Source organism: Anopheles marshallii, chromosome 2, assembly GCF_943734725.1.
Source record: "Anopheles marshallii chromosome 2, idAnoMarsDA_429_01, whole genome shotgun sequence".
NCBI lineage: Eukaryota > Metazoa > Arthropoda > Insecta > Diptera > Culicidae > Anopheles > Anopheles marshallii.
This window is the reverse complement of record NC_071326.1, coordinates 67,065,775-67,209,953: the sequence shown is the minus strand read 5'-3', so window position 1 is coordinate 67,209,953 and position 144,179 is coordinate 67,065,775. Positions and strand designations below refer to the sequence as shown.

At 44.1% G+C, this 144,179-nt stretch overlaps 1 protein-coding gene across 1 annotated transcript; it reads right to left on the bottom strand.

The window, feature by feature from the left end:
• Positions 1 to 31,049: 31,049 nt before the first annotated feature.
• On the bottom strand, positions 31,050 to 139,422 carry LOC128709154 (optomotor-blind protein). Its single transcript, XM_053804139.1, has 8 exons — positions 138,778 to 139,422; positions 106,512 to 106,625; positions 105,840 to 105,993; positions 71,456 to 71,479; positions 44,175 to 44,321; positions 44,027 to 44,103; positions 32,154 to 32,374; positions 31,050 to 31,996 (listed from the first exon to the last, which is right to left on the bottom strand). Exons 1-8 carry the CDS (start codon positions 139,368 to 139,370, stop codon positions 31,050 to 31,052), a joined length of 2,277 nt encoding a protein of 758 aa, XP_053660114.1. The 5' UTR covers positions 139,371 to 139,422.
• Positions 139,423 to 144,179: the final 4,757 nt, after the last annotated feature.

Below are 144,179 nucleotides of genomic sequence, written 5' to 3'. Positions count from 1 at the left end.
ACACGCATACACCCGACCAGCGACAGCTTCCCTCGAAGGGAAGTATTGATTTCGGCCTGGAGCACCAGGCACAAACGCGGTCAGACGAAGTGTGTGTCAGCGAACGTACCGGACCCGGCAACGATGCAGAAGGTCGAAAATCCCTTACTAATGGGAAATAAATAAATTGTACAACTTATTTCGCATCCGATCGCCTCCGGGGTGATGAGCGTACCGCACGGACAATGTTACGGGAGGATGAGAGTCCGCAAGCCGTGCCATCTTCGGTTGGGAGGTCTCTTTTTCCATTTTTTTCCCCCTTTCTGTCTCTTTTTGACCAATTGAGATCTACATCGGTGTTCGCAGCGGTGTCGGCATCACAAAGCATCACAGCAGGGAAGGAAATTAATTTTCGGTACATTATTAATATGCTTGGCTGTGATGTCAATAGCATTTGGTGCGTTGGCTAGGGGATGAACTGGACCGGCGCGTCGAAAACATTACACGATAACGATAGTGCCAGTGTCGTGTTAGTTGTATCTTGTTTTACAATTCTTTTAGTAATTGTTCTGAAAATGTGTTTGTTCACTAACTGGGCGCAAAATGTGTTGTAAAAGAGGTTGTATAAATTGATAAACGCCAATAAATTGTTCAACCGATAGATTTGTTTGAAATGTTTGCAACCATACGCCACATTGGAAAAAAATAGTTTTTATTATAGTAAAGCATATTTGCATAATTAAACTGAAACACTAAAACAACGAATAACTAGAACAAGAAATTAGAATAGAAAATTTTAAAAAATAAATAAATGAGAAAGATCGACCACTGTGCATTGAAGCTTCGGCTACCCGCCGCTAGAGCGCGCCGTGAGTTTCATGGTTACATGCTCATCAAATCCTTTAGCAAAAGAATGGAATGTGGAAATGGTTGAAATGTCTTTGTATATAAAAAAATTAAACCTTGTAGATAAAACTTTGTGTTTGTTTATAAATGCATTGACAGTTTTGAAATTAATAAATTCATCCAAATATGCTGCTGTAATATAAACAAATGCTAAAACATGATCGTTCTACTTGGTTAGCTGAGCAGTAATTATAGTGCTCCTTTCATTAAAAATGCTCTCGGCGTTTGACCAACAGCCAAGAGCCTTCTCATCATATCAATGACCTTCCGATCGACACGTGCCACCAGGCGAGGAATGGTTTTGTGGTAATTTATTTCATCCGGCCCAACCCGGTACCGTTCGTTTCGGGAGAATTTTTTTCACTTTCTTTACAAAAGCAAACAGGTGGAGGAGTGGGAAGGAATTAAAAAAAAAACGTATTCAATTTCTTTAAGTTTTTGTGCAAACTATGAGATATTTATGAACATGAGTTTCGAGCACAGTGGTTAATCATACGCCATTCGAATTCAAGAGCAACGAAAGTTATCAACCAAAAAGTCAAGTAAATGTAGAGAAAAAAGCCTTCAGGGCGTATGTTCTTACCTATTCATGCACACCTCGTGGAGTTTTGTAATAAAAAAAAACCCACACATGAGAATGGTAACACATCTAGTATTCAAAACCATTCCCAACAGCTACAACGGATAGCTCGTTTAACAGCGCCAGAACATCAATTCCCACAGTGAAACATGCGTTGTTTTTTTTTTCATCATCCCAACACTGGCGTCACAGTGATTCATTTTTACTTTCATTCACCTCGTACAACCAACGGCATTTTGGGTGAAAACAAAACACACCCGCTCACACACACACACACACACACACACACACACACACACACACACAATTCCAGCATGTTAACGTGCGTGCATGATAATGATCAAGCATAAATTCTTCACACCTTGTCGGCATACTGATATGGCGCGTCTGTGCCGTGCGGCCACCCGAACTATTCCAGGTTGATTTTGGGAGCCTTTGGCACCTAGCCAACCACCATGCACCTGGCACATGCTGGCAGCAGTTTCGGGTAGTTGGCGATGGTGGAAGAAGTGAAGATTCACAACGAGAAGAAAACCAGTCATATTTTGGGTGCCAAGTGAGCTAAACAGAAAGTGCATCGGTGCAGTGATTTGTTATGCGGAGCACATGCGTAATATGCAACCAACCTGGCAGCAACTTTTTCGATATGATTTAAGGGTCTCCCGGGAAGGAAGCCTGGCTGAGGGGTTAACAGAAACAGGGAAGTCATTCGACGACGTTGCGACAAAACTGATTGTTGAGACTTTTCGGGAAAGGTTGATAAATATACAATACGTGCCTGAGGTTGAAGGTGTAAGTTTATAGCCCTTTAGGCACTCGGACAGGCAGCCTTGTGGATCACATACTAATAGCTGTTTAACGGGAGTATCCCGGTTTGCGCAATCCTAAAAAAATAATATTTTTTTATCGATTTAATAAAATTTCCAAAGAGATTCTTGGTCTAGAGCAGGGATCGGTACACCGTCCACAGATAGGGCCGGATGGTAGAAACAATTCTGATGCTGCGGGTCGTACACTCCAAGAGTGGTCCAAATAAGAGTTATCATAAAACCAGTGTTGTGTTTAATGATTCTTTTGAGAAGAGCTATTCATTTACATCTTTGTGAGGAGTGATTCCAATCAGCAATCGACTCTCAAAAAGATTCATGAATCCTGGGGGCAGTGGTGGATCAAGTCCCTTGAGGTTGAGGCCTTAAGCGAAATGGTATTTTGAGCCTTGATTTGGAAGGTCATGAAGGTGGGATGACTCATAGATCTTTGAGGATTTATGGCTCATTGAGGAAGGAGAGTCGTGATGGAGAGATCTTGTTTTGTTTGTGAGGTCTGTCAACATTTTCAATCTGGCAGGTTAAAATCTATTACTATTACTTTGCCAACCCCTGGTCACGTTTTAATCTTGACTTTAAATTATTGTTCCCAATATCTGAACAATTTGATTTGATGATAATTGAATAAAGACAATCATTGCCTGGCCGTGATCACTATGTAGGGCAATACAATACATCAGATACATCATAATCTATTATCCTGCACAGCTCAATACAAACTTACCACATTGCCCTTACAATGTACAGCAATATAAACACATAACTGTCGCTGGTTTAACTTCACAGATCACCCTGTAACCCGTGCACGGATACCGAAATCGCTCGAAACTAATTGCAAATTTATGACATGCAGTTGCTAATTTATGACATTCGCACTGGTGTGCCGCACGCGTCACTTACGACGCATCTCCTTCCACACCAAGGCGATGCAGTTCTGGTACAGTTCGCGTGCTTTTTATTGTTTCATTCGAATGCTTCAAGAAATTGCAACTCCACAAAAGGGGGCCCTTCTCCCGGGGGTCCAACCCGGCCAATGTTAGCGCCGCTCAACACCATGCTGTGCAATTTATGAGCTGAAACCTACCGAATGTCGCTCGGATGTGGTTCCAGCGACATTACACGACCGGGTTGACTGGATGACGACGTGTCTCTGTTGCTGCTGTCTTGCGGTTCGATTAATGTTTCTCGGAAGCGGAAGTGGATGTGGATAATCTAATCCTCGGGAGCTGGACAAATCCCGGGCGGTGTATCACCACGGGGAGCTGTGGGAGCTGTCTAGGGAGGAGAACGCTAGACGGTGGTTGTAATTTGGTGTGATTTACGATTCTAAATTGTTGCAAAATCTCCGTTATTTGTAGCATGATGTGGACAAAATTTGCTTTCCGAGAAAAGATTATTATTTTACAAGGTCCCATGCCATGCGCTGGAGGTGTTTTGATGAGAGTAATATTCACTTAGTACTTTAAAAGTATTCCACACCCAATATGGTTTTGCCCAGCGAATGTCACAAAGGCCACAAATATTGCAACCGCGCACACGCACACACACACACGCGAACCTTCACTCATTGCACCCGGGCACTTGTTTGCTGGCAGATCGCTAATGGACGGTCGATTAAATATTTTACCAATCGTCGGCGTCATCAATTGATTAATAATGAATGAGCGATTGCATCGAATTTGCAACCGACTGGCGCGTTTGATGTGTGACTCGCGCGCTCGTGTATGCAGCCATGTTGGCGGTGGCACCCGATACCGAAACTGAAACGCACCGCCCGGAATGATAAATCCATTAAAAATGTGCTACTTTCCACACCAATTTGGGGCTCAATTGAGGCGAAATGAGCATTTCTGAGCGATATTATTGCACAACCCGGGGTGGATTAAACGGGAGGGGAGAGGTCCTTTTTTTGTGCGGATTTTACTCCTGCTATCGTAGTTGTTGATGCAATTTTAGCTATAATTACACTGCTAATGGAGGATGAAAATGGGTGTTATAAATAACTCTTTGCGTCCTGTCGGTGGCACAAACACGTAGCCGCTGCGTGCACATTTAGACTTTTGGTGTTGTTTTGCTCAGGGTGTATCGTTTTTATTTGGACCCTTACCCGGCAGACGCGTCACCGGGCGGTTCGTTGACGAGCTGTCAGAAGTTAAGCGACGAACAAAACGATTCGAAGCCCGAGCCCATCTCGCCTGCGCCTTGTACAACGGACAAACTCCCGTTGCTCGAACGCTCTTTCGCAGCTCGTAAAGGGTGACAACATAATTATATTTATTACATTAGTCGTACTACAAAGTTATAACGAATAATCCACGCTTGGCTGGGCACAGCAGGAGGAAGACGGATTGTTCTAGTGGGCGGGGGGAGGGAGAGTTATAAGACTTTCCAGGCCCAAATGACATTCGAGCGCAGAGGGTGCACACAATGCATCTCGTGACTGTCTCGTTGTGTTCACGCCGCAGGTGGTCCCTTTTTTAACACTCGTCTCGATGTTACGGTTTTCCTCCGTTTTTTTTCTCTCCCCGGTGGTGGTTTCCCGGCGTGGCCGAGGACTATTTTTGCAGCACGCAAACGCCGATACGTGCGGTTGCTATTATTACTCGCGAACAGCAACCAACCCGGTCATCCGGCGTCGCTTACCGATGCGTTATGGGGGCCCACCGTTCTGCGGTTCCCTCGACACGCCGGTGCCGGGCGTCGGGAAAACTATCTAACTGTGACCCGGGAAGATGTGTGTGAGGCTCACCTCATGGTCAAACATCACGCGTGCAGTTGATTGGACCGTGAGGTGAAGTACAACGCGTTCCGACCTACAATTAGGTGGATGCAAATGTTCACTTCCAAGCGTTTGCTCCGAACAAAATGATGCGGCCACACAGTTATAATTTGCGTTTTGTTAATAAGCTGCTTTGTTATTCTAATTCTTCTACGGGATACATCAATCGAGCGGTAAAATGAACCTAATATAAGTGAAATCGCTCGAGAATGTTATGGAAACCACCAAAACCTCTGTAATGTGTTAAATTAATGCAACTACAAGGATTTTGTGGTCAATTCGTGAAGTTGGAACCATTTTTGGATTAATTGCAAGTTGAAGTTCAATTTGCAGAGGTAGATTAGGAAAACTCTGTATAAATTCTTTGTGCATAATATTCCGAAGGTAGCAACGATTCCACATGCTCGTCCACTTCTTGAAAAAACTCCAGACATTTCATCAAACTTTTTCACTTGAACATGGGTATTCGGTAAAAACTACTGTACTGTGTGCCATACTCAAAATAATAAGTTTTCCTTGTATAGACAGCTTTTTCGTATAACATTCAATTAAGGCACACATATTATTTAAACAAAAACCCTTACCAACGTCCCGAACCCGTAAGCTACACTGAAATGGGTACAGTTTAGTTTAAACTGTTGTTGTTCCTCCCCATATGCACTCAGCCGTATGGAATGGAAAACGGATGTTGTAACGATCGTTTTTCGCAATGAATTATGGTGCAAGTTCAGGGTGTTGGGGTAGTTATCGGCAGGATTCCAGCCGTGATTTTATGCCGTTTTTTTACAAATTACCTTGTAACTAGGACATAAGCCACTTGAAACCGGAACTATTAACTACCATTAAAATGGGGGCAATATGTGGTTACGGATGCTGCCTCTAATGTAGTGCGTATTTAGAGGTTTTGTTTGTGCCCCGTTTGGGACATAATTTAAACAGGGAGTAAAACATGAGTTATAGGCATGAAAGTGGGAAAGAGATGTATGTGGCTTTCGCATTACTAGAGAAGCTTGTGTAATGATTCGATTTTGTCTCTAAGGAGCAAACCCTTTTCGAGCGGGAAAGGAGCAGGAAAATGTATTAAATCGATCACAAGCGTCTAGCAATAAACAATGCCTATGACAATCCCAATTCACTCCACGCTCTTCACAGCTATTCCATCTAGTAGGTATGCGATTCGTTCTAACATACCGTGCAAACGAATCAATTGCCCTGCCAGCACTATTCTTTCGCGTTCGAGATTCAATTTAAAGTATGCCAAACAAGGAGGCACGCGTTGCGGCACTAAATATCCGACCAAGGGGATTAAACTTGCGCGGCCAAGAGGCTAGGAGGCGGGAAAAAAATCAAGACATAAAACCGAGGATTTACGGCCAGCCAGTAACCGTACCCCGTTCCACTTGGGTGTAAAAAGTACGTGACACAGTAGTGCGCCGGGTGGCGGGTGGTTACATGAAACCGAGGATGATATTGAATTATGAACCCATTCAAAAGCGAAGCGCACCAAACAAGTTCCAATTCCGCCGGGAGAAAAGACGACCGGAGCGGACGGTAATGAAATGGCTTAGAAAAGTGGAGCAATAAAGTATGGAAATTACAAACTCCATGCTCCAAAGCGGAGCTTCTAACGAGGGTTCTCGGCAAAAGCGACCCCGAAAGGATCATATATTTTAGACGCATCCTCATTTTCCAAGCCCTCACCAGCAGCAGGCCCGGCTCGTGTGACTGTCCCGGTATCAGCGATCATTAAAACTCGATTCGAATAAAATAGTAAAGTTCGCGAAAAGCGATGGCAACTGTATAAAACATTTTAAAAACTCCCATTTGTTTGGCCCTCCAAACGGTGGGTAATCAGGTACGCAGGTGCGCTACCCGAATGTACAAGACCACCGTGAACCGTCGGGTTATGATGGGTGGTGCAATTTTAACCATTCTTGCACACCCCTCGAAGGAACCCTGGGTAGCAACCCCGTACCCCGGGAGCTTTTACCGTGACACGAAGGATAAAGTTTTGTGACAATTTTTGCCCTCCATTCGCGCAAGATTGCATGCAGAAAACTTTATCGTTCTTGGCAAGAATGGCTTTGGAAGGGGATGGAAGAATGTTAAACGATTTGCAAAATAAAAAAAAAATACTCGCGACTAGAAGCTGGGTGGTTTGTAATGGTTTCACAAATCGAATTTACAACAAGCAAAAAAAAAAAACAACAGAGAGAAAACAGAAACTCCCGCGGCCAGTTTCGTTTTTATGGCGGCGATATGAATCTACAATTTGGCGATATGTCACTGAAATGACAGAGTCATAAAACTGTGGGCTAAAACTACTAAAAACAGCCAAACCCGAAGGACTGTAAACCTTTCCGTGTGGTCGGGCCGGTGTGTTTGTGTAACGGGGATGTGCCGCACCGTGCTTAGGCAAGGTGGGTTTCGGGTCTGCTTCTTAACGGGCGGCAAAGCTAAAATCGGAACCTACGACCGCCACGCCGTGGGAATGGGGTAACTGGTCTTTCTAGTTGGTGTTAGTCGGACAGGAGGTCGCACAGCCTTTCCAGCCGTTACGATCGTCATTCGTCGGTAAGGCCGATGCGAATTAAATTCGAGTGTATTATAAAGTCGCTTTATGGCGTTTGGTCTTGGGAGAGCGTTTTATCGCACCATGGTTGTCGTATTGTACGAGCTCATTATTATTAATACACATCATTTCGTTGACGGCGGCTCAAATCAAATGACACAAAACATGGCGCCATGGCGGACTCCGGTTAGAAGTTGGTCTAAAATCCTAAATTAATTTGGGCTCACAATTGTTGCTGATGGTTGAAATTGTCTTCCTACCATGAGTTGATGCAGAGTCCAGCCGAAATAAGAATCCCGACCAGATGTGCAGACTGTGTCATGCATTATCGAACTTTACTACAGGCAGTCTCCGAGATACACAGTTCCTCTTATACGCGGCTTTTGAAAATTTGACAGTTGAATTAGTTTATAGCAGAACATGTTAGCGAAAAGGTGAAAAATTGGTCAAAAATACCTTCCTTTGCGTTATAAAACATTTGTTGTCAATTTCTCTTAATGTTTTCTTTAAAAAAATCGCCTTATTTCCTTAATAAATTAAGAGCTTTTAAGGTAGTCAACTGTGTAACTTTGAAGTATAAACGAGATGATTTTTCCCGGGATATAGCGGTCCGCTATAATAACGTTTCTAGAGGACTGCCTGCATTTGTCCAAAGTACGAGAACTCACAGGTTGTTTAAAAATGCATCTTTCGTAATTTGTTCTAATCGAAGACTGTAGTACTTGCACTTAATTTTTTGATAAACAAACGTATTATAAAGAATATCGATAATCTGTGACATATTTACAGCATTATTTATGTTCAAGCTGAAATTTCACACCTTCGGCGGGATTAAACAGACAAGTCAAATACCCCACAACCGAAATAGGCTGCTTCCCAGAATAAATCTTCTCGTTGAAATTGGACACCTTCAGCAACTCTTTGTTTGCTGCGAGGTGTGTGAGAATTAACAAGCAAATTATCCACTGCGCAGATTCGCAACCGGCATCCGGAAAGGCTACTGGGCAGTTGGGCAGCCAAACTCAAATGGCACTCGGTTCGGTGGAAAAGAAGGAGCGAATTATTCACTCACAACCACACTCACTCACTCGCTCTCACACACATGCACTTCGAGCGGAAGCCCTTCACCAAAGGTGCGATTGGATTATTTGTGTGGAATGCAAATTATGCTTCGCGAGATGGTCAGCGATCGGCATCGAGGCTCGGCAGATTGCAAACGGATCCTGCTGCTCGGTTGCAGCTCGCGAAAGAGGCCCGCCACGTTAGCATAATCGGTGGCTCCGGGCATGTGCTTTCGGTGTGCATAGTTCGCTTAATTTATTTCGAACCGATCAACCCGTTTCAATTCGCCGCCGTCGCGAAACACCGGTAGCATTTGTGTGAGAGTTTCGACCCCAAACGTTCCACATCTTCAATCACGCTCTCGCGCGGTGGTGGGTTAGAAAATGTGAAGATGTTTAAATTATTTTAACACGCTCGTAAATTCCATCCGCACTGGAGAACCTCACCGATGCGAGATGCGTTCGTTTGGTGACAAAACGGAAATCGCACGTATGCAAGCGAGTTCGAGTCCGAGTGTAGGTGACGGAACAAAAGGGAAGGCTTTTTTTTTTGGTGTGCTTTGTTCTCCCCGTTTATCGGATCCTTTGGCCATCAGAACAGATTAACTCGAGAATCTGTTACATCCCAATTTTATTCAATTGCCATTTCACGTCCGGGTGCCGGCTTTGACAGGACAAGCAGGATAAATGTTTGCTTATTTCGCACGATCTTTGCCGGGCTCGTATGGTTGGATGGTCGGAGAGCTAGAACGAGTGAAAAATAAAGGGAATGATCTCATTATGTGATTCGAGAGAGTTACACCTGAGGGCAAAACGGATAAAATACAATCAATTGTATCAAATTGTGTTTTTATTGTGCAAATTGAATATTTTTCTACCACTGAAAATGTCCTTAATGTATTGCTTTTAATAAAATTAGAACATTTATTGAAGTCGAAATCTTCCATTTGCAGTTGCATCCCTGCGATTGGCAACAGTGGCTGGCTATGTCCGAAATTCCTCAACGAAACGGAATCTCCGTATATTTCGGTGGAGAAAAAATGTGTCCCCTAAGAAAAGCATTCCTTGTTGTTTTTCTTTTTGCTTATTTCGCCAACCCGGGCAACCTTGTACCGTTGCCGGACAGAATGCGCCCGTTTCGCAATTATACATCATTGTCACCTCGGAACCTGTCACCTCGGGCTTGTACCGACGGGACGACGAAGGACAAACGAGCATGGGAAGCGACAGCAAAAAAAAGCTCCCCGAATGGCACCCAAGTGGTACGTTCCGGTCGTGAAGGTGTCTCCGGCCGGGATATTATTCTGCTGTTGAGTGACAAAATGAGATTTATTACTTCACATCCTTGGACCGTTGGATTGATCGCGAATGGGCCGTGGCGAGGTGTTCGATCGGGCAACAACACGTCAGCGCATTACCCGCGCGAGACACGTTTATCGGAGCGTCGGTATCGAAACATTATCCTACATCGATCGATCGAGATTCGCCCGATATTGTGGAGTGTGCAGGGTGTGAAGTGCAGTTGATATCAATAATGCAACGAAATAACGTACCGGGGACCGTACGAAAGAAAACGGGAACGTACATATTTCCATTGAATGTTTTCGATCGCAATGCCTCATTTCTGCTCGTTCCATGTCGCTCGTTGTTGCATTCGATTCAATGTAAATTAATGTCCCATCCCGTGTGACAGTTTGTCTGATCGGAAGGTGTTGACTGTTTTGGGAAAGTGAGCTTCGCAAAGCAAGAGGAGACAATTATTTTATTAAGGCTAAGTAGGCGCTGAACGTCATCCTAGTAGAGCTGTCAACGGTGCGAGAACGTTAAGGTGTCCTGTAGCACTGAAGAGTTTCGTTTTAATCGCTCAAGCGCAAGAGAATGGTAATAAAAAGAGCCAAAATTATCAATAAATCCAATTCCGATACAAAAGTTCTTGTTTCGAGAAGATATCACTTTCTGTGGGCCACACGGTTTCGATTCGTTCTGCGTTAAAATGTAAAGTGGGCGAGAACGTATTATTGACCCCAGAGTTGCGATTCCCAAAAAATGAAATAAATCGAACGTCAACTATCCCGGTCCGGAAACGGAAATAATAAACCAATTGTCACATTGTCACGTAGCGGGCAGGAAATTTATTCCAAACTGCAGCCGACAATGGGTGGAATACTTGTGACAAGAGGAGACAAGGAGCAGAGAAAGGACGGTCATCAAAAATATGACTCCCGGCTCGTGAGGTTAAAAGAAAGGGCACGAAGGTAGAGAATGATCGAAACATTAACAACTGAAAACCCTACCGCGCCGAGCTGATGATCGTCACTTGCTGCATGATCGCATTTTAGGGGTTGAATGCATGATCGAGCCTTAACCTTTTCCCTGACGCCAGGTGACCTTCGACAGTGAGTGTCAAGACAAGTAAACTTCAACACACCGTCGTTCTCTTCGTTTTTCATCGCATTGTACCCGCGAAAGACGAGAATGTATTAAAAATATGCTAGAGCGAAGCATGGTCACATCGTTTGCTTGTTGTCTTCCTGCTGGATGTATCATCGATAATTTATTGTGTATGAAAACCCTCCGGACGGACCAAACAAATAATAAGTGGTTTTACGATGCTCGGAATTGCTTAAAATTAATTCCTATTAATTTGAATTTATTGCGCACTTTAATGGCGCCCCATCTGTGAACGTGTATGCGCCAGGAGTGCATCATGCCTCGGGTGCAGCATGATGCATATTTGATGAACATTTCGTAGGAAGTGGGATAATTTGGAGAAAGTGTTCTGAAGAAAGAAGAAAAAACGATGGGGAGACGTTTTATTAAAAACATATAAAAGAAAAAAAAAGTCATTAAACATGTTATTCCAATAATCATATCGAAATGATATTATAAGAAGGACAATGTAGAGAAGAAGTTGAAGAATATAATGAATCTGTTGAAATTAATAACGAATCTATACAACATAAACTATAACCAACACAAATAAAAGCAAATAGCAAACACATAAATAGAAAAGTAGATAGTAAACACACTTCAAACACAAGAAAAAGAAATGAAATAAATAAAAAAAGAACAGTTACGACAGAAACAAACAAGATAAACCATAAAAAAAGAAGAAAAAAACATAAATGATTTTGAGAAAATATGGTCCTTTCCATGAACTCTGTTATAAGGAAGAAAACCTAATATTACAAAATTTCTGCACATCTTCAAGTAATGACGTAAAATCGTCATTTGCACATCGACCCTTGCATTATTGACTCTTGGAGAGCCAATGGCAATGCAATGCAAGGTAGTTATTATTTTTCATTTGGATATAAATTCTGATCGTACCGTTAAATGATAGGTGTCGGTCAGTAGCTTCAGCTACACCAGACCGCACTAAGCGTTGTGGTTTTTGTTATGTCTCCACTGACTCAACCCCAAAACTATCTGTTCTTCTACAAAAAAAAACGAACTCACACACGCACAGACTAATTCAGTAGTTCAGGAATTCAGGTGGCGGTGTGGGATCAGGCGGGAAAACTATTTGTTTTTCCTTTCTCAAGCGCACTTCCTTGTTGACGCCTGATTGCACATGGCCATATAATCAAACGCAATATGTGTTTCACACGGACACATTGACGGGGGGACCAGTATGGGTAGAGGGCCAAATTACGCATGCTGTTGTACCTGGGGATGGACCCCATCCATTGCGGGGGATTGATGAGGGGAGGGCACACCGGGGCGGGGTAAGCTGTGCGTGTCAATCGTGCGCTGGGTGCACTCTGGCGATCGATGCCATTAAAAATGCAAGTACTCCCCGGGGGGAGGTGGAAGAGTCAGCGGCACATTTATGGGCATTTTATGAAATGCTCAACATATGCAACCCACCATAAACCTGGCTGGATCATAAACCCAATCATAAGGGGTGGCACGAATGGATGGATGGAGTGGAATATTCGATTAAAAAGAATAAAACAACAACAGCAGCTAGTGAAACGTGTTCTCCGGGCCAGTTCGGTCCGGTGAGAAGCGGGAAATGAATTTGTCCACTTACCAGAGCTACCCTCACGCTTGTTGCTCCAGACGGGGTAGTCGAAATTTGGATGGACAACCGGAGCGCAAGTGACAGTCACGCGTCATAAAACATTGGATAAATTATGCTTTCTTTCTTTTTACGCCTGAACGGGCGCTTGTTGGAAGTGTGTTCCTTTTGCAGGTTGTGTTGTGCGTTCCTTTGTTTACTGCAAGTCTAGGCAATCATTCTCCGTGCGTTCTGTGACAAAGTGTGCGAGTATTGCGTGAGTTCGATTTGCACAATTAATAGGAAATATGAATTTGTATCGTGACGGGGTGCTGTTTTGTGATTTTACGCACCCTTGTCACTTGTTCGCAGGTTGTGAGTGCGCGCGCCATTGTGAGTGTGTGTGTGTTTAATAGGTGAGTTCGATTGTATAGAACCATAATCACCACCAAGCCACAACCATTAAACACACCCAGATTTGATGTAACGATTTTTTTGCCTTCATTTAATAAGCTAAGCCTAAGTCTCACGAAGGAAAAGCAGACAAAGCAGTCACAGTTAAGGTCCAGAGTGTAGTCGTTGCTGAAAACACTTTCGGGAGTTTGTTTAACGTACGTGGGTGGAAAAAGCGTTATGCCCCAAAGAGCATGTAAAATATGACGTATTTATGGCTGCTCTAACATCAATAAAAATAACTACTCCACATCGAGCAGGGCGACCCGAAGGGCTCAATTTGCATGCGAACGGTAGGAATAGGAGGCAAACTAGGAGGTGGTGAAGCTAATAAAAAACTATTTTAATTTTGTTTGTTTTAAGGGCTAAGCTGTGAGAGGACGAAAGGAGAGGACGGGAAGGTTAAAGCGTTCGGGTCTCACTTTGGAATGGTTGTAGTCTATAATTCAATCACACTATACGTACAATTGATTGTTAATATGCATTAATATATAAATTATAGGTGGAAACTGTTAGGAAAGGAAAAGGGAATTTATGAAGATGTTTTCAGAGCTAGCAAATGAATTATAATAATATAAAATCCTAGATTTGTTTCAAATAATTACATGTTACAGTTTATATATTTTAATATTTTTTTATCTTAAAATGCAACAATGAATGCTTTAACAACTAACTTTGATAATATTGAAGAATTCATTATTCTATACCTGATAAGCCCTAGAGTTTACTTTTAAAAAAGTTCCAAAAAACAGTCTTCATTGCTATAATTTTCTAAACATACTGTTTAATGCTAGTTTAAGCATCTCTTTTAATTAATTTGAATATGCCAGCGACAAGCAGCAAAAAGCGGTTATAGCTATTTAGGACGAGTATGGGCGTTTATCTTCAATCGGTACTAAAAAGATCAAACCGGGCATTTAATGTGCATGGTTGGATCGTTTTGCTGCCGTTTGAGGAAAGGGTTTGATACTTAAAAAACTATGAATTTAATACGATCCATCACTGAATAGCATCGTATGCGATAATCTAAGACCTGTTGGTGGTGGAGCGGAATGTTTCTTTACCACCCATGCATGAGCGCACCATTTGATTGATAAACATTGAAATTATATGAAAATAAAACAACCGATGCATCGATTTCCAACCACCTTCAGAACCGGTTGGAACATAAACAAGGATGTTAATTTGTTTATTGGCCTTTTTGTTACCATCTGCGTATACACCGTAACGAACACCGCACCGCAACCCTGGCGAGTGTGAGATATAAAGTTTTCCTTTGCGTTTCGTACCGCGAAATGCTTTCCGATTGTAATCAAAGATGGCTGGGGCAGCACTGCTAGCTGGAAACCATCGGTGGAAGATAGGATATAAAATAATAATAAAAATCAAAACTATACCCATACCGTGATGGCGTGAAGATTTAAGGGTATCAAGAGTGAGCAGTGGCTGAAACGTTAGTGTTTTTTTTGTTTGAGAAAGAATTTCGGCCCCTGAACGGTCCCTGTCGATTAATTATCATTCCATCAGCTTTTGGACAGCGTATAAAATGTCTCCAAAACGCCTCCGATGGTGAGATTAAATGTCGTCCGAATGAGCGTTCCTGCGGTCAATCGAGCAGTAGAAAACATATATTTAAATGATGCATATTTTATTGTTTATCGATATGATTGAGATGAAGAAAAGATCTGTTTCTATGTGATGAGGGATGTACACCTTAATAAGACCTTACGCCCTCTTGTTGTTTCACAATTGAAGATCTAATATGTAAAAATGCATCTTTCGTGTCTAACTCCAGTCACACGAAATCGCAGCCAGCTCCACTTCACAGTTCTTTGTTCGTTGTTCCGTACCAAACGTTAAAATGATCGATAAAATTTATTACTATTTGGAGGCGTTTTAAAAACGTCGAAATGTTTACGATGCGCCACATTTACTACTGTGCCAAACTGCTGTGCTGATGAATATGCGCGGATAGCACGGCTGTTCAATGCAAATGATTAGCCACCGAACCGACTGTTGGCAGGAACACGGTGACAGTAACAGCGGAAATTAGGCAATGAAATTCGAAACCTTTTGCTATCGTTTGGATCGACCATTCGACTGTGTCGAAATCAGGTACGAATTCATTCATCCAAGCAGGCATGTTAACCCCCCCCCCGTGTGTCGATTGCTTTTCTAGACGTTCTGCACTGAAATCCCCCTCTAAATGGGAGTTAAAAATATAAATCCTAGAAGAATTCCTGTCGGGGAATCGGTTATCATTCGGTAGCTTGCGATCAAATGAGCTTACCTCACAAACGAATAGATTTACATATTTTTCATTGATGAATTTAACGAGTGTGTGTTCGTGTATCAGTTGCATGAAATTTAAAACCGTGTGAAAATATTGGTTACGTTTATCATTTCTACTGTTGCTCACATAATAATAGAGTATTTTAAATAGAAACAAGGTATTTTTAGGACATGTGGAAATTTCACCTTTTTTGCAATGTATGTTGAACAAATTTATATAAAGTATGAAATTTTTACCATTCATCTTTCTAAGCGATAAAATTTACCAGAATTGAATTGAGCCAATCTCCAAAGGGAATGGAGTCCCCTACAGTACAGTGTGCTGAATCGTGCCACAGTTGGCACAAAACCTGCAACTGTCAGTTGGTGTTGCAAAGTGAACAATCTTCATTTCGACCCAACAACCGTACCCCGGAAAACGTACTAACCCGTACCGATGGCGCTAGCAAATGTCCTTCGTGGGCGTCGAAGGATAAAAACTTGTCGACACTGGCGAAGGGATGAGGGTCGCGAAATAGATCGTTCGCTCCATATCTCCTAACTAGCGGATAAAACCACGGGAGCAAAAGGACTCCCTGCACATTTCGCGGCAACCCACATAACTTCTTGCTCTCCTTCCTCCCCTCCGTGCACCGTCATCATGCCCGGAAAAAAGTGACAGGAAGCGCGAGCAGCGGGAAAAAAAGCAATCAGCAAAAGCTGCCACGGCCAGACGGTGAATGCGAAGTTTTATGTCAAAGTTTATGACAGAACCAATTAAAAGTATTTCGAACAATATAATTTTTTGTCATGTAAATGTGATATGCGTTTCCGCTCGGCACTCGGCACCACGCTTTAATCCCACAACCCCAGAGGCGCATCGGTTACATTTTACGCTGACACCCAGTTTTGGGGTCGCTTATGTATGTTTCTATTTCGGTTGTGTTGTCTTTCGACGCTTTATGTCGATCGGTTTTTTTGTTGGTGCTTTTCTCCGCGCTGCTCCGGGTGCGGGAGCTGCGTGTCAGATCAGTTTGCCCATTTTGCCTTGCTACGGGTTGTCAGCGATGGAACATGACATGGCTGATGGGTGTATCTTCTGCCGCGCGTACGCCCATAGTATGCCGGTGTCATCGTTTTTCGCTTTTTGTTGGCATGTTTTTGAAAGCATTTTGTGCAGCATTTCATCCAGTGGCATTCCGTGTGGGGATCAATTGTGTTTCGAGTGTGTAAGTTTATGATTCCATGTTGGAAACGCAGCAATGGTGTAGCGTAGACAAATGTTGAACGAACCTGACAGTTTAGTATAAGTATAAGGTGGCTGTAACAATGTAAGGGGTGTAAATTTCAAAACGAAAAGCTTTAAAAAGCACTTTGAATATAAAACAAACATAGCAGTGTACTGTTACATGATAATGTTATAAATATTAATAAATACATACGTTTTATAATGTCGATAACGATAATCCATGCAACCTGGATAATTCTGCGCTTGTATTGGTGGTTCCAATAATTCAGAAGAACTGGACTATGTGTTGACGGGATTTCGAGTTTCGTGTTATATAAAATGTACCAAGTAATATAAGTATTGTATAACCAAAAATCAAACAAAATCACTAAAGCTACGTAAGCCCAATTTTGACTTAATATCTTAGAACTAATAGTAACAAATGCAGGCAATAGGCTTTTAAAAAGATTCGATTCTTTTTTGGTAAGATCCACCAATGTTGAAGGTCGAGACTGGATATGATTAAAAATGTGTATAGAACTCTGGATAGAACTCTTAAAACTGCAAGCAATAAGCAACACATCGTACAAAAGCTTTCGATCATATATAATCGACAAATCGAAAGGAAGTTATTGTATAATATCTGAACATACCAAATCGTGTTCTACAACATACTGAATGTTGCATCAGATTGTTGCGGTTGACAAAATGTAAGATCAACGTCACTGCTAATGGACCTTAACAAAATTACATTTCAATTGTATTTTGAGTGAACCTGCTAGTCAAAGAGATTCTCAAAACAATCGAAGAATTGTTGAAAATTTTGAAGATGTTCAATAGCTTAATTTATTGCATTAGGAGGTTTTTACATAAATATATGTGATTCGACCATCTTAGAGGATTGTACACAAGCTAACCAAGCTTTTGATCAGTTTGAGTTCGATAGATTAATTGAGGAATCATTATTATTAAAAAAAAAACAAGAAAACTACTCGGAAACGGACACAGAATAAAGTTCTGCTATTACTAACAGAGATAAAAATCAAGCTAAAGCTAAACTATTTGATAGAACCCATGTAAAACAATGTGGTGTTATCCCTGCATAGTGTACCCACATCATCCACCTACGACTGTGGCGTACTACGAACTTTCACTACCCAACCGTAACATATTACGACCACCCATTAGCTACCACATTTGGTAGTAACATGCGTTTTGGTCGCATTTGAAAACACCATAAAACGTTCATTTAGCGAAGCAATGAATTTTATACGTTCACTGTGTTTGCATATGCCCACACACTAACGAATTCGCGACATCGTCCACCCATCGGCAGTCACATTGATGGGGTGATAAAAATGCAACCTAGTTTTATGTGTCGCTTCCCTCGCTATCCCTCTCGAGGAGACATTTGTTTGTCTCTTGTTTTTTTTTTGTTGCGTGCGTGCGTGCGTGCGTGTGTGTTGTCGCACAGTACTCGGTTAATGACGCTTCTAGTGTAGGGTGAACAAAATCTAGCAATAGGCGTTTATGTCGATGTATCCCGCAGCTCGTAGGGTCGGGTTTTTGCGATTGTCAGATGATATGAGTAATTAATTCGCTAAATTGTCGCTGGTAATTTTATTTCCGATCCCTCCACCACCCTCGTTTTTCCGTTACCATTGGGACGTAAATAGTTTCCACCGCAATGGGAAAAACTACAGACTGGTAATTTGCGTTGTGAATAGTTGTTTGCTTTCGAACCGGAGTTTTTCCCTTCAAAACCCCCAAGTGGCGATAAAAGGGAGTGAAATGATATGAAGCGAAGTGAGCAGAAAAACCTCGACTAGATTGTATTATAGATGAATTGCGAACATCAACGACAGACGTGGTCGAGATCGTTTCGTCCCCGAACATCCGAGCAACCGGATGTTTGTGTGATTCGTTGGTTAATTTTCGTGCGTCCGAGTGCGTTTGAAAGATTCCTTCGATAAAGGGTGCCTCCGTCCCGAGAACATTACGCCCGTTGCGGGAAGATTTTATCGCACCACGGGGCCAGTCAGATGGTCAGCGAACGATTACGCCCGTCCGGACAGTAAGACTTCGTTTTATGGCCTTCTGTTCATGCTCGCGAACAATTGTAGTCACGTTTAGTTTCGAGATGTCGCTTTGACGCAACAAGGCACTGGCAATCGGTCGGTCAGTTCGATCCCTCGGGGACGGGGCTCTATTTGTGGTAAATGAGATCGTTTCGAGAGAGAATTGTGTGCACTATGACTTCACTACAAACGAAAAGGGAGATTATTCAGAATAATGAAGATGCTAGTTGTGACTAAATGACTATCGAAATACTGTTTAGTTTGAAGACTAAGCACTTTGACAAATTCTTCAAAGCTTAAACTAAAGAACACTTTAAATTAAACCAAAAATATTGGTAAGAAATGAGTTGAATGTGGCACATCATCATAAAGCAATGTGAGGTGCACAAATTGTTCATCAGAGTGCGACTTCACAGGCTACTCGATATCGCCGGTGATCAGGTGGGCGCGTCAGATGGCACGGGATGATCGCATCAGCAGCTCAATCTGTACACCACAATCGGCTTAACACGCCTTGCGCAGGGATTTTCCAGTGCCTTTCCTCGTTCCGTACCGAGTGTCCGAATGCTTGGGAAGTGTAATTATTTTGCCCTCTTTCGCCTCATTGGTAAATCCACTGTTGCATGGTTTGAATGTTTTATTGCAATAATATGCCAGGATGGCCGGGTGCAGGCCAACGCTGGAGAAGCGTATGATTGTTTGTACTTTTTACGTTCAATCGGGTGGCATTAAATCGATATTAACGCGAGCAGTGATAAAGATGAAATCGCATTTTACGCGATGAATGTGCTGATGCTGATTAACTTTTCTTTACAATTTTGTACGGTTTTGTAGCGATTCGGTTGCAAACAGTGCTCACTTTCATATTCATTTGATCGTTAATTTATTCTTCCATCTTTCCCTCCGGTCGATGTGCAGCTTTTCAACTCATTTGCAGTGAGCTTTTTTTTGTACGGTGCGTGTTTCCACCCCACACTGTGACTGTGTCACGAGTCACTGCACTTAAATGTATATCGGTTGGGCGCTTTGTTTATTGGCATATCAATTAGTTTCGATTTTATATCTCCCGCACTGTTGAGTTAGGGAAGAGCACACGACCTAACAACGAACTCGGCACAGACAAGACACTCTTCGCGGTGTACAAGCGAACGCGCCGTAGTAGAACGCGGGTAGTGAGGAAAACCGAGCCGCGGAGTAAACGTGGAAAAATGGGGGTTTTTTTTACAGGAAGCAAAACTGAAATTGTAACACCATTTAGGAGTGTCTGTTCGAGGGTAATAAAAGTTTTCCCAACTGAGCATCGAGTGGGCGAAAACTGAAAAAGGAAACAAAACAAACACACACGCTCCTGGACGTCGATGGGGCCAAACGGTGGAATTTATATTCCACTTCCTTCTATTGTTGACGATAATTCGAACTGCAATAAATTACGTTGATTTGAATTTTCGTTTCCACCCTGACACTCGGCACCATGGGGAAGGAACCGTGAAATCCGGCGCGGAGGTGCGTAATTTTAGAGCAAGAACGAAATCCGAACGAACGGGGAAGGAAAAAAAAAGAGCACAACAGTTCTAGGTGCGCCCCCTGGAAGCACCGGGAAGGTTTGACTCTTTCACCTCATGCCCGCTTTGAATGTGCAAGAAAGATGCACTTCCGCGAAATGGATGCGTTGCGCTTGCAGTTGCGGTGCCGGCAATGCAATCGAGCGAAACTTAAATTGCAAAAAAAAAGATAATGATGAGTTGATTTGTGGTGATTTTGGTTAAGGTTGAGTGCACGAAGGCCGATGATGTGCCACTGCATCGGTTCGTTGTGATTGAGCCATCAGACGGGAACAGTGAGTGCTTGTTAGCTTGTTTTTGAATTATGTTTAATGCTTTTCCTAAATAGATAGTTTGGTTTCTATCCCAGCAGAAGCTGTAGAAGCTTTACATTGTGTGTCCATGCATTGAAGTCCACTCGACCTACAGTCACCATATTTCTTCATCTGGATAACATTTTACATTTCGGACAATTCAGGCTTATAACTAGGGTTTGGAAACTACTTAAACATAGTCCTCTTCAACGTTGATAAGAGGGTTTCATAATTTTAGAGCATTAGAGAACTCTATGCAAGTGCTATAACTATTAGTGCTCGATCGTAACTGAGAAAATTATACATGCTAAAGAATGATCGAATATTCTTAGAGGTTCTAGTGTTATCAAGTTTTGGTACATACAGTCTCTAATAGGGGTTAAGTTAGGGGTATGTCACGACTACGTGTATGTTTATTCAAATTAAGTAAAAGTAAGCTGGAAATGGCATGCATGATTTAATAGATCGTTACCCCAAGAAGAGAGAGAGATAGAATCTATAATAGATAGTGGATCACTATTTCCCAGAACGCCACTGCTTAAAATTGGTTCAGTTTCTTTGAGTCAACAGCGGAAATCAGAGTTGCAGTGCTCTTCGATACTAAAGAACTTAATGTATCTGTCAACGGTCTCTTTCAGATGAATATCGAGTATTGATTCGGATCGCTTCAGTACAAAACATTCCTATAGCACACCTCCAAAAAGCCACTTTCACGAGCGCATGTCTCAAATCGATGTGGTTTCTTTCATACATATATGTTTTTTTTTCATCTCATGAGGCTCTTCTATTACAAACGCAGAAGAGTTCCCAATGATGTCTATTTCTACAAGTATGTAAATCTGAATAAATTTGTAGAAGACGAAGCCATTTTATCATGTTTTGAAGACTTGATGGCCATCTTAGCGTATGTAATGGGTTGATCAGTACTCAATCGGTAAAACATTTTGGATGTAAATGATCTCGCTAACTAAGTGGTGTAGAAAAGAAGTCACATGGCGAAGAGGGTCGCAATTTGTGAACCTTGGAGCAAGCGATTGATTTTGACGAATAATACCATTGACAGGACAATGTATTGTTTGACATGCACCAGAACTAAGAGTTTATAAAAAATCAACCTCATAAACTCATATTTAAAGTAGTGGAATAATAGTTTTAGAAACATTATGATGGTAGAGGTGCCTGGGAACTGAACAAGAACGATAAATACTCATTCCGTTTCTTTTATATTATTTTTTGATGGCATATCAAAATAACATCTTTGAAGTGAATTAGAAATGCTTTAAACAGCTGTCTAAAGCGTCCAGAGTAACCATACGTTCAACAAACTTCGTTAAACTTCTATTCAACACCCTTATCGGACGCGTAACATCTTTCACCCTTCATTAGACGGTAGCGGCGCGCTACCGAAAATATGCTAATAACGTGTGAGAAACAAACTCCGCAACGCAGCGTTATTCCCATCGGCAGCACAGAGGTGCAGGTTCGGACGAGTTCAAAAGTTTTAAAATTCATTTCGCACTCCCAACGATCGAGCGATCTTCAACACCGATCAGCACCGAAACTGGATGGCATGAAATGTCACCCCGAATCGGGGTTGGTTGGCATGGCAAAATAAGATCGGCGCTGGTCGAAAGAGCGGAGAAATAAATCTAAAAATGTGGCGCGTAGTTTGGCACCGTCAATGGCGTTGTCGGCTGTCATACTAAGCAGCACACGGGTGTCGGTGTCGGGAGCTTTTATCGCACCCGAACCGTTTGCCATCATCAATTGCGAGGCGGCCTGCTTTGCTTGAGTTGAACATTGGGCGAGTGACAAAATGTTGGGTGTTGAGAAGAGGAATACATTTCTCAACCGTCGCATTGATGAAGTAATGCGGTGTTGTGTACATGTCTGCTTGAGACTCGTGAAGGTGGTCCAAAAAGAACAAATTACCTAACCAGGAGTGGATGAATCCATTGATATAATCAATTAACAGCTGGAATGCGTCGCTTCGAATTGCTACTGAATTTGTTGATAGCGTGCAGGTGCATGAACAACCGCATGAACGATCGTCCAAACGATTAGGGACAATTTTCCCGAGGTCACTATCAACCTGCTTGCCACCTGTGCCTATTTTCTTCTGGCGTCGCTATTTCCTTTTCACTGACACCTCACGAGCGTGTGGGAAATAAACGCACAAACAGAATCATTTCGCACGGCGCTTTGATGCCCCGACACGGAACGGTATTTACGGTTCGGTGTTAATGAGTTACCCTCAGCGTGCGGAAAAGCTCACCCGGGACAATTTTCCCCGAGGTAAGGAAGGCAATTGGCAGGCTTCGCTTGATCGATTCAATTTCCGCGCCCGGGTGTCAATATTCGGTTCGGCGCCCGGTGTGCGGTTGAGTGCAAGAATTCGCTCATTAAGGGCAAACAACGGTGGTACGTGGATCGAATTTGGGTGATTTTGGAAGTTTTGAAGCATAATTGCTCGTTTGAAGCAGTACAAGCACACACCCACACACCGGAAGCGCACGCAAACGGGTGTGAACGATATAAAAGGTGCACTGGGCGTAGAGTGAAGTCATGGGCGTGAGTACTAATCGATTTTATGTGCTGGCATATATTGAGAAATTTGCTAAAAAATCACTAATTTCAGTTCAGTAGTTCAGAATAATCACTTCGACCACATACATTTAAGATTGTGTAGTCTTTTGGCTCTTTAATCTTCAGAATTTCTCTAAGGTGAACAATAAAGATATGTCATCTGGAACATGCATTGTTAGACATTAATCATTCAGAAATTAGCAATCAAACGAATATCTTTGTTCTGCATCCAGGTTAGGTTTAGTAGTACAAACCAAGATCCTAGTTCGATGGGAAACGGTCTAGTTGTGTCTTATCGCATTCATAAGTAAGCAGTGCCTCCTGTGTGATCATGGATCGAGACCAAAGCTACCGTTTTTGGTCGCCGGTCGTGACAAAGACATCGTTTCGCAATCACCACTGGCACCGAAAAAGCTCCAACCCAACTCCAACTCCCATCCATCAATAGCTTTATCGGTGACCATTAAATGCTGCCCCGTCAACTCATCGTTTCTGTGCGAGTTCAATTGTAAAGCCGCAAAGAACATAATTTATGATCGCAGGTACGGTATCCACCACCGTCGTGCTACTGTTCTTCCTAAGGCCTGGTGCCTTCTATTCAGCAGTCCACCCGTGAGGATGGATCGATCGAAACGAATCACGCAGTAGCAGCCGGGTAGCGCGGGAAGGGAATTGACTTGAATTACCAATTAGCTTAGTTACGGACGCGCTCCAGCTCTAATGTCACTCGGTGCACGAGAACGGTTGCCGCCCTGCCGGAGCGGGTTCGAACAATAAATATTTCATTGTGATGCGTTGTTGGGACCGGTCGCCGGAACACAAAACCAGCGTCTTTACCGAAGACAGTCCGTTCATTTGTTTCTCGCCCGGGCTAGCGTCTCATTAAACAATGGTTTTCCGTTTCGATAATGAAATGCGGCACTGCTCGCCGAACGGCTACCAGAGGCCCCAAACAGTTGTCATAGACGTCGAGGCCCCGGAAAATCGGACCTAAAATGTCGCCTACGCCACGACCGATTGCAATCACGCGAAAGGAACAGCCCCACTTTCCCGATGATTTTCTTCGTTCCCGGCGTTGGGTAAAGTGCTGTAGCCTTCGGTGGGAGAAACGCGGACTAAGGTGCGGATAGTAAAGGGTTGATTTCTTAAATTACATTAAGCAGTTGTTTCTGTCATGTGGTGCTATAAAGGGGAACGGTGCAGAGGTGCCTTAACCAAGAGTAGCGCCCGAAAACAGCCCTCCAGGCCGCAGTTAGTTGCCACAGTTATAATGAATAAACAACCATAAATCTGTAATGGAAAATCAAAACCTCCCGCCTGTTTCCGTTGCTGCTGGACTTTTCGCGTGGGATGTTGAGATTGTTCTTTTTGTGTGTCGCCGGTTTTGTCGTCGTTTAATATGTTCCGATTGGGGAGTGAGAGCTAAATCAACGGTGCGATCATTTGGTTGACACCGAGCTACCGGTGGTGCAGGTGAAGAAGCTGGCAGGGGTACTTCACGAACACCACATCAGTATGACAGTATAATTCATATTTGTTTTACGCAAATATTAGTTTGAAATGTCATTTCCCCAATACGATAATGTTTTAGTTCGTAGTATAACAGTTTACCAGTGTATGATGTATAACAGTTACTCTTGGATTTGTCTTTTTGACAGTTGAATGATAAATAACATAATAGAGTGTCTTAAAAAGTGCCAAAACATTTATTGATACCTTTTTCCAAGTCTTTGTTTTTTTTTTTTTTTTAGTCTATTATTTTAGTTGGTAGTATAACAGTGTACTAGCATAGTTTGAACAGTAGTTACCATTGGATTTGTCTTTTGACAGTTAAATGTCAAATTCATGTTTTTCGTAATAGAGATACGAATAATTTGAGGAAACTTTTTTCTAACAAGAAATAAATAATGTTAAAATAACAGAAATTACTAAGCAGAATTGTTGCCTTCTAGCTTTGAGCATTTCCCTGATCGCGTTTATTGTGGGTGTAACTGTTGAAAGCTAGCGTTGAACACCGAACAGATATATGCACAACTGGTTGTCTCACAATGGAACGATAAAACTGCGCGCCCGACCCAACCTAGGCAACACCCACATCGCAGAGCGCGCCGAGCGGTAAGTATATAGTAGTAACAAGGGCCGAAAGGCGAATCAAACCTACACCTTTTTTTTCTGGCCCTAACGCGAGCTTACGTACTTGCACTGTTCGCTCCCGGCAGTGGGAAGTGGGAGACAAAAGAAAGAAATCGAAGCGCTTTAAATTGACAAACTTCAGCGCGAGTGACACAAGGCAAACATCCAGGAGAGAGATTGTTATCGCAAAATGAACCGAACCGATCGATGTTTGAAGCCGTCCGAGGTTTGCGTGGCAAAACAGTGCTAGTGCTAGTCGCGCATCGCATGTAAACATAGGCTTTTGGGGGGGGGGGGGGGGAGGAAAGATTTTTCGTTTGTCGGTGAAAAATATTGAACCCTTTGCCGGGTTTTATTCCAATCATGCCCGCAACCCACACCGCAAACACAACGGTTTATCGATAACTTCCACGCCGGCTAGATTCGCTGTATTGGCTTTTAACTAGTTCGTTCCTTCATTCCCGACAAGTTCACCTACTACCCTTTGTTGGGAAGGGACTTTTTTGCTGTTGGAAAACTGTAAAAAAAAAGATTCTATTCCTCCCACATGCCATCCAGTGTGAAACAAACCGAAAATGAAGGAGCAGCCAGCATGAAAATGATTTCCCGAAATATGTGCACCGCTCGTTGACAGGCGGGCAGCAACAAAAAAAAAGGACACAATAAGACCATTATAAGTAAGATTTATATGACTTACTTTTTGGCCTCCACCGTATTGTTTGCTCAACGGTGGCAGGGAAGTGCCATCGGAAAAGTTTTTACCAGCGATTCACCTTTTTTTGGGGGGAGGTTTGGAATGGGTAAAGGAACACAAATGTGCCATCTATTTGGTGTCCTGTCGTGAGGTCGGGAGTTGCGAGCAATTGGTTTGCCTTTTCGTGAAGTTAATTGTTTGATCCAATTAAATGAGGCAAGTTTGGCAGTTGTCAGTTTGTTTCGGCGCTAAACCTCCGGCAGGCACGCAACGGGGTAGTGTAAATTTGTTCGGCGTGCGGTTATACTGAGCTGGTCTAAGTAGGCTGTTTGTAGGATTTGAGATTTTTTTTGTTTCTTTTGACAGTTGGACTTTTCAGTATTATTTGCGATAATGTGAAAATTGGATTTAAATGATTTTGATTGAAATTGATACAACAGTTGGCAAATTTCACAAGCTAGGAATTTATTTCCAAAACGATCGATTGGCGTAGTTGTTCTGTGGTAATAATAGAAACAGCTGGAGAACATCGAGCACCGGAAAGAGTCGAATATGTTCTGCAATAAGCAATCTACACCTTCCGCAAACGAACGTTAGAACGATAGAGGTGTTAAGGAATTCGGAAGTCGAAATGAAGTCAGCTGGTTGGTATGATGTCTAGCGGGTGTCCTTGCCCTTGAAGATGGGATCGTCTGCAAAATTCGGATGGTATGTCGAGAAATAACACACTCTTCCGGCCCACGGAAACAGTCCTGCTGACCTACTCACGATCTCTCGAACACTTATCTGCGGTCTCACATCTTGATTGGATCGAGCGTTATTTCGTTGGCGGGTCGAAGATCTTTGGAGATGTTCACAGTTCACATCCGCTCACATCCTATCGCTACCAGCGGAAGCAAAACACGACGGTGCGCCATATGCATCGCGGACGCCGATGCCGGAAGACGGATGATAAATCGTGCCTAATTCCGTTAACGGTTTGGCGCATTTTGTCAAGGCTCTTGGCAAAGGTGGACGCATAATGGGTGACGAGAAAAGAGATATAGTTCGAAACCGGTTTTCATCCGCCGTGGTGTTTGCCATGTGGTGGGTGTTTTAGTTGTCTCCTTTAAAGGCAGAGAGAGGATTGTTGGACCAAATGCATTCGCTGCAATAGCATGTGTTACGTTCTTTATGCAAATCGTTGTCGAAGCAGGAGGAGTACCAGTAGTGGAATGTAATATGGCTGATTGATGTCACCGTGGAAAGGTATGTGACAAACTTAATAATTTGCTTTACCTTTTTATTTTGTACTGTAACAAATTAAAAGTAGAAAAATATTTACAAATAGGCATTCCAACACAGATGATGCCACTTAATAGCCCATCATCAAGCCGATTCGGGTAGCGCAGTTAGAATAAGGTAATATTTCGTTGCATTACGTCCATGACGCATTGTATTGTCAATGACAGTCACCTCTTAAATGAAACTAAAAGCCGTTTGCATGTGCGTTATCTACTATCTAGCCACAATGGGAGCGGACAGGAATGTAATAACTCACCGCTAACGAGCAACGCAAATGAGCCATCAAGCTACGCGGCTAGGGCTACGGTCGTACAAGAATAATCGACTCTCGAAGTAATCACGATCGCTGTCGCCGATGTGAATGCTGATGATGTGCCGTGGAGGATGATGATGGAAGAAAAAAAAACGGAAAGAAAGGTGAGGTGAGGTGATCTCCATTTAATTTGTCCAAGCGTCGTTGTATGACATTTTTTATGCACCTCACTCTGATTGTTGACCGTCGACGTTCGGTGTGTGTGTGTGTGTGGAAGAAGTAGGTGCGCGTATGCAAGTGATTTATTAGCATGGGCTACATCCTTTTGTGCGATCTATGCAGATCTATGCACGCGTCTACAAGTGAGAACTTCAGTAAGAGATACAAAAGGCTTGCTTAGACGATACGAATGGTGCTTGATTTTATAGTACATGTTCAACAGCAAGCAATCGTATCGTGTTCACGCACCTTAAGACCGCAATGGGGTTGAGTACAGGTTTTTCTAATAGAAATGTACCTTTGTTTCGAATGCTTTAAAAAATGGTTTCCTTAAACATTAATTTTAAAAAGAAAACAAACTCGTACGTAAGTTTTAGTTTTTTTTTCTATTTTGTAATATTTTGAATTTTTATTTCTTAAAATAGTTTTTTGTGTTTTGTTTTGTGTTTCTTCTTTTTTTTTTGCAGTTTGTAGTTTCATATATTTAACTTCCGCTCCTTTCGTAACTCCTTCAATTATTGCTCTTTTACGACTTACAAAAATAGTCTAAGGTTGTGTAGTTTTTTTTGTTTTCCTTGTGTTCTTGTATGATGTTCTAGTTGTTGGTTTTACTTGCACACACTGTTTCTGTTTTGACTTTTGCCTTTGTTTGCCTTTAGTTTCTATGTTTTTCTTTTTGCTTTACTTTTCGATACTCAACTTTTCGCTTTATCTTTTAACAAATTTCCACTGCTGCTCCCGGGTTTTTATGTGTTTGTGTTGTACACACACGCACACACGAGTCTGTCCATTACAAACTATCAAATTTAACCATCACTGGGCAGGTTAGTTAGTCTTACCGCAGACAAAGAATTCCACTAAATGCGTGTTTTTTTTTTGTTAATGTGTATTTTTGTCATTCTTTTTTTTTGTTTCGTTTTTCTTTTTATGTTACAGTATGGGACTGGCAGAGCATTGTATCGATATCTGCATTCCTTTACATTTGTGTGTATTGTTTGTTGTTTTCAATTTACTTGTTTCCCCCCGTTTTCTTTACCCTCTACTTGTGTTTCTAACTTTGTATGACTTCTTCTTGATACCATGTTACCATTAAAGCCATGCCCTAATGTAGTGTTGTTATTGCGTCGGGGTAAATTAAAACATAAAACAGTTGCAGTTGCAGCAGCTTGATTTTTGTGTCGCTTGTATGTACATCGTTCCATTGCGGCCATTTTTCTTCCCTAGGAACCAATGGATTATGCCAGTTTACTTTGCTATTTGTTTTGTTGTTTTGTTTTTTTTTTTGCCAAGGGTGTTAACACATTAAAACAAACCCGCAAAAGCAAATGCGTATAAACGAATTAAAAGGATAATGGGAGCTAGCCGAGCGATAAACCTAACACCGTTTTGTCTACATTTCTACTAAGCTCTGCTTTTGCTATTCTTGACGCTACAATCTCCTACCGAAGGGTGGAGCCATGGGTGGCGAGGATTTAACTTGAAGGGGGGGAGGATTTAACTTGAATGATTCGATCAGCAAAGGTATTGTAAATCAATAAATTATCACACTTGTCAGCCAACGTGCACCACACCACACTGTGGCGAGTAGAACGCGTTCATGGTAAGATCGGATGAGGCCTCGGAACAGCTAACCTCATCTGTTTCGTTGCTGAACAGACTAATGCAGTAAAATAGAACAACAATCAACAAAAGAAGAAAACAAAACTGTATCGTGCGTTATTTTTACTTTATTGTTAGGTAGAAAAAAAACATCTAGGCGAGGAACAGTTCAAAGGGCTGGCCGAAAATACGAAAGGAAAGCAACAATTATTTGCGAAAATAAATAATGTCCTTCTCTGCTTTGCGATGCACTATTTTTATTTGCCTTGTTTTTGCAGCGAATAATTTAAACATAAAACCGTCTTAAACTTTTAGGCGAGACGAGTCGACTGTTCTAACTAGTGTAAAATTACTGAATAGCTCGCAGTTGCTGAATAGTTTGTCAAACTGGTTACGCTTACACTTTGAGTGCGCTTGGTGTGGGGGTTGGGGTTTTGTGTTTTAAACGAACAAATTAAATAGCTCGGCTCACGCGTGTGTCGACCCGAGTGTCCCGAACGGAGCAGAGCGGTAGGAAACTTTCGGTGCCCAATCATCCGAACTCGAAGCGATTTAGAGAATGTGGAAACGAGCAAAATCTGCAAGCCTCTTTGCTTGTGCCTTACCACTCGCCTAGTTTCGTATTGCTTTCCTTTGTCTGCTGTCTAGTTGATATTCCGTTTGAATGTGTCATTTTTCTTTTTTTTCCCATAGATCCTTCGTTTTCATTTTCACATGCCGATGTGTTCTTTTTTTTAGAGTTGGATGTTTTTTTTCTTGTTCTTGTTTCGTTTATAATAAGCTAATTATATCGGTTCTTCTGTTTTCCTTTACTTCCATATGTACAACATTTACAATCTATTCTGTTTTCCACCGTTCCAGTTATCGGTACATGTTTGCTCTACGCGATTTATTACATTATCCTTGTAGCGTGGTTTGCGTGTGCTTGGTGAGAGGCGAAACTGTAATAATGATGAACTCGTTTGTTCCATATTGCGTTTATATCCTAATTGATTCGGTGATTTTTTTTGTTCCATCACCACGTGGGATTGGGACTTCCTTTAGTGGTGGCATAATTTCGTTACTTTAAAATGTTGCATCTTTAGGGATTTCACGTTCACGAGTGTGTGAGTAATTGTGTGATTTTTTTAGTGTTGGCATACCCCTACTCAATTGAACGTTGCTTTTTTATGTGTGGTGAAAATGGTTGGAAATATTCAAAAACGACGCTTACTTCTCCCTGGGCCTACCTGCCTCACTCACAGACCCCGAGAGTCTCCCTCATAGCAGTGATGTTCTTTGGTAAGTTGTGACAAACGCGTTCGGCGTTATTCAAAGAAAACAGAAACAAGACAAGCAATGTATGGTGGCCGGTGGTGCAAAAGAAGTGCATGGGGGTACTAAGAGCGACACGGAACACACGCTGCGGAACACTGCACGTTCTGTGCCGTGGCTGAGGAGGCCATCGGTTCTCTTCCGACTAAAAGAGCCTAAAATAGTGTGTGCTATGTACACAAAGGTCCGCCCGGTGTGCTCACGTGTGCACTACGACATTGAGCCGTAGTGGAGCGCATCGCCGGGACCGATTGCTAACTGTCACATACCCTGGTCGAGATTGGGACCTCCGATCCCAACACCAACACCGCTCTCGATCGGTACGCCCCGATCATACAGCCCGGAAGTGGGATGGTACTCGCCGCTCACCATACGTCACTGATCGTGCGCAAGATGGTGGCTTTTCGCTCCATTGCTGTCGACGGTTACCGTACTGCCGTTGATGTTGTGCTTCACCTCCAGCCCGTTTACCATCTTCTCGATGCTTTTCAGCTCCGACGGTGAGTTGGAGGACGGGGGCGGAGGTCCTAGTGACGGCGGTGGTCCAGCCGAAGCAGGCGACATGAGGGAAGCGGCGGAAGGTGGTTGTGCCGTCGGTGCGGAAGGTTGTGAAGAAGGTGGTGGTGGTGGTGGTGGGGGCGGCGGTGGTGCTATGCTGCTGTTCGGAGCCGTTGGCATATTGGCGGCAGCATTCGCGTCCGCCGTCGTTGGCGAGGTCGGATGTTGGGTTGGAGTTGGTGAGACGGAGATGGGTCTGGTAGGGGGTGAGTTGGAGGCAGCGCGCGGATGTGGACTGCTGCTGAGGCTGCGGGCACCGGCCGAGTTGGATCCGGGCGTTACCGCGTCGAATGCCGACCCGAGCCCAGACGGTAAGCTGTACGGCGAGAACCGGTGGCCCTTCAGGCCGTGGAGTGGCGAGGTGGGCGAGTGGCCCGAGTAGTGCCCGAAGAAGGCCGGATGTTGGGCGGCAAGCGCGAGCTGAGCGTTGAACAGCAGGCTCGGGTTCATGGCAGCCGCAGCAGCCGGATTGTGCAGCAGGGACAGGTGTGGCGGTGGGTAAAGACCGTGCGGGTAGAGATAGGGCAGCAGGTGAGGTGGCGGGTGAATCGGTGGCCCGACGGAGATGTTGGGCGAGGGGTAGGACGTTCCGGCACTGCTGGACGACTCCTTCGGGCTGCCCGAGGTCGGACGAAAGGCACCTGTGCTTCCTGACACGCTGTCCGAGCAGTTCGAGTCGCTGCCGTCCCGCTCGTTCTCGTCCGACTGGAGTCGCCTTCGCATCGCTTCCTCCGCACGCTGCACGTCTTCGAAGTTAAACCATCCTGCAGAAGTGTATGGCAGTTGTAGGAAAAAAAAATAGATTAAAAAGAAAGAAACGATATTTGTCAAACATTCTTTGTGAACTTTTCATCAGCCGTTTTGGCGCTGAGTTGCGTCATGTGAAGTTGCTCGGGTTTGGAATGTCCGAGGGATACTAACCTGACGCATGATGCTGGCTGAGCGAGAGCAGTGGGCTTTGCGGTGGTCCCACCACGTCCAGCAGCTTGTCGTCATCGTCCAGCGCTGATATGCTATTCGTTCGGTGGTCCAAACCAGCTGGACCGCGCGAGGAGCTGACGGAGCTCGGACTGAGCTTGTCACCGTCTGAGCTTCGCTGTCCCATCAGCGATTGCCTGAAAGCAGAGCAACTGAAACCCGTACTGGTTAGCGAGGGTTCGCTTATTAGAATTCTTGTTTTACGAGTAAACGGGTCTAGTAATATAAGCTGACAAAGAGGGCCAGATGGTTGAAGCACGACGATGACGACATTCTTGTGGAGTTTTAGTAGGTTCTGTACAATTTTTAACTTTATCTAAGTTTTGATTCTAGAGATTACTATTGCTAGAAGTATCACGAGTAGGAGATTGTGCTCTTTTGGCTTGCATAAGGCCAAGAGTTCAAAGCAGGAGATGTATTGTTTGAAGTTGAGCGTTTTTTTTTTGAAGATTACTAACTTTACCAAGATCTCTCAATTACGATCGACTCAACTTCTCAGGATATGGCCACGAATGCTACCAAATAGAAAATTTATTTGGTTTTGTGAAGAATCTGGACGGATAGCATTGAACCACCTCAATACAATCTCCAGAAGTCTTATGAAACGTATAGATCAAACTAGCTCCTTGCCTTCCCTGTCTATTGTAATACTTGATGTCCTGAAGTATTGATAATCTCTCCGAAAATTCTCACTTTGAAATAGCATTTATTCATCAATTTTTAATGCAAACAATTCACAATCGATCCCCTTCATTTAAAACGCAATGTTGCAGTACATTAAAATCGTACGCACGACATTTATGATCCGGTTCAAACACCCAGGTTAATCGTTCCGTCATTGTAAAGCTGCACCCAGAACGGTACCAAAACGTCGCAAATAAACTCTTTTTTTTCACTCCCGGAGCGATGTTCCGGCCACCGTTTTAGATGCTGGCCGTTTGTGAAAAGAAAATCACTTCCTGATGATGACGCTTCGGGCGGTTCTCGAACACTTCACGGTGTTCGGTGCAGCGGAACAGCGTCGGAAAGGGTGCCAATTTGTACCCGGCAATGAATGTCCAACGGTGACAACAATGTCGACGGAACTGGCCGGGAACGGAACACAACAAAAAATCTACAAATCATCCAGCCACCCCGTACGGTTTGGCCTGGAGGCCACGGTACCACTGGAGGAAAACTGGTTTCACTGCGCAGAGAAAAAAACCGAATAACAATCGAACGATACCAAGAAGGGTTCGTCTCGTCCTCAGCAATGAGTGCATTTGAATATAGGTATGGCGCGAACGTGCCCGAAAGGATACGATGCGGTAGCGCAATTCATCTCCCAATCGCCACAACCGCCAAGACCCCTTGGGGTGTTGCCGGTATAATCGTTTCGTTCTGTGCCGGAGTCTGAGCCGTTTCTGTCACAATTTGTGTTTTTCTTGTTGTGGATGAGTGTGTATGCGAAAAATTCCCCCCAATGACGTAGCATAATAAAGTGCTACGCGGCCAAACTGCAGGCACTCGTAGCAGCAAACCGGAAGTCCGCAGGGAAAAAAGTCGCCACCAAACGGATCGATAGGATCCGGTGATGCGTTCGGTGCGTAGCGCCGTTATAGCAAAGTGGAATGGAAGATGATAAATGGTAACGTCACGCGACCGGAAACTCGAATCAATTGCCATTCTGCCGCCATGCCGGCCATGCGCTGGTGTCTTTTTCATCACCTCGGTAGTTATCCGTTCGGGTGGTGAGCGTTTTATAGGAAAACGGGCGAAGCAAAGCAAAAAAGTTATGAGCGGTTTTCGGTCATTTGTCGGTTCGTTTTTTTTCCGCGCCTGGTGTTAGATCCGATTTGCCACACGGTCGTCCACGGTGGGGCCCCATAAATCTTGCAAAATGGAGAAGCGAGGATTTTTTGTTTTGCTCGCCTTTCTGGCGGTACGTTTGTCACTCGCTAAATGCTTTCTTGCCGAATGCCCATCCAATGCTGGCGGATGCCGTAAGGATGGCGTTCGTCGGTTGTAGGATTGAATAAATAATCACACCATCAAACTGGCACGCACTCGATAAATGTGCGTGACGGGCTCGTTCCAAGCCGGGAGTTTGTTTGTTTTTGCGTTAGCTTCTCCGGCGATGGTATAACTCTTTCACAGGCAAGCTTTCCTTGTTGGGCCGTTGCGACGCGAGTGCTTTACCCCTTTTGTTTTTCCACTTTCACACAATCACGACAGGATACCGCGAACGAGCGGCCTATAAATATATGGATCCCGTTCGGGATCAGTTTTCCCTTTCCCCGGTTGACGCGATGATCGAAATCAAACCATCAGGTGGAAAATGGGTATTCCAACTTCACGCAACCAACTGTTAACTGCTACCCATAATTTATCTCCTGGCCTGGCCCAGTTGTCAACACACGAATGCTTGGGTTCTCTTGTTTGGGCGTTCTTAGAGCTCCAAAAAAAAAAAAACCAAACAAAACAAAACAAAAACGCTTAAACGGATGGATGTAAACACCACCGTTTTATGAGCTCACCTTCCATAAAGTAACGAAAATCACACGCATCCGTGCGTGACAGGGCGCAAAAGGGTTAAGCGGCGGTTTCGATTTTTCGACCCCCAGAGCTTTGCCCGCACGAAAGGTGCGGCAATGCAATCAAGCTGGTGCGTATCCGGCGGTTTTTTTTTTATTTGAGGAGTTTCCCTGTGGAAATTTGCATCAGTGGAGCGAGTATTTTTCTTTTGTTTGGTGCCATTTTCCGTTCTATAACCATTGGTTAGATGGTCATATTTTTATTTATGTCTGAGCAATGGGCTAACGTGGGCTGAATATTCTTATAGGTTAGGTGCTTAACACTTTACGTAATGGCCGACCCGAGGGTAGTAGGTAGTATTGCGTTTAAGCGTGGTTTTATGATCGTTTGGTGTCACGGGAAAGCGAAAACAGGCCAACACCATCGCTAATCAATAAGTGTTTTGTGTTTCGCTAGCAATATTCAACCTTAGTTGGTTGTGTTAAGAAGAAAGCCACTGTTATCTCCAAATAGCCATGCTCGAAAGGAGACAGACATTCCAGAAAAGAAGTTTTGCATGCTGGTTTACTCTAAATAATTTTTGTTGATTTAAACTTAACCCTTAACGATCTTGAGCTTCGGAGACATCCAAAGTTTCGATATTTTCTGCTGACTCTAAACCTTCCGGTGGGAAATATTTATATTCGTCAAAGCATTACCTTTCGGAATGTTGCTCATTGCTGAAAGAGAACAATAACTTAGATACAATTTCATTGCTAGTGCAATCAACAGAACAACAGCATCGGCAGACTCACATTTATCAGCCTGAAACCTCCATTCCGATTGCACACCCTTAATTAGAGCACAAAGATTGAAACATATTCAAATCAGCTCGTCCCAAAACGTTCCTCCCGCTCGTATCCGAACATTCGTACCGGTGGTCCTGTTGGTGGCCAATTTCTCACTAAATTAAACACACACACACACACACACACACACACACACACACACACGCGCATCCCTTTCCGTCCACAACAAGCGAGGTCAGCCCACTACAGCCGCGTTCCACAGGAATGATACATTGTTCGGGTTGCGCGGTTGTGCTTAACTGTCCGCCCGATGGCTAATGGATTGAATTAGAGCAGGGTATAAATTTTACACCCACGAATCAACGCTTCCAACGCCCACTGGCCGGAAGTTGGTTGGCTGGTACCCGGGCACTCTGCTTTGCATGTCACGAAACGGAAAGGGCTCTCTCTCTCTCTCTCTTCCTCTGTTGCGCCAATCCGCCCCAGACTAACGATGCTCCGAAGTAACGACCGGTGCCTGGTGGAAAATGTAGACATCCCTCCACCCGGTGCTCTGGGTCTGGTTTCCGAGGGCTGGTTTTTGCAAATTTATTGCAATATTCTACCATCGCTTGTTCTAGTCTGGTTTTAGGAAAACCACATCACCAACAACTAACCCATTGTTTTTCTTTTCGGAGCCCTGGTGTTGGTCGGAGTGGAGGTCGGATTTGCAGTAACAACTAGCAGAAGGAGGAGAAACAAAAAAAAAACCCTCACACGAATATTGGTGGACTTCCGGTGGTGCACCAAATTTCCGCCTCCAAAATGAAGTAACATCCGCCTCCGATCCATTGGAGTAGCTCGCTTGTTACCGGGTTGGATTGGTGTGGGAATAAGGGGGCTCTTCCATGTACAGGCAAAGGCTAGAAACTTGTTTGTTGACCGTTCGGAGCTGTGTTCCAGCAAAACTTCAAAACTTCTCCAATCAACCACCACCAACAACATATAGCTGGGCCGGTGAGCGTCGTACCGTGGTGTGCCAATCTTTCGAACTGGCCGCATAAATCAGCACGGCGCTGGTTTCGCAATCACGCCGGTGACGACGGAACAGCGGAAAAGCGGAAAATTCTCCACACGATCCGGAAAGTAAACATAACCTTTCCGTTTTGCCGGTGCCATGGGCACATTTCTATCTGTGTAACGTTTCAGCCATCGTCTGCATCTGCAATGTGCATGTTGGACGATTTTCAGCGAGCGAGATAGAACTCGACCAGATGCAAGGATATTTCCCCACCAACAAGAAGAAACCCCGGGAAGAAGTCGTTGAACCGACGGTTTAGGTCGCCCGTCGACGCCGTCGGTCGTTATCACGATGATGTGTAAAAAGCTTATACACTGGGTGTGGTTTAATTTGCCACCAATTTGCATACTACATGAGCTCGGTTTATTTTATGGTTCAGATCACGGTACCGGAACGGTACCGGTGGGATGAATGGGGTTGGGTGTGGGATGATGTGGAAAAGCGTAGCGACCACTCCCAGCGTTTTTCCGACACGATGATCTAGCTTTTTTGTCTTCTATACCAAAGGTTTTTCTACTTGCTCGAGTGATGAAAATTCAATGATCTGTAAGCCACCGTTCGAACCACATTTGCTCGCGATGAGGTTGTGAAAATTGTTAGTATGTGCTGCTTGTAGTAGCTGCTTTTTTAAGTTCTTGAAGGAACTATATAACTGATATTACTCAAAAAGCAGTCATGTTACGGTGAGCTTAGGGAATAACGCAACATGTTTCTGTTGTAAGCTTGTATGTTTCATGCTGGAAGCTGAAGCATCCTACTTCTTACGGGAGAATGGGAATCTTAAAACATGCTGCAATGTGGTGTAGTTTGGGTTAGATAAGCTATATATTCGTTTACGGTTTTGTTGATACTAAATAACCAATCAGTTGAATACTTTTGCAAATCAATAGCAATTAAAATCAACTAAGTTATTATAGCACTGTATCGTATAGAAAAGAGCACTATTTACTATAACTTTTTATGGCAAATTAGTAGACAGTAAATTGGTTGCTATAAACAGAGATAGTCATATAAAAAAACATCGTCACTTACAGTTCTCCTCCAGCATGAATCACACTGTCTAATCTCCCCCTTTCACTGCTATCGGGAAAATACTATCAACAGCCATAAAATCATCTTCTTTTCAAAACAAATCTTCCTCCCGCATTACCGATTGCATCCGTAATTGGTGCCACCCAGCACGGGTCACATTTGTTCATTTGCAGCTAAACTGTTCCTTTTACAGGCCAACATTAACTTAACCAGTTTTCTCTTACCGTAGCGTCCTTACGTCCGGACCGGGCCGACAGAGAGGAAAGTCATAGTGCCATAAATCTTCCCGTGTGTCAACACACAAACCAGCCGGTGGCAACTACCCAAACGACTCCCTTCTTTTGCAATGCGCCAAGTGATAACCGTTACAGCTCAATTGAGCTCGCGGCATGTGCGTTCCCGTCTGCGCGCACTACCCAAACGGGTGTCCCTTTTTTGTAGCACTGTCCCAAAACTTCGGATGGCATCGGATTAGGGTGAGGTTTTGAAAATGATACTGAAAAACTATTACGATAATTGACAAATATCACTTCAAGCGTCCCACTCACCCTTTATTTTTTTCATTCGACCATTAGCTTGTGGCACGTGTCCTTGGCACAGGGTGAAAAAGGAAGTCTTTTGTCACCAAACTCTAGCTGCCGGTAGGAGAAATTCGCACGGATGGGTTGTTTGTTCACGATAGGAAGGAAGGACTGCCGGTCGAAAAACAAGCTACATCATGCTTTCTTGAGTGGAGGACAATCCAAAACCGATTAGTGTGACGTTAACTTTAGTGGGAAATGTTAACCCAAAACAGAAAATCACTTGCCATTCTTTTAGAAAATGCTAGTTCATTTTTCTCGTTGAGTTTGTTTGTATGCTCAAAAAAACCCTGCAATAGGACACCAAGGGTAATGGGCGTTAGGGCATAGCAAAAAAGATTATCTACCGACGATGTTGAACATGTAAATCGCATAGTTTTTCGATGCTGAGCCACGTATGCTTTAGTTTTGCGTACTAAAATGACCTGGCACGATGCAAAACATCGCTCGGCTTAAGCTTCCCGCTCGATTATAAGCTCTTTAAGCCTGCAGTTCTTTCTGGGATGTTAACAAATGTACACATGTTGTTAAAAATCGCTTACCGTAAACGATCGTCGATTAAACTTTTGACCCATTTCTTCAGGCGAATGGGAATGGGGGTTCCCTCCGTGGAAGACAAAAACAATCCTCCTCATTCTGTTTGACAGATGGATATGTACCGTATTTTTTTTTGCGTACCAGCCAATAACAACATCATCCTGCTGGACATCATTCACTCAGCAATGAAATTATGTCATATTGAAGCTCATTACATTGCACCTAGACACTCCACGCGAACTTTTTTCATATCGTTACGAGAGTGAACTTTTATTTAACAACGCCAGGTAAAAACAGGGGCCAAACCGCCCGTCTCTTTGGTGACATTAAAATAAAATGCAAACAACAGCCAACTGCTTTGCTAAGTGGCTTGAGTTAAGCATGGCATGGGCTTCGGACTACTAAAAGCTTTTTAATTGCTCACTTGCCCGGTGGGTGCATCTGCTGCAGGGGGGTTCAATACTGCAACTGGAGTGACATTCGCCGTTGGACTGCTGGCTGTTTCAGGGTGGAACACAGGCCCGCCAGGATGCAGCGAGCGATTGTAGGTCATTTTCCTGTCTATGTGGAGTCGTTTTTTTCACGTTCCATTCCTTGTGCGCTGTTTGCTGAACCATTTCATCCTATTTACCTTCCTGCTTTCAGCTGATGACTCTATATTACGTTCAGTTATGTTCAACAGAATGTGCCTGGAGCATCATTTAGTAGAGTAACCTTTCGCTCGTTATTTGGCAACGGATTGTGAGAATAAAGTAACAATAAACCACCATTACTTCTCGTTTAAAAACAAGCATTTAGGTGTATAAATTGCCAACATGATCCAAATTTAACCGTCTATGCATGGAAGGACACAATATTACAACGCCCTAAAAGACGTTTTACTCCAGGCTGCGTAGAAAGAACACCCATTGCTTCAGACATTACACTGACTGTGCAGGGACGTGAGAATTTCTTTTCCGTATCCGGCGGCAATACAGCGTGAATTAATGCGGCGTTAGAAGTCTGCAAACCGCAAGCAGCAAACTGCCTTCATGTCTGCCTTGTAATTTTCGCATTACCCAACCTAACCCGGGAAGGCGTATTGCCAAAACCGTCAGCACCAACGCCTTCTTTGCGCCGGAATTATTTTTCACTCCACCGCATCGCCTCTCTACGCTCTCCCTGGTCACCGTAATAGGTTATGTTGAATGGAATATTCAACACCCTCTACTAACGTGCGCACTGTTCCAGGGCCACCATCCACACATGCTAGTGCGGTACCGGTTCTTTACACGGCAGCTAATCTTTATTTATATGTATTTATGCATTCTTGAGGTGTTTTCGGTCCGGGAACGGGTAATTTTTATACCGTGCAATTTTCCACCTCACCCGTGGGTGTAGCGTAAGTCAATTGGCGAAAGAAAATTGGCATGTTACATGCGTTTTTTTTTCTTCTTTGGTGTTCTTTTATGTTTCGTGGCGCGTACAGGCGGTTCTTGTGGTGTTTCGAAGGTTGGCAGAGAAATCTATTTTCAAAATGCAATATGTTCTTTGAGGTGCAAATGGGATAAGCAAAGTCAATGGAGGAGAAAATTTGATAGCACAAAATTGAGGCTTTCGACAAAAAATGAGTCTGAACTGGAAGGAAAGTGCACAAGAAGATACTTCTTTAAATGGTACTTTGTTTCTTTTGCTGTTAGCTTTTGAATTCTTACAAATTTTTACTGATTGTACTGAAAACGTCACAATAAATCGTTATTTATCACAAAAGGGTCCATTTACTGCTAAATCTGATAACTGACCAATGGACAACCCATTTTGAACCCACCAAAAACCTTCGTTCCGCATCGTTTTTACATAGCACAAGCATTAAGTAGCGTCTGATAAGACGATATCCTTAGAACGAATTAAAAAGCACCAAAAGCGCTCCCTTGGGGTTCGTCTGTTTGCAAAATTGCAAATGTGGCTTGATCCTTCCGGCCACCGTACACAACCAACTGCGGGACATTCGCCTCGGCCGGCAGCAATCAGCGAAGGTACGAACGAGGAAGTCAACCGAATCCCTTTACCCATTCCCGTTTTTGTGTCGTATGCTTTCTTGCATCTATTTCGGGGAACAGGCCGACGGATCGCCCTTGTAATTCGATTCGATTTTTCAAACTCCCTTAGTCCTTGGCATTTTTTTAGAAGATTCGTCCCCGTTTCCTTGTTGTTTGCGGTAGGGGAATAGTTGTAAGCCACAGCTCACGTACAACGCCCGATTGTTCACGGTAGGAAAGGCAAAGCAAATCGATAAGACGCACGGTTTGTAGTGGATTACGTTAAAAGACGATCGAGCAGCGATTAGGAATGTCCTAATGCTGGTCCTGCTGCTCGAGATGATGATGATGATGTTGGGAATTGATTGCTTTTCTCTGCCCCGACTATCTCCATCCATTTCATCCTTTAGTCCAGCGGTGTCTTCCCACCCGGTTGCTGATTGGTAGCTGAATTTTGCAGTCGATGGTCAACGCAAGGCACATCCGTTCCCTTATCGACCCGAGAGCACCGATACAAATAGGATTAGAAAGGATCTGATAATTGATATCGAAAGGTTTTTCGGCATCGTATCGTGGTAACGTCTTGCTGGGTTTTTTTTTTTGCTGTCGGTGTTTCTTCAACCCCTACGGGTAGATTGTTCCGGTCACGGGTCGTTGATCGGGTCGGTTTCTTAATCTTGTCCGAGCATCCGGGCATTCCGGGGATTCGATGCGCATCAAGCACACTTTTGACTACCGTTTTTCGGGGGCAGGTTAATTAATGTCCTAGGCAACGTTCGTTCGTAGAAGTGAGATGCATCCCACATGTGGAAATGGCTCTTCCGTAGCACAGATCAATCAAACCTGCGAACGTGAAATTGTTTCATGTGAAGCAAGTGGAGACCAAAAATATGTTCAGTACTTGAGTGAAAAGTGTAGCTGATCACCAGATTGAAGATAGAAAAAGTGGCGTAACTTTGGATAACCAAACAGCACACTCAAATCCGCTCAATCAACCTCTTTGCTGCCTTTTAATGAGACATTTCTTAACGTCATCAGCATATTCTGTGACCGTTTGTCTTGCAACCAATGCCGAGCTACCGCCAGCAAATAAAGAAGCATCCCGCAGCGTTCGCGTAGCCCTTGTTGCGCATGGAAAATTGCTGCCTTCCTGACAATTTTAATTAAATTACACAAAACATCAATTGAATTTGCACAACCCCTTCCCGGCGATGGTCCATCCATCCGGTGGATTTATTCGATTTACTCCCACAATCAACTTCCGACGCACGGGTGTATCGGACGTTGGGCGAGGAAGGTATGAAGAACTCAGAAAGGGGACGTTTTTTGGTAGTTCATGGGTGGCATAAAACGGGTGGCAAACTTGTCACCATCGGGGTGTTGGTGGAATTAGGGCCGGAGGTGATGTCATCGGTAGAGATTTACACGCAGCGATAAAAAAGAAACCTTAAACCTGGTGGCATGCACACAGATCATCGACTAACAATAGGACGGTAAATGATGTTATGCATCAGTTGAAATGACAAAATTCTCTGTGGTTGATGCAAACGCTGTGGAAGATGCCGTGATCATGCTGTGATGCTGTGCTCATTCTTGTGTAGAATAAAATCAAGCGCAATAAATGAAGCAATACGTGTAATTAACAAATCTAGATGATTGTAAGAGTTAATTATTTGAGTTCTATAGATAAGTTTTCTATTAATTTGTAAAGTAAATTTAATAATTGTACTATTTCCCTTTATTAATATTTTACATGATATAAAATTTTAAAAAAAATCAATCTCATTTCGCTCAACTGTAGCTCGCAATCCAGTTTCTATCCTTCTTCCACCTAATGGTTTCATCATCGGATGCTGTGGGAAATGTTTCGATAAATTTCCAACCGTACCCCGAGCGTAATCGACCACGACATTCAAAACTCGGCAAATAGCGCGCTTACCCCCAAGGACGGCCGGGATAGAATAAAAGGGGTTTCTGGCCGTGTAACGAACGTCAGCAGTAATCTGTAACCTATGATTATCACCCGAGCCGCAAAACGATTACATGGGTGTCAAAATATTTGTCACCATCGCCGTCGTTTGCCCGCGGGGGAAAAAAACGATTTGTGGCAAATTTTTGTGTGCTTCTATTCAACTCTTGCCTTACGGTTCGTTATTTGATCCGACATTTAGAGCGGTGCCATGAAGGGAAAAGGAATTTGATACAAATTCTTTATTTGCCCTAAGGATAAGTGGCACAATCAATCGTTCCGTTGTGGGACATCATTAGCAGCAAGCACTCGGTTTCTGTGGGTTGGATTTGAGCGATTTCCCGCTGTTAACGTAAGCGAGTGGGAATTGTGTCGCATATTTTAGAAACCAGTGAAGGAATTTAGGAAGTCGTACAATTCTATACAATATCAATCGTTGATCGATAGTTGCATTTGCAAAATGCAAATATTCTATTCCTTTTCCAGCTATTTATTATTGCATTAACACGCTTTGCTTTCTGGAATCGGATTTCGGTTAGGAATGACTTTCTCTGGGCAAAATGTGTTACTCAAAACCCTGCAAACATTCATCGCGTTTAAATTCCAGCTAACGATACAGCGCATTTCAATAGCAATTCTCCACATCTTCATGTGGATGGGGAGGTTTATCAATCGTAAACACATCCGTACATCGAACATCCGGCTGCACAACACAATAATGCTTGATGGAAATGGTAAATGATTTACGCAAAGTGCACTGTCACATCATCCGAGGTGGCCGAGAAAATGATTCCTTCCGTACACATGAAAACATCTTTGCTTTCAGATTAATTCACAACACAAACAACAGTGTGTTTGGGAGCCATTGCTGATGAGTGTTTGCAGTGGGATGAAAATGTGGTGAACAAAACGCTACGAAAGGCAAGGACTGAAACGATATCCTGTCAGGATGTCGGTGCAAACAAAACAAGCTTGCTTTCAACGGTATTGATTTTCCATTGCTTCCCCTTTTCGAGGGAAATTTAACCTTTTGTCACTTTTCTTGTGAGTTTTTGCCCCTCGTTGATGTTACATTGACGTTACAGGGATGTTACATTGATCTGAATGTCCCCTCAATTGCAGCAATACATCTTCATTTCCTGATCGAATTCAGCTGAGATAAATTTTAAATGATTCAATGCAATAATGGTTTTTTTTTTACTTTTCTAATCATCTATCAAAGTGTATAAAAGAAAAGAATATCATCATCGTCGTTCGGAAAATTTTGAAATATTTTAATGAAAAATGCAATAAACTACTACTTACTAAACTACTTACTTCTTTTCCCGTTTGCCGGCACCAGTATCACGAAATCCTTTCGCGAAAGGATTATTATCTATCTTCAATTGCGTTATCTGCCGATGAAAAATGGGATTCGAACACACAATGAATATTTTGGGGTGATCAGCTATATTGCATTACTTACTTTTTCATTTTGATATGCAGTTACGGCTATGAATTCGGTTTCCTTAAACACGTAGGTACGAAACGTCGAGTACGGTAGCTTCAGTATATCGTTCGCTCGAACTAAATGAAATCTAGGCTGGTACTTGTGCATCGAATTCAGGATTGTCTGCAAGAAAGTAGAGAAACGTGCGTAAACATTAGTGTGATGTTCCATCATAATTGCCCCACAATGTTGCCATAATGAATTGTAACGGCCTGGGAGCGATTGCTTATATTTCCCTTGGCATTGTACGGTTAAGTTAATGTACGTCATGAAAGTTAAGTGTACTGTAGAATGTCGCAAAAAAAGCGGCAATCGAGCAAAGAGTAGCTAAATTTATAATGATTTCTTCCGGCTTTAATCGTAATAAGCGGCGATACATTGACGGCCGGTGCAGAAAGAAAAGGTATCAAACGCGTTAGAAGATGATAACAATGCCAAACCCTCCCCCCCTCAACCAAAATAAAAGGGGTAGTAAACAAAATAGCTGCCATAAAGTTAGCAAACTGATGACCCTTGTTAGGAAGCGGATCCGGATGTACCGAGATGATGAATAAAAGATTCACTCCAGTTTAAGACCACACACGGAGCAACACTGTAGCAGGTGTACCGGAAGACAGAAGATGATAGTAAAACTGTGCACTGTGTTCGGAACGCATAATGAGGTCAGTGAGAGAGGCTGGATGTGGTTTTTATAGCATACGCGGTTCAAAATCTTGACTAAATTTAGTTTACACTGGGCACAAATTTGAATGACCGTTCCCAGAAAAAACAAAAAATAGAAACAGGCAATTCTTTTGTGCGAGTTTAAATTCCTAGCTCAGCAGTACTTAAACTGCTGATCAGAATAGTTTTTGCTTTTATTGCGGAATGAAATAAACTTCATGTTTCGGTTGGAATATCCGGTTCTTTGTACATTTTTTTTTTTTGCACAAGGCACTTTCTAGCCGTTTTGCAGATGACGGGAAAAAGTGCTTGTGGTGTCTTTCACACCATTCCTGTAACGTCAAACCGCTCAGGGAAGGCCGCTCATTAATTCCATTACTTGATTAATTAGAAACATTCGTTTTTATGGCTTAAACTTTGTCCCTCATTTCTGTGGTTTCCTTTTTTCCTACCAGAAGAGAGATGGATGCCAGTAGACTTGTTGTAGTGTTTCGGAAGCAAAGATCTGCACACTCATTCACTAACGAATGTGTTTGGCTGTCGTCGACAAACACCGGTAGCAATCGGTTTGATTTACCACCTAGCGAGTGTGATGTGTGTTGGGCCGTTCATTACTTTATGCGCCATCCATGCGCCAGCCATGCGCTAATGAGAAGAATGATCATTGAGTAAGATAAAAATTTGCACCTAAACGACGAGCGTTAGAGTTCACACTAATGACACATATCAACTTCAATTTCATTTAATTACAGTTGAATGATCACATTACATCAGAATATGGAGGAACTCGAAGGTGTGATCCGTATTCTCGATTCGTAAAGGTTTTGAGTCATTAAGTAGAAAGCAATGAGCACCTAACTGATCAACTTTTCTGCAGAGCTGACAGATATCAAACGCCATTGATATGAAACAATTATAAAAATAATCTATCTACAGCTCCTACAGCAATATCTCATGTTGCATCATCTCTTTTCAGCATCATCAGCACGAAGAAAAAAAAATACAGTTGATCATTCGCTTGATGAAGATATAACATTTACCTCGCACCCTCGATCACTGTCATCACCTTGCCTTACTGTACCAAACATAAGGAAAATCAACTACCTCCCTGCTCCGTTCCGAAGCTGTTATCAAGTCCGCAACTGAAACCAACAACCATTACCTTCACGAGTTCGCTTTCCAGCCGCAGGAGAGGCAGACAGCACCGAATAGCCAAGAATCCCGGAGGTCCCAATCATCATTTCATTAAACATCCCACGTCTTACGAAAAAAAAACCATCCCAACCATTTCGTGGCCCGGCACCGTTGCGACGAGTGCATTTGAAAGGCTCAAACGAGCGCTGGCAAGTGGTGGGGTCAGAAATAATGATTAAATAATCATACTCCACCGGGTGGTACGCCGTTCGGACGCCAAGAGCGTCCATTTCGGTTTCAAACCACCACTACGTTGGCTGTGGCCGCATGTACACACGATCACCAGCGCCAGTCACCCACCAGTCCCAGATGGTTTAAGCATTATCTTGTTAATTTTTCCATCTTAAGCTCATTCGAAACTTCCTTTTCTCGTAAAACCTCTCACTTTGCCGGTTCGATCCGCGCCACGGAGGGAAAGCGATCAGGGTAACACGCGGGACACGCGGTAAGATTGCGGTGATGATCGCGTCGTCGAAATAATTTCGCCACTCTCGCCACACTTGAAACCCCACGGTACGCGTCCGTGCTGCGGGTTCGGTGGGGGGGGGGGGGGGGGGGGGGGGGGGATACTGAACATTTGGTGAATGATTTTTGGGGGCTACTCTTCGTTTTTTTGTTGTTGTTGCTTTGCCCCGGCAAACGTTTCGCTCACAAAGTTGGTTTGTTTGGTATTGGACGCCGATAATTTAGTCGTTTTCGGGTTCGTCTCCTGCTTCATGTTCGCTCTTTCTTTTCGATCATATTTCGACCACGATATTCATTAATTGGTTGGCGTACTACTGGTGCACCGGTGATGAAGGTTGGGCACTTGGGAAACGGGATAATCAAGCACCAAACTGCCATTTGCCTGTTCGCAACCGTCGTTTTGAAGCTTTCTTGCAGTGTGCGCCAAGTGCACTGCTGCAACAACGATAAAAAAACCACTCCAAAATACACCACGCCCCTTTTAGCTCGGTGTGTGTGTGTGTGTGATAGGGTGGGGGTTCACAATCATGAAACACCCCACTTTAGACCACCCGTTTGAAACCACGCGCAAAGCTGTGTTAGAGTGCACCCAAACAGTGGAGGCTTAGCCTGGGGGCCAAAAGTCAGCGTAATCGTTTTTCGTGTCTGCAAAAGTGCAGTGGTGAGTTTTTTTTGCCCCTCTCTGCCTTTTTCCGTGGTGGTGAACTTAGAAAGTGCTGTCTCCATTCTTGTGGCCACCCTCGAATACGCCGGTACATCCCAAATGAGCTCTCGTTTGAGCGCCGTTCGCCGGGCGTACATCGCATCTCGGTGTCGGTGGCGACCACCCCATAATCTCCCCACGGGGGCAGGGTGAACCTGGGCGAAAAAGGCGAGACGTAAAATGTTCTTCGTGATGTTCACGAGGTAATATTGCGGTCCCATCGATCGGATCGGTCGGTGGTGGTGGTACAAGAGCAGCGAGCAGACATTAATAACGTTCGTCGTCCGCTTCATCGTGGCCGTGTTGAAGTCTTCGAAGTAAACGCGAAAAAGTGATTCCGATCGGTTTCTCACCGGTCGGTACCGTGGGCACCAAGACCAAGACCACCACCGGGGTTGAAATCATAATTTCACAGCATCCTGCTTTCATTCATCTACCCCATGACCCATACCTCCCATGCACCCGGCTCCATCCCCAATACCCTCGTTTGTTGTTTTCGTTTTTGACGCCGTTTTAATAGGTGGAACTTCCTTGTTTGAAAACCGTTTGATTGTTTTTAGAATCGGTTAGGGAGTTGGTTAGTTTTCTCTTCTTTTTTCTCCCGTCTCCCTGTTGCCCCTAATTGCTAGACCCGAAGGGCATCGGCCGGGCTCGCTAGTTAACGTTTTCGGGGTTTTCCGTAAAACAGAACGGGGATAATCATCTTGGGCGGCCCACACCATCTGCCATCGTCCACTTGGTTCATCATTGTCATCGGTTGCCGGATTTATCGGACAGCGGGTTCGATCGAGCAGGTGGTCATCGTTGACCTTCTTTTTTTTTTCTTCTAGCCGAAACCTCCCGGAAGCTGCCGAATGTGGCTCCCGGAAGTGACTGGAATGGTGGGTAATGATTATGAACTTGTCAATAGGCCGAAAGGCCGATCCAGCGTTAGCTTGGATCTGGCTCATAAGGGAAGTGACAAATTAGCTGCTGAGTGATTCAAAATCCCGAAAGGTATATTTTTATGGGGCAGATCAGCTCCACATCAATGCGTTATCTTTCACCGTACACCATGGCGAAGGAAATTGGCGTCGAAATGCGCCTCCAATATCTTGAAGACTTGACGACATCCAGCAGACCACACAACTTCAAGGAATGGAGTCTAGGAGTAACGTTTCTTACACTTTTACGATTGCCAATCGAAATGCAATCTAGCGGAGATAATCGAAAACGGAGATAAAAATTCTATTAAAAACCAGCCACATCAAAGTATGCGTGCATATTTCCTGCATAATCTTCAACCCTGTTCCCAGGTTGGGAAATAACGCAAAAAAAAAAACTCGTAAAAAAGTCGTAAAGGAACGTGCAAAATGGCCCGACCTGGAATACTGGATTTTTACGATGGATTAATTAACAGTTCCCTTCGCTCGTGGATGAAGCTTCGGTTCTTACCGCACCTCGGTGACAAATCGAACCGACCGCCACCGAGTCGGCACAACCGAAAATTGTCTTAATCCTGTCAAAACGGAAAGTGCACTTTTCGGGGCGCCCGTTCATTGCACCGTACCATCCGGGTGGGCTTTATGTCCGTTTTGTTTGTGACGGTTGTTCTTTCCCGTGTTTTGTTAGTCATTGAATTTTTAGAAACACAACTACCCTTTCCCTGCCCGTGCACATGCGGGCAACCGAGAGAGGGCAGATGAAATAAAACGTATCAATTTAGTATCGTGCGCAAGCGTGGAATGCCGCAATCAACCGTTTTTTTTATTCATTTTCTCTTAATTTAGTACGTCTGTCAAGGAGCTTGGCAGTTTTTGTTTCATTTGGACGGGAAGGAAAAGGAAACAGATTTAACGTTCCGCCTTACCGGCGTATGTGTGGCAAATGGAACGAAGGTGTCCCAGGGTGTCCCTAGTGCACAAAACACGAATTGGGAAGAGAGACAAAAAAAAACACATTTCAAAACAACGAAAATGAAAGAATGGGGCAAAAAACGCATAATTTCAAACAGCTTTGTGCGGGACCGACACTATCTTATCAGGCGCTCTGTGAGGTCCGTGGCTTCCGTGGACAAACGTCGTGCCCCGATGCAGCAGCCGGTGCGTTAATAATATTGTTTTAATCAATACGTTAAACGGATGGGTTAACCGATGGGAAGGTTAGAATATAAAACAATCTAACAACGGAATGGGAAGAGTATTGGTGGTAATTGATAACCGAAAAACGGGTGGCATTATAAATTAATTCGAAAACAGGCGGCGTAAAATCTTAACCTTTACAAGTAAGACACAGAACGAGCTTTGGTACTTTTAATGGCAATAGAAGTTTACTCTTTAGAACATAGTTAGTTTTAGAAGTACTCCAAAATTAGACCAAGATCTTCGAACAAAATATCGAATTTATGACCATAAAGTTCGAACAATATTGATGGAAAAGAAAGAATTCGTATCACCCACAAAGAATCTGCTAAACAGCTCGTACTATTTTATAGCACATTATTATTACTATTATAGCACTTTATTGACTCATTGACAACTAGTAAAGACGACGCGCAGTAGAAGGCCGATACGTATGCAAGAAATCAATGACACAAAATCAAGACGACGAAACCCAGCAAAACATTACTACGTTTATTTATGCAAAGTATTTACGTCTACGTATTGATGCAGTTTTACTTTCTCATTTGTTCCTCCAATTCGGTGCAGGAATGAGATAAAGATTGGTGCCTTCATTAGCTCCCCTTGCAGCGATTTGTCGTGTCAATCTGGGTTTAATAGAAAAAAAAGGTAAACAGACATCCGCCACGGTGGGTGGTTTTTGACGGATCGATTCATTACCGGTGTGCGATGACATGTCTATCGATTCTCGATCGGACTAATTAGTTTGTACCTTTCCGTCCTGGGGATCTGTGTACGTATCGGTAGCACCCAGACCCAGACCCAGACCCGGTCGCCATGGTGCAGGCGACGCAAACCAAGAAACGAACGCGAAACGTTCCGTAACCGGTTCGTTCTCAAACGGATGGCGGCTGCTGCTGCTGGTGCTGCTGAAGCTGCTGCCACCATCCGTTAGATAATTACCATTTAACCGGCTTTTGAGCAACATGGACAGTGGAAGCTTGGCGGGGGAAGGCTGCTATCGAAACCGACGGCTTGCAAACCGGTTGGGAATACTAAATCGATCGCACTTTGACACCGCGGTGCGTTCGCCCATTCTCGCGTCCGTATCTCACCGGCCTGGGCTAATGAGCTCGCGCGGCATTATGTCCCACACCTAGGTGCAGAGTTGTTGATTTAATACATGTTTGTTTTGTCTGTCCGGTTAATACTACCGAGTCCCTCGACGCCCCTCCCAATGCTGTGGGCTTCAGCACATAAATTTATCTGGATATAGCAATTTGCGCTGAGTGCCTCCGGACATTCGAAACGCTTCGATCCGGCCGAATGTTTCTTTTTTTTTTTCGGGCGATGTGGAGCGGACATTCCCAAAATGTCCGTTTCGCGCCCACTCGAGCTCATCTCGCAAGGCATGCAATAGCCGCGCGATAGGCCGATAGGTCTCTTATCAAGCGTAGCGACCACCTCGGTTTCAGCCAGCGGTTCCGTGGAATTCGGTTTCCTATTTGGAATTCTCTTCTCACACTCCAATCCGACAGGGTTCGAATTTATGCAGGCAAAAAAGGTAGGTGACACACGCACCTATGGGCCGTTTTCCATTCCGGTGTCTGTAAGGATAGCCGTTTTTTTCCTACCCGATAGACGCCGTCCCAACCGATCGACCCAAGATTCAACGACGAATCGAGAAAACCTGGTGGCCTAATGAATTCGAATAAATTAAATGCGCAAAGCGCTTCGTGGCCTTATCTAAATTGATATCTATGTTTCTTATCCGTCTAATTTACCCGTTGTTTCTTGACTCGCTGCGGCTTCTGGGTGTTTGGTGACCGACACTCGTACGCTTTCGCCCACCGTACCAGCCGGCAATCACATCAACGATTTATAGATCCTTTCCCCGGGTATGCCCGGACCCTACCCTTGTGCGCGGGACTGCGTTTGGCGTAAAATGGTAGCACATAAATCAACCAACCAAACCCGAAACGAGATCTTCTTGGGTCAAACCACTCGAAATCTAAACCTCAGGTGGACGATTTAGTAGCCACCCGTGGTAAGTGTTGCACAGGAATTTATTTGAATCCGTTGCTGTTCTTGGTTTGCTTGCGTGCTGCTACTGCTGCATCGTCGGCCTCCACCAAAAAAAAAAGAGGTGCGATGGAATGAAAAATTTGGCAAACAATTTTATTACCGGTCTGCGAGAGATAGGTTTCGCTGATAAAGCCGTTTCCCCCGGGGACGCTTGGCGTATCAGTGGGTTGCGAATCGTAACGCAACGCCATCATTATTGTGCACAGTCCATGTCTTTGACAAATTTTGGACCGTTTTCAGGACCCTTTTTATGATTTGTGAGCATAAAGTGGGCAGCATGAAAAATATGATTGATAGGAGCAACATGTGATACGGTTGCAGTTTTCATAGAAAATGACCTTAAGGAAGGCTTGGAAACATGTTCTTAGAATCACTGGAAACATTAAAGCAAGATTATCTCGAAAACTGGGCAAAGTTTCGACTCTTCTTTAAAGATCTGCCACTCGATCTGCAAAAAATGCCACTAAAATAGAGGAGAAGCAATTAGAGTAAGTATGATATTATAGCAAATACGGATAATTGCAGCAATGAACTGTTCCACTTAGACGAAATGTTTACTTTTCGAACTAGAACCAACTGCAATATAATATATTACACCTACCAATTATAAAAAGTAATATCAAACAACTGGGAATAATTGGCTTCCTATCTCGAATAAATATAATTTTGTAGATTATTTTTAATACACAAATCGATCATTAAATTTCGAGGTTATTTGTCGTGCCTCTTCAATATCGATTGCATGGCAGGACCAAACAAAAAAAGACAATAGCCTTCTGATCATGTTAATACTTTGTAATCTTTTAATTTTCATTCACCAACCGAAAATGAATCTCTTTTCCCTCATAACCCATTCCACGAGTTGCCGTCCACGGTTTCGGTCTGTTCGGTTCCGTTTTATGAGCGTATAAATATTCTAATAAGCTTAAGAATAACCATCAACAGAGTCGCCCGAAACAATAGGCTCTCCCATGCACGGCCATCATAATCATCGCCACTATCATCATCATCATCCGCACCGTCGTTATTAGGTAGTTTTATCGATATTCTTTGCCTACTAATTCCCAAACTTTTGGACCAAAGTGTGTCTGTGTGTGTGTGTGTGTGTTTGTGTGTGTAGGTGGGGCAGGGATTTTATTTTCACTCCTCTTTTGTGCTGTTACGGTGCAGTCGGCTTGTGTTTGTTTGAAACAACATCAGCGCAAAACGCCAGCCCATAAAGTGTTGTGATGCTGCACCACTAAAGCTCCCGGGGAGGCGACTAAAGCAGCAACAGCGCGACGAAAAGGGAATAGAATTTTGTGTTTTATGTCTCAAATTAATTTACGACATTTCGAACAAAAAAAATCCGGGACCCGTTGTGGGAGCGGAAAAGTTTTCGGTGCGCGTAGCTTCACCGTGATTGAAAAGCGAATGCAGATTGGGGTGTTTACGGTTTGCTCGTAAATCGAACCAGCGATCATAAACGTTTTCAGTAGATTTGTTCGCGAACGGCATGTGTGGAGGCAGAGCAGGTGTTGCAGGAATGAAGCAGTTTTAGAGATGGAAAAAAAGGATTGATTTAAAATTTTCTAATCATTCCAAATATCACTCATCGAACACGCGTGAGAATGCGAGTGTTTTGGGACCTGGCTGCATGATCGTGGCAGGAATAAAGCAATATTTTTACGACGCACCGTTTTCTGTGCTGTACGATTTCGGCTGTCCGCTGCCTGCTGAAGAGTCTGCTCCACCATTCGCTGTGGATGATGTGCGGGACGTCTCATTTGCGAACGGAAAGGGCATGATGATGATATGCCCCAAACGCCACACGGTGATCGTAAAAAATCAATCGACAGCGAAAAACCATAAAACCGTCCCGTACGGTCATGGTTTTGTTCATGGGCCGCCTGGAACTGGTACGCCAGCTAGACCGAAATAAAACCAACGTTTGTTTCTATCCGTTTCGTTGCGATCGATCCCCCAGCGCAAACGGCGGGAAACACGAACACGAAAGATCGGATGATAAAATTATGAAATTAATATTACGCCTTTATGGTGTGTCTATTACGCGAATGGGAAGAATATTAACGGCGTCGTCGAGGATTGGGCCTTTGAAGCTGGCAGAGTACACTTCGGTTTGGTGCTGAAAGGATTTTTAATGACGTTATTATTATTACGATATTCCTGTTTGTCCACCGGCGTTCCGGACATGATCGAACGGGACGGTGCTTTACAGTACAAACCGCCGACAAACCGATGATATACGCACGAATCCAGCGTTAATGGGTAAGCTTTACGTGTAGCTTGCGTGCGTGATCGTCTTCGATCGTCGGCTGTTGCGTGATGAAGTACGTGATGGAGCTTCCCTCCCGTGTCGGAGACATCCAGCATAGACGTCAGCCGTTAAAAACACCTCCTGGGTGTTGAACCATACTTTACATGCGGGTTTTGTGCGTGTTGCGATATGAGTGATTGACTTTGGAGCGATAAAACCCCCATAACAATTGCAGGTGGTGCGGACCGGTGTTCAGTAATCGTAAAATAGCGCAAGTTATTACAAGTGACAGCACATTAGGCAGTTGTTTCTTTATGAAGCATAAATTAGGTAGAAATCGCCAAGTAATTGACAAATCGATTACTATCTGTTCAGCTACATCACCGTTCTTCGGGTGCCATCAAAGGCATCAAACATACGTGCACAATAAATTAGATCGTAAAAACAGGAATGAAAATAGAAGATTTTTAAATTGAAAATAAATAAACCACGCCGCCCTAAAACGCTTCGATTGAAACGTTGTTTATGTGACTAAGGTGTAGCGTTTTGTTTTTTGATCGAACTCCTGAAAGGAATGTTTGCTTTGCATTAATTAAAATTCGACTAATTGCTTCCAAGAAGCTGTCGGTTCGGGGCACTGAATTGAACCCAAATTCTTCACCGATTGACTTCTCCGAAAAAAAAAAAAACGAAGTCATCGAAAGCGGGAGGTCGATGAACAAAATTGATGGTATATTTGTAGAGGTAAAGAAATACGAGCAAATACCAAATGTGAACGCAACAAATAGGGGTCTTTCGAACGAGGGATGAAAAATATAACACAAAAAGGCAACATACTTCGAATAACTCGAACATAAAAATGTATGAGAGAATAATAGGTATTAACATGAAATGTCAATGTCACGTGAAAAAACAATGCTCATGTGGAGTTTATTTCATTGTAACATATTGTAAGCTGATCACAGGGTAATATTTACCTTACATATTCTGATATGGAGTTAGAGATGTTGTTTTGAACGATATAACCTTTTCGATGGTTATTTGCATCTTGTAGGCATAACGTTTTTATGGTTTGAATGCAATGGGGAGTCTTCTGATATTGAGCTGTACCTTTTAAAACAAATCACTTGATTGCATGGAAATTCAACCATCACCCACTCAGCTGGGCAGTAAAACTGTTGACTGTTGACTTGTCTTTGTTACGTTCTTGCGTTTGTTTCGTCTCTTATTGAGAGCGAGAAAGTCAGCGCATAATGATCACGATGGTTCAAGGATTGGCACAAATAGGATGTGATATTACGCTCATAAATATTGTCTCCTTACTGCGAGGCAACGATAACGTTTTAGAAGGATCAGCCAACCGCACTGTTTTGGCAAACGAGTTCACAAATCTTTCGCCAGACAAAGTCGATGACATGTGTGTGCGTGTCGCTGTGGACGGGTGTTGATTGGACAATTTATTTACTATCGGACCATCCAAAATGCAAACGACTGGAATCCGTAAGGCAAGCCAGTCACCCCACATCGAAGGGTGACAATAAATGAGGAATGAAGAAGCAAACGATCGACAAAACAAAGAATGGGAAAGAAACCATTCCGACAGCATCCCGTGTGGTCTCAGGTCTTTTGCTCCGGGTGCCGTTTGTGGGACCTGTTGAACGAAGTGGAATTTTTAAAAAATTCACTCTTTATTACACCGCACAGATTTTGGACGATGTGAGCCACCGTGCGCCTTTCTTTCCCATGAGAAAAAGCGGCACAACCTCGTCTGCCCATCCTACGAAGGAAGTCCGGTGGCGGTGATCATCGAATCGTACGTTAATGAGCCACCTTCCGAACGACGACGATTTGGATATCGAAGCTTGCCGTGAAGTGATCTTGGGGCAGGCAAAGCGGTGGCAACGCGAACGAACTGCCACTACAACACGGAGTGACATGATCCACAACCGGGCAGAAGAAAAATCGCTATAAAAACGTGCCCGTTTGCGTGGTGTGGTAATTAATAGTGGAATATTCAATTAGACACGCCAGGCGAGCGACCGGAGAACGAGAAGGAAAAGCGTAAAGGATGCGTGCCGATAAAACGATAGCTTTATTAGACACGGGAGCAGTGCCCGGGGTGGTAGGGGAAAGGACGCTCGGGGGAGGTTTCCAATCGGAATCCAAAAACGCACCACCGATTATCACATCATATCATACACGGCCCGAAAAAAAAAGAACCCGGTGTCTCCATCCGAGCACCGGCAAAGGGTTCGTCGCTTATCGGACACTCGGTGGTCGTCTTGAAGTCACCCATGTAATTGGAGGGGAACGGGCATCCCGCATTAGATAATAATGAACTCACCATCTTTACGAGGTGCTGAGATGTGGTCAAACCAAACCTTTCAAGGTTTTCCCTTACTTCTTCCTTTTGTTTCGCTTTCTTCGCACAACCCCCTCGCGTTCCCATTGGCGTCCATCAAACGAGTGTAAATTACGTTTCCGGGTGCCGATTAGGAGACACCTTTTACGCTGGACCATGAGCTTGGGATTGTGGCAGCAAACAATAAACTACCGAACGTTATGCGAGATGCACTGACGGTGGTGAACTGTTTGGTAGCCAGAACACCTTAGAATCGGATTAGAAATTCACTCCACGGCTTCCGGTGTTGATACGTGATGGATTCAAACAGCAGAAATCCACTCCTATCAGCTTGACCCAAGGCGGGTCCACTGGCCAAACACTTAATGAGGTGAAAATATCATTTAAATAACAAAAAAAAACCCCGAAAGACACTAGTACCCAGGTTGATAGTGCTTAAAATATTCAGCAGCAAACTGCTAGCTACAACTCACGCATTTGCCACGATGCCAATAAAGTATTCGTTTTAATTTGTTTACCGTGCCCCCCCATCCCGGGGGGGCTGGAAGAATCCGGAAAGCATGGGTAGCTTTTTGGGTGGTACATTTAATGTTTCTCGCTATCTCAATTCGCTTCGAACCCCCGGCACAGTCCCATCCACAGCCACCAACGTTCGGCGCGAGACCCTTTTAATCCGAAAAATGTTAAACGAAGATGAAAGAAACAATTCAATATATAGCGAACAGGGAAGCGCGATGCGCGCTGTCCACTGGATGTGTGCTGTGGGGCCATTCTTTCTCCGCTGTGAGAAGAACTAAATGAATGAAAACGACACAAGTCCGCGTGTGCAAAGCCAAGCAGCAAGCCAGAGGTAAAACAAAATAATAAAATAAAACAACAAACGGACATATAAAAAGTCGTTTCATTAGTGCTTTTATCGCCTCGCCGGCAGCTACTGGTTATTTCCATATATCGTGTCCGGGCCTCTCCGGCTGGAAATCGCAGAACCTCATCTGCCCGCTACCAGCGCAGGCATTGTGCAGTGATAGCCATTAACAGCAAAATACAAACCCCTCGGAGACGCTGCCACAAAACGTAACAAACAAAAATAACCGCACAAAACTGATACATAAACCCACTCAAATTACTCAAGATCAAGGTCTTTAAAGGATTGACTAAAAAATCACATGCGCGCGAGATACTTCTGTGCGCAAGCAGAAAACACAGCTTAACAAGTAGAAGAACATTCCGTTTAATTTTTCTTGTTTTGCGTTTTGCTTCTTGAAGCTTCGGACAAAATCATCAAAAGATGCCGTTTTGGGTCACCCGATTGGGGCGGCATGGAAGCGTTTGATGTGTGTGTGTGTGTGTTTTTTTTTTCTCTTCACCCTCTCATAGTACCCATTGGCGTGACATCATTTAATGTTGCTCTACCCATACGCCTCAACCCGATTTACGGGATGCGCCCAAATGTACTGATAAGTCTCGGTGCACCGTCCAACGCTTCGCGGTGGTGTGCGGCGTTCAAACGATTGGCTAAAATGTTTGAACGTGGCGAAAATTGCTTCGTTATTTTCGTTTTATTCCTCCACGGCATGGGTTACTATGCTACGGTTAACCGTGTCGGTGCCTACTATCAACTTAAATGTCAATCCAAAGGCGCCGCTGTTGAGAGGATTTGACAGGCGAGTGTTTATCATTTGATAAGCGAATCTTTACCGAGCTGCAGCTAAAAGGAATTGTTATTCGCTTTGTGTGTTGGTTGGTCGAGTAGAAGATGAACGAAGTTAAAGGTAGGCACTTTTTTAAGTCTTTTTTTATTAAAAATGTTCATTCCTCCTTTCATTATTTTAAATGCTTTTTTTTAGCTGATCTTTTTTCTTAGTGGTTATGTTACGGACTCCAAAATCAATTCATTTCATGCTGATGTTCGAAACTTTAAATTAAAACCCATTTTGCATTACTGTATTGACCCACTTTTTTCTATCCCGTGTTAAAGCATAACATAATTAGGTGGTACAAACGCGAATGTTTTGCATTTTCCCAACGCACGCCAACAAAATATTTCTTCTACAGCAGGTCCTTCAACCTGTTCGCCCGCGGCGAGTGGAGCGACAGTACAAGCGAAGCACCACCCAGAACGGGGACCGGATGATCCTAGCCTCGCTCAATCACCCAATTATCCTTTCGCTCATAACTCCGGCTTGATTATGCTAATCGTATGCCAAACATCGAACGCAAACACACGCTTCACGCCATCGTCGTCTCTAATGGCACGACATCCATCGATCCGTTCGCCTGTGCCAAAGCACGCAACTAATAGCGCAGCTAATGGTCCTTGCAAAAGACCTCCTGCTCGCACCAACAAAAAAAACGAACTGGTTCTCTTGCAAACAAAGCAGAAACTAACAGAGAAAAAAATAACGCAAGGAATTGTCACTTGCCCCGTGGCTGTTTGGATTGGCGTTGTAATGGCGTAAAAATTAATCATGTGTCAGATGCCATTAAGGCGAACGTGTTCCACCGCGACGTTTCGCTTCCATTCGATGGTCGCGGTCCGTGTTGGAAAATGGCACCTCGGTTTTTGTGTGGCCAAAGTGTGACCACCGGCAAAGAAAACCCCATTCACCGGTGCTTCGATACTGTATACGATAAATAAATAAACTCATTTACGCAGCCGGTTTTAAGAGTGCGCTCGGTCCCTGCTCGCTGGTTAATTTATTCAGCAAAAGACTTTACAGCAAAAAGATGGAAAAGTCCTGTCCGCACTGCTGTGCGCCGATCGAGCCTCACTAATTGCAAGTGCGTTCGATACAAAGAAGGTACTGCGCTGGGGACCACCTCATTGCTGTGGTCAAGATTAGTGTCAGCGTTTTCCCCATCATCGGTCCTCGGGAGGGCACCGATCGTTGAATGATCTTTGGCACTCTTCGTCTGGCCTGAAACTGAGGACACACCTTATCAGCGTTCCCGACGGTTGACCCGAAACCCATCTAATGCCACTTGGATCCCATCCGTCAGCCAATGGAGTGCCGTTCCGTACCATTACCATCGGCAAACGGTTTGCGGTGAAGCAGTCTTGGACGAACTGAACCGAAGAAAGGTGGCTAGAATATCATTAAAATTCAATTTAAACGCTGTGGGAAAGATTGTACTGTGCTGCGCGTGCTTTAACCAATTGTACCAAGGCTACTGTTCAAAATGGCGAACCAGTCGAGAAGTTCGCAGATGGCTTAATGGAACAAATAGTAATAAATGTTGAAGCTATTTCTTGAACTTCTCACTTCCCCAATCATTCAGTTTTCTCACCACGCTCACCTGCAATGCTTGCGCATCTTTCAATGTGCGACTCACGGACTTATTACTTCATCACTTCGTGCAATTGGTACCTCAAGTTCACTAAACAGGTTTGCGTTTTTTTTTTGTTGTTCTACAAAATGATTCCATTAATCAAAGAATCACCTTCTCTTGCAGGGAGTTCAAGAGACACTGCGGCCGGAAATGAACCATTTGCTATGAAGTGATGTTTATCGCTTTATAAAATAAAAACCTTGGAGCCTAGGTTCGATTTGGCCTCGAGATAAGAATGGGAACGGATCGTACTGCATCCTCATGCTGAAACGAGCTGATGCAACAATGTTTTAATTAATAGCGCTGAGTGGGCAAATAAAATCTATTTATAAGCAGCAGTACGCCGCACTAATTGGGAATGCAAACGCAACAGCACAGACAATGTGTTCATCAATTCGTTCATAAAATAAACACATCGCTTGACTCATTTACCCGGAGCAAATATTGCTGCCAAAACCATTTCCTAGCCTTAAAGAGCTTTAATAAGTTCGCCAGCCGCCTCGTACGACACATTCCCCAATTTGCGTTCGACGATTTGTAATTGGATCCCACGGTGACCATCGATACGGGAGCGCCGCCATGTGTACTTATATCGCGGCCGCTCGCTTTGATAGTCATTTAGGCTGGTGTTTACATTTTGCGCTCGGTTCGCTCGGTCCCCTGGCAAAGGTTTCCATTCCGTTTTTTTCCCCCCCCCCTCCAAACGCAACCCGGCAATGGCGGCAAACCTTTTTGGGGCATCTTTTGTAACGCATGTTTGTGGCCAGAATTTGCTTTTGCTTTGCGAGGTCCTGTCTTGACCGTCCAATTCGTAGACACATAATAGAGGGAGAGAGAGAGAAAGAGATGTAGAGTGGAAGAGTAACGTATTTTTTTATTTCGTTGTTTGAGACACAGAACGTCACGGCTGGGCAGCAGTTGCCGGGTTGTGGTCGGCACACTGATCGCTTTCAAGCAGCCGGAACTGGACATGATTTGATCGATGCGCATTAAGCACTGTCCGTGGCCAGACCGATAGCGGGCCACGTGAGCATTATTCGTTTTCGTCTCATGTCTCATTTCCTTCTCATTAGTACGGGCTGCTGGAATAGAATCATGTGCCGTGTATTTTTGTTTTTTTCAATTTCCCTGTTTTTCTTTTCACTATTTCCGATGTTTACGCCTGTTGATTGTGTCGAAGAGAGGACAAAAACGGAATGTTTTCTATTGTGACCCTTTCGCCAGTCTCTTTTTTTCGTCCCCCATTTTGGTTATGCCGGCGGTGAACGACGTACGACGCACATCAAACGTTGCCGCCGGTGGTCAGAGCTGATGATTATTATTAATACCGACAAAACGACTATATCCGTGAGATACTGCTGTTGGGTTGGGCTGCATTTCTACCGAATCTTTATGCGCACGTTCGCTGCACATTTCCTACTGCTGTGCGCAACTTCATATGCAGCCCAGAAGATAGCTGTACTTCCGGATTTCCGTCAGTTTGATGAATGCTTTATACGATTTTTTTTTTCGTCAACTACAAACAATTAAGAAACATGAGCGTAACTGCTTTGTTTAAATTTAGTTATAAATATTGCTTCATGAAATGTTAAGACTTGTTTGCCAAAGAAATGTATATGAGTTTGTTGCTTTCCCACAAAACGTAGATCTAATCGGGCTATGTGAAGATCACTAGCAATTTATAACGATCCATGAAGAAACTTAGCAATGAATCCAATATTTATAAACTTCTGTGGGACGGAGGGCTATGTCCAATGTCAAATCGAACCCAACGATGGCTGATTGGGAAAAAATCATATAGTAACCCAGGAGTTATGCAGTAGGCTCTGCAAAATACCTCAACCTAGCGTGAAGATCAATAATTCTTTTATATCTGACACGTGAAAGTCAATTCTGGAGGACTACGTTCATCTTACGATTTTTTAGACAAAAAGTGAAACAAATTGGGATTTTTATTAAACATTAATACACCTTATAAAAATAAAATAATCACTTAACATATATATTGTTGCTTCATAAAGCTCGCTTACATGAGAATTTCTTTATCATAAAATTCCGCATTATCTTGCGGTCCCCTGTGAGCTTGGCTTATGTATCGAGAGCTTTACAAAGCACGTGATTTTATATAATCTAACCCACATGCTGTGAGACCTTTACATCATAACTCACCTCCTATGTGGTGTGTTGAGTATCCTGTGCAGTACCGACTGCTTAGCAACTCTGGCACATATTCTTCTTGTGTCCTGCATCGTGAATGCAATCTTTACACGTTTCGCGAAACATACAGAGCATAATGCAAATGCAGAACATGGTTTCATCATAACGCGTATCAATTCCCCACATCCCTCACGGAACAATGGGTCAGTGCGTACAGGGGTTTTGCAGTTGCATTGCGTGCCGTGCGAGCAATAGAATGCCTACCGCAGGATGGCACAAAATGGAAGCTCCTTGCATCGGCGGATGGGTTGCCGCTCAAGAAACATTATGGAGTTTCGCTTTTGTTTGCATCTTTGCAAGTGGACTGCGCCATCGTTAACGACCGTGCATGCCCGTGTATGATCCGTATGCACTGTTTTCCATTTCTAATCCCGTTCCCACCACCATATCACCGCAGCCAAAATGGCGAACCAAAAGGAACTTTTTTGTTCGAGTCGCGCCGCACATGATGAAATGCAGCAACACCTGCCTTGGGCACATAATGTAAACAGACAAAGGAAGGGAAAAAAAACTCATTGCACTTAGGAAACCGCATGCACGAAAGCGAAATGGCGGATAAATTCACCGGGTTGCACACGTATCAGGTTTCTTCCTGCGTAAAGGAGCGAAGGAAAATCTCCGTGCAGCAGTGCAAGTGACAACCGGGCGGCAAACCACAACGACAAAACTACCCGGGCCTGTACCCCCGGGAGTGTTGGTGTTTTAAGCCGGTGCGAAACATGTGTCATGGCGTGGTGTGCTAATAAAGTGCATCCCCAACCACCAAAAACAACAACAAAAATACATACAACCCCAAACAAGAACAAGGTGCAAGGATTGTTACGCTTCAGCAGGTACTGCTGCGCTGCAATATGTGTGCAAGCGGGTTTTGCCTTATTAGTTACCTTCACAAACACGCCATTTTTGTGCGACGAACGCGTGACAGTACGCGGTGGCGAGGTAGGCTATGGGAAGGTGGGTTGCACCAAAATGAGACTACTACAGGCGCACAATTAAGCGTTTGCAATGGTGTAGTGTAAAACATCTTCTAATGAGATCATCAGCTGCATATGGGTGGTAAGGCGAGCGCACACATAACACATAATACCATTTACGCGTTGAGAATGAAAGTAAGCCTTGTTTTTGCAGGGTGTTTTTTTGGGTTTGGAAAGCGTAAGGTTTGGTAAAATATATCGGAAAGAGTGGAACGCTTTGAATAGTCCCACTATTTATAAACACCTTTCCTTCAAAGTTGTGCCATATGTTTCAAAATTATCTACATCAGATTTCATCCGGATGCACTATGGTTAAGGGAAGAACTAAGTGATAGAACATACAACACGATAATCCTAGACTTTGGAAATGTTTTCCAGAAGTCTTGAGAATATTAAGTGACTTTAGAAACTCTCGCAATATGCGGACCCTATGCGATAGTATTATTTGCGTGGTAAATGAATAGGAAAGTAATACCGTCGGGAAAATGTCCCCAAGCAAGGTAAAGATTTTTCCAAAGTTGTCTCAAACTCAAACACTATCGCCATTTCAAGAAGTCTATTTGAAGACTTGTATTTCTTGTATTTCACTCCGATAATAATACCACACTGTAAGTTTTCGGAAGACGGAGGGCACTCTATAGAACGCTGCTAACACCTTGTCTGACAACCATTTCCAGATTCAAACATTCCAGTCGGTGAAAAAACAATTATCGCACAATAATTTTCAGCTAATTAAATGTCTCAACATGCATCCAGAAATGTTTAGTAAGACTACGCCATTAAATGGCCAAAATTTTCAATTTCGAATATTAGAAGGCTTTTTATCTGCCATGGAATAGGTTTTATGTTATGCCTTATGAACTGAAACATTGTCTTCATCCGGGTTTAATGAGAGTTTCAACATGCATTTAGTAATGTTTTGCCGTACTGTTTGCGATAGTATTTTAAGGTTAATTGCCAGTCTTACAACTATCTTTCTAATGGTTTACTGCCCTTTTGTATATTCATCGGTAAGCACCTTTTCCTAACCTCTGGAGGAAGAAGTATGTCGCAGTACGGTAATTTCAAACAAATTTAGTAAACAACATATGCATGGTGAGGGAAATAATGCAATTTGTAATATTTCTAACAAACATCATGTTTTTCTAAATGCTCTACAGTGCCTTGTAGTTACTACAGGCATCTTCATTAAACTTACGTTTAACAAGGTTTATGTGCTGTACACTTCCCTTCTATAAATCAATCCTAAAAATCTATAAAAACATACAAAAAACGAGCATACAGATCGTTAGGATGTTCGCGTGACGATTCACAATCGATGGGCTTTGAATGGTTGTGGCAGACCTCGTCCTTTTTGTACGCAACTTTACTCTGAGCTCACTAGGGCACTAAAAACGTTAATAAAATCACTATAGAAAGCACCCTTCGCCGAAAGAAATGCGTATGGTATATCTATTAGACATACCGCACCAGCATGATAAAAGTGTAAAAGCAAACCTATCGACCCATCGGTCGTATTTGCGTCCTCGACCAAACTATCTTTACACGCCCGGTCGCTCTATTTTTACCCATTAGCGTATTCGTTCGGGAACTTCTCCACAACGGCAACGATGCGGTCACGTAGGTGGGCACACATTCTCATGTTAGTGGATGAAGAAAATCGCCGTCCCACCGCTCTTTTTTATGTCCTTTCCGTAGAAGAGGCAAAAAAAAGCACGTGGATGGCCATTGGGGCGGGTGTATGCGTGCTCACGTCGTTTGTGTTCAATTTTATTAATGGATGTAATTTAATGTTATTAATCATCATCATAAGCAGCCCATCATCAGCGGGCTTTGTGTCTGGGAGGGTATGCGTATTTTTATCTGTGTTTTCTTGTTCTTCTTCGTTACCCCAGCTGGCGCTTCCACCAGCCCGACCCCGATACTAGGGGGCCACCAACTCATACGCCCTGTTATCTTATCTGACGCCGTATCGGCATGGGAATGGGCTAAATCACTGGCTACTCGCACGCCTGGGACACCTTTTGAAACGATTTCCCACAGGATTGGTGTTCTTCGGTGTACGTGTTTCGTTGCTGAACGACGTTTCATTCTGCGAAATCGATTATACGACGAGAGAGCATGATGTGAGCGTTCATCCAGCGAGAGAGGACCTTTTCCCTGGACATAAAATAACACACACAGAATTACTTCATAAAGTTCAACTTATCAAACCACACGGTAAGGTTTTCAGAGATAGATACCTAAAAAGTATATCTTGTTGTATATCATCAATGGGACAACTAATTACACTTGAAAAAACGACAACCCTGCTAATGGTTTTTGTGTGTCCCATTTTGTTTTGCGCATCCATCAACATATTTGCACAACCGTCGATCTGCTGCTGTCGATAAAGATAGCAATAAACAGATGGCAAAAGCTGTCATTTGGTGCAAAACTGTTACAAAACATCCGTTTACTTTGCAGCCAAGCGGAAAAGTATGAACAAACCACTAATGTTACTTGGTTCCACAATGTCGATGGAAAATAGTTGCTAATGATTGTCACAACGCTTAACGATCGCTGGTTGGTTGGATGAGTTCATTTATGTTCGCTGAGCGTCTTTTATTGCTCGTGCCACCTAACGATCATTGGGTTGATGAGGAATATGAAACTGTTCAACGCTGTGCTGTTATTTAAATATTATGAATTATTGATCCATTTATTGCAAAAAAAAGGAAATGGACGACATTTTCTGCTTCACAGCAATCTGCCACAATGAGAAAAGGAAAATTTCGTGTTTTGCTGCTTAAGGGAAATCTTTTGAACCGCAATTTCCTACTGTTCACATCGAGAAAGGAAGTCTTCGTAAGGCATTCAAATTTCTGCTAACGTTTCTTAAAAAAAAGAAGATCACAAGACCACAAGAGATTAACCGGAAGGTCAACAGCCACAACTTCCAAACAAGAATGTGCTTCGCAGCAGTATTCTAAAACACAGCAAGAAAAGTTTAATTAACTCCATTCACACTTGGTTCCTGTCTCATCCCGCACCAAACAGTGACCAGTTTTATACATCCGGTTGCTGTTACCGGGGGCATGTTAGACGAAACGACTTTGGTCTTTGGTTTTTATACACTGCTGCTTCCGCTGTCTCCGCAAGGTCACACGATGTACACACTGCTCGACTAATTAATCGGTACCATGTAGCGGTCAGGATGTAGGGCCACAACCCATCTTTCCTCCCGAAAAAAAAAGGAAAAAACAGGCAATTGCGCTGTGGTTTGCCCGAACGTTTCGTTTAACTTTCTGAATGCGCTCGCTGCTTGTGTTGTTTTGGGGGATTTCTCAATGAAACAGAAAACGGGGGACACGGGAAGCTGTACAGACTTTGCTAAACGTGGAACTAGACTCATAAAAAAGCACAAACACACACACACATACACAAGTAAGAAAAAAGCAACATACAAAAGATGCCCTTTGCAGCAGCTCACACAGAAAGAGAGCGCAGGAGGGCGGTACGCCGACAAACAAAAGCACCTTTCAGCTACAATCGTAAAAACTACACCAATTTCATATAAAATAATTAAATGAAGAAGAATGACCACAACGCTCGGGTGAACGCTAAACGGTAGCTAGAGCCAGATTGAACACAGCATGCAGCGCGTTCCCCCGTTCAGGGTGGCCAACGTGATCCGGACTCCTATTAAGGTGTAACCCGTCCGCTGCCACAGAACGGAAGGAAAGAAGCAGTAAACAAATAAACTCAACGAGCAAGGCCAACAGTCGGTCTGGGTTGGCTCGCAAACGAGCCGATCGCCCAAGCGCCACCAGCCGCGCCTCGTTTGGGGGCACTTGGTTCGAATCGTATCGCGCAGGTATCCGGATCGTTTGATTTTCGCAGAACACAGTTGAAGGAGGAAGGTTGAAAATTGAAACAATTGAACAGCTCATTGGTCACCGGTGGTGGAGTGGGTGGGAGCCAAGGAAAGGTAGCTAGGGAAAACGGACAAGAAAAGTCCGAACCACGATGGGTAGACGGTTGCTAACGATAGCACAAAAGAAGAAAAAAAAATGCACGAGGCGAATCGAACGTTTCGCTAAAACGGTCGCCCAAAGACGGAAGGAAAGGGCCTTTCGAGGCCTAGAAGGATTTCGCCACTACGTGAGAACCTTGGCGGAATGCTTGGAACCAAACCCGGAATGGAAACCGGCCAAAAGGAGATGCGAGCAAGAGAGCGTGCTGTTACAATTGGGAGTGCTAGGAGGGTGACCTGAGGGGGAAGGAGACAGGGTATGGCGCCGGCTGTAAAGCCGCACCAGCGCCAGGGTCGCCAGGTGCCAGGGTGGCTTGTATTAACATATGTTTAGATACCAATTATTTTGGATTTTATTTCAACCCCACGAACGATCGCCGGTACGATCGTGCGGTGGAAAATACGAAGGTAGCTGCGGTAGAGTTGAGCGGGCACGGGGAGCGATCGGTTACAATACGGGAGCCACGGTACGCGGGTTTATTTTGCCTGTTTTTTTTTTGTAGCCATAACAGAATTGCCAGCAGGGTAGCCAAACGAGACATCCCGCGATCCGCAACGAACGATCGGGGTGAGCAAAGCAAAGCGAACAGAAAACGAAACGAAAGATTTGTGCGCGTCAGCAAGCGACGAACCTCGGCCCATGGCCTAGCGGTGCACGATCCTAGCGCCATCTAATGGTGTGCACGGGGATATTGCTGTTCCTTTCTTCCACTTCCTTTACTGCTTGCTCCCCACATGATTCATAACCCACGAAACACGAGATGCAGGAGGGGGAGCGAGAGGAGGAAGGATTCCATTTATCATCTTTGCTCCGAACCGAACCCGCCCGAGGTTTATTCGAACCGGCAACTGGGCGGCATTGCGCCACGGGAAGCGAGACCATGTTTGCTAAACGTTACACAAACGTTAAACTCCCTGGAAATTAATCATGATGTGATCATTAAACCGATCGCCTTCCGCTTCTTTTTAGCAGTTCTTGTTTGCTCATGATTGATCGCCGATCGTTGCGCACATCGGAAGAGTATCGTCTCCGTTGGGGGTTTTTGTAGCAGATTTCACGGAAGTTTTAGGACCGTAATAGTTGTCACCGCGTGACCGTAAATTAGTGTCGATAACGATGGTTATCTAACTCTGCTCTAACGCATCGATACAAGTACTTAATATTGTGTTTCTTTTTTATGTTGTGATGTATTCTTTTGATATGAATTCATGTTACATTGAGATAATTTAAAAATTCAACAGGGTCATTCTTATGAATGTTTGCGTAAATTAACACAATGGAACAAATCATTTCCATTCACCATCGCCACCCTTTAATTGGAAGTAATACAAGCGCATTAGCGCAATCAGCCAAAAGCCTTCCGTCCGAAGGTCGGCTCATTTAACAACGGTTACGCTGGTTAACTTTTAAGGTGACAGACTTTGGGTTTTAGTCACCCAAGAAAACCCAAATTAGCTTTCCTTCCTCTGTTTCAAAACGATCGCCTCTGGAGCGCTCTTTTGGTTTTATCGCGCAGCCACGATCGACGACTACGCGGTCACCTGTCTCGGGTCGCTGTGGTCAGGTTTCATCGTTTGTCGCTATTGATTAATAGACGAAGATTAAGATTAAGAGGAGGTGAACCAACAACAAAAAAAACTTTAAAATACACACACACACACATACGCACAAACACGTCGTTTGTAATGTTATACCATTGATCGTTCGGGACCGGCCTTCGAAGGTTCCGAACGGAAGCGACATTTTATCCGAAATGGTACCCATTGGCCCATCGGTAGGGTGTGCCGGGTGTGTTTAAGTGGATATGTGAGCATGTTGGTTCGTCAGTTTGTATTGGAGTTTTGTAAATCGGTCCTGCACCCGGGTGGCAATTAATGGTAATTTATGCTGTTTATCACCGTTCTGTTTGGTTTAGTACTGTCATTGTGGCAGCTCATTAGCTCTTTGCTTCGTGGTAATATTTAGATCAGCGGGAAATGTTGAAGACATCTATTTTAATGTCACATTTGCGTACTGCTCGGTTGATGAAGTAACAAGCATAAACATGTCGGCTAAATTGCGTTTTGATAAATGACGGACCGTGGGGTGGACAGTACACGAATTCGTTCGAGATCTTGCCCACCAGACATGATTAATAATGCATGAATCTTCTCGAGAGCAACAAATCCAACTGTTTGGAAAATAATTAATTGATTGCGGCACCACATTTAACAGCAAAGATGGAAATGAGCTTACAGGGAATTCACAAAACGTATTATCGAATTATCAGGTACTGGAAGATAATACGTTATTTAAAGAGACCGGTGTGGATGACGAGAGCTTCCATGCGTGCTTCATTCTATTGAGTTCTCTGTGCAATATTCGTTTGCCAAGAAGGAAAATCAAGGATACATCAAAGTAGCCTGTCCCCACACAGTGAGCCCCAAGAAATATGATACACTCACCGAGAGACACCGTTGGAAGGATTAATGCGGCGAGAAGGAATATTGGTACACTGGCCCAAGCGGTACGGAACGGTGGTCCTAATAAAACCACGAATACAGAAACGCTATAAAACGGAGTCACCCTGTCCGGGGCCGGTGAACGAATTTCGGGAGACTTTAAACGATTTTATACTCTCCAACCGTCGTTGCACTCCATCCTTCCAAAAACCTGTATTCCGATGACGTTGCGGGGGTTTCGCCACAAAACTCTTTAAAAAAAAACGGGAAGTGGGTGTGTGTGAGTGTGTATCAAACTGCAAAAAAAAAACATCCAAACCGGCGTCATCGAGTTGGCGTCGTGTTTCGATCGGAGTCGATGCGTCGGATACGAGACTTTGATCTCATGTGCAAGCGCCGCTCTTTAACATCGAAAAGTGGAAAAGACCTCCAAGCGGGCGACAACCAAACCGATATCCGGTCGTTCGATGGGATGAGATGAGTGGGAAGAGGAGGGAGATAAGTGGGGGTGCTGCAGAGCATGCAGAGGAGACACCACGCAACGAAGCAGTAAAAACAGAGCCTCGAAAAAAAGGACACTCGAGGAAACGGTTGACCCAGCACTGCTGTGTAAATGTACCTTAAAACGCAGATCGTGCACTGCATTCGGGGGATGCATTGTGGGGATTTAAAATAAACAGTCCATAAGGGTAACGCATACGGGAGGGAAGCGTGCTATCTCGTTCCTGGTTTTTACTTCTTTAATCCACCAGAGGTCGGTTAGCATACATCGCCCTTAAATCGCACCAACGCAACGGAGCTCCCCAGGTTTGCAGGTGATGCTGCATGTGCACATGCAGAAGAAGCACTTCGAGGAAAGGAGTGGAAGTTGGAGCGGATGAACGGGGAATGGCATTAAATATAAACACAAATCTGGCGCCGCTACAAGCACCTGCCTTTCCACCTTCCCGATCATCCTCCTCCGGTGGGTCGGGGGCATTTGGGGCATCTTGAAAGCGCACCGCCTCACAAAAGGAAACATGCGCTTTACGATGTTCATGCCCTATGCCGCTAAGCGTTCGTGCGACTGCCTCGAATGGGGGGGGAGAAGTTTTTTTTTCTCGAGCGCCCCGTTTTGCGTGACGCACACCGCACAACTGCTTTGATCGTGTGCGAATGAAGCGATGGGCAGCAGCCTTCTGAGTGTACGGAGAATGCCACCACCAGCATCGGGGTGCATCGTATTAAGATTGAAATGATTTTATTCTCACGGGGAGAGATAAAACTTTAGGGTCAGCGAAGATAAGGCACTCTTTGATTTGAACAATTAGCTATCAAAAGCCGCATTGCATGTGAGGTCTTCTTGACATGAGGCATAAATTTGAATAAATTGTTAGGATATTGTCTTTCTAATTTTTCAATTATTGTTTGTTAACTAGAAGATGCACGAAATATGGCAGAATAAATGAAATTAGCTTAAAGTATATAATTATTCCCACCGAAAGAAACCTAACTCATAAAAGCAAGAAATTATTACGGCGTTCTCCCGTTACCATGACTGGACACTACTCTGGTGTTCCTACCATGCTCAGTGGTTTTTTTTATATATTTGCTTTAATAAATCATTACCACCTCACACGCATTTCGCACACCAAACCACAGTGCAATGTACCACCCGTTGCGCATTGCACCGCCAGCATCGTTCGGTGTACGAGAGCCTTTTTTATGTGAATTCGTGTTTTATTTTCCTGCCCTGCGTGCCCGTGTGTGTTTTATGTGCACCCGTGTCGTGGCGGCATTTTTGCTTTTATGTAAAGCTTGCCGGCGACCAGATCCCAATAATTCTCGTACCCCAGCCCGCATCCCATGCGCAAAGTAATATTGATATTCATTTTTATTGATTGCCGGTAATCATTGCCATCACCCGGCGGCAGGTATCGAAACGGATTTCCCCACCCCAACGAAAGGGAGGTGGGGGGGGGGGGGGGGGGGGTAGATGGACGCTGCCAGTGGCTTGGTGGGTGGGCTTAAGTCACCCGACCCGGAGTTCCCCGCACGAACGGTTTATTATCATTAATTATCTTCGTAAAGCTTGTGGGAATGTGAACGAACAGCACAACCAGAACGAGACAGTCAAATATAAAGGAAGGTTTATTTAGAGAGTGAAACTTTTAATCCAGTCTAAACGTTGTTTTTTGGTGGATTTTTAGTTAATGAAGGCTAAAGTAACATTTTTTTATATACCCCTGCCAAAACCAACTAGAACTACCAGAGTTCCCGACTTGAAGATGGCGGGAAGTCCTAAGCTATTTACCTCGATCTACTCAATATGTGTTGTCAGTAGTGAGATGCACGAGTGCATCGGAGGGCATCCATGTCGCATCATACATTGCAGCGGATGTACGAAAAAAGCGTTTCATCATATGGTGGTTAAGGATAGGACGGAAGAAATCAAAATAAAGTGTTACATACCCAAACGGTGGAGGCATCGCCAACCTTGAAGATAAGAAAGTAAACGGGTATTAATGACACTGGTAAATGGAAAATACTCGCCCGAATACACACGATTCGGGTGCTGTTTTTTTGGTTGGGGGAAGGTTTTGGGAAGTTTAATGTTTGATGGGGACGTTTTTTGCTTTACATTACTACGCAACGGGCGACTACTACTACACTGAGCAGGAAAGCTTAACCCACAATACCCCGAACAGTGGTCGAGGTTCAACTGCGAGCGGACATTTACCGTCGCAAATTAGCATCATCACCAGAGCGGGACCACCCCGGGAAGAGTGCCAAGGTGGCAATAAAAATGGCGATCGCCCTCAAGTGGGCCAAAAAAACAAGGAATACAAACATTCCCAGCCCAAAACACAACAACAGTACAACACGAACACAAGCGATGATCATTCGTGAACGATCGAGCATGGACCGATTTTCATGCTACCCCCAGTTTGCCGAATGTTTTAGACGACATTAGATGCGCTATGTTGCTTTGTGTGTTTTTCGTTCTTCCTCCCCTTATTTCCACAGCCTAAAGGACCCCTCCATAAATCCCCAAACCCGACACGATCGGATTCGCTTTCGCCCTCCGCTTCATTCCCGACACACAACAACAATCGAGCATAAATCAATAAATGGCGCCATTATTATTGATACCTTTCGACTCCCTCGCGTCGCGGCTTTCCGCGTGCTGGCTCATTATTTTTTCTTCGGTTTCAGCTCCGTCTGCGACTTTGCTCGCTTCGAAGTTTCCACCGCAAAACGCAACAGCAAAACATATCGTTTGCACGCCAAATCCGACAGACGGAATTCAATTTATGCGTTCGATTCGGCGGCGGCGCTTTTTGGAGGCTTTGTTGTTGGTGTCGTGTTTCCCTGTGGCTGCTCCTGGTGTGTGTTGCTGTGTGTGTATGTATGTGCTTCACCGGTATGATAGAATTCCCGCCAGGAGAGGACAATCGGCGACATACTTGAATGCCAGTTACAAATACGTTCCTTGTCAAAGCGCGATCCTTGTTTAGGACGAGAGAGAGTGACGTTGAAGATGTGGAGTAATTTATCTAGCAGTGGCGTTTGCTTTTTTTTCTCTCTCCAGTAAAATAATTCTTGTTGTGTTTTGGATGTTTTTGAAACGCCAAGTGTTGTATTGCCGGGAACGTTAGCGCAATGGGGGATAAATGGTAAGAAGCAATGGAATGGTGATAATTTTAAGACAACAAATGTACCTTCGTTTTTCTTATGTTTTGGAAATTTGTGAATATATCTCCCGGGATATAATTTTCTTGCCATAAAACTTAAACATAAGAATTCGAAAAATCATCAAAATAACGCCCAGAATGTGAAGTATTCGGTACGAATCCTGAACAACCCACTTAAAATTGAATCTCGACGCAAATACCTTATTATTCACCTTCAAAACCAAAATGTTCTCCGATCTGTACCTCTCGTTGGTATTTATTTCTACTCTCTTACTTTGATGTCGCTATGTACCCGCTCAAGCCGCGCGATAAGCATCCTCACCAGTTGAAGATCCTGATGTGGACCGAAGTAAGACATTCCCCCATTCTCAATTACACTTCATTTTTCAGCTGTTTCGTGTTCCTGAGCACCCACCGTTTCACGGCTATTGTCATTCTAATGAAGATGCCACCGCAACAACGCCTAACGAGCCGATTTGTCAATGCCCATTCAATGGTCACACGCACCAGATAAGCGTCCGAGCGACACCCGGTTCGAAAATAAAACAAAATCCAGCGCTACCTTACAGCAGGAAGAGAGACTTGGCCGATTATAGGCGGGTACAGTTCGATTTTTCGAACCGGGAGGTCTTCGTGAGCATTCTCCAACCCCGCTTGTGTCCCGCAGGTGTCGACAGGAGGATCGGTTTTTTTTTGTTGCTTAACGCCGAGTACAAAATAAAATCAAAGAACGAACAAAACCCATCTTAACCCGGTTCCGTTCCGGGCTCATTAGGGTGTAGCACCGGTTCCCGTGGTCCGTCGTGTCGGGGTGGTCCCACCGGTTGCTCATTATCGGCAATTAATATGCAGAAACGAAGAGAAGAGAACCAATAAACCCCCACCGAACAACACACCCCTTTACCCAGGCGGTGGTGTGACGCACCAGAAACCAGTTCAAGAAATTGAACACATTCCCAAGGATTACGGTTCATCTGGAACGGTTCGTAACGAGCCGGCCACCAAACTGTCGCCACAGCCATGTCTAGGACGGTGAAATCCCGAAAAAGCGGCATAATCCACCGCGAACCCAACCGGAATGGAGCAATTAAACGGAGTGGAAAGAACCCGGGGTTTGGTTTTTACTACCGCCTCCAAGGTTCTGCGTGAAGTTACGGATTTTTGAGGCAGGAAACTGATCGGCAACTCGGAACTGGTCCGAATCTTCCCACACTGACGGGACTGCAAGTAGATCTTATGCCGATCTTGTTTGGTGTCTCATCGGTTGATTCATCGGCTGTTGCTCCGTACGTCCGTAAAGGTAAACCTTCCCCACGATGTGCTGCCGGAGATGCTGAAATCAGCGTCTCCGACTCATCAATATTCACGCAAAAAAAAAACGCGAACGGATCACATATTAACGGCCCACCAAAACATAATACAAAACCCGTATCAGCATCGATGCAAATCGATGCCCTTTTCTTCACCTTCTCACGCTGCTGTCGCCGGCATTCTGGCGTTCCCTTTGGGGTCATTATTTTGTTACGGTTCCAATTTGCATGTGCACTTGGACGACATGCGTGCTTTCACACGCCGGTGATGCTCGTCTTACCCGGCCAAGGGTCGACTGGCCGTATCGGAAGCATGGGGCGTAAGGGCATTGTAGGTGATGTCTGTCTGTCGCCCAAACTGGGCAACGAAGTCGACGGCGACATCGGCGACAATTCGTCCCTCCCCCATTTACAGCTCCAGCACCGTCCGGGAATCGGCAAACCAAAAAAAAAAAAAAACACAATTCCCCCAATTCAAAAAGGGTTCCCTGGACAAGTACCTGGCACGACGCGTGGAACGGTGGAAAAGGCAGTACGCGATCTTCTGAAATATCGCGAAACGAAAAACAAAAAATACACAGCCGCGTAAACAAATACGCCATGGTAGCGATTTAATCAGCTCCTCTCTTCACGATCACGGACCGGCGGTGCCGGACGGAGCAAAAAGGCGGAAGAACAGCAACAAAAAAAAAAAAAGCTCACACACCCAACTGCAGTCTGGCGCCGTTTTCCAATCCGCCTCGCTGAAGCAATGCAGGCTCGGCAGGAGCACGAGCCCACCGCACCCGGGGCATCGATGCCGGGTGACGGGCGGCCGAGCGGGAAATATTTATAATTTTTCGCCCGAAAAGCCCAACAAGGGAAACGCAACGAAAAGCCCGGACCACAAACTGTCCTATATAGAAGAAATCAACATAAATAATGTGGCGCCCGTTGGGTCCGAAAACGCAGCGACGGTGGGTCCGAAAGTGTGCCAGAACGGGACGACGACAACCGTACCGCGCTTTGTATCGAAGAATTTTCGTACGTCTTTGATACAGTTTGGTGTGTGTTTTTTTGTGTTCTTCTCAACCCATTTTCTGCTCGCTTGCTTTACTTTCCCGAGCATTCGCTACAATGATCGAGATTGTTTTAGGAGTCTGTTCGTTCTGTTTGGTTTTCGCCTCGTTTTAGTCACGTTCCCAGTGGATCACCGGTTCGTCAGTATGTTCGATCGTCAAGTTCGATTGCTCGCTTTTGTCGTTGGCGCCCCATTCAAGATTCACCTGCCCGATTCGGTACCCGGGAGAAACACAGTATAAAAAGAATGTGTCCGTAAACGCATGATCAACTCGAGCAACACACATCCAATGCAACCGAAGGTAGTGAAAACAAAAAAAAAATCGCGAACTAACCAATCAACAAACCGAAAACATAACGCCAAAAATCATTTCAAACAACAATATACATTTCACCTCGCTACAATACCTTTCCCTGTGGATTTATCTGTTTCAAATCCTAACACCCTTTTTCCCAGAAAGTTCATTTTTGGAGGCGATCGTTACATCTTGTTAACGAATGGGCAATGGGTTAGCGCTAGTGTACCAATCGAATAATGGATGAAAGCTGAACACTTACCTGGAAAGAGAATGGAAGAGAAAAAAAAACGGAGAAAGAAGATGTTAGAATTTATTTCGAATTAAATTTAGAGTATTTTCCTTCATTTAGCGAACGGAACAATCAGGTGTGATTAGACGATACGATCTCTGCTTAGATTTTTAGAATCTGTAATCATTATGTGCACTCAACGAAGGTTTTTAGAGAAGTCTTTGCTATCCACCAGTTGATGGAAAACTCGATCTCTTCCACATTTTAGGAAAAATCTTAGGACATTTCACATATCCACATTTGATAACACACGAAAAGACTACACGTATTGGAAGTTTACACATGAATGTAAAAAGATTGTTCGTTCGAAAGGTTTAACATCAAAGAATCGTATCGTCTAATCGCTCCTATTCGCTTCGCATCTGGATGAATTAATGCTGATGATTGGCATCAAGTTAAATTAGGACATGTTGAGATATAAAACGAATATTAACAACTTTCTGGAGCTATTTTCCAATGCTCAATTCACACACTTATAAAGTTTCCTGACAGGTAACGGATGTGTCAATTGAGACAGTTTCATAAAATATCTTGTCACCTTGCAAAAGTTGCAGTGGTGATGGGAAGATTCCACTTCTATCGCTTCATGTTTTACTTTAACTTGCAAAGAATCGAGTAATGGTTGAAACTGACAATAGTAAACCCCTGTAGCTTGCAATTGCAGTTTATTCAATTTGTTTGTTGTTGTGTGCTTATTCAATTTGTTCAATCGTATCGACAAACACAATAGAAACAGCAGATTATTTGCTGTGATCTACATCGATCAGTACACACCGTGTCGGGCAGAACACAGCACTAGCAGTAAACGATCATGCTTAATCTTGCACCCCACCGATAACTAATGGCCGATCGGCTTATCTAGCCGCTGTTTACCCAACCGGCCAATGATGTCGTGATGATGGACCAGGTATAAGCAACCTTCTCTAGCTGGTTTTGTTTCTCGCCCTTCTGCTCTATTTGATGATGAATTCGTGTACATTTGCACGGGGCGCATTAAACGGTGCGGATCGTTTAAGCTATCGACGGCGGCACGAAAGTGAAAGATGCCTGTACCGTTCACAGTCAATTAGAGCTGTTGCTGTTTTGTTCTCGCTACGATACCCGAGATTTGCGATCACGTTTCCATTGTGTTTTGATCGTTGTCCGGGGCAACCAACCACAGCCGTGGAACCGTTTTGTTTTGCTCATAATCACTTAATTTGTGCACTAGCAGCAGCTATCTGCTTCGGCCACATTGCGTTAATTATTGCATCCTTGTTTCATTGAACTAAGGGCGATTTTATGACTTCGTTTCGCTTTCCCTTCCATCCCGTTTGCGTTTTCCTCGCCAACGTCGTAACGAGATAATCACAGTCTGTCGCGTTCAGCCATCATCAAACCCTTAACTGTGCAAGGATATTCGCGCACCCGAAAAGCTGCTGTCTGCTGCTGCGCGATGAAGGAAAAGCTCCAAAACACAAATCATAAATAATTGATAATTATCGTTGTGCTGCTCGTGATAGACCCTCCAGTCCTGGGTGTGTGTGTGCGTGTGTGTGTGCTCAGTGTTCTTAAACGTTTATGCACGTCGCTGGTGCGAGTTGTAGCTTGGGAGGCTGCGCACGGGACCCTTGCGTGACCGAAGGAAAAAACGTGCCCAAACACCAAAAGCGCTCATCACCATCATCATCATCGTTGGGTGCAACGTCGTCGTGGGGTCCATTGTTTGTTTTTGCTGTCCAATTTTCCTTCGTTTATCGCTTTACTTTCAACATCATAAAAAAGCATAACTATGGTGGTGAACTGAAGCATCTCTCACGCATGGTATAATGTTTCCTTCCCTTATTTAACTTTTTTTTATATAAAGCCCAGGTGTTATGCCCATGTCCATAAATGTGACATTCAAAAGGACTTTTATAGCTGTTTGTGAAAATAATAAAAATGATTTATTCAATAGATTTCTATGATATAGACCCAACAGTAAATTTGAAAATTAATTATTTAATCCCATTGAAAAGACAATCAATTTGGGGTTTTGGACAAAAGCTGCCGAACGGAATAGCTATTTATTGCCCGCTTCTAAACAAGTCGCAAAACTATGCAAACGAGCAAATTCACGGATTTCTTTTCCGCTTTTTTTTTTCTCTTCCCAACCATCGGAAAGACCACCCAAGACGGTTCCCATCTCGCACCGGCCGGCAGCGCGGATGATCATCGACGGTAAAACCACAAAGTCACACGCATTTTGCATTTTCCTCTTCCTGGGAGCATCTTCGCCGGGCCTTTTTGATTGGATCTTGCTAACAAAACGGTTCGGCACCGGGTTTCTAAATATTAATCCAAGCTTACAACACGTTTCGGTTTAATCGTTTTACTTTTGTTGCTTCAGAAGAGTTCTCTAAACCGCTCTGCGAAAGCGTTACCCTTCGAGAGGGGTTCATCTGCCAAACGAGAACGATCGTAAAACACCAACCACCAAGGAATCACTGTCTTATACCCAACATGCTTCAACCCACCATAATTCTTTAGGATATAAAGTTATGACGTTTCTGTTCCGAGTTTCGAAAGACGGTGGAAAAGAGAGATCGTCCTGCTGACGCACACATTCTTCGGTTTGCGCATTCGCCAAGGCGCCAGTTGGTAGTTTACAATTATTTATGAATTATTTGTTTCTGCACGCTTCTTCCAGTGCTCCGGTTTCTTTGCCACCGAGCCGGACAGCAAGGAGCGATCGAACAGCGTGGATCCAGACGAGAAATCCCGCGAGCTTAAAGCTGCTCACGGACCACCACGGTGGACGCGCCGGTACGCGGATTTGTTCGGTCTGCTCCATCCCGAACGCAGACGATCGGGAATGATAAAGCCGAAACCGAGGCAGGCAGAACAAAGTGGCCTCACCGGACTTCCTACGAATGTTCAACCCAAACCTTGACTTCATGTTGCTTTCCCCTGCTTTTCCTTCAGACAATCTCTGTCTCCGATGGTGTCCTGTCCTGCAGGGGATTGGGTGACCAAAAGCCATCCAGGAGAGGAATTTTCCTTGCAGAGCGTACAGTCGCGTATTTAAATGATTACGAATCGTGCCGTCGAGATGCTGGTGGTTGGATAAATTGGTCACGCTTTTCCGCGAGGCTCAGGTGAACAGTGCATAAGGCGAGGAACGGAACGGAGCATCTGTGTGCGAGAGCAGGAAGCAGCATGCATCCGTCGCCAGACAGTCGCCATTGTTGGCTGGTTGGGGGCCAATCGTTTCTGGTGGGCGCCCGTGTTTCGCCAACCGATCGGTCCCGAGTGCGATCGCTTCCGATAGACCACCTGAAATGGGGACGCACAAAAGGAGTTCGGCCCGTTTTGAATGGACTGTGGCCCGCCGCATACAGACTGGTGTGGCGTTCCGTACATTAATACCATTTCTTCCTACTAGCCAACCGACGGCACGCAAGAAGCCGCCACCCACTGCATTTTCTGCTCGGTTCTACTCGGCCCGCAACGCAGATCGTTTATCAGTTTGCTAGGGTTGCACCGTTCGAGCACACGATCGGAGCAATAAAAACTGACCATGAGTTGTGCGGGCAGACGGCCTTTACGAACAGGTTCTGGACAAGGTTGTGACGGGTGTCGTTGAGTTGGTTGGCTCATTTGTTGGCTAGCATAGAAAAAAGCATCAATTGGTTCTCCAAGACTCAAGACATTTCAAAATTGTCACAACGACGTAGAGGAAATGTGTAAGCAAAACAAATATTTCCAATCTTTTCCGGGAATATTTTGTTGATAAATCATTATTTTTAACGAGTTCTACTATTTCTACTGAGAATTATACTGACAAGAGAGATCACAGTAAGAGAATTATAACTATTTCCAGAATATTGCTCGATACAACCGTTGGAGGTGATTTTCTTTATTAATAAAACGTTCATTCATGCAGTCATTTTAAAGACTCCAAACGTCACTATAAGTCTCCAAGAAGTTGAAGAATTCGACCTATTTGCGCCAAACCATTACCAATTAATTTCACTTTATTGCGCTCATTGGTACTTTACTAATAATGGTTGTTCTTGTGTTAAATAGTGATAGATTACACGTTTTACATGTTAAAAACGAAAAGCTTTTTTGCTACACTAGATCGTCCCTATCAACCCTTCGAAATTGAGTCTTTCCAAAGCAAGACGTTCCTGTGTCCACCCGCATAAGACTACATCAAACAGAAGCATGTTCCGAAGGTTGTCATCCCCATTCCATCGTGTTCTGTCGTGTTCCAAATCAACTCAACGAGTTTTTGTTTCCTTTTCCAATCAATTATTCAATTTTGACTCAATTGGACGCAGTCGGATTGAAGAATTCTTCATTTTTTGGGGAATAGCTGCCAGGAGCCACTACTCTGAAATTGGAATGGGATTTTGAAGCACGGCAAAAAGCACTAAAAAAAACGACACAAAGACATGGTTTAAAGATCATCAAGCGTCGTATCAAATTATGGTATCGGAGATTCGTAGATCCCTTGCGCCCGCATCAGTCGACGACACTCTCACCCTGGTTTCCCCATCTATGCCCCCCCACCGAATTGCTTGTTATTTTATTTCGGAAAGTTTGTGTTGTTTGTTTTACGTTGGGCTTCCTTTCACCCTTCGTCCAGAATCAATGTTGCGGCTTCTTGATGTTGTACCGAAAAATTGAACATCTAACGCTGGACAAAGCAAAACCAGCATAAGTTCTACCCCGTTCGGCCTTGTGCCCCGCTTGACGCTCAACATATGTCAAGTTATTTTGTTTTACTGATTTTTATACACCCTGCACCCCATCTCGCCCATTTGGTCGCCCATCCACTGGAGGTTGATGGATGCCGGCACAAAGTTCGAAATAGAACGATGCCCGTCTCGTCTTCAAAAAGGGCTATGATGACAAGTTTTGCTTTTTCGTTCCCCATCTCTCATTCTCTCGCTTTGGTTTGGCCAAGATTTTTGTTTTCTTCGCTCCTCTATTGACAAAGGCAGTCGAAGACCACTGCTTGTCAGTCTTAGGACTATGAAATATAGTGGAAAAAATTGAACATAAATAGGATGTGTAGAATGTCTCGCAGACAGTCCCAGGCCTCCAACCCAATCTACTGCCGAAACATTCTGCTTGGAGCAGACAAGCATTTCATTATGTCAACCCTCATCGCTGCCGTCCTGCCTGCCGCTGGAATGGATCGCAAAGGGTGCAGCCCAGGATGCTGGGCCCGTTCGACATTTCGTCGATCAAGCGTTTGACGGTCGGAATGATGTCTATGCGTTTGAGAAGGGGGCCAACAAAAAACACACACTTACATACACCGACACATAAACTCCCCTTTGTGCCGGGCGGGAATACGGAAACACCATAAGCGCCGATCGAAACCCGGAGGACGTAACGGACCGAAAGGACCCGAGGATAATGCTGGGGGCGCCCAGGATGAGGTAAAATCAATCTCCCTCCACAAATGTCTTTCGCAGAACGTAAACGCATGCCTGCGATATCGATCTGATCTGGTTGTCGATGTGTCCTGTCGACTGTCGGAGTTGTGTTTCTTGCTGACTGTTTTCCCTCCCCCGTAACCGCTGCTTCCAAAGCCCCCCAAAAACCATTATTGCGCCATCGCGCTACTGCTGTGCCTTCCGCGTATCTGGGAGTTTATTTTATCCTGATTGCTCGTCTCGCTTGCTTCCTATTTCCTCGACTGTATTTTTGTTTCCAGCAACTGTTTCATTCTAAAAAAGCATAACCATTTCCAACCGTTCTTATGGTGCGTTCCGGCGGACGGCTGCTTGGCACCAAATGTCGCTTAAAGTCGTCTTTCGATGGTTGAACGATTTGTTGCGTCTCGTTTCGGCTGACTTTGGCTGACGGACTTGACGAACTGGCCCGGCTTGTCGTGGAGATTTCGGCTTGAAATCTCAGCGTGTGTTTGATGTTTCGAAATATTCCGCTACTGGCGCCTGGTACGCACCAAACAAAATGGATGGACCTTTGGGTTTGCAAGCCGAAATAACAACAGTTTATTTCCATTGCTGAATAACTCCTGTTTTGTGAGCTTGTGTTTTGCGAATAAATGGGTTTTTTTTTGCTTTAAGAATAAGCAACTAAAATTACTATTTTTTATGCACCTTAATGAAGCATTGCATGACATTTAGTTCAAGCTAGACAAGTGAACTGTCAGATGCGTTTGAAACCGCGGTCACCTACGATCCATCATTCAACTCACATCAAAGTGCTGTCCAGCTGTACCTGCTGGAGCTAGAACCCCTTCTATATCAAACATTACTGGCGCCACCAACAACGAGCCGTACCACCAGGGACCGAAAAAACTACCAATTATCACATTGACAAATGTCTTCGAGAAATCCGTTCCCACCGTACCACCACGGGCTAAAGCGAGCGGCTCGCGGAAGCAAAACCATCCATCATCTTCCTTTCCAGCCAGTGACACGGTTTGTTCTCCCTTTCGCGAAACCCAAACACATGACTTGATTAGGGCGGTGGGTACCAACGGTGGACCCGTCTGGTCGTACCGGCGATCATCTTCGATCATAATCGATATCATGATTTAAAGCGATCGCTCATGTAACTGGCCGCCAGGCGCCGACCAGTCCATCCAAACGCTGCGCCTTACATTGTACGGCTAATCTGCCCCGGCGGGATGGATGGACGGATGGGATGAAGAACGATCGCACGATCTCGGTTGCGGGACGAAACGGACGCCGGGAAAAAATGGGGGAAGAACAAAACAAACATGTAATTATATGGTTTAACAAAACGTCTACCCCGAAAGAAGACCCCGGGTGGGACCCTTTTGGGTATTGGAGCGCCAGCGGGTCATCGGACCTCGGGACAGGATCATAAATAATCAGGAAGCGCCGGTAACGAGCGAGAAAACGAGGGAAAGAAAGAGAGAGAGAGAGAGAGAGAGCGATGGAGAAAAGTACACAAAAGAAAAAAAGCAACCTTTAATATGCCATAAAATATCCCTGATCTTCGTGGCCTTTGCCGAGGCGCTCAACAACATTGAGGCCATCCGCAACCCGGGCCAGTTATGATGAGCTGGCGTTGATGGGTGCTCGGTGTTGTTATTATTCCATTAATAACTGTGGAATCCCTTCCGTACGTTAAAAAAAGGGCCTTGCATCTGGTGCTGTTCGATGCTAACGCAGGCCTTAAGCCGTCCCCGTTGCGAGAACCTTTCGTTGCAAGGAATGTAGATCACGAGTAATTGAATTGAGCCGGGTTTAAAGGAGGTTTACAAAAGGGGCCCAAAATCCCCTAGCTGGGTGGCATTGATCCTTCATCAACACAGGCTGCACTGATACGCGGCAGTACCGAAACTTTCACGCTATATTTCTATGGAAAAAGGCCAAAAGATTTGCTGCAGTAGAAGATGTATTAATTTGTCCAGTCTCCACAATTCACTGCACGGTTTAATGCTTCGATTGTAAGCTTACAGAGTGATGAGCAAAGTTTAAAGCCATCACAGAAGGCTAAAGGAGGTCAACAAAAGCAAAACAACTCACTTCATCGCGACTGTTGATGTTTAAGCTTTAACTAGACAACAAATACGCGAAAGGAAAACGAACCGAAACGAGCAAAGTTACTGCTAGCACCTAAACCTAGATTCGGACTAGGTGTAAGCACTCGGAGGTGTGTGTGTGTGTGTGTGTGTGTGTGTGTGTGTGTATTTTTTTTTCTATTCGCTTCTACCTTCTACTCATACAAAACCTATAAAGGATGATTTATGAGATTTTGATTAGATTACGTTTTATGGCTAATTAATTGAATGCTTCGTTGTTTCGTTCGACAAAAAAAGTGAGGTTATGCTGCGTCATGCGCCTGGCGGGGTTGTTACCTTTTGCCTAGGGCACCCTTCACGATTGACTTCACGAGTTAGCGTGGGGTTTGAGATTACTATTTGTTTCACATATTCTTTCATCGCACTTTTACGCCACCCTTAAAGCACAACATCGTTCGACGGGGAAGGTGATAATAATTCGTATGTAAGTTTTTTTTACGACAAGCTTAAACTTATTCGTTTTAAAATGATTTTAAAATAGTTTGTTCGGAAGAAAATTTAGCACGAATAATTATATTTTTTTTAATTCTTGTAATCCTCAGAATGGAGATAAATATTCATACCCTCGGATTAAAGTTACAATAGCATAAAATATTCAGAAGCAAACACCGAAAATAAAATCGCTGTTCTTCCTGTTGAACTGACTGTAAATGCGAAGCAAAAGCAGAAAATCTATCTTAACAGCAACAACTACCAAAGCCCGCAAGAATTAATTATCATAAACTAATATAAACACGAAGTTACGACGTTCTGTGTTTCCGTGTGAGAGCTTCTCTGCCGTGTGTGGGGTGGGCCTTCAACACACAAAAACGAATTAAATAAAATGCCCAAACGCTGGCTCCCCGTTCCGTTCCTAGATTCGTTTTGGATTAGTGGCAGGGATTTGTGGGAGGTCCATTGTTTCTGTCTGGGGTCCATGTCGAATCACCACCTCACGGTAGCGAGGAATGATTTTCAATTTTCCTGCCCCGTAGCGAGTGCCTCGGCGAGATAGAGAGATCAATTTTGGGGATGGCGATTGCAGCGTTGCTTTCCGACACTGTTCCGATCTGTCACGGAGCGTGTTTATCATCATCGCCGTCATCATCATGACCAATCATTAAAATCTGCGACATTTGAAGACACTGTCAGACACCACCGGCAGGACTCGGGTGAGCTTTGTGTATTAATTAATCGCACAGTTTGACGCGGATGTTTCGTTCCTTGCATACATAATTTCGGGACACCACACTAATCGACGCTGTGTGTGGCGCAAATGCGCATTTTGCTTGGATGGGGCATCATGATTTGGGGAGAGAACAATAATAATAATAATTTCAAGCAACCGCTTTATGCTAATGAGGCAGTTAGCTGTTAGGAGGATATTTAAATTTTGCAAATGTTGTTTTTTTTTCGTTCTTCTAATTTGCAATAACAACTTCAACCTGGGGTAAGTTTAGAAACTCACCCTTGATGGAATTTCAACTTTTTATTAAATTACACTCACACACACACACAGTTACACGCTGCCGCCTGCTAACGAATGCAAATGGAATCAATCAAACCGGGAGTGGTGGCCTGTCGCCACAGTAATAAACTCCGACACCGGCCATCGCGCTCGTGGTGACGATGGCGGCGGCATGAATTAAAATACATTCAACCACCAGCATAAAGGAGGGATGACAGTTTTATGGGAGTTGGTGCAGTTAAAAATGTGTGAAGCATTTCCAACGCGTTGGTCCGACGTCGGGCTGATAAGGACGCAGTTCTTCTTCTGCAGTTGCAACCTCCAGAAGATGCAGCAGAGAACATAACACAATTCTAGAATCGAAATAAAAATAAAACTAGGAAATCGACTTTATTCGTCCCTTCCTATTTTCACTGTGTGCGCATATCCGTTTGGACCACACAAAGCGCCCCCGAAACGCGTACAATACCAGTCCACCCATTGCTGTAGGAATTTGAATGTACAAATCAACGAAGTATCTTCGCCGTACCGGCACGGCACCCAGCAGGGTGCCTTTGCTGAATAATGCTGGTAAAATCGTGCCGTGGCATAAAAGATCGTCTGATGCCCGTCGGTGCGATTTTCCGTCCCATAATCGATTGTTTCGTTCAATGGTCGGGTGTATGTAGGTGTATGTAGGAAAATTATTGATTGTAGATTATGAAACGCTATTTGAAGAAAGTTTCGCTATTTCATACCTTTTGTATAAAAAGTACGTGCAATTTTCTCGTGCATTATTATTAAAACCATAAAAATAATCATAATTTCCACTTCAAGTTAGTTTAGTGTGCGTGTTGTTCTATGTGTTGCGTGTTGCAAAGTGCTTTCTGTCCTGGAACCTGTGCGCTACCAACCATTGGGGCAACTATTACCCGTTTGCAATATTGCACTTCTCCCTCAACACGACACTTGAAAAGGCACCTCGAGCGATGCGTACCTACAACGAGTGCATGTGGCTCGTGATTCGTTGCCCTGCATCAGCACTTCGCCATTCTGGTGGAGTTTTTGCACTTCATAATTCACTTCGAACAGTACATTACGGTGCACTTTTCCCGAGGTTGGCATTCGTACCGCCCGATTTCTCTTTACATGTGTGCCCCTTTTCGCTTGTTCAGTAGAAGTTCTTGCTGTTTTATTGTACACACGTTGGGTGTTTTATGAGCCCGAAGAAAATATAGAACTCGCTGCAAGGGCTAGTGGTGGAGGCGGAGCGTTACTTAGGAAAAGGTGACTAATTATTATCCTTATACATCGTGCCACAGTGTGCACTATTTGCTTTCAGAATTATTCTTGGGGAAGGTGTCTTTTCAACTTGATGTCTGTGTGCAGCGTTTCAATCAAGGTTGGTCGAACGATGGCACAAATCTTCCTGTTTGTTAGTGAACCCTGCCACATATGCTGCAGCTCCGTAACTATCTTGAGCGAAGTGTGATTCTAAAACTTCCGCTAATGTGCAAAAGAGTGAAAAAAATGCTACAAACCATATGCTTTAATGACAATCTTATGTCATTATACAATATGTCACCATTACAATGTGCAGGGTTTCAATGCAAATAATGAGATGCCAAGTTCACTGTGGAAGATCACACTTCCACTGTAAGATTGCAATGTTCCACTTGCGGGTTGAAACATTCTTCTCGGTGATTGAACACTTATCGCAACCCTGTATTCTCGTGAGATTGTTCTAGAAGATATTAGAAAATTTAACTTCCTTACTAGAGACATTTCCTTACTATTCATGTCAATATTAGCGCTTGGCGAAAGAAATAGAAACCGAAATTAAAACAATGCCCATCACGTCCCATCGGCCGCAACCCGCAAATGGAAACCATCTTGAGAAATCGAGATTCTTCTTCGCGCTATTGTTGGCTTCTGCTCGCGCCCAACTGCAGTCTCGCGCATTCTCGCAACACTTCGTTTCATTCGCTCGCACTGGTGTGACGCTTCGCTTATGGGCAGCGTAGTAGTTTACTCGCTTGCTCGCCTTTCCAAATCGCTAGCGCGAGAACGGGCGCAGCAACACACACACACACACACACACACACACACACACACCCGTACGCAATGCGCCAAAAAGAAGAGCAGGATAAAGTTCTCAAGAAAGCAGCAGCACGGACGACACGACGATGACGACGCGATTTGTAATTTAATATTGCATCAAAGCGAAGGCGCGCGCTCGAGCGAACCCGGGACCGAACCCGGTTTCGATGCTTTCGCCTGCCCCCATCCGTTTTTTGCATCCGCCAGTACATGGATCATTTCGTTTTTTGTTTTGTTTTTCGGAAGGGTCCCCTCAAGGATTCAGCTCAAATTTTGTACGAATCTCTTTGCCAAGCGGCAATGGCAAGAAGAAATGCATCGCACCGTAAAGAAGGTGGAATGAAAAATGGTCAAACGATCGTACTTAAATCCAACACCGTGGACAAACTGACGTGGTCGCGGGACTTCATTTCATTCGCTGGTCGTCCGTTTTATTACCGGTCCTTTTTGTCCGGATTGCCGGTCCCGCACTAATGCCAGGAATGTGCGCGGGGAGCAACGGAAAAAGCGAAGAGTGGAACCCGCACCCGATGGACGGTAGAAGAAGCAAAACCGCCCAAAACGTTGCTCCGTGCCGCGTGCTGTGTCGTCGCGTCCGGTGCACTCACTTGCGCTTTTGTGTGGCGTCCCGGGGGTTTCTTCTTTGTCGGCCGTTTGGCCACGGAAAGGTGGAAAAGGATGATCGAACGATTGTGTGTGTGTGTGTATTTTTTTTGCGTTCGTCCTCCCATCGAATGAACGCTCCGCCTTATAAGGTGTGGCCGCCAGTCCGTGGGTCATGCGAGAAGACGCGAGGATGTGCTCCAACATTATAACGTCCAACGGACGGAACCAACCACCAGAGCGGCTTCATCTTGTGCAGAAATATATTTTTAATACAAAAACTCAAATATGCCATTAAAACGAATATAAAATAATTTTGTTTCACGGTTTTATCCGTCCCACTCGCTATATCATGTCAGATCAACATACAAATTCACTTGCGACTTTGGAGTTGAAAACCCTCCAATCCGTTGCTTTAAACACAATCAACACGATGTGTGCACGGTACCATGGCGACCGAGTCGGTCGTGTTGCAGGCCCGAAAACGGTAAGAAAGTGTAAATTAATTCCACAATAATTGACGCGCTCGACATGTTTCGGACGCACGGACGTGTGTCACCGGACCGGTGTCTTGGTGTTTGTAGCACATGGGTGCCCGCTAGTCCGGTTGGTCCGGTTGGTTTGGACGGACCCGCAAAACAGCATGACCAGAAACGGCCCCGGGTTGGAACCGCCACGAAACCCTCCCTTTCGCAGTGGTTGGCGATGGCGGTCACGTTCGAGCTGCTCGGTGGGGATGGTGGTGAAATAAATGCATCCGTTGATACGACATGTGTGTGATTTGTGTGTGCACGAATTTGTGCACCAGTGTGTGTTGCAACGTGTGCGTCCGCACGCGGTAGAACGAGATGGAAGCTGGGCGAGAAAATACTAAGTGCGATTTTCCGCACGCAGTTTTACCCCTTTTTTCCCATCACGTGTACACCATGTGCGTGTATATGTATATGTGTTTTCGCGCCGGCGCTTGGTACATTTGTGTCGCGAACGTGTCACCCAACCGTCATACGATGGAAATTTACCCTTTTTTCAAGTTTCTTCATTATTATCTTAACTTGTTTAAGCGTAACTTCTGATTCCTTATTTTTCGGCACTCAACATGCTTGAAATTATTTTGCGAAACACTTTATGAGTTAAATATTCAAACACGAATATCAAACATTAGACAGCCGCTCACAGGTACTTGTGAAAATTTATCTTTTTTATGATTATATTATGTTCATTTCAATAATGCGTGAATATCTGATGATGGCAATATGTTGATTAGTAAAATAACCTGCATAACTCGACTTACTCCTTTAACTGAACTTATTCACTGCATATAAAAACTCAACTTATTCCCCAAATATTGCACACCTAATCCTCACGGTCATTCTTGGAGAGACACTTTTATTGAGGGCTCTTGACATTCGTTTATGTCGGATATCCATGGACAATTAATCCGGTTGTAATATGTGCCAAAAGGGCTGCATTTACGAATAATTTGTAAATCATTAATTTGTATCAAAGGAAATTTGTAATTCCGGGAAGATTCTACTTCTACTTCTAATTGCGTTTATTATTTCTTATCAAGAAACATCTCCGACCAGGGAAAATCACGTAATAAATGCTTCATATACCTGTCCCAGCTGTGAGGCCCATAATTAAAAACTTCATCAAAAGTACATTACATTGTTTGGGCAAACAACTAACCACGAATTGCGCATTAATTTATGGACATCCAGTGTTCCCAACTGATTAAGCTCTTAGCATCGTTTGTAAGCGACACCTTCCCATGCCACCACCGGCCATGCCCGTTACAAACCCCTGCCCAAAATCCTCTCTTGACAAAAGCCACCGCATCTAAAACGCTTCGATAACACCCAAAAACAGCACAAAACGATAACCCAACCCGGTCGGCAATTAAACATTACCCATTGCTGTCTGCCCCTTTGAAACCGTTCAGACAAACCGTTCCGGATGCCACGAATCGCGAAAAAAAAACTCCATCATCTCGTCTAATCTTTTACACACCAGCACCAGCACTAATTCCCACGTGACGTGACGGTGCGCACCCTTTCGGGCGCAAGGCGCAAACGCCCGACAGCCTTTCGGTGACTAATTGGGCCGGCTTAGCGATGGGATTTTGCGGTCGGTCTTCGGTCTCGATGCGAGCATTCCCGCTGCTCGATTGTGGTAAACTTGTCATCTTAAGTGATTGAGCACTAGCATTTTTTCCTTCACCCCTGTGTACCAACGAAGCGTAAATTACAAATGGAAGTGCTTCACTCCCGGTGTCGATACTATCACTTTCGAACGGATCGGTCGGGTTGGTTTTCCGTTTTTCGCCACTCGGAAAAGGAATTTTCATCCACAACGCCACTCTTGAACTTCAAAAGCAAGAGAAAAAGAGATAGCGACTGGGAAGATTCGTTAGGTTTTTAGATCACCGAGGATATTTCTACCTTTCAATCCATGCTCAGCCACCGGTACCTTATGGTGTCTGACCTGCCAATCTCGAGCGCCGATCTATGGCTGATTGATAAAAATCAACCACCATCAACCAACCCGAAACGGATTACCATGCGACAAACCAGCTTGCGGATGTAATTAGGATGGTTGTATTGTTTTTGAATGCGAAGTACAGTTAAGTAGATTAAATGAAGATATATGCGATCTTTCCCCTCCCGTATATTACAAATAAAAGGAAACAGATGGAACTGTGAATCGAATTTAATTTTGAGAAGATCAAGGAGCCGGTTGTGTGAAATTGATACAACTGTTACTGCAAGGAATTAATTTATGAATTTCCAAAACCCCAAACACCCTTCCAAACATGTTTAGTAACACAATTAGAATTGCTTTGCACCTTTGTTTGTTCGAATTCCTCACTTGAAGTATTCTTGGCTGATCTAAAAAAAATGAATATGGAACAGTGTGCCACCAATAGGAACAAAATTAATAAATTTCATACAAACAACCGTAGCATTCCAACGCCCAATTTAAGAACCCTCAAGGGTCACTACCACTCCGGAGCTTAGCCGTTTTCGTTTGAAGTTCACTGACTAAACCAAAAAAAAAAACAAACACAGACAAGTGGATGACTTTACGGTGCAGCTGAGAAAGGTGATAGCTGAAACACAACGGAAAAATGAATGATGATGCTGAACAACGCTCTACTCACGGCCAAACAAACACTCGGTTACAGTTTTCCAACGCTGCTGAGGTGTCGGACGGTTTGATTTGCTCATTAATTATAATCTTTTTCTTCGCTCTGAAATGCCTGTTTTTTGTAGCGAAAATGTACGAATCGTCTCGTGCACTTACGGCTTAAAAATAAAACCTCTGGCGATAAGTGCACGATGGTGATGCTGATAAAGATGAAGGTGAAAAGTAAAATTTGTTGCGAGTTTGTGCTGATTGCTTTTAAGTATTCGGATTTTGATATTTGTTTGGTGTTTCCGTTTTTTTTATAGCTCCACTTCAAAGATTTGGAGTGATATTTTAAAATTTCGAAGATGGTAGAATCATCACTCAGGTCACACCTCTTACAATAAATTTGTAAAATTTAACCTTTTTCAAACGGCAAATGTAATACTTGTTAAGCCAGAAGAAGACAAAAAATTGCAAAAAAAAACCTACAGTTTCCTAACAGTTCATTTGTACAGCCAATATTTTAAACCTAATCACCACAATCACCTTCTCATCCTCTGGGAGTTTCACCCGACCGGGCTTTTGTTTGGCCTATCTAACAAACCAATTTTTGTGCACTTTGTAGCTTTAAGTAAAAGTCATCAATTATAGGTAGCCTAACGTTCGTGGAACCTAGGCTTATCCACCGCAAACAAGCAGCAGCAGCAACGACAAGCGAAGGCCCAAAACATCCCCCGTCCCGGCGGGAAAAACTGTTGAGAAAAGCGAATGGAAACGTGAAACTATTTGTAAATTATTTATGAGGTGGATATTGTTATTAATTATCATGTTGTTCCGGGGCACAAAACATAAATAATATCGCTAATTACTCGCGCTTCTCTCGCGCCGGGGCTAGAAAAGAAGAACCGGCCGCGTTACTGGTTGGAAAATAAAGAAAACATCAACCGCATGGCTAAGAAAGCGTAGGGACCCGCTGGTATGTGTGTTTTCCTTTTGCTTCTGTGTAAATGTTGACCCCTGGTTCGCATTTGTTTGAGAAGTAAAGGAGGCGTCCTACAATGTTGTAAGTAATCGGTCGGCCCCGCAACGGATCGGTCGGAGCGGAGGGCGCGTTTCGAGCAGGTGTCTGAGAAAGATATTTGCGCAATTTCGTCGATTTATAGAAGCAACGAGCAACGGAAGACTCGATCACCTATCCGTGTCCGCTGTTGTTAAGAGGATGAAAGAGCGAGAGAAACCTTTTGAGTGAACATCAAAGTTGAAGAAAACCAGCGAAGAAGCTAAAAAAATAAAAGAATTTTTGTAGCGTAGTTGGAGGAAATATGAATTGAAATGATAAAACAAAGAGAAAAAGGGGAGAGTGCGAGATAAGGCGCGAATGCACCAACACACACGAAGAACATTTTCGCCCATTTTTCTATGCGGTTCCGAGGAGCCAAAGGCAGGAACATTCCAACGCTACCGGAAAACCGGCGCGCATACTTTTCGGCGCTCCTGCCGATTAAAGTGGTTCCGGTTCGGCACAGCGAAGGTATGAGCTCGTAGCACCTTCACGTAGTACCACACTTTGACGCGAGATGTAGAAAGAAAAAAAAACATAGCGGCAGTAACAAACCACTTTCCCTTCCCGTCCGGGGAACGCGTTAAACATGAAAATGGAAAAATTCTTTTCCCGCATCCTAGAGGTGGTGGTGAAAAAATGTGTAATAACTTGCTCAGGGGGCCCAAAATCATCCAACCGTGCCAAACAAACTGCCACCGAGGCGACGTGCCGCTTTTCCGAGAGCAACTCAATTTGGCCGCATCGTGGAGAAAGAAAGTCTTCCCGCACCTCGGTAAAACTATACGAAGATGGAGGTAATGTTTTTGCATGATTGGAATATTTGAACTATATTCTATATTCGTTCCCTTTGTAAAAAAGGAAAACTGTGTATTTTTCACAGTTTTTGGACGAATACTGACGATGGGATGTCGTTCCTACATACACCTTCCTTAAGGCAATGGTAAATCAACGCGGTGACCTAGTGATGCGTTGCAATTTTTATTGCATTCCTGTCCGCACTCCCCGGGCTTGGCGAGTCCATTTCACAATTTCACTTGGCGCCTCAGATTTTGCATTCTAATAATATCCTATTTCATATCGTCCCTCGGATGTGTTCCCGTTCCTGTCCCTTACACCCACGTTTAGGATAACGTTGTGAGCTGAAAATCATTTATGTACTCTGCTTTCGCTGACGTATTTGCTTGTGCTGCGCTCCATTAACAGCGCGCCGAGTGTAATTCATTTTGCGACTAAACCGAGACGATGTGTACGATGTGACGATGGATTGCGACACATGAAATTATGATGGATGTGCTCGGGATGGCATTTGACAAGGCGAGAAATATGATACACGGGAGAGCCGTGGAAGTGTGTTCCGTCCTTAGAATATGAAAAATGAGTGGCAAAGTTATGCAAAATGTCATGCCTTGCTGCTGTTACAATTATCACCATGTGTGTTACATCATACAACATTTACCCATAATGGTTAAGTAAATTAACAGCACGCTATAGAAACGCTTTGTAAGCTTCGTCCTCTCCGGGACGTCCATTTATCTCGACCATGAAAGATCGCCATACCGTCTACCTTCCATCCGACTGAGCTGCTGATACCTATCATTGCGTTATAATTCTTTCTCATCATCATCACCATCATCATCATCGTTATGTGCATAATTCATTTCAAATTCGAGCTATAATATCCTTACACGTATATACGTTCAACATGATGTGTTTGGCGTGCATTTGCGCTTTTCTTAGACCAAACATGGCCACTTAGCGTATGGCGATGCAGTTGATGAGTGGAGAGAGAGAGAGCAGACGGATCCATACCACACAAGGACTGCGTGTACGTGCAATGCCATCCGACAACGACAGGGTGAATCATTTAGTAGCAATCATTTAAAGTTGTTAATTATCTAATTCATTTATGGACATCAGGAAGTGTGAGGATGTACTAGTGTTGGCCTGATGTGTTGGTGTTGCCCGTTACACAACCTCGCTGGGCCTTAGTCACGAATGAAGGCGATTTAAATTAGCTCAAAAGTGTTAAAAATTTTATTAAACAAATAATTTAAATACAATTTTTTTTATGTAAATAGTGGTAGGCCATGGGTTTGCCACACAAATGAAACATTTTAAATATGTATCTTAATATTCTCAACAACATAAACCCGTAAAATACTGAAAGGTTTTCCTGAGGAAATAGATTAACTGGTATGCAGTCAGTGTGGTGAGAATAACCGATATGGTACTGTAGTTGTTTGACTTCATTTAAAAAATCGACCTTTATGTAAGTAATAAAATATTGCACAAAAATGAATTCTGTTTCGCAAACAGCACCGAACCACCCTGTACTGAACAATACCACTTTCCGAGGTGTGATTTCATGCACCTTCTTTAACTACTTCAATGCGTCACAGGCGAGGTAAGGACGAAGAATCCCATTAGAGGCAAAAAGCCTCGATGCGCCATACATGCAAACCAGCTCCAGTCCCCGTTACGGCAGAAGGCTTACACGGGATGTATTATGGTACATGGGTAGAGCGAGGAGTCTTTATTCAACCCCTCGGAACACTTTTTTAATGCCTTCTTGTTCTTTCGTTCTGTACATAAATAGATTTTTTTGCCCCCTCCGTTGTGTTGCACAACAAGCGTATGTGCAACGCTTAGGGAAGTAGAGCCTAATCCGCGGCCATATTTGCAGCGCCATCATTGTGGTCCGTGCGTCTAAAGTTCCCGTCGTCTATTGGTGTTGGTGTTGCAGTGCACCAGGACTATCACCCCTTTCTTTTTCTGCTCTGTTTGCTGCACTTCCAGACGCATTCACACCGTCAGCTGTCAGAGCCTTACCGGATATACGGCCCGGACGACATTCATGTGCACTTCTGTAATGTGCACGCTAGAGAGATGCAATTGGCTTTTGTTTCTTTATAATAAAAAATAAACATCTATTGCATGATATACACAATGACGAATGGTGATTTACAAAAGCAAAAAAGTACAAATCCGTCTAAAATATTACGTGCTAATGATTATACGACTAATAGTAAAGTTCCCCACAAACGCCTAAAAACCCGTCGGACCATAATGTGTGTGTGTGTATTTGCCTATCTGCACTCAATTAGAATAAATCGGCCAGAGAATTAAATTTGCCCATAACGGTAAGAAAAAGCCTTTTGCCTGCTTTCTAAATTACCTACGCAACATAAAACACATTTTGAGCAAGGCACCAAGCGCACAGCACTAATACAACACAACTGCAACAAAAAAAAAACGTATCCTTTCGTGGTATAGCAACGTTAACAAAATCAGTAAATTCATCGCCCTCTGCACGGGTGCGGGTGGTCTAATTAATAATTAACCCCTAAGCAAAGCCTCACTGATAGGCGACTCGCCTAGTGCGAGAACGTACATAAAGGCATGAATTATGATCCACACTCCCCCGGCGCATTTTTTGGTGGCGTCAGTGGTAAGTGTGTACCGCCGGTACACGTGCTTTACGTGCCCACAAACCAACCAGCGATGGTGGGGTCAAAATTAATAGACCTCTTTTAACCACCTCCCACGTACGACGTAGAACGAAACAGCACGGGGAAAAAACACCTTCTCGCGCAAGGGTAAAGATTCTGTTGGCAGATAAATTTGTGTCACGAAAAGTGAGCTGCTTTGGCCACATTTCACTAGCACACTTCCACACACAAAACAACACCCCAGGTGGGGTTTTTTTTCCACTTTACGACACTAGATACGGCGTTTGGGTGTAACGATCGGCCGGTTTATGCTTCCCCCTGGTTGGTGTGCACCTTATCGAAGGTGTTTCTGGTCGCACCTCGCACCGAACGCTTAACAATAAATATTTGTCAACCGAAAAGTGTAACAACCGTAAGCCCAACACGCTACCATCCATTTCGTTCGAGGCATCCGAGCGGCGATGGCCACGTTCTCCAACGGACGAATAAAAACGAATAATCGCAGCTAATTTTTACCGCCCCGTGAAAGTGCGTGCGTGTAATATTCACACCAAAAACTCGGGTTTCGGAATGTTGTCACCACAAATGCCCTGCGTACCGTGATGGCATTGTTACAGACAAAGCCAAAAAACCGAAACACTCACACGCGAATGGTGTGTAGGAATCCATCATTGGTGTTTCTTTTTTTGGGAATATAAGGTCTACAAGTAAGTTCTTAGCGTTTTATAAAAGTTATTACCAGATAGTAGATCTCTTGTATCACATTAATTGGTTGGACATCTGTCAATACGATTGCAGCATTATGTTGAAACAATTCTATCAACGCAAAAAATTTTACCTGCAAAATCATGGTAAATTTAGAATTTAAAAAAACACTTTGTTCAGTTAATAATTAGTTTTATTATTTAATTTGAAGAAAGCTTAACAACAAAGAAAAGAATCTGAGGATTGGCTGCAAGCGACTCCATCGCCACCAAAGCGAAATAACCACACGTAGAAGCCGTGCGATGTATGCGGTGAGACCAGAAAAATGTCACATATTATGAGCCACTTCTAGTTGCTCCAAGCACTAATGGGGAACGAAGCGAGCATTTAAAGCAAAACTGGGCAAAGTGTGAGAATTCGACGATCTTCACGACAAAGGACGACCACACGTTGTTTTTATAGTGAAATACTAGCTGGACAATTGTGGGTGGAATATATTCCTTTTACTATGACTATGATTTGTTTTCAAAGGCGAAACGTTGTATTAATCTTGGATAAATTGGACAAACATTTCATCTCTGATGAACAATTGTTTGGGTAGCAGCTCTGCAGTAATTTTGCCCAATTAATCTTCAATTTACCTACAAAAAAACATATTTAACTTTTTTGTACCCCCAATAGTAATGCTCGTAAAGAAGCAACATAAACTACTCATAAAGAACAACAGCAACAAAAAAAAGTGTGAGAAATATTTGCTACTTAACACCCGTTACAATCGCTTGGAAAAGAAACGGAAAACAACACCTCGAGGAAAACGCTAGCAAATATGTGTTCGAAACGAAATTTGTCACCCAAACCCCGTTAAGGGGGTTGTAATTTACGAGCTAACGCATTCCCGAAAAATATGTGTATTTGGGAAAGATGTAACGGTGTACGAGAGGATCGGAATACATACACAAACACACACACACACACACACACACACAATGGGACATTACGAGTGGATAATCGTGACGATGACGTGAGAAATGATGAATGTTTCCTCAGTGGAACCGGGAGTTAATGGAGTAGCACCCTGTAGCACCCCATCCAGTATCATTGGGTGTTGTTAGAAGGTGGTCAAAATTGGCTCACTAAAACCTCCTCCACGAGACACAAGGGGGCCCACGTGTGTCCTGTCCGGTGAGTGGTGCTACAATCGAATCCACGCTTAATGAGCATTTGTTTCCGTGTGATGGGTTTTACGTTTTCGTTCCACCTACCATTGCTTCGTTTGTACGTGTTCATAATACTTCGATGATGCTTGCTTATGGCACAAAAATTGAGTCCCTGCAAGTGGACGGAAGTATGTTGGTCACGAAGAAACGCGTGAAATACAAACAGCACAGAACGCGTACGGTGCTTTAGTAACGAAAATCACACTTTTATTGACACATTGTTCAAAACCACGACCACGGGGCTGCGATCGTGGGAATCGTTCCCGCTTTGGTTGGATGTTCGGGTTCGAAGCGTTGAAGGAAATTGGCTCGTTTTAATGAAATTCAACCCACCCGCCAGCGGTTACGGTCGGTAATTATGGGTATTAAAAATATGAAGAGTCTATCACAGGCCGTGCCTGATCAGAGCTGGTGGTGGATATTGTGAGTTATTGGATGAATTCTTAGAAGAAGTTCAATGGAAAATTTAAAAAAAGTTCCTTCTATGTTTAATAATCACCTCGCGTACTGAAGTGAATGCATCCTGCACTGCGTACATCTCGTGGTATTCACCCTCGTCCCAGTAGCGTAACGCATAACGCACCACCTCTCATAACTGTTTGGCTTCAGCCACCTCTACAGCACCAAAAACGAAGGGCCCGCTGGTCGGTTTGTAGTGTTTGTTTTACAGCTAATTAGATTTCCGAGGTGTGATAACGCTTTCACGGCAAACAAAATGGCTGCCGCGTTGGCACACACCCATTACAACCTATCTTTTTCACGATGGGTGCCACGTGGTGATCAATCATTTTAAGGGGTTTCCTTCGCGACGACTAAAAGTGTTTATCTAATGAGCGTGGTAAAGGATGCTGTTCGTCTAGAAAACAAGTTCCATGACAGCAACAACTTCCGGCAAACTTCAATCGCACTGAATCGGAGGAGACAACAACAAAATTACCACAAAGGGATAAAACAGATGGACGGTTAAGATAGATGATTGTTCAACTTTCAGCCGACACGCGGGCAACAGATCATAAGAAAAGATCAACCACTTGTCAAACGACGAGATTGGTTCGGTAAGAAGCACCTAGATCAAAGAGATCTTATCTGCTCTTGCATGCGTAAGCGTCGGGAAGTATCCACGCGCTTTAGGTTTGACTTCTCGACTGCACTAGCTAAATTGTTTTGTTTGATTAAAACGTTTATATTGTACTAAACAATGTTTACGCTTTGTTGGACATTGTTATAGAAACATCTGGACTTGATTACTAAAATTGCGCCAACCACCTTCAAACCCCCTGCAAACACATATTCATCATCCATCCACACACACCCGAGGAAGATTAATGTGATCCATCAATGGGGAGTTTGCTGACCGCCACCGATCGCACCCCTACCCGTCTTCTGCTTGCCATAAAACACCCCACAGATAATCGTGAAATTAACTTGCACACAGTCACCTCAAAAGCAAAAGAAGTACCGCCGACCAAAAACAAAAAAAATAACTCCCCGAAATATGTCTTAACTGAACAAAAAACCTGACAACCCAGGAAAGGGAAGGGCGACATAGTTTTGGTCATCGGGATTTTAGGAGCACACACACACACACACACCCGAAAAAACAACATGTTCCAAAGCCGACGCCGTCCACCATTTGGACCCCTGATCCTGCCGAAACCGATCAGTTCGCTAACGGTGGCGGCATCATTTTCGAAGCGTTCTTTCCATCTTGCTGTTTCTTCTGGCCATACCAAAAAAAACACCCCTGCTCTTCCAGCCCGTTGAAATCTGTACACAAATTCGAATTAGCTTACATGTCACTTCAAAACGCGACGAAGTGTTAAGGTTTCAACCCGGTACCCCGGGGTTTCGCTTTTGCGATTGGGGACACGATTTACACTTCTGTCCGCTGTCCAAAATTCGTTTCAATTTTGCCGAACGATTATGCCGGTGTGAAGTGTTCTGGCGTGGTGGTTTGTGTTTTTAATACGCACCGAAATATTCGAAATTGAATATCACGCTAGAATCAGGCACTATGAACGTTGTGTGTGCTGGGCGAGTTATTGGATAAACAGCTGAAAAAAATTAAATCAAACCCAGTCGGGGACCTGCATTGTCTACGGGCTTGGTCTCATTCATTTCACTATCTTCACTTCATCCATTGATTGACATCGTTCACATCATGAACGAAGCTCGTTCGCTTCGTTTCGTTGTCTAATACTTCTTCGTTCGTATAGAACCATTCTTAAGACGTGTACGCTGAGCGCGTTCTTAAGCAACGCGACGAACCATTTGAATTCGACATTGAGCAAAACATTATGCAAACCTTCGCGCTCAAAACGCGCCCCGATCGTGATTATGATTGTACGCCGAGCTGGAGGTTTTTGCACGCCCCCGGTCGGGTGTCGCCGGAATAAGTGATGAAGAAAATTGGCCCTATTATAAATATGGACGGCTACCGGTGTGGCATACCTAATGAGACTGGACGTCAGTCAAGGTGCGTCTTCCATCGGCCTCCATCGCTGCACGAACCGCAGCGACGAACTTGTGGACCGGGTGTGGGTGCCGGTGCGTGCGGAGCGGTTTTGTCCACAACGGAGCGCTTTTTGTTTGATTTCTTACCGAACGGGCACGGGACATTTCAACCCATCAAAGACGCTCCCGGGAGACGATTGTCCTCGAATAAAATCTCCGCCTTTGATCCGAACCAGTGAAGTGTGCAGAGGGATCTAGGGGCATCTAATTTCGCCAGCGACCAGCGATTATCCTTTTGCCCGAACGTTTCGGAACCCGGGGGGTTTTTACGCTCCATACACCGGTAAGTGATCGTTCCGATGTCTATTTCCGTGCCGACAGGCAGTCACTTAAATCTATCTGTCCTTTCTCGGGACGCTCTGGGACGGGACCAAGGTCCGTATCCCAAAGGCAATAAGGACGAGTGCCAACTACATGCTCCACTGAACCCGAACTGGAACTTTGGTTTTGCACAGCGTGTGTGAGTGCGCGTGTGTTTCTAGAGATGTCCTTTGTTGCGGAACCAACAACCGAGCGGTTTGGGTCACGTGTGAGTGTGCATGTGTGACATTGCAAACGCCCTTTCATGTGTACCAGGGGACGCTTACCGAAAGGATAATTTGAGCTAATTTTAAAACCACACCAAAACCTCCGAAATGATTTGCAAATTGGGTACTCGATCCGTTAAGGTGAAAGAAGGGTGGTTTATGCTAGTGTCGGGAAAATGCCTGCTGAAAAAATAATAGACCAGGGTATGTAGGGCTAATTTTACGCGCCATCAAGCTCAACTGTCATGCGTGTTTCACGTGATTGAAGCTAATGAAGTGAACGAGTTAACGTTGGAAAGCCACATTGGAAGTGTGGCTAATGTGTGCTTTTGGAGCGAAATAAAATCATTTGAAAAATATATTACAAAAGTCCTAGTACTTACAATGTTTACAACATTTTTCAATAAACGTCCGCGATGTCTAATCGGAATACCCACCGAGAATTGGTAACGACTTAATCCTACCCAACGTTTCCAATTGTAGATCGAAAATATAAAATACATTTCACCTCAATATCGCTCCCTACCTGCTACGTTTGGCAAACATCAAACAGCTCGCTGATCAAGTGCAGTAGCAGCCGGCTACTGGCCGCCGAAAAGCATTGACACGCAAACAGAAAAGACTCCTAACCAAATTTACACACCGCCCAAATGGCGCTTCCACGCAACGGGACAAAACAAAGCGCTTGCTCACACGTATGCATCTTGGTGATTCGATACCACCACGGGCGGAACGATGGCGTCAGCGAAGTGCGCTTGGAAATGATGAATTGCGCTGAGCAAACCGGGAACCCACGAGAAGCGAGGCAAATCGTTCTAAAAAAAAAAACAGCGAACTGTCAAAACGGGTGAGAGGTTTTTGTTTGCGCTCAAGATTCATTTTTCCGGGCACCGGGCGTACATGGGGTGTCACGGGAAGGTGACAAGTCAATATTGAAATGCACCCATTTGCTCGTCCACTGCACTCGGGACTCGGGTTCCGGGGCTGTTTCTGTTGCGCGTTGCGTCCCGAACTTTTAACCAAAGGAAGTAATGATACGGCAAATAGAAACGAGAAAACGGTTGGCAGAATCTTCGTTGGCAGGGTAGGTTGTTTGTCTGTTTACATAGCCTTAATGTACTGAACGCGTCTGTGTGCTGACGGTGCAGCGTGATTGAATGGGAAGGCGGCATTCGTACCGTCAAAGAATAGATCACCATCAACTGCTGATCGGGGAGTTTGTGACACTTGCACACAAACAATACGCAATGTATTGTTGCTTTCTTCATATTTCGTTGAACCCGAAAAAAATGCACCTTTGCCCCTTTCCAGCGAACACTACGATTGAAATACGTCGAGTTCTAAAATTGTTCTAAATTTTTTAGTACAATGTGCATCAGGATCTTTAGCACACCCGAGCTAAATGTGATCTTTTTGAAGTTCATTTTTACTGCGTTACATTCCATCTAAAGTGGTAATGTCTGGCGATATCTCTATCGCTTTACCAGCTGGCGGGCGCATTATCCTGCTTAAGGGTTGAGACATTGGGCAGAGAGCATTCAATTTCCAGCTAACAGATAATGGAACCGATCCTCACCCTAATCTCTCAATTCCATCATCAATTTGTGCGTTCCTACCGACTACACGGGCGCTATTCAACTATTACCTGGTTGCCTCCTTCATTGCATTATCCTTACAAAAGAATCGTCCCCAGTTCGATGACAGTGGCACAGATATGTATGCCAAAACCAGCCCAAAAACTGCTCTCTTTTTGCGCTTGCTTCTCGCTAGCCACTGCTCTGTTACCGACTGCGGTTTTCTCCAAATTTTCGCGCAGCTCGCTCGGGGATGTCGGGGTTATCGAAATGTCTAAATCTAAATAGAATTTCAACTCAAGCGCAGCAGCAGCAACAACCGCGGTACAGACCGGTACAGACGGTGCTTGCAAATTCAGTCAACCGTTTACCGACACAATAGTGCCCGGAGTATGCTGAAGAGAGCAAAACCCCCAGTCGCCATTTACCCATTACATCCCATGGTGCTCGACCTAATTCCAAGCCAAGCCAATTTCGGCTCTAGCAGCGTGCAGCTACCAAAAAACCCTACCGAAAAACCCGAAACCGAAAAGCATCGGATGCAAGCACCACAATTGCCCTGGGCATCGTCGCTTTGTTCCGCGGCGTCCGTTTGTACTTTGCCGACCTGCGGTGAACATTCTTCCAAGCAGGCGACTCAATTACCGTGCCCGTATTGCTTCGCTATCCCAGGTCGAATCCTTACGGCATCCTTCTGCCAGCGAAGAAGCTTTGCAAAGTCGAGTACCTTTCCAGGAACAATGGGATCAATGTCTAAATAATATTCCTAATTTTCTAAAACATTTCATTGTGCAACGAGGCTGCCTTGCGGCATGGTTGTGGCATGCAGGGATGTAGAAACGAGGGCAGCGAGCTGACAAGCCTCCCTCATAGCTCCGGGAGATTTCTGCTACCGCGCGTTTCTGATTCGCAAGCTGGCTTCAAGAAATTGAACTATGCGCCTCCGGTACTTCTACCGATGCGAAGTCAGAGTTCCTTCCGAGGAGTCTGCTTGGGTGCTTGGCATTTTTTGTTGCCACTCTGTACGGTGTTCTGGTTCTAATAGTTCCAGCTCTTTTTTTCCAGCGATCGCAACTACGCAAAGGATATAAGCTGAACGCGGTAAAACATGACATTACGGGAAGGATCCTTCAACTCTCCGCTCCGCTTACGCTAAGCCGTACGTTTCTCTTACGGGTCCAGAGCTGGTGCATGCTAGAAGTGGTCCTTTCCTATCGCAAACGTGCTAGACCTGAAGCCTCCTTTCTGTCACTCAACGAACCAGTGAACCGTTTCCGAGCCGTTTTTCTTATCCTCCAGTGGTACGTTTTGCGGTCGTCCTTCGGGTGCTACGGGTCGGATCGGATCGATGTCGCTGCCGGCAAAAGTAAACTGCCTCATCGACCACAGATGCCACCACCAGGACAGGAACAGGGTGGCATTACATTTTTTATGGGTGTTTTTATCGGTCAGATGTCCTACTATCTGTCCCTTCTACACTGCGTTGCCTTCGGTTGAGGGCGGGCTGCTGGATTAATGGCATGTCGGAATAATTTCCAAACAAGCGATTATCGCTATTTTACTATCAGTGTCCTCAGCTACCGAAGTATGCTAGGCGCACAGATAGGCACAGCGAACGACCAGCAATCGGTAACCTGCTACTAGAACTTTTTTAAAGGGCTAATTCTCTCTATCATTCGTTGGGAAATAATAAAAAAAAACTCGTCAGGATACCTTTTTGACCAGCTGTTTCGATAATTAGAAAGGTAAGAGCGATAATCTATCTGTCACCCACACGGCCGGGCGTTTGGTTATAACTTTGGGAAGGGCCTTGTTTAGTGGCGACCGACTGGGTGCGGCGTTCAATCCGTTCCGACAATGTCCTCAGTTTTGTCCGTTGATTATAATTTGTCTTATAAGAACATTAGATTCAAAGTAAAACGAAAAGAAAAACGATCTTTATTTGCATGGATCGCACTGCTCAAAACCAGTAGCTGACCACGGTAGTCTAATTCTCTATCGAAATCAGACCATGGGACGTGTGTGATTGTGCGATGAGTGTTTGTTTGTTATTATCATGTTCTTATTCTACTCGCAAATTAAACCATCCATCAAAGATGGCAAAAAACAACAACTTCAATGCAATACAACCGCCAGTCAAGGAGAAGCATATGCTAAGCCCGTCCGTGGATGTCCGTGGATCCGCACCGCGGGCCCGTCTTTATCATCCATTATGTCGGACGCTTGTTTTAATTACGCTTTTGCGGCTTCCCTCTTTCCTAGTGGCGAGGCAAGGTTTTTTTTTTGTTTATTTGATCCGCTCCATCCCGAACGATGGTCTATTATTTGCTTTATTCCGAGCTCCACGTTACCGTCTTATTTGTGTGTCGTCTCGCATTTGCGTACCCGTGTACTCGGTTTGCACAAGCGTTTGATTTCGTCGTCCGGTACCGGGTCGATTAGCCGATTTGGGCGTAGATCTTTCGCAAACCGCTCGCCAAAGCGTACCTCCCTCCATCCTTTCGCTTCGTTTGATTATTTGTCTCCCTGTACGTTTGTTTTTCCAAGGTTCGTTTTATTTCTGGTTTTATTTGCTTCTCATATGCTTCCTTTGCTTCCGCAGAAGCAGTTTTCGGTGGCCCCAAAATCGACGGTCATCAAATGGTGCTACCGGTTTGACAGGCCATTTAGACAAATTTGGCACAGCAAACATGCGCATCAGCGGGGAACTCTTCGGTGGTGAAACCGTGACCAATGTTATCAGTGGTCGCGAGAGATCTCGGTCGATGTTTGGCTTTTATAGTGGTTAGTGGTGAATAATTTTTATTCGTCTATTATACCTGACCGCCCCTGAGGAAGGCACTGATTGGCGATCGTTATCCCATCGCGTCGACCCGGTGTACTTGAGACGTGTTTCTGTCTTCTTAACAATATTGGAACAAAATAAGTACTACACGGCTACACAAGTTTACACAGCTAATCCTTCAGAGTTGTTGATAGCAGAAGTCTTTGAAGTCCCTCAGTAGGAGTGGAAAGCTTAGCTGGTGAGCGTTTTATTGTGCGGACACCTTCATCATCTACAATCTTCTATGCGGTTCTGTGAAAGATGCTTTCTGATCGATTTATTCTGTGATCGTTTTATTCTGTTTATTCAAATATTTAATAAATCAAACATTATACAACCATTTAGACAGACATATCTCCCTATAACATCTCCATTGTTTTGATGGCGATAATTCGCATGCTACAAAACCATATCTCAATTAACACACAACCAACTATGGGCGAGCGATTTTGCGCTACCAACAACACGCAGCACAATTAAGGCAAGATTTACAAACTACCGATCGCATCGCATCATCGTCGTTCCCATGGACCACAACCAGCAGCAGACCCGACCCGAGTTGCGTTTGATTGCTCTGTAAATAAGCTTATGCCTTTTTCTACTTTCATGTTACCGCCACATGGAACGCAAGGCGATGATCTTCCCAAAATGCTTCCCCGATTAAGGCGTACTATTTATTGATAGTAAACACAATTAACCGTACAATCCTGATCTCGTTGGGACCAAGTGTGCGTGTGTGTGTGTGTCCGTGAGCTGCGGCGACGAACGAAAAACAAAAATAAATTGTCACACAGAAACCCAACTACTTTGTTTGCACTCGGACATCTCGGCCGACCGAGGGATCATTGGAGGAAGCGATGGGAAATGAATCAATACCGCAGGCAAATTCAGTGGCGGTGCTTCTGGTTGTATGTTTTTGAGTCGATTAAGCTAAGCGCGTAGTGGCTTAGATTAAGAGGACACCATTCTTTCACCTTCACGCCACCACTAGTGGTTCGGGCACGGTGGGTAGAATGGTGATGCTGGGTCCATTAGCTTCAACAGCGATCCACACACGCATCGCACCGCACAAGCAGTACAAGACGGTCGGCATTAGTTCAAAGTGAAGTGCGGTAGTCTTCGCCGACAAGGGACGATCATAAAAACGACGCGCTTTCTTTTTACACTCGCCCTCACCGTTTAATGGCACGTTAGATGTGGTCATTTCTTGGTGACCTTACTGGCACGGCAGGTCCCGAGCAGAATGGACACTAATGCACACGTGCGACAACTCCGATCGCTCGTTCGCTACTGGAGTTTGAGACATTTGTTGCTGTGGCTTTTAGCTCGTTACCTACTTAACCATCTATTTTTAATGGGTCCATAAACTGGGAAAGTCCCTCGACGGTGCAAAAAGTTGTCCTTGAGTTGCGATTTTAATTCCTTTTTTTTTGGTTTTAGACAATCGCAAATAATTCATCCAGATGACAAAAAAAAATGAGCAGCAAACGAAAAGAATCTCTCAAGGGTACTTACAAATCCGTGCTTATCACTAATGTTGTTGGTAAGCTTCAGCTTGTGAAACGAGACCACCTTCTGCATCCACTGTTCGCCGGTCGATGGCGAATCCGGATGGATGTACATGCGCTTCGGCATTTCCGGATCCGCCTTCCCTGCCACCATCCACCGGCTGTAACAAGAAAGAAGAAAGCAAACCACAATTCATTCCCAGACAATCTGTGCGTGCTTCATTGTGAAACGAAACAAAAAATAGAATTTAAAAACGATAGTTGAATGAATATTTCTAGAATCCTTTTAGAACAATACTTCGACGCGTGCCAAAGGTCAGAATTTTAAATAGAAGCCTATGCTTTCTCCCTTTTCTTACACTTTTTGATAAGGATGGCACACTTTATATAGGTGGACATGTTTGGACTATAACTCAAATTTCCTAATTTCATTGTCCCAAAAGAGAATTTTAATTTTCGTCAACTTTAAACTTTAAAAGAGTCTACTTCGATCGAATATTACACAAGCCTTTCCGAGTGGAGCCTAACTCCAGTGTAGACCTAGAATTCTTCACTAATTGTCTTCAGTGTAGACCAGGCTATTTCACAGAACAACTGATCCAAAGGATAACTATAAGAAGCTGTTAATACTAGTGCATTTTGTTCAACTGCCTACATTTATTCCCTGACGGTAACTTACCTGTTGTGAAACTTGTACCGGTAGTCATCCGCAGCCACGATGTCGAGCAGCAGTATATACTTTGCTTTCGCGTCTAGGCCGGACACGCGAAATTTCATCTGCGGAAACATTTGCCTGTTGGAAGAGACGTAGAGAAGCGAAAGGTAGCGCATGAGTTTCCAGCGAGTGAGTGATCGTTTACGATTGGTGAGGTACATCTTTGCAGCAGACGCTAAAATTAAGCAATAACTCTTAAACGCAACATCGTAAAATGGTCCCCAATCATAAAATCGTCTCATCGTTGCTCTGGTTTTCGCTTCGTGTGGCAGTAACGCTCAGAAACACATCTTTCAAAACTTCGCTGTATTAAACCGTTTTATCACCACTCTCTCATCACAACCATCAAACACGGTTCACATCGAGGGCTGAAAATTGAATATTTCCTTACAGTGGTTGCTTTGCCAAACCATCTCACGCGTGTCAACAGTTTTTGCACAGTGAGCGTCTCCGTACGTCACACTCAGCAATCCGTCAAACGCTGAGATTTATGTCTAAACCACGAAAGACGGTGAGCGGCACCCAGCTTTTTCGGTAATTTACACCATTATCACTATGCACCTTCACTGGTGCCGAGCGCACAAGATGGCGTGCCGGCCGCATAGCCAGCCACGCACTGCGCGGAGAACAGGAAACGCTTGTTCAAGGGGATTTTCAAGGTGTCTATTGAATTTATTTTGCACAAGCGATGGAAAACGGGGTGCGGTAGGGTGTGCACTGTGGACGAGGTAGTGTGTGACGACCATTTTCCAAGTGTGGCTCGTAAAATCATCCATTCCGGCTTAAATTTAAACACTCTGCTGCTCGGCTGGCTGTCACTTTCCGGGGGAGGCCCAATGCCGCGCAGCGAGGGTGAGGCCCATCAACACCAGACACCCCATCCCAGGCGAACCGTGAGCGTGAGTGTTACGCCTTGCTGAACGCTCACACGAACGCCACACAACCGTTGGCAACACCTTCGACCGGTGTTATCTCGTCTCATCTTGCCACCCCCGGGGCACGGGTGGGCGCAGCAAAAGGTGGCCAAGACGGTTGGGTTTTTAGTACACATTTCCAAACTTATCTGCCCGGCCAGAGTTACACGAGATTTGTAGCCGGGAGTTATTAAGCCTTTTTTTTCTCATATTAAAACCAAACAGAAAACAGCCCTTAGCTTCTATAGAACTAGAACTAATCCCGGGGAGGTAGCGATGTGAATATTTTAATTAACGTTTCGTTCGCCAGCACACACCCACCAGCGCCAACCAACCGGGAATTATTAGGTTAGTTTAAGTGTTCCCAAAAATGGCCGACCAACGAGATCATCCCCGAAAAAAAAGGTGCCTTCAAACGTGTCGGGCAACAGTCACCTCACCAACTTCATCCCTCGGGCAACTGTACATAACCGAGCCGGAGCTGCAGAAACAAAACAGTTTACTACTTCAAACTCTATTTCCCGCTCGCAACACCACCACCAGGGTAGTCACTCATTGGGACTCAAGAATGGGTTCGGAGGGCCGTTTTTGGCATATCGCTTCGGAAATCATCTTCCGGTCAGTGCCGCCGGTCCCGCTGAGTGATTTTATAGGTGTGGAAAACGCCAGACTTTTCATGATAATTATCGGGCCGGGCTCGGGCCGATAGGCACGGACACGGGAGTGGGATGCGGCATACGAATGTGTACATTATTACGCTCGTAAATTATTTCTGGGGGCCCCACAAAACCGTACGGCCTCACACCGGCCGACCCGAAAGGCTCGGTATCAGTGGTTTTGTGTTGTTTGTTTAATGAGCAACAAACGGGAAGGTGATGGAGACGAACTCTGACCAGCCACCGAACGGATGCCATTTCTTCCGGGGGCTTTTCGACAACTTCAGCGCAGGAAGTTGTGCGGAGTGTGAGGATTGAGTTTTGAAAATTGAATCTAGTTTCAACCCGCCGCCGGTTTCGGTCCGTGGCTTTCCATTTTCGGGGCGGGCTACATTTGTTACCCCCTTGCTGCCACCCCAACTGCTGCCACGCAAAACCCGATGGATGGATGGTTTTTCTCATCCATCCATTTTGATTTTTGTTGTGTTTCGTCTTAATTAAATTTTCTCGCTAGCGATGGGGCGGAGGTACGCGGTTCGCGGCCTTCTTTCTTGTGGGATTCACACACCAAACACCGATGTAACCAACGTATTTTCGTCATTTTTCGGTGGGATGTTGAGGGGCTGAAGATCTTGAAGCTTGATCGTGTGCTTTTGTGGCTGTATACATTCGCCTTGTTACGCGTTGTGTACACTTAAGGCAACGCGTTGGCGACCCGTTAGACCGTGGTTAGCTAGCGACGGTCAACATGCGTTTTAATATTCGTAGATCTTTTTTTTTTTGGGTTGGATGGTGGAGTATTTCTTTGACTCGACGTGATAAATCCGAGAAGCTCTCCGTAGCCCGATAAATCAACTGTGTGCATGTTCATCATTTTTCACGCCGACACGTTGCTAACGCCGAGTCGTGTGACGGAACCGACCGAAGCGAAACCGTCCGGGAAACATATTTTTTGGACGTACAAAAACTGCTTTCGAAAGCACGACGGTAACTTGTGTTTTTTTTTCAGCGTACATCTAAAACAACCAACATGAGTTACAATTTTAATTTATTCCTTTCCTAACGCTGCCCTCAAAAACAGCACGCATGTGTCCTCGTTACATCGAAATATTCTTTTCTACTTTACAACCCTGCAAAAAAAAATACAGACTCCCTTCTCACCACAATTGGGCGCAATTATTTGGTGGTTTTATTAATATTTCCACGCCGCGCACGCTCATTATCATTTCCACTTCGGAGCAGCCTACAAATGGTTCCCATTAGGTGCATTAGCACCCACTGATGGGTGAGTGCTAAATGCGCCCAAAGTGGAATAATAATCTGCTTATTTAACCTGCAGTGTTACAGAAGTTGAGGCTCGCAGCAAGAAAAAAAAACCAGATCCACACGGTAAAGATTCTTAATTTTTGTAACACTCTGTCTTCCTCGGAGCTGCATAATAATTAACGCTTCCAATTATAGTGCACGCGTCGCTGCACTGTTGCAACCTTTTGCCACAATTCGTGTATGCACGGTGGACACACTAATTGCCGTTTGAATGGGCCGTTGCAATGGAACCAAAACTGGCCAAAAGATTCTACAAAAAACAGCTTCCCACTTAACGCAATAAAACTTTTGCTGTTCATTACCACGCAACAAACGGTCCGTTGATGTACTAATATTTCATTTAATTACAGCGCTGTAAACACTATTACGGAAGAAGTGTTACAATTATCTACTCGGTGCCCGCGGTAGAAAGGCAAAAACGGTGGACAAAAAATTAAAAACAAATCTGTCCCTTTTATAACCAGATTAACACCCAATCAGTGCCACCAACGTTGACGATCCGCTACGCGTCCGCTCAGCCAGAGTGTCAAACGAGTTCCGGACATTGGGTGGCGTGAGATGACCGGAAGGTAATTTTCCGATGCCATCCAAATAGTGTGTGTGTTTTTTGTTGTTGTTGAATCGTCTGTGTTTTGCTGCGTTGGACGGTGGTGATTGTGGTGAGCGATATGACTTAATCACTGTCTCGCGTGATAAACCCTGCGAGACCGATGATGCGTTGAAATGCGATTTCCCGTTTGAAATGTAAACAAAAACCCCCTAATTCATTTCCAATTGGAAGCGAACCCATTCCCCGGAGAGTGGACCTTTTCCTCCTATCATGATCACGATCGTCAATTCGTCTCGATCATTAATAATATTAGTTAATGTAAAAAAAGCAAGTGAGAAAGAGCTGACTGAGCCGTCACTAACTCAACAAGCGGTTAAGCAAGCATCTCGGCGCAAAAGAGATGATGGATCGTTCTCCAGAATTTTGGGTGCGTACTATCTTTTTTCTTGGAATCCTCATATCACTATTTTTTTTTTCTGTCACCCTTCCTGACGGCTCTCCTAACCGGAAAAAAACTTTCCAAGAAAACACTAACTAAACTGTCACAACAAGTGTGATGTGTAGCGAGGAAAACACCAACAAAAAAGACACACACACAGCAGTTTAAATTAAAATTAATGTGAGAGGATGACAGCAACAACAACAAAAAAAAAACAACTAAAACTTTAGAAGGGAGACAACAACAAAAAAAAACCCTTTAGACGCCTGAACAGAACCACCCAACAACGGAAGCAGTACGATAATCTGATGCGAGGGTAGTTTTAGCGGATGCATCAACCATCGCAGAGGACAGGCGGACGTAAATCAGTGTTAATGAGATGATGATAGTGGATCCGAACTGCGACACAAGTGCACGCGTGTCCGCCGTTGATAAACTGCATCGCACACTGTGGTACATCGAGTGTTGCAGTGGGCTGAGGACTAGGGCGCAACACAAAAAAAGGCATTCACTCACATGACACGGACAGCAGAAGCAACAAAAAAAAAACAGGAGACTGCGGGTGACAGCTCAACTGTGACAAGCCGCTCGGTTGACAGTGCGCTGTGCGATTTGTACGGTGATCGTCGCGAATGAGGTTTAATTAGACCGTTCATGCTGGTACGCGAGGGTGCGCACTGCAAGAACGGAAGGTGGCGGAGTCAACAGGCAGCAACAAAAACACGATTGAAACATGCATCAATATGTACGTGTCCATCAGCGTGCACCAACGGACCAGATCGATGTTTTGCCAGACAAGCTGTCTATTTAGCACACACCACCGTGTTTAATCTGCACGGTGCTAATCTGACCTCACCCAACTGTCCGCGAGGTCACCGGACCCGAGGTTCGAGGTGATCGACGGGTCACCTCACCGACAAACGGCTTTCGCTGTCGACCGAAGTCGATAGCCCTGGTGACAAGCAAAAACCCCGACCACCGAATGCTGATAAGCTACAATCTGGTGATGATGGCGAAGTAGTTTAATAACTGTGGCCAGAGTAAAAAAAAAAAGATCGAATCACCCTGTACAAGAAGCTTCTGTGTATAGAACACCACCATTCCGGTCCGTTCGTGGCGTTTTGTCACCGTACAGCTAGCCGGCTTTCACGGTCCATTTGAGACAGCTTCCGGTCGTCGATAACGCGCGTGTCTTTTCGGAGGACCACAGCGATGCCAGTGCAATTGCTTGTGTCCGATAAGATTAGAACGGACGTTTGATAGGCGTTCGAATGTACACAGTAGCCGAGTGAATTGCACGCGACGATTTTGCTATAATGGATTTGCAACGCTGCTCGTTTTGATAACATTTGCTGCTCCTGTCAAACATTTTTTTTTTATTGAAAGTTAATTGCATCATTGTTTGTTTGCAAAAGCAAAATTTAGCTAAATTAATCTTAGAGTCAAACATATGAAACAACTGAAGCACATTCACCCAACACTTCTAATTGCGTTATTGTATCAATTCCGAACGGTTTTGCAGAAGCAATGTGAATTAAAAGAAGGAAAAAAGAATGATCTTTTGCCACCCAAATACTTTCCAACAATCCTCACCCATATTTTTTTGCAAATTCTCCTACCATCATCGCTTACGTTCTGCAACGAATACAAAAAAAATTCAGTGGAAAACGAAAGAAAAGCACTATCCGGGGGAGAAGAAAATCGTGACATGAATACTTCATAATTTGTAATGTTTGCTTAACCTCAAACCGGGCGTGCATGATGCGAAGGCAATGAAGCTGGACGGCCAACAACGCCGGTGGTTCGTTTACGACCACTGGAGGGAAAATTATAACTGCCCGGCCAATATGATCATGATTTTCCGTTTCCATTCGCGGCGCACTCTCTCTCTCTTGCTCGCCTCCATGCTGTGCCACGCACTTTAGATCGCCGGGTAGAAAATGAGCTCCTCATTCAACAGATCACCTTCCAAATTAGCCCACTGCCTCGGATCAGGGCCCCGCTGCCCAGAACCGAACCGATGCCTGCAGGGCGCACGGTGGACCCAACGATCGCCAGCAAAGCGAACCAGCAAAAACGACCAGCTCCACAGCGCCCCCAAAAGGGACGCCACACGATAATGGGCCCCGTCATCGAGGAGCCACTTCGGTGGAGGTAATGTTTATTTTTTAACGTGTGTGTATCTGTTTTTTTTTTTTTCTTTCGTTCCCTTTTGTCTTTCAGTACTCTGCTCGTGTGAGCCATCATATCCATGACAGAAGACGGGTGGGTGCTGCCTTGAGCAGCGGGTTAAGAATGGGATGGGGTGGGTAGTTGTAGATTTAGCGCCACACCATCCTTTGCACGCCGGGTACGTGATCTCGGTAGGCGCCAGTGTAAAACGGTCCCGAACGTCTATATTGAGCGGCGATTGGGCCAGCTGCCCCGACCCGGCGCGACCCGCGGTCAAACGCGGCCCGACCAACAACCAGCGACGATGATGATGACGTTGGTGATGGTTGCTGACGTGCCCGGGTCGCGATGATAATGATGTATTTAAATAAAACAATTTGAATTATTTCACTGGCCGTTCGGTGCGCGAGGTGGTGGTTGCGTGATGGTGGACGCACAGGTGAAGTAAGAGTCCGTACGTCCACCCGCAAAACTAACTGGGGAGGGGGAGGGGTGGAAAAAGGATGAGAAATCACTCAATCTCGATCAGCAAGGCGCCAGCCCAACGGCCACGCTTCCAGTGAGTCTGTCGCTCGACCCAAACCTCGTCACGAACTCGGCGGAAGACTTCGACTTCGTGGGATGTCTTGCAATGCTAACCCACAGAGTACCGGTGCCGTGTCCGGTATGGGAAGCATGCTAGTCTCAAAGCGAAAGGTTACGTTGAATAGAACGACCGATTTCGAAGGTGATCTTCGAGGGTTACGAGTGAATGAATTGAGGACCGCTCGATGATAGATGTTGGGCAGCAAATGATTTGTTTGGGAACCCCTTTTGAGAGAGACGTTCCGAAGAGCGTCTGTACTAATTTGTTCCTCAGTGTACCCAGAGGTGAAAGATATTGAAGCTATTAAGACATTTAAGGTCCATCTATCCGTTGCCTTATGCACCATCAACCTTTGACCCGCGATAGTTGTGCAGTTTGATGTACAAGTTTTTGGTTGAAGCTAATAATATCGATGCTTCACGCACCGCTCAAGACCACAGTAACGGTATTTAGCGCAACGAAACATTCCTTCGCAAGCGAAGAAAATATGTGCACAGGGCGCCAATGATGATGATGTGAAAATTCATCACCTTCCACCAGCACCCCAACAACAGCTCGTTAAGAAAGTAAACATCGACGGCATGGCAGGGCAAGGTAAGGCAAAGGCCCTGTACCTCACCAACGAAGTCAAGCAAAAAAAAAAACGAGCCCAAAATCAATTTGAGACGATCTTGGTTACTGCCTTCGAAAGGAACTTCTCCCCATCCATTCGCGCAGGTTCGCCTTGGTCGACAACGTGGTCTTCGCAGGACCTCCTAATCGATGGCTACCTCCACAGGGCACACCGTACAAATGTAACACTGAAACAAAACCTTGGATAACAAGAATGCTGGCGTGGTTGGTTCCAGCTAGTCATTATCACCATCTGCCCCGAGGGTCTCAATCTTACCCGGGACGACCCTACCTCAGTGTGAAGTCTTCCGGACGAAGCTAAAGTGTTCAAACACGAACAACAACATCAAGAAAGAGGTGCCTTCGCGAACAGGACCCACTACGTATGCCAAGGTCTGGGAGCTGCAAACAAACTGGGAGGGCACGGCAGGATGATAGTGATCGGGCTCGCGTTTCGCACTGGCCATGTGATTAACGCGCCCCAACGCCCTCTGTCAGCAAACAGGGGTCTCTCTCTCTGGTGTTGGACGGGATCTTCCGGTTTTAGAACGAAATCGAAAGAAAGAGAGCCCGTACAGGCACCAATGATTAACAGCCAGGTCTTCGGTATTTTTTTTTTTGTTTTTTGGCTGGAGGATAAGGAAGACAGCGCTATGCTGGCGTCGCAATTCTGAGACCACCGAATCATAATTCGTGATACTGACTCTCGTGTTGTATTTTGGGGGCTCCTACCATACACCCCGGGAGACGACGGAAAGCGAGTTCACGCCCAACGCCCAAGACCAACGCGAGTGATGATGAACCACCATCGATGACCATCGTTTGCTTATTTGCTTTACGCTCGATACGCTTTCACCCATTCTGCCGCTTCCGAGGCTTGGCCCTTGGTCTGTGCTTTTTTTTTTTGTTGTTGCTCAATGTATTTTTATTGGAGAGTCCCTTTTTTAATGTCCATGCTGGATCCTTCACTAAACATTGGTGGATCGGACGATTGGGAAGAGCTCCCAGCTTGTTTGGGTTATTGTTATTGGCAGTAATGCTGATATAGTTATTATAGGCTATGAATATTCATGTTGCAGTGTCTGGTAGCGTCTTGTACTTTGTTTTTTGCTCGATTGTATTTCTACATTCTTTTAATTCCTCTTTTAGCTATGGATGCGATTTTTTTTTCGGGAGTATTGTTTTAATATCCTTTTTCGCTGTACCTCTTTTTTAAATATTTTTTTTTCCAATTGTACTGCTTGTTTAACATGTTTGCATAGTCTTTGGTGCTTCCTTCTTATCCATCCATTAATGTTTTGCGTGAAACGGACAAACGTCAAATCTGCATAACCGTGCGATTCCTAAATTGTATGCCTTGGCTGAAACGCTGCCAAGTCAATCAACGCTGGATGAAACGCTTCTTCAGTTGAGCGTTGCAGCCACGATGCAAATGTGGCCCCGTCACATTCGCAAGGATTCCTCTTTGTTAGGCGCTTCGAGCGGTTAATTGAGATGCAAATATGTGTATGTACGTGGAATGTTGCCGATTTTATCACCGAGTCCTTGTTTAAGTGGTGTTAATTTTGTCGTCTGTTTGTTTAACTGCACCACCCTTAATTAGGGGATGGAAATATATGCACAATAAGTAGAAGAGGGATTGAGCATGGATTTCTATGCAGAACAATCTGTTTTCGTATGTTTCGCGCAATAGGTAAAAGCGTTGCAAAAGGCTCCTTACCATTAACTACAATTTTGATTTTTTGTGATCGATCCTTCATTTCCTTCGCCTTAAATTGATTGAATAATTTCGCGCTGAAATGAACATTGCAATTACCATCCATCAGTAGGTCACGAATCGATGCACCGGACCGGACCCAAACCAACCTTCGGACACCCGTTCGAACGCACATCGTGACGTTACTCATTTAAATAAATTAACCACTGAACGAGATCCAGCGAAATGAAACACCAACAAGAGGACTGCGTTGGCTGCTCACGCAAGCACACGAGAACGTGTGCTGGTGTTCAGCTGTTGTCGTTCTGTTTTTTTTTTGTGTTTGCACGTCAGAAAATCGAACGACGAATAAAGGTCCACAGCGTCTACAGAAATTAATTCATAATTTACGACGCGTCCCCAATGTGTGTGCGCCGGGTACACCGTGCATCCGCGATCACGCGGCCCGATCGAACGATCCGCGAAACTTCCGCTTGCCGGGTGAGTGCTGCAAGCAATTGATTGATTTACTGATTGGCCAAACCGCGAGATCACCCTCCAGCCGTAGCGGTCCGCTGTCTGGCGCCCCCCCGGTTTGGGCGTTTTAATGGGCGATCCTCAATGGTTGGGCGCAAAAATTAAAGGTGATCGAGAACCGTCGGACGGTTGGCAAGTGTACGGAAGGTGCAGGCTCAGGAATTTGTGCGCTGGGGTGGCGGAATTTCTACCGCCAGCTCAGAACGAAGAACATAATAATTTGTATGCTGGCATGCAAAGGACCGGACGCAACAGATTTATGGCACTGACATTTGCCTCGGTGCACTAATTATTTGGCGTCAATCGTCTGCATCATCCCTTGGTGGGGTACAACGATAGTGGCGTCAACTTTAACGGTAATCAAAAATTACCGTACCAAAGATTGAATTATATTCTGTACAAAGAGTATAGAATTCGAATAAAATGGAACGAAACTAAAAAACGTATTACAACCATTGCAAATTACATCTTCCTCTAGCAATAAACACATAAATCATAACACGCATTAACGCGTACACCGTTTGATCAATACTGCTAGCTACGTGCTGCGCTAGCCGTAGCAAGGTATTCAATCGAAAACGAATCGTATATGCACGCACAAGCTGTAATTATATTGCAATCTGTGGTATAAATTAAACACGACACTAATGATTTATGCTCGCAACCGTTTACCGCCTTCAGATGTGTTTAAAATCCACCCATGGGAACTAGGTGTGTTTGAGTCTACTCGTTTTTTTTGTTTTAGAATTGGATTGTCACGATCGTAAGTGTCCCGCTGCAGTCGAAATCAATTACACACGCAAACGACGTTTGGATTGAAACAGTGCTGTAGCGCTAAGCGTCTTCCGCTGTTGTAACCAATTGTTGTAATAATGTTAGAAATAATATTTTTATTAGATTTCTGTTCTGCATTAGCGCACAGTGAACTTAATTGAAGCGAAATGGACCATAAATCAAACCGCCATTAAAGCTGCATGCTTAACGTTCGGTACTAAGTATGGGTGCAAAAAGAAGCTGCACTTTTGCACAACCCAAGCAATCAATTTATGATCAAAATGCTAATGTTTCAATCAATCCAACTCCACTGTCCCGAATCTCGCTTGGTGAGTGGAAAAATGTGATGAAACATAATGAGAAAAGTCCAATCGATGTCACACCACCCATCAGCTGGTACAATTTGTACGTTCAGTAGGCTTCATTCCGCTACAACCTGAAGGCCAACCCGAAGCTAACGAAATTTAGCTTTGGAGGGGAGCCACACGAAACAACCACAAAAAAATGTGATAAACATAAAGTAGCCAAAACGGAGATCACGCAACGGCGGAAAACGGGACGTCTGCTAGAATATCGCCCCCGGTAGGCAAAGGTAGCATTGAGGTGAGGAAATAAAACACACGATAACAAGCTGACCGATATGTATAAAAATGATCGTAAAAATGAGGAAAGTGAGGCTAGAGAGAGGAACAACAACAAAAAAAAGCACAAGCCCAAGCGATCCCAAGTGAAAGGAAACGAAGAACAACGGAAACAACTAACCGGCGCAGGCAGACTGTCGCGATGACAGGTGCACAAAGGTGGGGGTCTTGGTCGTTGGTACAACTTCAAACCACCCCTGAACGTACCCCCGGTGAGGAATTATGCTGCACATCCTTGACGCATAAAATCCCTCCGCCAGTTCCCTCCGTTACTCCACATCCCCCGGGACGAACCATCACGCGTACGGATTACTGGGTCGATCCGATTCGGTGAGGCTTTTCTGTTTTTACTTTTTGAATAATTTCTTAAACAAATAACATAATTTGAGTATTATAAATTATCGTTGATAGTTTCGGAAGGTTTTGATCTCCTTTTTATTGGCTGTCTTCGTCGTTACTGATGTCCTTACTGGGGAACTTCCCGTTTTTTGTGTTGTTTTCCTCTGCTACCACTGTCTATCTTTTATGCTTTATTTCCCTTTTCCTTTCAATTGGAACAATTTTGTCTTAGGGCCACAGACTTTACTCATTCGGGTTTTTTTTTCTTAAGTTCTTTACTTCATCGGCAACATATTACCAACCGCTTCGATCCTCTCCCGTGCTTCGCTGCACGGCGCCAAACGGAACCAGTTTTCATTGCCCAGTGTGGCCCTGGTCCCACTATTCGTGCGTAGAAAACCGATTGCCGATTTATCATTCCCTCATCATCAGGCTCATCATTATCGAATAAAAATGTAAGGAAAGAATAATAACATTTAAAATACAGCCACACACATGCGTACCACGCAAAATTGGTGCACTTTTAGTTTCCTTTTTGCCTTGTTTTTGGACTGACCGAAGGTTTTTTTGTTGTTGTTTTATACTTTTTTCGTCCATCCCTTCAGCTGACCCACATCAAAATGGGACTCGTTCACTCACGGTGGATATTATTAATAATTTATTTAGCAGTAATTTATCACAATTTGTTAAAAAGTTCTCAATCTTATCGTGCCTCGCTGTTGATCATCGTGTAAGCAAGATCTCGTACAAAGGGTGAACTGATCATTTCCCTTTCCATTGCTCGTTGAGCTGAGGTTGAGTGTGGTTCAGCAAATCGAACAATTGGAAACAGTTGTTTTGTTTTAGAAAAAGGAACTATTTTCTGCTCTGTGCAGAATTAATGCCATCCAAACATCAGATGTTCTTCGATCACGCGACAGATGGTGTTGAGGTCTGGGAGGTCGATGTTTTTAACCGACCATCCTGCCCAAACTGGTGCTCCGGTTATCGTCCAGTGCCAACCACAGCCGGACCGGGCTGCAGTTTCGTTTCGCCATCATACCACGCTGCCATGCCACGGACTCATTATCCTGTCGTCGATCGTCGACGTGAGGATATTTGATCAATTATAATTAAAAACCTTAAAGGACGAAACCGTTTTGCGCTTCTGCCGTACGGCGACTTAAGAATTATTTCAAAATTTTTATTTCATTTTCATCAACGGTGACGGAAAGCAAGTGGAAACACACGCGTACGAAAAGAGTCGAACGAAAAACTAGACGGGCAGAAGAAGTTAATTAGTTTCTGCTCGCTCGTTCGTTCGTTCGTTCGCTTCGTTCAATTAAAACATAATCTTTCACGTTCGGTTCATTAATATTTATCCAAATTTAATTGTCCTACCCCCAACGAGCACCGTTCGATGCGTCTGCATCGTTTCGCTGTCGTTATCTAAAATGCAAAACGCGTAACCTCCCGTGTCGCAACTGTCGCCATACGTCCGATCGTTGCATGTCCTTTATGCATTCGTAATAAGCGCGCGCTGATAGGCAGCCGATCCGTTCCGGAAGGGGCGGGTTAAGTGTCGTTGGTATAGGTGAAGGCACAAGCGGTTTCATATACCATCGAAACCAACAAATCGCGTCTGCTGAAAGTGGAGCTGATTATTTTGGGTTTTACTTGAGAGCAATTTTCTCGGACGACAGCATGAATTGTGTTTGACCAGCTGAATCAGGTTGTGTTTATTTATTTTGGTTTGGGTTTTTTTTTCGATCAAACCAAATGTGATTAATTGCTTAATTAAGGCATCAGGAAGTTTCTCATCTGGAAGGCATGTTTAAGAAAATATAGGGTGATCCATAAAGAATCTGCGTGGTTATAAACGTTTTCAACAGAATGTAACATGTATGGATCATTGTTTATTTCGACATTTTTCAAAGTTGATTTCACTGTGTCATTTTGTCGATCATTATGCTGGTTACTTCATATTCCATATTATTTCCAGATGGTATTACCTCAGAAATCATAATTATGACGATTAATCTCGATCGTTTTTTATTTGATGGTCTTTACTCTTTATAAATTGATTAATTTAATTTGATTTCTGAAGCATATTGCAAGTTGACACTCGCTTCAGACGAGAATTCTAGTGGTACATCAACGAAATGATTGTCCTTGAATGGGAGATTTGCATTCAGTTCGCAGAAATCTAACTAATTGCTATGGCTTCCAAATGCTAATAAAAGACGCAAGTAATAAATTAGTCTGAATTGTCACCTGTCAAACGATGAGTGACACATGAATGTAACAAATATAGTCATCCATGCCAGTCGCTGCAGGAAGATATTTTCTTGACCGACCTAATATAATTTTCTTCCCTGCGACAAACCACAAGAATATAGTGTCGCTAAGGGAACGTTGGTCTTATAAGCAACTCTTTACCTTTACCATCGTGTAATTAATCAATTATCTAATGAGCAGTAACAATCCACATCCACCACCATATTCAGTCAAAATGATCATATCTCCCATTTCCTATCAATCAACATGCAGCATGATGGTTATCAGTGTTATTTCCGACCCTTATTTCTCGTACCACTCATTTTTCATCATTTTCTCCGTAATCAGTGCCTGCAGGTGAAAGAAAATCGCATAAAAATGCACCCGTAACGGGTTATTCACTTACACCCAACACCTCGCTTAGACACGCCTGTCAAGCTCGGTCGCATGGAGCACTCATGCGCTAAATGGGCAAGAGGTTGCAGTTATGCTGCTCGAATGCACTCAAAAGAGATCACAAAACCCACAACCAGCAGTGTGAAGATTATCGTCTTCGGGGCGGAAGAATATTTCATTTCAAATAATCAAAGCACAACGGATCAACGCGATCAAATGCAAAATAACACAAAAAAACGCCATCATCTCCTTATCTACAACCAGACCAGCGGAGGTGTTTGATAATTTATTTATGCTGTGAACAACAACCGTCCTCCAAGGTAAGCGTAACCCGCCGGTGTAACCAGCCCGGGACAAAATTATGCCGTTCTGCTGTTTAATAAAGTGTTGATAAATTGTAAAATTACATACACCACCGTTCATGGGGCAGTGCGCAAACATTGTGATTTGGTACCGTGGCCCCACGTTTGCAGCAAGCGTAAGAAACCGTCTGCACAGTAGCGGCAACACATCGCACAAGATCCACCACGGAGTACGGAGGAAGCGAGAGAAGAGAGAAAAAAAAAACCTACAGTCACATAAATAACCGTTCGCCAAAAGGGCCACAACGCGGGTGCGGGAAGCACGCCCGGGATGGGACGGTGCAACGGCGAACGCAACAGAAGAATGGTATGTAATTGGCAAGCGTGTCAACAGTGCCCGGTGACATAAAATGCCAACGCTCTCATTGGCGTTATGATGGTCAACATCATCATCACCATCGCCGCGCAGCGTTATGATAGTCGGATGGACACGGCGGCCCGACCCGGCAACGGTTGGCGCGCTAGCCTTTTTCTGTACCGATGCCCAAAGGTAGCGATTGAATCCAAAATGAACTCGGCTACGACCACGGCGCACCGTCAGATTTGCACCTGATCAACCCAAGCATCTCGGGTTGGAAAAATGGTGTGGGTGAGTGGGAGGTGGGTTGAAAGTAGTGGATGGGGGGGAAGAGGAGCGGTGCCGGTTTTCCCCGGTACCAGGCGGACTTTGGCATTGACTTGAGCGTGTGCGTCTTTGGTATGGTGCGAGAACCCATTTATGGGTGCAAACCCGACCGTCGGCGTATTCATTCGCCATTTAGATTCGCCAGAGGGTGAGCAGAAGGACTGGAGGGAACTGCTTTTTTTGTTTGCTTTCAGCACATTTTATTCATCCAGCATGTGTCTTTACTTCACCTGATGTCTTTTATTCACGGCACCTAATACCATCGTGCCGACCATTCCATCCTTCCAAGATGGATGCTTTGCATCAAAAGAAATTGGAAACCCAACAGTACAACAGTCGTTGCAAATGAACTTGTAACGTGTTTATCTTTTATTTTTTTCTTCACAAATGGAAATGTATGCGCATTAGGGCCATCGATTCATGCCTCCCGTTTTTTTTTTCGTCCATTTGTTTAGTTCTTGTTTCGAACCTCGAACGTTATCTCCATCTCGCTCTCCATTTCACCCTCCTGGGAGCAATAATCATTAATGGTCAAACGGCAGTAGGGGGCAGGGAAAGTCACCACGTCAATATCGATAATTACCGAACTGATAAACGACGATGTACGAAAAAAAAACTGGAGGAAAATAACACATACTCCAGACGTAAAAGGATGAATGGGTGCGGGTTTAATCTTTTAATAGCGTCCACCGGGAAAACGTAAGCTGAGATGAGCTGATCGGTATGTTTGCATCGGTAGAAAATGGGAAAAGGACTCGGTGAAAGGGAATTTCGGGTTTCGGCTGTGGGAAAACTAATTTTCAAATATCTTTCCCTCAAACTGTACTGAAAGCTAGGGAACAAATGTTTTTATGATGATGTTTGTACTTAACAAAATTAGGAAAAAAAATCTTTAAGTACTTCGGTCACTAGTTTTCAAATATTATTTAACTTATTCTTATGCACTTTTTCAAAGAAGTCGATTTTTGCTATCGGTTTAGATATATTCATATTTTAAACAAACTCCCACAAGTCACCCAATCTAATCAACCGATCGATCGTCTCGATCGTGATAAGATATGCAGCGACAGTTTCGCATTCCTTCCAGTTCCACATGTCAGTAATTGCATCACATCACAACGCGTACAAGTGACAAACATGTGCTGCTCTGCCTTTCAAGATCCGACACCGTGCACCGCGGCAAATGCATTGCAGCTCTAATTAAATGTCTCCGTTCGAGAAATATGACCGCACCGTGATCGGAACAGCCACACTGTATCCGCACGATCTCGTACGGGCCACCTCACCTGCTCACAAATCGCCTAAATTAATCATTAATACATCAGCTGATGTTCTCTCTCACTCACTATGTGTGTCGTTTGAGCCCGTCAAACACACACCGAGTCAATAATAAAATATGAAAATGTACGCACGCTCCCAGACCTAACCATCAAAGGAAGCGACACAGTAGGCCGTACGACAACTAGATAGATTTCTATGGGTCGCTCGATTGCAAAACTGCTACTACTACTACTACCAACTTCTAATCCTTTGACTATAAATATAAATTAATTGCCCTCTATGCCCGGTTGGCGCACGGAACGGCTTTTTTGCCATTAAAACCGCTCGCGCATGGGTATGGCGCTTCGCCTGTCGGGTTGGCAGAAGCAATGGGACACAGGGCAGCAGCTCGCGAGATAAATCTCTCGCCCATTAAACGACAGGGAAGCTGACATGGCAGCCGTTTAGGAATCTGATTAAATGCTGCAGTCAAATAAAATACGTGCAAAAGTTATGATTTCCTGCCCTGTCGCGGTCTCAACGATGCGTAATGGTGGGTTGTTTTTTCCTCTATTTTCTTGAGACATTGGAAACGTTCTAGATGTCAAACTATGGTCGATCATTGCATCGACGGCACTCAGTTGGATTGGTTTTCACATGCAAAATCAAGTGGGTTTCAAAAGGAACTAAATAATTGCACCGAATGAATTGAGTAAATTAAATAAGTTATTTAGAATCAACGTAAACTACACAAGATATTACAGGGGTTTCCGAATTCTACTGGAAATGTTGGAGATTTTGTTAAGTAGATTGTTTTGAGTAAGTTCTAGATTTCTTCTCACTATCTGGATTTTGTCGTAAGGAAATTAATTTATTCACAGCTCTTAGAAATGACACACTGAAAGCTTTGCAAATGATCCATAGATCCAAAAACTGCAAAAATTCAAGACCTACCCTTCACACATTCTAGTTCAACTTGAACGTAATCCAGTATTGGCTCCGACTTTTTCGGGAGAACACAATAATCCCGAATATTTTTAAACAACTGAAACGAACCGACAGCAAACTCATTGCAAACTTTACAACACTCAACAAGATCACCTGTTGTGTACCTTTGACAGGGGATGAAACAATGGCAGGACCGCCTTATTGTGTGTGTGTAACATTTGACCCACATTAAACTGAAGATTCTGACTCATCGCTCGCAAGGCTGCAACCCAAATGAGATCGATTCCTGGTCGAAAGGAAGCTGAAAAATCAAACTCGTTAAAAAAAACTACCCCCAACCCAGTAACGGCATCAGGATACCAGGAACTTGTGTTCTTTGGTGTTGAAAAATGCAAAACAAAACAAAAAACAAGCAAATGATGCTGATGGTATTGTTACACCACAGCTTATGTTGAGGTGAGGTGATAACTAGGCGAAAACGTGTACGAGAAAGTCCGAACGATCAGCGCGCAAAAGTGGCCGAGCCACGAAGGGCACAGCAACAGCAATATAATAACAGCGCTGGTGGCGCTGGCATCGGTGGAAGATATATTTTTGAAATATAAACAAAACACCATGAAACGTGTAATTATGATCTCAACAGTCAGGCACCCAATATTAATAACGATAATGGAGGGGTTTTGCTGGTCCGTTCGTTTCTTCGCTTCGTTCGTTCGCTCCCTTCTTTCGTTCGGTTCGCCTTGCAGCAGATCCCAAACCAGCTCCCTCGTAGCAGGACAACGCGGAAAAGGATCGTTCCCAAGGGGGGAGGAACAGAACCAAACAAAAAAAAAAAAACACACGCCGATCGAACCCACTGCTTACCTTCTTGGGTCTACTGGGGTTGTTCGAAAAGTGCCTGTAGGACACAAACCGTTCTCTATCCCATTTTCGCTCTTTCCGTTTCGACTCCGTTCGCTCCGGTGTGCCCGTTGGTTTGGGTGGCTTTCGGTACCGTCTGCTCGGCCCTAAATCATAACAAATTGATGAGCAACGGCAGCAGCAAGATCCCTGCTGCTATACCACCACCGAGCATCTCCACCGAGACGCTTCCAGCCCTGCCCTGCGTGGCTGATTCTAAATCAACAACAATTTCCAAACTGCAAACTGCACCCCCTGTTGAATGATCTTTCCAGCCTGTACGCCTTTTCAATCTCACATCCTCAACAACAGCAACAACAACAAAAAATTATACCCCAACGTACGTACAGGCTTAACATGCCAATTTGGTGGTGCTAATAAGATGGAATGAGATTGTGCCAATAAATTTTGTTTGCTCTGCTCATGCGTTTTCGTTTGTTTTTCGCCCCACCGTATTTTGGGGGATCGGTTGCGTGTTGCGTGTGCATCCGTGCGGCAGATGCAGTTCAGTTTCGGAAAGCTAACAATATATGGTATTGTGCAAATTGCCAATCGACAGGCTGGCATTTAAATTCTTCGCTTGTTCGGGTTCTTCGCGGTGAGGTGATTAGGGACAACTCAATCAGTGTGACAATATTAAAGATGTGCTGTTCACTATTTACTTTAGACACACGTTTGGGATGACTTTTATTGTAAAACAATGGGGTTGTGAACTTTAATGTGATTGAGATCAACTACAAACACCATGGCAGAGTGTATATATTTTCCCACGGGAAATCGTTCGGCTAAGAGTTTACATTGATCAATAATCCGTCAGACGAAGCTGTTTGACCCCATATCAAACTAATCTAAATTAACACATTCTCGTAATGTTTGGAGCCTTTTATGTGTTTTGGAGGTAGAGTATGCATCGATGAATGTCAGTCGCTCGGATCTGGAGAAGGTTTTTAATTACACGTAACACAACATAACTGGCGCATATTCACCTTCAGTGCGAATCGAACACGATGGCTCCAGCTGTAGTGGAGCGGTGTGGAACAGCACAATACGAAACCCACCGCTCGACCATGTTCCGACACTTGCCGAACAAGGGACAGGGCGGCGAACAACAATGTAACCGTATCATCTGACGCCTCACCTACAGGAGGGCGAGTGGAAACGGTTACAATTATCGCATACTTACACATCGGTTCGCCCGCGTGACCTCGGTACCAGTAACGCCAGAGGGCTAATGAGCAGCTAAAGGCCTCACACACAGCGTTTTTGGAACCCTTTTCACGTGGCACACAGCAAAAACTTAAGCTTCTGCTAATATGCATACCGAACTACACACGCGCATAACACTATGAAGACATGGTACAGTGGAAAGAACTAAGACGCACCAAGCCACACCGGGTATGGTCGGGTTTATTATTATTATTTTTGGTGTGTGTGCTTTTTTTTTGCATTAATTCGCAAAGGAAGCTAATATGAAAGATGATATCCTTATTATTGGGACACGTTTGCCGACACCGTGCACAATTTGGGCGATGCAAAGCCAGGGACTCACTCACTCTATGCCCCACCAACCCGTTCCAAACGCGCCGGATGAAGTGTGTGTGTGTTTTTGTCGGTTTATTGCATTGTCTTTCCCGACCTGTCGACCTGCAGTTCTGGCCACTGGAAAAACGGGCCTTCTAGCAAGGGCCGTGTACAGATCAGGAGGGAGGTAGGACACAGACTGCTCCAAAGCCGCAAGCAATAGAAGTTGTCAATCTTAGTTTTTTTTTCCTCGAGACATCGGATGTCCTTAGATGTATTCCGGCCTTTGCCGCGCTCGGAGATCTCCGGAGTCATACTCCATTTTTCTTCGTTATGCGTGCGTGCGGCAAAACTTTGGGATAATCACAATAAAAATATGTGCATGTAATATTTGCATCCCGAACCAGACCCTAAAGCCAGACCCCTTCTCATGGCCAAAGCAGGTGAGCCCAATGCCTGGTGTAATCGGTTGCTGCTATACCAACAGCTTAGCAGTAGATTTTTTGTTCCTTCTTTGCCAACCGCAAAATATGGAAAAAAGGAGAATTTTGTGCGTTTTTTTTTTACTCTACCGATTTCCTTCCTGACAGCTGTTCTGATTTTTATGCTGATTATTGTCGGTATTACTGTCTGAACGCACTCGAGGAAACTAACAACATGAAGCACATGGAGGAACCATTCGATTGCGAGCAAGACGATACCGATTCGTTTCGACCGGTTTTACTAAAGATTTCATTGTAGTTTATGCACATTAACATAACCCATCAACACAGCCATAACTGAGGTTCACAAAAAAAAACAAAAACAACCACGAACAGAGTACAACAGTTTGGCAATGGAAAAAAAACAGTCAAAAACCACCCACCCACAGAACGGATCAAAGGTATTCCGGTCGTGCACACCACACACACACACCATTTGCGTAGTAAAATGCGTACGCCTACCGTCTTTGGTAGTCACGCGGTCCCTTATACGGTTCGGTTCTAGCTTCCTGTTGGCTCCGAATTTCGAGACACGCAACGCTTATTCGTCCCTTCTTGCAGTTTGTCTTTCAACGATCCATTTCGAACCTTTGGGATGAGGTTAAGTGAAATGAAATCGAAAGTAAAATGATAAACTGTTTCAGAGCGACTGTTACACGTGTCCGTAGAACACTATGCTTGTTCAAATTGAATTAACTAACATGAAGAACTGGTCTTACTTTATGAGCGAAAGAACTATCTGAATCGCTCCGCTCACCTAAATGATCGAACCCAGAGCGCTCCTTGCATAGGCAACTAAGCACTGAGCGATGGGCGAAGTGCTTTAGTATCGAATTGTACTTCGCAAAGTTTTAAAGGTACCTCAGAGCCCAATTAAACATGAGGACATGAACGCGTGCCGATTCTATATTCAACTGCTTACCGGTCTTGGACTTTTCCAGGAGTCATCTAAATCGCGCAAAATTATGCGATATTATCCATAAATCCACCCCTTAGTGTATGGATCTCAATTTAGGCTTAATGTGGGTCAAAAACCAGCATGTTGGTGGCTGGTGTTATTCTGATGACATGACCAGCCCACGGGCGCATTGCGAGTCATACTCGTTGTATGATAGTGAGTTCATCACTCTATTCGCAGAGTTCTTCACTAGAGCGGCTCTTAATTGTTCTTTCCACACAAATGGAGGTCGAAACCCCTTCTGAGCATTTTCCACTTAGTGGTTGTTCTAGGACTTGGAGGTTGGATTGAGCTTTAATTTTTTGTTTGCTTAGAGTTTCTGATCGTCTTTGAACATATGTCCTAGAAGCGTTGACATAAGAGTTAAATGAGTTAAAAAATAGTTCGACTTTTAGCATTCTTTCTAAGTCGAACACATAAGTGGAGTCGAACCAACACCACATCTATACCACCTTGCCTCACCGGCTCGAGGAGGAACGAGAACTGACTTAGACTCGGCTTAAAATTATCTAAGCATCAATCAAGCTGCTCACTACCTGCGGCACTGTTCGTTATCGGTCGTGAATCTTTCGCTGCACAAGCAACCGAAACACCCTGTCACTGTCACGGTCCAGTTCCGTTGTCACTGCGGTGTCGGTACCGATCGGAATTGCAAATTTACAAGCTTGCGCCCGAGATGACAGCTTTTCAAAACGCATCATGTTGTGCATGTGCACAAATTATACAAAAAAATACGGACACACACACCTCACCGTGACTGACGTTGGACGTGCCCATTCTGCATTGTCTAGCGTGCATGCGATCTAATTGCAACGCCGTTTCGCTGCACACATTTGCAAGGGCATCGTTCGGTTGTTGTTTTTCCTCTCTCTCTCTCTCTCACTCTGTTTGTTTGACGAAAACATCCATTTCTAAATCTACCTTCCCAATCTAACACCAGAAAACAAGTAAGAACTGAAGGGAGCAAAAAAATCTGCACACACACACACACACATTTGGACACATTTTTCTTCCACGCAAAACACACTTTCCTACGGGTTCTGCACCGTTCTGTTCCCCGGGTGACATCCGATACGCAAATGCTGGTGCCGACTTACAGGCGAGCCGTGGTACTCGTGATGGTGCAGGTTGTACCGGGACACGATGTGTTAACCGCACATTTCTGTTTCGCTTTTCTTTAGTTTTTCCTCTTTTTTTTCTTTTGGCTGCCATGCTACCCCTTTTTCCCGCTCGTATGCAACAAGCGTACGGCAGGGTGGTTTGGTGTCCGCGGTCACACGCGGCCAACGTCACACACAACCGTTGCGGACCGATTTGCATGCGATTTGCAATTAGCGCCCGAAAATCGTCACTCAATGCCTAAGCATGGCATGTTTGCCGGTGGCCTTCTGGTGTCGGTGCCGTGACACTGGACGCGTTTTATCACATTTGACACACAGTGCCATCTGGCCAGTGTTCGACAAACGTTGTCCCCGAAACAAAAGTTGCTTGTGGATTTAATTTTATGTTAATCCTTTAGTTGTTTTAATTTAAAGGGTACTATTATCAATTCTTTTCATAATTAAATTGGGTCAAGGATCTTGTTTTACTACGCAAAATCGTTCATAACTTTCAGAGTATCAGCATCAGTTGTTCGCTCGTTAACAGTCGACCACACTTGTTCCGGTTGCATGTGTGCAGTTTCGTGACATTTTGCAGTTTGGGAAAAAAATGCATTTCATTCACATTCCACCAATCACCCCTGTTGTGTCGGTTTGTCGCGGTGCTACAATAAAACAAAAAAAAAAAACAACGGGAACATTAGGGGTTGCAACGGCACCAACATGTTACCCCGCGATATGTTCAACTTCCATATCTAAAGCATCAGCGCGCGCGAAGAGTGCAATTGAGCCGCGAAACGTCACAATTTCAACCACACACACACACACACACAAACACAAGCGGTAACAACAAAAACACACATGTGGTACATGCATACCTTGCCCTTGCACTCATACAAACGACACATAACGTGTAGCGTTGTACTTGACTCAGCAAAAAAAAAGCATGGCATGCTACACAGCCACAAGAAGAAGGAAGCAAACAAAATCACCCCGAAAAAAAAAGAACCAGCCTTCCACTGGTTCGGTGCATACTGGTGCACTTACACACCAAACCCCCACCCGGGTGGGAGTGTGCAGCGGGTTGGGGAAAAGTGTCCATGCGAATTTCCACGTGCAGGCAGCATAAAATCGCGCCCCTGGGTGTGTGGGTGAGCGGAACTAAGGGAAGATATCGCATCATCGCTTTCCTTCCTTTCGGGCGCCTTTTGCGTGCCTTCGAAGCCCGCAGTGCAACGTGCGACCTGGTACGGCCCGCAATGGAAACGGGTGGACAGGAGAGCGGGTGTGAGTGCTACTCATTATGCGAGGGTGTTAAAAACTGTTTTATGGACAAGAAATTTTAACACCTCACCACCCTTGCACGCTCCCTTACAAGAGGGAATGGACTGGTCGGAGAGTAAGTGAAAGAGATTAAGAGAGAGAGAGTGAGAGATAAGGTGGAAAAGGGGGTAAGAAAATGTAATTCTAAATGCCGTGGAAGAATGCGTTTCCCAACGTGTAGTGTATGGCTCATCCACACAAGCCAGTCAGTCCAGGTTATTTGTGTCGGTCGGAAAATACATTCCAGTGTAAATAAGTGTATCAAAACATTTGCAAAAAGTAAAGTATTTTTCTTACGCTTACGCGCTTCTGTTATTTTGCTGATGTTTCAAAGTTTGTTAAATAACACTACTATAAGTGTTTGTGATACAGAGCACGACGTTGAAAGAAGCACTAATTCCATCCTACTACAACTTCGCAAGCAATCAAATATAGTGTAGTGCTTTGAAGGAAAAAAAGGATCAACACCTTCTGCGCGATGGGAAGATTTCATCTCCAGGTGGTAGTAATTCCGCCAGCCTGGCAAGTGTTCGGCACACACACCCGGATAGGAAGTATTAGCACTTGGGGAGCATAAATGGACGAATACTCTCCCTGCCCCTCTGTACCTCATCCGGATGCCCAACTCGGAAGGTGACAGCTGTGAAAAAGTGCAGAATGATGGGCACACCTTCCCTCTTCTCGCTTGCCGTGCAGCTAGTTCGGTCTACTACTACACCTACTCCAGCAGCGATGCACCCCGAAGGTACGTGTCTGATCGTGGGTTTCCTCGGCTCTAGGGCACGTCACAAACATTGTGCATCTTCCTGCGGCTCTCCGCATGTCCTACTGAAAAGAGGCTGTGAATAACGGCCGTAGGACGCTCTCACACCTGCCCAGCGAGTGGAGCACATGGCAACCTCGTACTCGGTATGTGTGAAAAATGTACGGAAAATGGTTTTCATGAAAAGCCCTCAACGAATGAGTCCTTTGTACGGGCTTTTCAATATTCGTCTGTGTTCCTCTTTCTGGCTTTGTTACGATGCGCCTTCCTTCTCTGTCATATGCAGGCGTATTGTACAGTACCTTAAGGCGGCACCGTGTTAGGGAATGCGGGACCAGAGCCGGACAAATTGAATGAAACTGCACTACAGGGTGTTAAAACTCAAACATAACTTTTTAGCATGTATTCTCTCTCTCTCTCTCTCTCTCTCTCTCTCTCTCTCATTCTAATTTCATGTAACCTTGCAGCATACTTCCACGCCAGAGAGCAGATGTGGGAAAGCTTCCGGATGTAGCAGAACAGCACCGCACAACTTTCCGTTCCGATTGCCGACCAGCCTGGCGCTTGGCCGGGAAAATACCGGCGGTTGCCGTATTGTGCATCGCTAATTCGCTGTTGAGCAGCCAACACTTTTGTATGCACACAAAAGCACACCGCACAGTGCAAACCCGTTTCGAAGGCCACCGCTGGCAGAAACCGTTCCAATTCAGCCTGAATCAATAACACTTTCGCTCCGGGTTCGCACTTTTGCTCCATTACCCAACCTCAAGCACCTGGGTGGGCTGTATGTGTGAGTGTGTGTGAATTGCAGTTGTAGGTGGTGAGGTGTTTTAAGAGGAATGCTACCCCCCGCAACGCTCACGCCTTCCTAAACACTCCCAAACCACCGGCACTAGCTCAATTGATCGATAGGATCAACAAATTATTTTATGAATTCATAATCAATTTTCAAACCCACTTGCACAGTGCAAACTTACGCGTGTGTGTACCTCGTACCTCGCACAGGCACGGTGGAGTTTCCTTGCCCGGCTATCCTTCACATACCACACCGCTGGCAGGACATTTCAGCAAATGAGGCTGAAGCTGATTTTCCAACCCGATTATCGCACGTAACGCGAATATTGACTTCACCACCGACAGAATTGTAGCATGAAGGGAAGAAAACTCCTGTAACTCCTGTAGAATGATACGGAAAACTTAGGCTTTCCTATTCATTTTCTCTTTCTCTCTTACACACGAACAACTCGTTTGACACTTAGAAATGCAGCGAACGGTGCAATACCATTCGGTACAAGACACGCCAATGTACACCTACCGTGCATATCCCAGGAGGCTTTGGCAACGTCGCTGACTGGGGAGGGAAAAATGCTCTAAAGATGAAAAGATAAAAGTGCTATCGAAGTGGAAAATTGAATGTGCGCGAATAATCGCGAGTAAATACTTAAGCTCGTCGGACGGTTTTACACCTTCCGCGCGTTTGCAGTTCGTTTCGCAGCAGTAAGCAAAAATTTTGGCACAGCAGCTTTCATGCAGCTCTAGCCCATCCAGCCAAACTAGCTGCCGCTGGTGAAGTGGGCAAATTGAGCGAAGCTCAGCGTCGGCATCGGAAGCGTCGGAGCAATGATGGGTTATAATGAGATTAGGATGCTTGTTACATCCAGTGTGGAATTATCACTTGTAATGCCTTTCTTTGTTTGTGTCAATTTCTTTTTTGAATTGCACTTTTCTTTTATGTTTTTTTCATGTGCTTTTTTGTATTTTTTAAGCCGTTCTACGCTTCTTTGCATTTTTTTGTAGTTGTTAATTAGTTCTCTTTATTAATTTCTTTTCTTCTTTGATATTTATTGTTTAACAGTTTCTATTTAGAAGTTTTCTTCTATATTGTTCTTCTTTCTATGTATGTAGCAACTCATTATTTTTTGCTCCATTGCTTCTGTTTTGTAATTCTTCATGCTTGTTCATGTTGTGATTTTAAATCAATATGTTTATCTTTTTCTATAAAACTCACATTCCACAAGATGCTACTGCTGGATTATGCCTACTTGTTTGGTTTTAACCTTTTGCCGCACCCTCGTGCACCCCACACACAGTGCTACTTTGACGTCTAATTAGACACTTGCCACAGCGTGTTCGCTTGTTGCATCTCGTGTTTGTCGATTTGTTTGACGCGAAGTGATGAAATAAAATATAAAAAAATACCACAAACCGCTTTAGTACGGGTGTAAGGACGTCACGAGGTGCCAAAATAAGGAGGCACCTCGAAATAGGCCCCACGTGTGAAAGTGATGGGGCCCGAAAATGGGTGCTGCAGGTGAATTATTTCCCAAACACACGCCACCCATAGCCGAGCTGGCGGGTAAACGGGTGCTAACGCTACATAAATTGCCGGTAATTAGGTTTGGATGGTTGTTTGGTCGTACTAGTTCGCTTTGCTAATTGGGATAAAAGCGCGTTCAGCGAGTGTTGCAAATGCAAACAAAACGGACGAACACAAACGGCCCCAAAACCGACAATTCTACACCGAATTGAGACACTTGAAAGCGCCTGGACTAAATGCTTTTGTTTCGATTGTTTTGGAGCGGTGTTTTCAAGCGTTTATGCGCTCAACTCATAATGCTCATTTTGCTCCCTTTGTAGCTTTCCTAAGCCAGCAGTGAAAGATTGGTGAGATAAGTCCGTTTTTTAATTCCGTTTGCTTCATAAAAAATGTCACCAGGCAATAAAGCATAATCTAAATTAGCTTCAAATCAAGTGCATAACATAAGCCATAATAAAAAAAAACTGAACACAAACAGACATAAAAAAAGATAAAAATAACAGGTCGTGGAAAACTGCACATTTTGGACTGTTTACGGGCTGCTTTCTAATGAGCCTGAGCCTCGTTTCGTTACGATACGGTATGATTGGCTGTTGTGTATTTTTCTGTTTTATTTCGTTGCCACAATCTGTCATCATCATTAGGAGTTTTTTTTTTTAATGGGGACAACGTGCCGCCCAAGATGATCTGCTGGTACAGTTTAGCGAATTAGAAATGGTGAGAGATAAAATTATCATCCAAACACCAGCGTCAGTGGTATTTTTCACAATCACTCTAACAATGTTCTTTAAAAGTGGGATGGATTTTAAACGAATATCAAAGTATATTATGGTTTTTGAGGATTATCAACTTCCTCAAAAATACAAACTCGCTTAGTTTGCGAATTTTGGATCGAACGGCCAGAGCCAAACAGAAAATTAATAGCGAATGCCATAGGACTTCCTCGTCAGGGTTGTGAGGCGATTCTAAAGTATTTCTTGACACATTTGATCACAAAAGTGATCTTTTCCTAACATAGAAACCTCTTATAATATAATACTAGACTCTTCGAAGCATGCCCCATCAAACTGGTGACAGGGAACCTTAACTAATTCTTGATAATTTTCCCAATTCCCGGTCCAAAATGTCACAGTAGTTCCTTTTCATCCCTACCGATTGGTCATTGTTGGGGCAACAAGCCCCCAATATACATTTTAGTTGATATAATATCGTAAACAATGCTGCATACGAATGTTCAAAATTGCATACTCAAGCTAGATAACAAGATAACAAGAAGATAACGAAGGTTTATCAAGTTTAATATGCTTGCAGTAAAATGGTAACTCAACTTCACCTTTATTGTTTGCATAATTCATGCACACCAATCCACATTGATCGAATACAATGAATGAATTAAGAGGCATTTCATGCCTATCGCTATACAAAAGAGATTTATATTAAGCTTTGCTTATCAGCAGCATTGGATTTTTTTTTGGTGCATCATCGCTTCCAAAACCCCTGAAGTTAATAATCTCTCGAATAAAACAGAAACACAGCAATAGGCGAGCGGTGTCCGAGTCGACACAACACATTTATCGTTTGACGATCGGCGTAGCGGGCGGTGGCACAAAAGATAATCCATACTATCATCAACACCCGCGGTATCGATTGAAAATGTGCGTCCCGCGCACATTAAGGGGGATGGAAAACACCAATTTTCAGTATGACGACGAAAAAATACGATCCCCTCCCCCCCCCAGCAGCAAAGCGAAATGAAATTAATCACGAAAACCCAACACCTTTCCCAAGCAAAAAAAAAAAACGGTACAAACGCAAGGTTTATTGAAGGCAACAGCACAAAAAATGATAATATTAAACATAAAAATTTAACCACGCGCAGCGAAAGTGTTCAAAGCGAATTTTTATTTATCGCTTTCCCATTGGGCCCATCCATCCGGTTGTATCACACTTGAGAAGAGCTTTTTAAACGCGTTTCGGCAAAAGCAAAATAAAATACATAGTCGATATTTTCATCGCCAACCCACCCCACCGACACACACACACACACTCAACGCGAAATTAACGTCAGATGCACTCCAGGAGCGGAACGCTTTTGGAACGGTTTTGTGTACATAAACTCCACTTTTGCAGCTTCCAGTGTGCTCGCGTACAACAACACTTTTGGGTGTGATTCATCAATGCAGGCGTTTTACATTCGTTTTGTGCCATTTTGTTTATTTTTTCTTGTTGCAAGTGCGAGTCCATAATATGTGTGTGCGTGTGCTTGTGTTGAAATTATTTAATTTTACCAACAAAAACATGCACTTTCATTTTGCGCACATCCCCATAACATCCCCATAGCAGCAAGCAGCTTAAAAATGGGTGTTGAAATAAATGAAAAATGCACCAATACACTCGACGGGGATCGATTTGTTTTTTTACAGCTTAACAAAAACCCATAGGGAACACACAACAAAAGCTTCACCATTCAAAAACACACAAAAGAAAAAAATAACCAAACACGGTTCAAAATGTGGCAAAAACGGGAAATTTAACACACGAACCAAATTGAGCAAAAGGAATACGGCCAGGACAGTGGGCGTGAAATGCAATCCTAGCAGGCGCACACCACATCAGTTCACTAGGTTGCACAATCACTCAATTGCATACGCGTTTGCACTGATAGATTTTAGTTTTGCGTTCACACATGAGTTCGGCTGAACAATGATGGGTCATGATTTAATATTTTATCACTTTTAACACCGTACACGTACATTGGCGTCACATACAAACATAAAGATATACCGATGAAACAAACTATTCTTGCTGTAGGTGTTTTAATTACTTATTCTTAAAAGTAAAATATTTATCAATTTAAACAACAACGCTCGGTTAGTATTTGATGGTGCTATCATTTCATTTACGGATAACAAATTGATCCGATCAAAATTACATTTCATCACACGGTGCTTCCATTGATGGGACAAATTCTTTAGAACTTTAACAATTGACAATTCGTAGGCGAAATTCAAACACTTCCGAACACACTCACGAAAGGCGACAGATGCGTGTTCAATCGAAAAAAGCAATTACAACAGTTTGACTACCACAGGATGCACAAAGGTTAATGCCGGGTTTTACTCGAATTAAATAACAAATGGAAACATAAATTCTATTGCTTCCCAGCAAAGGCATCGATTAAATCAATTGCTGTGAAAACGACATCCAACATTAATTGTTTCTGTTGGCACATATATGTGGATATTTTTTTCCGAGTTCAAGTGGTAAAGATTATTCTGTTAAAAGAGTTGTACAGTCATTGAGAATTTTAATTGTTCGTAAAGCAAATGCAGTGCCGATGCCAGCTAACAATCCTTAAACGCTTTCACTATTGCCCCCCTTAAGCTTTAAACTCTGTAACAAGTGTGCTACATTTGTTAAACTCTTCGTATAACAGCTTAATTTTAAAGCACAAAACAATCAGTAGGAAAACTCCAACAGTGTAATTCGGATTGTTTGTAGAAGTGTAAATTGATTAAACCGATGCATTATTCTCATTCAAGTTTAATCGCAACATTGCAAACAAGCAGTCATCATCGAAATCACCTTCAATCGTTCAACACCTGCTAAACAGTAAACATGATAAGCAGGGACGCCTCGTAACGACAAACAACGCAAACGAAGTAAAAATAAAAATCGTCCACTCAAGTGCACAATGCCGGCACTGCATTTATACCTTTTCTTTAGCACTTCGCTACACAAAATTGATAGCCCTTTACCTTTCACCTCGCCCGGGACACGATTTCCAACTGAAGGCGATGCCAACCTGCGGCTTAGAGTGATGATTTTGTTGTCTATTCTGTTGGCACTTGGCAAGTTTGTTGGTACCTTGCGATTTTACGCTGTGCCCACAGTTTTTGCTGTTGCAGCCGGTAAACACGATGGTGATTAGTGGCAAACAATCAACCAACTCTCGGCTCTGTTGAAATTGTATGGTGATGAGCCGAGTGGTGAACTCGTTCCGTTGGCTCCAAAGACCCGCCGACAGTCATGGAGGAAAATTCGCAAAACAAAACTTGTAAAAAACCAATTGAAACAGGTTAACAGGCTACTTTTTTTGGCCTTATAAAGAATACCAGAATACCTAGCAATGATTGTTACTATCACTTTATATCCGTCGCAACACCCTTTAATTACTTTCCAAAGGTTGTGGTACGGTCATGCCGTTGCCTAACCGTTTGCGGTACTACTCAAGGTGTGCAAACATAATTATCGAATTAGTAGCACTTTAACGTTATTGTCTTATCACAAGATAGAATGAGAATGATAGAACGTACCATTATGTACGCCGAACCTTTGTGTGGGACGATACCGATGGGCATAACATGGCACACTACAGAACCAGTACAAGATCTCATCTGGAACAATTTTCTAAACGCAGGGCTGATAATCTAGTCACTGGAAATTAAAGTCATAGATATGAAAGGCCTAGATCTCTTGAGGTTGTGTAATGGCACTGAAGAATCAGAATCATGAACATCAAAGTAGGCAGAGGAAGCACCAGTGTCGTCTAGCGAGTTGTGACACAGCTGAGATGCTGAGGATTATGAGATGATCCATGCACTACTCTGATCTTCGTGATGATCGTTCTCTATCTCGAGTTGTTAACAATACCACCATTATTCCTCATCAACTGTCACCGACAAGGCACGCATTTGAAACTAAATGTTAGTTGAAACTGATGGGTCACTTGTTGGCCCCCCCAATCATTTATACTGAAGGTAACTACTGCAAATACTTCTGCTGGAGGTTTCGTAAAACTATTGTTTCTGATCCTCCCAAACAACGATGCTGCTGCAGTCATTAAATTTTAGAAAATATCATAAAAACACCTCATGAAAATTTATGACTTTGGACACTTTTTGCATAATTTTATTTGATCAGTTTTAAGAAAGCTGATCTACCACAGATATGAAACTGATGAACGAAATAGAAATACTTTTTGCATAATTTTATTTGATCAGTTTTAAGAAAGCTGATCTACCACAGATATGAAACTGATGTACGAAATAGTGTTCTAAACTAATATAGTACAAAAAGACGGAATGTCCATGGTACAGATGTGTAGGTTCAATATTTTTGGAATAATTCCATTAAGCAAAGTAATTTTTACATGCATTACATTCACAACTTAATATTTGAACTTGGACTTTATCCACAAACTTAATATTAGAAAAGGTTTTAGTTGTTAACGTTAAGTTATAATATTTGTCTCAGCGAATATTACTAGACGAATACATAGAATGAATAAATAGTTATTGTATGCAACATAACTAAAAAAAAATTGTATGATAAAAATTCATGAAAAAGCAACGAATTTTTTACAACTATTTAAATACAATTTAATTGGTGTAAAAATAGTACGAATTTTTGACGAAAACAACATCTGACAATATGATCAATCACTATGATAACGTAGAAGCCTTTTACTACAAACCATTACAATAATTAGCAGTTGTATAATAATTTTACAAACTTCACAAATTCATGATAGAATCGAAGGCACAATACATTCAATCCGTCCGAAGCGACGAACCTTTTCCACGCATGTGTGTCAATCGTGCCCGCGTGTTCCAAAATGCCGTCGGTAAATTGCTCTCGGCACCATCATGGGGAACTTTTCGATTTGAAGCCCAAATTAAATTTCCTCATTAATCAGTTTGATTTTCCATTGATTTCCTCATACCCTTCCCATCTTCAAGCCCCATACCCTTCCCCCTTCGCACGTGTTAACCTACCTGCCACTCTTGGTGATGACCATCTCAGTGCCGAGCTTGTGGAACTTCTCCCACAGCTCCTTCCCTTCCAGTGTCACCTTCGGATCATCCACCACACCGTCGTCCTCTGGTTGCATCGCGCGTAGCGGCCTCATCGCCGGATGATGCTGATGGGCGGCCACCGCCGCCAGCACCACATCCTCCGCCGTGGTGTAGGCCGTCCCGAGCGGATGGTGGGCGTGCGGATGGTGTGGCGGCAGCTTCGGCAGCAACGCGCCCGGATAGAGATGGGAGGGCGGTGGCCCACCGGCACCGGGCCCACCGGACAGGGCGGCGAGGGCGGCCGCCGGGAAGTAGGAGGGTGGCCCGCCGGCACCGGGTGGCACCGTGCCGGCTGCCGTGGCCGCCATGTTGATGGCGGCCGCGGCTGCGGCAGCCGCCGCCGGCGAGTTCTGCTGCTGGGTTTGCGCTGACGGCGGCGAACCCGCGGTCAACAGCGACGAGACGCTGAAGTCAGTCGGTCGCGGTAGCTGCAGGAATGGATGATAGGCCATTCCCTTCGCCGGCCTACTGAAGTCGTCAGATTGGAGCAGTTCTTGGCCGTCGTATCTCATTACAACATCACCAGGATTGGGATCGGGCGGTTCACAGGGTACGCCAGCCGTCTCCCGCGTATTGGTCGGTCGGCTCGGTAGTGTACGGATTGTCGGCGCTTGTAGCTTCAACCGGGCGATCTGGTTTACAACCGGGAGACCTTCTGACTGGGTCGTGGTTCTTATACTTTTTACCCAACTTTTCCACAACCGTTTTTCCAACGGCACCGGCAATGGTCAAAACTATTTCTTCACCTTCGAAATCACACTCCACACACGGTCGGCTGCTATAATCACCAGAATCACTGCACGTAATTCGTATCAATTCACGTTTTGTGCACGGGAAACACCGCAACGAAACAATCACGTTGTTTCAAAAAATCTTTCGATCCATTTTCCAACTTTGCTTCGCTATTTTCTATCACACCGGGGCTCAGCGACGCTTGTCGGCTAAGCTACATTATGCACACGGAAATGCGTACTACTTCGTTCACTCTGTGCATTTTCACGTTCCACCCAAACACTGCTGATCACTGTTATTTTCTCGTTCGAATTGTGTTTTGCCGAAATATTTAATTTGTTGAATCGTTGCCGGGCTTTAAGCTACTGATACACCCGTCAGTTTGGAGAGACAAAAAACACTGTTTCGGATCATTGTTGGAAGAGAGGACATAAATTGGTTAGAATTTTTATAGTGCAAAATTTAAAGCAACTTTCATCGTCATTTAGCTATTTGTACTGCTATTTCACTAAGCGTTTTGAGTAGTTAGTTATTAAGAATATGTAAAACTGAGCTTCGTCAACAAATCAAGCAACTCAAGCTTGATCGATTTTAGATTTTGTTTGTCAAAGTTACAATATTATTGTATTAGTGGATTATCGGGAAAAAATAATTGTTTTAAGAATTCTTCAACCGTTGCGATGGTATTTAAGGTGCAGGTTCACACATGCACTAGGAGTCAATGACATTTTTAACACAATTTCAACGCGCAGGATACAATTTATTATTTTGATCCAATTCGTCCATGCACTAGCTGGGGAAGGTAAAATCTGGCATGGAAATTTTCTATTTGTCACATACACAAATCGCACTCAGAACAACCACAGACACAGGCGCACACAATTTCGCAGATGTCAACACACGAGTGGAATGCAAAAAAAAAGGCCAAAAAGGCAGCAGTGTCACGCAAATTACACAAAATCCAGGTGTGCAAAATAATTACTAACAAGCGCACACAACACACAGGATCACCGGAAACAATACCAGCAACAAAAAAAGGATTGCCACTGGGGTAAAAGAGAGCGAAAGAGCGAACGCGATACTGATAGAAGCCAGCATGGAACGAGAGCAAACAAAAATGCAATGCACAATACAACAATGCACACACCCGGTGCAACACACGCACGCACAACCGATCACACCATACACCCCCCCAAATGGGCCTGTGGATGGGAGAGTCGGGAGGGGAAGGAGTTAGGGGGGGTTTGATGAGGGCAGGGGGAGGGAAGAGGATGTCCACAATACACACTCACGCGCCACGCAATCACGCAAAACGCACGCCTCCGATACGAACCTCACGCCGGTCGACTCTAGAATGAGTGAATCGTACGCTGGTAAATGAATGAACAGCCACCACCGCGTGGTTTCTTCTTCTTACCCACACACACACACACACAAACAGCGAGAGCGACCGTGCGCTGGGGTGCGCTCAACCAAACGCACACGACGACACCCCCATGAAAATGAAACCGGCTGTTTGTGTGAGTGTGTGTAACGCGGTATGTACACGTGAAGAAGGTGGGAAAAACAACACGTCCAAACCGGTCCGCTCAGAATACGGCTGGGTGTGTAAATGTGTGTCCCTTACTGAACCTCTCCGTCGGGGTTGTTCCCTTTTTGTCATTCGCAAAACTACCCCCTTGGTACGCAGTGCGGCAGTGTTGGTGTACCGAACCAGCAGTGCCAGTATGTGTGTGTGTGCGTGCGCGATGGTGCCGGTTTAGACACCTTTCGTGTTGAAAGCCGCACCCTCGTGCCACTTCGTCTTTCGGTGTAGCTGTTTTTCTTACCCTGCCATACAAAATCAACAACAACAAAAAACCAGGGGTGGGTGAAAAACGTCCATCCAAGAAGAGCGCAAGAAGCCCTACAATGGCGTTTTTTTTTTGTGACATCTCGCTCTCGTTCTCACCGTTTGTTTCTTGGCTGTGCTCTCACTCTCTTTCTGCCCGGTAGGCCACTCCCTCTAAGTGGTGTTATAATCATCACCGGGATTGGTTTGCCGTTTTCTTCACACGCGAAGTTTCCTTTTGTTCGGTGGCGTTCACCTTTTTTTGTCTTTTGTTCACGCTATTTTCTTCTGCTTACTTCTTTCTTCTAACACTTTCAAGGGATGCAGCAACAACAACAAAAAAAGCTGTTTGAAAGTTCAATACAACGCTTTAAAGTAAATAAAGCGGCAAAAGGTGCTAAATGTGGTGTAATGAAACGACTTGCGCGGAGTATCTTTAACTTTGCAAAGTAAACAATGTCCTTAATCCTTGCAGTATTAAATGTCTTTTTTCCGATTCTTTAGGAAATGTTTGTTGTTTTTTTGTGTAAATACATATACTCTGACGTGTACAGCAATCAGAAGCACAATCGTTTCTGGCGAGAAAGAGACCACTTGCACATTACGGACAGACATCAGTTAGGCATCAGGACGTTAAGAAGGGGTTTTGTACCGTTCGCTCTGCCAAAGAGTGAGTGGGATAGTGCAAAGGTGTAAATATTTCCACCACCATTTCGGCACCTTCCTTTTCAGGACCACCAAAGACACCTTTTCCTCCAAGGTTATGTGTGAAGGTGGTGAAGGCGTCAAAGGAAAAGCGTTCATCCAGAAGCTCAGCTCAGATTTGTCGACCGTCTCTATTTCTTACCATTAGCCTATGTACAATCACACGTGCATGTGTGTGAGTCAAATGTGAACGGAAACTTCTTGGTGACAATATTTTTTCCCTCACACCAGTCAAATCAAGCTGTATGTAAACCATCCCCCAATTGGAGTCTTCTTCATGTCTTCACCCATACCCACACGGTATCATGCTCACTCCCTTTCTCCTTCTCACTTTTCTTTCTCGTACTAATTGAACACTTTTCCTTCGCCCTATAAGACTCTATCCACCCACCACCCCAATCAAACACCACCGCCAAGAAGAAGAAGAAGAGGGTAAAAACAACCACACTCGAAGCGCGTTAAGCTTTAGGTGACACTAACACTTCTTCGCCCCGCTTCAACACTCATCCACACGCCTTCATTCATCTCACTCACTCACTCTCTCTCTCTTCCGTTCGTACTGCTGGCAAAGGGCACCCTTCATCTCACTTGCACCACCAGTGACAACGGCAAAGGCTGGTGTGAAATTGTGAACCTCTTTTTCCCCTCACACACGCGCTGTTTCACGCCAACGCACACTAACGCACTCTGCACTGCTCGCACCAGTCGCTTTCCAGAGCAAACAGGAAGATGATCTTGGCAGGCCAAACATATTTACTTCTAGCGCGCGCCTCATCATTTCTCACACCTCCCTCACCCATCTTCACCACTTCTTCCGTTCCTACCCCTCATCCCTTCATCCCTTCAGACAACAATCTTTCAACCCCTCAAACAACAGCGCGCGCGAGCGGGATAGCGATAGCACGAAGGGGTGGAAAAACTATTCCTCAGCCTACTAAACAAACTCCACAAAAGAACCAAAGTACGTAATGTGTGGGTGTGTGTGTTTGTGCGCGATGTGTATATAAGAGGAAGAAAGCAAACATTTGGACGTTTTGAAAAGTGACTATCAATAATACCACCAACAACAACAAAAACAACAACAGCAGCAACAAACTCCAACACATGCATACAAAGGTTTTTTTCTCTCATGCGTTCATGTGTGTGTGGTTCGGTGTGGTATGTATGTGTGGTGTGGTCTCTTTGCGGCAGTTATTTATTTTTCGCCTTTTTTCAGCACAACTGCTTGCTGCTTTCGACTCACTCGCCTAGTGTTATGTTGTTTGTTGCGTTGTGAGACCGTATTTTTTTCTGTCCACCATTTTTATCACCCCCAGTGAGTTGATCCTTTTTTGACTCACCAACGCACACCAATCATGTTTTCTATTGCTTTTGATGCTTTGTATGTGTGTTCTTGAGCTTTTTTTTTTACTCGTTTCTTTAGCTCTCGACCCTATACAGTTTAACACGATAATGTTTATTTCTTGTTGTTTCTCCACTTGAGAATTTTATGATGCTGGTGCCGAAAGTAAACGAATCGACTGTTTTTGCAGAAACGTACGTACTGTAGTGAGGATAACCATTATGTAAATAGAAGGGAAGCACTAAGTGACTTAAGCTTTGGATAGGTGATGGCAAATAATGGTACCCAGTTGTACCGACGAGCGGTAAACGAAAGTTCACAATTTTCCCAACTGTGATAGGTAAATGGGTGCAACACTGGGCACTTGAGCTTTCTTCTTTTCAATTACTTCGAAGATTAATTGTCGGTAGTGTCGGTAGGTACCATTAATTGCAATGTACGTAAATTGTGCACTCCCGGTCGTGATAAAAATGTATTTAAAGGCATCGAGAACAATTGCTTTTGCCTTTCCATACATATAGAAGCTCTATTGTTATGTTTTAAACTATATCTTTAGCTCGTAATTGAATCTAGCAATCAAGTTCTATGAAATTTTATATGTAGTATGTACGGGGTAAGCAATGGCAGTATTGGTAGAAGGTTAGAAAACTTTGAATGCATAACTTAGTGTAACACCGACGGCAAAAATATGAAAAAATTCTTTAAAATTTT

Coding starts and splice junctions, on each gene's coding strand:
- LOC128709154 (XM_053804139.1), bottom strand. CDS start 139,370: ATGAGATACGACGGCCAAGAACTGCTCCAATCTGACGACTTCAGTAGG. Junction 71,480..105,839: donor TTAGTGATAAGCACGGATTT/GTAAGTACCCTT, acceptor CTTATCTTCAAG/GTTGGCGATGCCTCCACCGT. Junction 44,322..71,455: donor GCGATGCCTCCACCGTTTGG/GTATGTAACACT, acceptor ACTTTCTTGCAG/ACAATCCTGAATTCGATGCA.